The following is a 142,641-nucleotide window of genomic DNA, read 5'->3' as shown; positions in this document are numbered from 1 at the left end:
GTCCATGTCAGTTCCCTCGTCCCTGTCAGTACCCAGGTCCGTGTCAGTTCCCTGGTCCATGTCAGTTCCCTGGTCCCCATCCGCTCCCTGATCCGTGACAGTTTTCTGGTCCCAGCCCGATTCCTAATCCGTGTCAGTTCCCTGGTCCGTGTCATTTCCCTGGTCCCCGCCCGTTCACTGATCCGTGTCAGTTGCCTGGTCCGTGTCAATTCCCTGGTCCTTGTCTTTTCCCTGGACCCAGTTAGTTCCCTGGTCCCTGTCAGTTCCCAGATCCGTGTCAGTTCTCTGGTCCGTGTAAGTTCCGTGGTCCCCGTCAGTTCCCTGATCCGTGTCAGTTCCCTGGTCCGTGTCGGTTCCCTAGTCCCTGTCATTTCCCTGGTCCGTGTCAGTTCCCCGATCCGTTCAGTTCCCCGGTCCACTTCAGTTCCCTGGTGCCTGTCAGTTCCCTAGTCCCTGTCAGTTCCCTGGTCTCCGTCATTTCCTTGGTCCGTGTCAGTTCCCTGGTCCGTGTCAGTTCCCCGCTCTGTGTCAGTTCCCTAATGCCTGTCAGTTCCCTTGTCCGTGTCACTTCCCTGGCCTCTGTCAGTTCCCCTGTCCACTTCAGTTCCCTGGTGCCTGTCAGTTCCCTAGTCCCTGTCAGTTCCCTGGTCTCCGTCATTTCCTTGGTCCGTGTCAGTTCCCTGGTCCGTGTCAGTTCCCCGATCCATGTCAGTTCCCTGTCCGTGTCAGTTCCCTGGTGCCTGTCAGTTCCTTGGTCCGTGTCAGTGCCCTGGTGCGTGTCATTTCCCCGGTCTGTGTCAGTTCCCTGGTCCTTGTGAGTTCGCTGGTCCCCGTCACTTCCCTGGTCCCGTCAGTTCCCTTGACCGTGTCAGTTCCCTGGTCCTTGTCAGTTCACTGGTCCGTGTCAGTTCCCTGGACCGTGTCAGTTCCCTGGTCCCGTCAGTTCCCTTCTCGGTGTCAGTTTCCTGGTCCGTGTCAGTTCCCTGGTCGGTGTCAGTTCCCTGGTCGGTGTCAGTTCCCTGTTCCCTGTTAGTTCTCTGGTGCCTGTCAGTTCCCTGTTCCCTGTCAGTTTGTTGGTCCCCGTCAGTACCCTGGTCTGTGTCAGTTCCGTGCTCCGTATCATTTCCCTGGTCCGTGTCAGTTTCCTGGTCCCTGTCAGTTCTCTGCTCCCTGTCAGCTCCCTGGTCCCTGTCGGTCCCCTGGCCCGTGTCAGTTCCCTTGTCCGTGTCAGCTCCCTGGTCCCCGTTAGTTCCCCAGTCCCTGTCAGTTCCCATGTCCGTGTCAATTCCCTTGTCCGTGTCAGTTCCCTGGACCCCGTCCGTCCCCTGATCCGTGTCAGTTCCCTGGTCCATGTCAGTTCCCTGGTCCCTGTCAGTTCCCAGATCTGTGTCAGTTCCCTGATCCGTGTCAGATCCCTGGTCCATGTTAGTTCCCTGGTCCTTGTCGTTTCCCTTGTCCCAGTTAATTCCCTGGTCCCAGTTAGCTCCCTGGTCCCTGTCAGTTCCCAGAGCCGTGTCAGTTCTCTGGTCCGTGTAAGTTCCATGGTCCCCGTCAGTTCCCTGATCCGTGTCAGTTCCCTGGTCCGTGTCAGTTCCCTGGTCCATGTTAGTTCCCTGGTCCGTGTCGGTTCCCTGGTCCCTGTCAGTTCCCTGGTCCGTGTCAGTTCCCCTATCCTTGTCAGTTCCCTGGACCGTGTCAGTACCCTGGTCCCTGTCAGTTCCCTGGTCCCTGTCAGTTCCCTGGTCCGTGTCAGTTCCCCGATCCGTTCAGTTCCCTGGTGCCTGTCAGTTCCCTAGTCCCTGTCAGTTCCCTGGTCTCCGTCATTTCCCTGGTCCGTGTCAGTTTCCCGGTCTGTGTCAGTTCCCTAATGCCTGTCAGTTCCCTTGTCCGTGTCAGTTCCCTGGTCCGTGTCAGTTCCCCTGTCCACTTCAGTTCCCTGGTGCCTGTCAGTTCCCTAGTCCCTGTCAGTTCCCTGGTCTCCGTCATTTCCTTGGTCCGTGTCAGTTCCCTGGTCCGTGTCAGTTCCCCGATCCATGTCAGTTCCCTGGTAAGTGTCAGTTCCCTGGTGCCTGTCAGTTCCTTGGTCCGTGTCAGTTCCCTGGTCCGTGTCAGTTGCCTGGTCCGTGTCAGTTCCCTGGTCCTTGTGAGTTCGCTGGTCCCCGTCAGTTCCCTGGTCCCTGTCAGTTCACTGGTCCATGTCAGATCCCTGGACCGTGTCAGTTCCCTGGTCCCGTCAGTTCCCTTGTCCGTGTCAGTTCCCTGGTCCCTGTCAGTTCACTGATCCGTGTCAGTTTCCTGGTCCGTGTCAGTTCCCTGGTCGGTGTCAGTTCCCTGTTCCCTGTCAGTTCCCTGTTCCCTGTCAGTTTGCTGGTCCCCGTCAGTACCCTGGTCTGTGTCAGTTCCGTTCTCCGCATCATTTCCCTGGTCCGTGTCAGTTTCCTGGTCCCTGTCAGTTCTCTGCTCCCTGTCAGCTCCCTGGTCCCTGTCGGTTCCCCTGGCCCATGTCAGTTCCCTTATCCGTGTCAGCTTCCCGGTCCCCGTTAGTTCCCCAGTCCCTGTCAGTTCCCCAGTCCCTGTCAGTTCCCATGTCCGTGTCAATTCCCTTGTGCGTGTCAGTTCCCTGGACCGCGCCGTTCCCTGATCCGTGTCAGTTTCCTGGTCCCCGTCAATACCCTGGTCTGTGTCAGTTCCGTTCTCCGCATCATTTCCCTGGTCCGTGTCAGTTTCCTGGTCCCTGTCAGTTCTCTGCTCCCTGTCAGCTCCCTGGTCCCTGTCGGTTCCCCTGGCCCATGTCAGTTCCCTTATCCGTGTCAGCTTCCCGGTCCCCGTTAGTTCCCCAGTCCCTGTCAGTTCCCCAGTCCCTGTCAGTTCCCATGTCCGTGTCAATTCCCTGGTCCGTGTCAGTTCCCTGGTCCTTGTCAGTTCCCTGGTCCCTGTCAGTTCCCAGATCTGTGTCAGTTCCCTGATCCGTGTCAGATCCCTGGTCCATGTCAGTTCCCTGGTCCTTGTCGTTTCCCTCGTCCCAGTTAGTTCCCTGGTCCCTGTCATTTCCCTGATCCGCGTCAGTTTCCTGGTCGGTGTCAGTTCTCCGTACCCTGTCAGTTCCCTGGTCCATGTCAGCTCCCTGGTCCCTGTGCATTCCCCGGTCTGTGTCAGTTCCCTCGTTCCCATCAGTTCCCTGGTCCATGTCAGTTCCCTGTTTCATGCCAGTTCCCTGGTCCATGTCAGGTCCCTGGTCCGTGTGATTTCCCTGGACCCCGTCAGTTCCCTGGTCCGTGTCAGTTCCCTGGTCGGTTTCAGTTCCCTATTCCCTGTCAGTTCCCTGTTGTCTGTCAGCTCCCTGGTCTCTGTGAGTTCCCTGGGCCCTGTCAGCTCCCTGCTCTGTGTCAGTTCCCTGGTCCGTGTCAGTTTCCTGGTCCGTGTCAGTTTCCTGGTCTGTGTCAGTTCCCTGGTCTGTGTCAGTTCCGTTCTCCGCATCATTTCCCTGGTCCGTGTCAGTTTCCTGGTCCCTGTCAGTTCTCTGCTCCCTGTCAGCTCCCTGGTCCCTGTCGGTTCCCCTGGCCCATGTCAGTTCCCTTATCCGTGTCAGCTTCCCGGTCCCCGTTAGTTCCCCAGTCCCTGTCAGTTCCCCAGTCCCTGTCAGTTCCCATGTCCGTGTCAATTCCCTTGTGCGTGTCAGTTCCCTGGACCGCGCCGTTCCCTGATCCGTGTCAGTTTCCTGGTCCCCTTCAGTACCCTGGTCTGTGTCAGTTCCGTTCTCCGCATCATTTCCCTGGTCCGTGTCAGTTTCCTGGTCCCTGTCAGTTCTCTGCTCCCTGTCAGCTCCCTGGTCCCTGTCGGTTCCCCTGGCCCATGTCAGTTCCCTTATCCGTGTCAGCTTCCCGGTCCCCGTTAGTTCCCCAGTCCCTGTCAGTTCCCCAGTCCCTGTCAGTTCCCATGTCCGTGTCAATTCCCTGGTCCGTGTCAGTTCCCTGGTCCTTGTCAGTTCCCTGGTCCCTGTCAGTTCCCAGATCTGTGTCAGTTCCCTGATCCGTGTCAGATCCCTGGTCCATGTCAGTTCCCTGGTCCTTGTCGTTTCCCTCGTCCCAGTTAGTTCCCTGGTCCCTGTCATTTCCCTGATCCGCGTCAGTTTCCTGGTCGGTGTCAGTTCTCCGTACCCTGTCAGTTCCCTGGTCCATGTCAGCTCCCTGGTCCCTGTGCATTCCCCGGTCTGTGTCAGTTCCCTCGTTCCCATCAGTTCCCTGGTCCATGTCAGTTCCCTGTTTCATGCCAGTTCCCTGGTCCATGTCAGGTCCCTGGTCCGTGTGATTTCCCTGGACCCCGTCAGTTCCCTGGTCCGTGTCAGTTCCCTGGTCGGTTTCAGTTCCCTATTCCCTGTCAGTTCCCTGTTGTCTGTCAGCTCCCTGGTCTCTGTGAGTTCCCTGGGCCCTGTCAGCTCCCTGCTCTGTGTCAGTTCCCTGGTCCGTGTCAGTTTCCTGGTCCGTGTCAGTTTCCTGGTCTGTGTCAGTTCCCTGGTCAGTGTCATTTCTCTGGTCGGTGTCAGTTCCCTGCTCCGTGTAAGTTCCCTAGTCCCCGTGCGTTCCCTGATCCGTGTCAGTTTTTTCGTCCCCTTCCGATTCCTAATCCGTGTCAGTTCGCTGGTCCATGTCAATTCCCTCATCCCCGTCAGTTCCCAGGTGCGTGTCAGTTCCCTCGTCCCCGTCAGTTCCCCTGGTCCCTATCAGTTTCCTTGTCCGTGTCAGTTCTCCGGTCCATGTCAGTTCTCTGGTCCCGTCAGTCCCCTGGTCCGTTTCAGTTTCCTGGTCGGTGTCAGTTCCCTGTTCCCTGTCAGTTCCCTGGTGTCTGTCAGTTCCCTGGTCCCTGTGAGTTCCCTAGTCCCAGTCAGTTCCCTGGTCGGTGTCAGTCCCCTGGTCCCCGTCCGTTCCCTGATCCATGTCAGTTTTCTGGTCCCCATCCGATCCCTAATCCGTGTCACTTCCGTGGTCCGTGTCAGTTCCCTGGTCCCTGTCAGTTCCCTGGTCCCTGTCAGTTTCCTGGTCGGTGTCAGTTCTCCGTACCCTGTCAGTTCCCTGGTCCATGTCAGGTCCCTTGTCCCTGTGCATTCCCCGGTCTGTGTCAGTTCCCTCGTTCCCGTCAGTTCCCTGGTCCATGTCAGTTCCCTGTTTCATGCCAGTTCCCTGGTCCATGTCAGGTCCCTGGTCCGTGTGATTTCCCTGGACCCCGTCAGTTCCCTGGTCCGTGTCAGTTCCCTGGTCGGTTTCAGTTCCCTATTCCCTGTCAGTTCCCTGTTGTCTGTCAGCTCCCTGGTCTCTGTGAGTTCCCTGGGCCCTGTCAGCTCCCTGCTCTGTGTCAGTTCCCTGGTCCGTGTCAGTTTCCTGGTCCGTGTCAGTTTCCTGGTCTGTGTCAGTTCCCTGGTCAGTGTCATTTCTCTGGTCGGTGTCAGTTCCCTGCTCCGTGTAAGTTCCCTAGTCCCCGTGCGTTCCCTGATCCGTGTCAGTTTTTTCGACCCCTTCCGATTCCTAATCCGTGTCAGTTCGCTGGTCCATGTCAATTCCCTCATCCCCGTCAGTTCCCAGGTGCGTGTCAGTTCCCTCGTCCCCGTCAGTTCCCCTGGTCCCTATCAGTTTCCTTGTCCGTGTCAGTTCTCCGGTCCATGTCAGTTCTCTGGTCCCGTCAGTCCCCTGGTCCGTTTCAGTTTCCTGGTCGGTGTCAGTTCCCTGTTCCCTGTCAGTTCCCTGGTGTCTGTCAGTTCCCTGGTCCCTGTGAGTTCCCTAGTCCCAGTCAGTTCCCTGGTCGGTGTCAGTCCCCTGGTCCCCGTCCGTTCCCTGATCCATGTCAGTTTTCTGGTCCCCATTCGATCCCTAATCCGTGTCACTTCCGTGGTCCGTGTCAGTTTCCTGGTCCGCATCAGTTCCCTGGTCCGTGTCAGTTCCCTGGTGTCTGTCAGTTCCCTGGTCCCTGTGAGTTCCCTGGTCCCTGTCAGTTCCCAGATCTGTGTCAGTTCCCTGATCCGTGTCAGATCCCTGATCCATGTCAGTTTTCTGGTCCCCATTCGATCCCTAATCCGTGTCAGTTCCCTGGTCCGTGTCAGTTCTCTGGTCCGCATCAGTTCCCTGGTCCGTGTCAGTTCCCCGGTGCCTGTCAGTTCCCTAGTCCGTGTCAGTTCCCTGGTCCTTGTCAGTTCCCTGGTCCCTGTCAGTTCCCAGATCTGTGTCAGTTCCCTGATCCGTGTCAGATCCCTGATCCATGTCAGTTTTCTGGTCCCCATCCGATCCCTAATCCGTGTCAGTTCCCTGGTCCGTGTCAGTTCCCTGGTCCGCATCAGTTTCCTGGTCCGTGTCAGTTCCCTGGTCGGTGTCTTTTCCCTGGTCGGTGTCAGTTCCCTGGTCCCTGTCAGTTCCCAGGTCCGTGTCAGTTCCCTGGTCCGTGTAAGTTTTCTCGTCCCCATCCGATTCCTAATCTGTGTCAGTTCACTGGTCCATGTCAGTTCCCTCGTCCCTGTCAGTACCCAGGTCCGTGTCAGTTCCCTGGTCCATGTCAGTTCCCTGGTCCCCATCCGCTCCCTGATCCGTGACAGTTTTCTGGTCCCAGCCCGATTCCTAATCCGTGTCAGTTCCCTTGTCCGTGTCATTTCCCTGGTCCCCGCCCGTTCACTGATCCGTGTCAGTTGCCTGGTCCGTGTCAATTCCCTGGTCCTTGTCTTTTCCCTGGACCCAGTTAGTTCCCTGGTCCCTGTCAGTTCCCAGATCCGTGTCAGTTCTCTGGTCCGTGTAAGTTCCGTGGTCCCCGTCAGTTCCCTGATCCGTGTCAGTTCCCTGGTCCGTGTCGGTTCCCTAGTCCCTGTCATTTCCCTGGTCCGTGTCAGTTCCCCGATCCGTTCAGTTCCCCGGTCCACTTCAGTTCCCTGGTGCCTGTCAGTTCCCTAGTCCCTGTCAGTTCCCTGGTCTCCGTCATTTCCTTGGTCCGTGTCAGTTCCCTGGTCCGTGTCAGTTCCCCGCTCTGTGTCAGTTCCCTAATGCCCGTCAGTTGCCTTGTCCGTGTCAGTTCCCTGGTCTCTGTCAGTTCCCCTGTCCACTTCAGTTCCCTGGTGCCTGTCAGTTCCCTAGTCCCTGTCAGTTCCCTGGTCTCCGTCATTACCTTGGTCCGTGTCAGTTCCCTGGTCCGTGTCAGTTCCCCGATCCATGTCAGTTCCCTGTCCGTGTCAGTTCCCTGGTGCCTGTCAGTTTCTTGGTCCGTGTCAGTGCCCTGGTGCGTGTCATTTCCCCGGTCTGTGTCAGTTCCCTGGTCCTTGTGAGTTCGCTGGTCCCCGTCACTTCCCTGGTCCCGTCAGTTCCCTTGACCGTGTCAGTTCCCTGGTCCTTGTCAGTTCACTGGTCCGTGTCAGTTCCCTGGACCGTGTCAGTTCCCTGGTCCCGTCAGTTCCCTTCTCGGTGTCAGTTTCCTGGTCCGTGTCAGTTCCCTGGTCGGTGTCAGTTCCCTGGTCGGTGTCAGTTCCCTGTTCCCTGTTAGTTCTCTGGTGCCTGTCAGTTCCCTGTTCCCTGTCAGTTTGTTGGTCCCCGTCAGTACCCTGGTCTGTGTCAGTTCCGTGCTCCGTATCATTTCCCTGGTCCGTGTCAGTTTCCTGGTCCCTGTCAGTTCTCTGCTCCCAGTCAGCTCCCTGGTCCCTGTCGGTCCCCTGGCCCGTGTCAGTTCCCTTGTCCGTGTCAGCTCCCTGGTCCCCGTTAGTTCCCCAGTCCCTGTCAGTTCCCATGTCCGTGTCAATTCCCTTGTCCGTGTCAGTTCCCTGGACCCCGTCCGTCCCCTGATCCGTGTCAGTTCCCTGGTCCATGTCAGTTCCCTGGTCCCTGTCAGTTCCCAGATCTGTATCAGTTCCCTGATCCGTGTCAGATCCCTGGTCCATGTTAGTTCCCTGGTCCTTGTCGTTTCCATTGTCCCAGTTAATTCCCTGGTCCCAGTTAGCTCCCTGGTCCCTGTCAGTTCCCAGAGCCGTGTCAGTTCCCTGGTCCGTGTCAGTTCCCTGGTCCATGTTAGTTCCCTGGTCCGTGTCGGTTCCCTGGTCCCTGTCAGTTCCCTGGTCCGTGTCAGTTCCCCTATCCTTGTCAGTTCCCTGGACCGTGTCAGTACCCTGGTCCCTGTCAGTTCCCTGGTCCGTGTCAGTTCCCTGGTCCGCATCAGTTTCCTGGTCCGTGTCAGTTCCCTGGTCGGTGTCTTTTCCCTGGTCGGTGTCAGTTCCCTGGTCCCTGTCAGTTCCCAGGTCCGTGTCAGTTCCCTGGTCCGTGTAAGTTTTCTCGTCCCCATCCGATTCCTAATCTGTGTCAGTTCACTGGTCCATGTCAGTTCCCTCGTCCCTGTCAGTACCCAGGTCCGTGTCAGTTCCCTGGTCCATGTCAGTTCCCTGGTCCCCATCCGCTCCCTGATCCGTGACAGTTTTCTGGTCCCAGCCCGATTCCTAATCCGTGTCAGTTCCCTGGTCCGTGTCATTTCCCTGGTCCCCGCCCGTTCACTGATCCGTGTCAGTTGCCTGGTCCGTGTCAATTCCCTGGTCCTTGTCTTTTCCCTGGACCCAGTTAGTTCCCTGGTCCCTGTCAGTTCCCAGATCCGTGTCAGTTCTCTGGTCCGTGTAAGTTCCGTGGTCCCCGTCAGTTCCCTGATCCGTGTCAGTTCCCTGGTCCGTGTCGGTTCCCTAGTCCCTGTCATTTCCCTGGTCCGTGTCAGTTCCCCGATCCGTTCAGTTCCCCGGTCCACTTCAGTTCCCTGGTGCCTGTCAGTTCCCTAGTCCCTGTCAGTTCCCTGGTCTCCGTCATTTCCTTGGTCCGTGTCAGTTCCCTGGTCCGTGTCAGTTCCCCGCTCTGTGTCAGTTCCCTAATGCCTGTCAGTTGCCTTGTCCGTGTCAGTTCCCTGGTCTCTGTCAGTTCCCCTGTCCACTTCAGTTCCCTGGTGCCTGTCAGTTCCCTAGTCCCTGTCAGTTCCCTGGTCTCCGTCATTACCTTGGTCCGTGTCAGTTCCCTGGTCCGTGTCAGTTCCCCGATCCATGTCAGTTCCCTGTCCGTGTCAGTTCCCTGGTGCCTGTCAGTTTCTTGGTCCGTGTCAGTGCCCTGGTGCGTGTCATTTCCCCGGTCTGTGTCAGTTCCCTGGTCCTTGTGAGTTCGCTGGTCCCCGTCACTTCCCTGGTCCCGTCAGTTCCCTTGACCGTGTCAGTTCCCTGGTCCTTGTCAGTTCACTGGTCCGTGTCAGTTCCCTGGACCGTGTCAGTTCCCTGGTCCCGTCAGTTCCCTTCTCGGTGTCAGTTTCCTGGTCCGTGTCAGTTCCCTGGTCGGTGTCAGTTCCCTGGTCGGTGTCAGTTCCCTGTTCCCTGTTAGTTCTCTGGTGCCTGTCAGTTCCCTGTTCCCTGTCAGTTTGTTGGTCCCCGTCAGTACCCTGGTCTGTGTCAGTTCCGTGCTCCGTATCATTTCCCTGGTCCGTGTCAGTTTCCTGGTCCCTGTCAGTTCTCTGCTCCCAGTCAGCTCCCTGGTCCCTGTCGGTCCCCTGGCCCGTGTCAGTTCCCTTGTCCGTGTCAGCTCCCTGGTCCCCGTTAGTTCCCCAGTCCCTGTCAGTTCCCATGTCCGTGTCAATTCCCTTGTCCGTGTCAGTTCCCTGGACCCCGTCCGTCCCCTGATCCGTGTCAGTTCCCTGGTCCATGTCAGTTCCCTGGTCCCTGTCAGTTCCCAGATCTGTGTCAGTTCCCTGATCCGTGTCAGATCCCTGGTCCATGTTAGTTCCCTGGTCCTTGTCGTTTCCATTGTCCCAGTTAATTCCCTGGTCCCAGTTAGCTCCCTGGTCCCTGTCAGTTCCCAGAGCCGTGTCAGTTCCCTGGTCCGTGTCAGTTCCCTGGTCCATGTTAGTTCCCTGGTCCGTGTCGGTTCCCTGGTCCCTGTCAGTTCCCTGGTCCGTGTCAGTTCCCCTATCCTTGTCAGTTCCCTGGACCGTGTCAGTACCCTGGTCCCTGTCAGTTCCCTGGTCCCTGTCAGTTCCCTGGTCCGTGTCAGTTCCCCGATTCGTTCAGTTCCCTGATCCGTGTCAGTTCCCCGGTCCACTTCAGTTCCCTGGTGCCTGTCAGTTCCCTAGTCCCTGTCAGTTCCCTGGTCTCCGTCATTTCCCTGGTCCGTGTCAATTTCCCGGTCTGTGTCAGTTCCCTAATGCCTGTCAGTTCCCTTGTCCGTGTCAGTTCCCTGGTCCGTGTCAGTTGCCTGGTCCCTGTCAGTTCACTGGTCCATGTCAGATCCCTGGACCGTGTCAATTCCCTGGTCCCGTCAGTTCCCTTGTCCGTGTCAGTTCCCTGGTCCCTGTCAGTTCACTGGTCCGTGTCAGTTTCCTGGTCCGTGTCAGTTCCCTGGTCGGTGTCAGTTCCCTGTTCCCTGTCAGTTCCCTGTTCCCTGTCAGTTTGCTGGTCCCCGTCAGTACCCTGGTCTGTGTCAGTTCCGTTCTCCGTATCATTTCCCTGGTCCGTGTCAGTTTCCTGGTCCCTGTCAGTTCTCTGCTCCCTGTCAGCTCCCTGGTCCCTGTCGGTTCCCCTGGCCCATGTCAGTTCCCTTGTCCGTGTCAGCTTCCCGGTCCCCGTTAGTTCCCCAGTCCCTGTCAGTTTCCCAGTCCCTGTCAGTTCCCATGTCCGTGTCAATTCCCTTCTGCGTGTCAGTTCCCTGGACCTCGCCGTTCCCTGATCCGTGTCAGTTTCCTGGTCCCTCTCAGTTCCCTGGTCCGTGTCAGTTCCCTGGTCCTTGTCAGTTCCCTGGTCCCTGTCAGTTCCCAGATCTGTGTCAGTTCCCTGATCCGTGTCAGATCCCTGGTCCATGTCAGTTCCCTGGTCCTTGTCGTTTCCCTTGTCCCAGTTACTTCCCTGGTCCCAGTTAGTTCCCTGGTCCCTGTCATTTCCCTGATCCGCGTCAGTTTCCTGGTCGGTGTCAGTTCTCCGTACCCTGTCAGTTCCCTGGTCCATGTCAGCTCCCTGGTCCCTGTGCATTCCCCGGTCTGTATCAGTTCCCTCGTTCCCGTCAGTTCCCTGGTCCATGTCAGTTCCCTGTTTCATGCCAGTTCCCTGGTCCATGTCAGGTCCCTGGTCCGTGTGATTTCCCTGGACCCCGTCAGTTCCCTGGTCCGTGTCAGTTTCCTGGTCCGTGTCAGTTCCCTGGTCGGTTTCAGTTCCCTATTCCCTGTCAGTTCCCTGTTGTCTGTCAGCTCCCTGGTCTCTGTGAGTTCCCTGGGCCCTGTCAGCTCCCTGCTCTGTGTCAGTTCCCTGGTCCGTGTCAGTTTCCTGGTCCGTGTCTGTTTCCTGGTCTGTGTCAGTTCCCTGGTCAGTGTCATTTCTCTGGTCGGTGTCAGTTCCCTGCTCCGTGTAAGTTCCCTAGTCCCCGTGCGTTCCCTGATCCGTGTCAGTTTTTTCGTCCCCTTCCGATTCCTAATCCGTGTCAGTTCACTGGTCCATGTCAGTTCCCTCATCCCCGTCAGTTCCCAGGTGCGTGTCAGTTCCCTCGTCCCCGTCAGTTCCCCTGGTCCCTATCAGTTTCCTTGTCCGTGTCAGTTCTCTGGTCCATGTCAGTTCTCTGGTCCCGTCAGTCCCCTGGTCCGTTTCAGTTTCCTGGTCGGTGTCAGTTCCCTGTTCCCTGTCAGTTCCCTGGTGTCTGTCAGTTCCCTGGTCCCTGTGAGTTCCCTAGTCCCAGTCAGTTCCCTGGTCGGTGTCAGTCCCCTGGTCCCCGTCCGTTCCCTGATCCATGTCAGTTTTCTGGTCCCCATCCGATCCCTAATCCGTGTCAGTTCCCAGGTCTGTGTCAGTTCCCTGGTCCCTGTCAGTTCCCTGGTCCCTGTCAGTTCCCTGGTCCCCGTCCGTTCCCTGATCCATGTCAGTTTTCTGGTCCCCATCCGATCCCTAATCTGTGTCACTTCCCTGGTCCGTGTCAGTTCCCTGGTCCGCATCAGTTTCCTGGTCCGTGTCAGTTCCCTGGTCGGTGTCATTTCCCTGGTCCATGTCAGTTCCCTCGTCCCTGTCAGTTCCCAGGTCTGTGTCAGTTCCCTGGTCCGTGTAAGTTCCCTGGTTCCCGTCCATTCCCTGGTCCGTGTAAGTTCCCTGGTTCCCGTCCGTTCCCTGATCCGTGTCAGTTTTCTGGTCCCCGTCTGATTCCTAATCCATGTCAGTTCCCTCCTCCCCGTCAGTTCCCCTGGTCCGTGTCAGTTCCCTCGTCCCTGTCAGTTCCCCTGGTCCCCGTCAGTTCCCTGGTCCATGTCAGTTTCCTGGTCGGTGTCAGTTCCCTGTTCCCTGTCAGTTCCCTGGTGTCTGTCAGTTCCCTGGTCCCTGTGAGTTCCCTGGTCCTAGTCAGTTCCCTGGTCGGTGTCAGTGCCCTGGCCCCTGTCAGTTCCCAGGTCTGTGTCAGTTCCCTGGTCCATGTCAGTTCCCTGGTCCCCATCCACTCCCTGATCCGTGTCAGTTTTCTGGTCCCCATCCGATTCCTAATCCGTGTCAGTTCCCTGGTCCGTGTCAGTTCCCCGGTGCCTGTCAGTTCCCTAGTCCGTGTCAGTTCCCTGGTCCTTGTCAGTTCCCTGGTCCCTGTCAGGTCCCAGATCTTTGTCAGTTCCCTGATCCGTGTCAAATCCCTGATCCATGTCAGTTTTCTGGTCCCCATTCGATCCCTAATCCGTGTCAGTTCCCTGGTCCGTGTCAGTTCCCTGGTCCGCATCAGTTTCCTGGTCCGTGTCAGTTCCCTGGTCGGTGTTATTTCCCTGGTCGGTGTCAGTTCCCTGGTCCCTGTCAGTTCCCAGGTCCATGTCAGTTCCCTGGTCCGTGTAAGTTTTCTCGTCCCCATCCGATTCCTAATCTGTGTCAGTTCACTGGTCCATGTCAGTTCCCTCGTCCCTGTCAGTTCCCAGGTCCGTGTCAGTTCCCTGGTCCATGTCAGTTCCCTGGTCCCCATCCGCTCCCTGATCCGTGACAGTTTTCTGGTCCCAGCCCGATTCCTAATCCGTGTCAGTTCCCTGGTCCGTGTCAGTTCCCCGGTCCCTGTCAGTTCCCTGGTCCCTGTCAGTTCCCTGGTCCCCGTCCGTTCCCTGATCCATGTCAGTTTTCTGGTCCCCATCCGATCCCTAATCTGTGTCACTTCCCTGGTCCGTGTCAGTTCCCTGGTCGGTGTCATTTCCCTGGTCCATGTCAGTTCCCTCGTCCCTGTCAGTTCCCAGGTCTGTGTCAGTTCCCTGGTCCGTGTAAGTTCCCTGGTTCCCGTCCATTCCCTGGTCTGTTTAAGTTCCCTGGTTCCCGTCCGTTCCCTGATCCGTGTCAGTTTTCTGGTCCCCGTCCGATTCCTAATCCATGTCAGTTCCCTCGTCCCCGTCAGTTCCCTTGGTCCGTGTCAGTTCCCTCGTCCCCGTCAGTTCCCCTGGTCCCCGTCAGTTCCCTGGTCCATGTCAGTTTCCTGGTCGGTGTCAGTTCCCTGTTCCCTGTCAGTTCCCTGGTGTCTGTCAGTTCCCTGGTCCCTGTGAGTTCGCTAGTCCCAGTCAGTTCCCTGGTCGGTGTCAGTGCCCTGGTCCCTGTCAGTTCCCAGGTCTGTGTCAGTGCCCTGGTCCCTGTCAGTTCCCAGGTCTGTGTCAGTTCCCTGGTCCATGTCAGTTCCCTGGTCCCCGTCCGCTCCCTGATCCGTGTCAGTTTTCTGGTCCCCATCCGATCCCTAATCCGTGTCAGTTCCCAGGTCTGTGTCAGTTCCCTGGTCCATGTCAGTTCCCTGGTCCCCATCCACTCCCTGATCCGTGTCAGTTTTCTGGTCCCCGTCCGATTCCTAATCCGTGTCAGTTCCCTGGTCCGTGTCAGTTCCCCGGTGCCTGTCAGTTCCCTAGTCCGTGTCAGTTCCCTGGTCCTTGTCAGTTCCCTGGTCCCTGTCAGTTCCCAGATCTTTGTCAGTTCCCTGATCCGTGTCAGATCCCTGATCCATGTCAGTTTTCTGGTCCCCATTCGATCCCTAATCCGTGTCAGTTCCCTGGTCCGTGTCAGTTCCCTGGTCCGCATCAGTTTCCTGGTCCGTGTCAGTTCCCTGGTCGGTGTCATTTCCCTGGTCGGTGTCAGTTCCCTGGTCCCTGTCAGTTCCCAGGTCCATGTCAGTTCCCTGGTCCGTGTAAGTTTTCTCGTCCCCATCCGATTCCTAATCTGTGTCAGTTCACTGGTCCATGTCAGTTCCCTCGTCCCTGTCAGTTCCCAGGTCCGTGTCAGTTCCCTGGTCCATGTCAGTTCCCTGGTCCCCATCCGCTCCCTGATCCGTGACAGTTTTCTGGTCCCAGCCCGATTCCTAATCCGTGTCAGTTCCCTGGTCCGTGTCAGTTCCCTGGTCCCTGTCAGTTCCCTGGTCCCTGTCAGTTCCCTGGTCCCCGTCCGTTCCCTGATCCATGTCAGTTTTCTGGTCCCCATCCGATCCCTAATCTGTGTCACTTCCCTGGTCCGTGTCAGTTCCCTGGTCGGTGTCATTTCCCTGGTCCATGTCAGTTCCCTCGTCCCTGTCAGTTCCCAGGTCTGTGTCAGTTCCCTGGTCCGTGTAAGTTTCCTGGTTCCCGTCCATTCCCTGGTCCGTGTAAGTTCCCTGGTTCCCGTCCGTTCCCTGATCCGTGTCAGTTTTCTGGTCCCCGTCCGATTCCTAATCCATGTCAGTTCCCTCGTCCCCGTCAGTTCCCTTGGTCCGTGTCAGTTCCCTCGTCCCCGTCAGTTCCCCTGGTCCCCGTCAGTTCCCTGGTCCATGTCAGTTTCCTGGTCGGTGTCAGTTCCCTGTTCCCTGTCAGTTCCCTGGTGTCTGTCAGTTCCCTGGTCCCTGTGAGTTCGCTAGTCCCAGTCAGTTCCCTGGTCGGTGTCAGTGCCCTGGTCCCTGTCAGTTCCCAGATCTGTGTCAGTGCCCTGGTCCCTGTCAGTTCCCAGGTCTGTGTCAGTTCCCTGGTCCATGTCAGTTCCCTGGTCCCCGTCCGCTCCCTGATCCGTGTCAGTTTTCTGGTCCCCATCCGATCCCTAATCCGTGTCAGTTCCCAGGTCTGTGTCAGTTCCCTGGTCCCTGTCAGTTCCCTGGTCCCTGTCAGTTCCCTGGTCCCCGTCCGTATCCTGATCCATGTCAGTTTTCTGGTCCCCATCCGATCCCTAATCCGTGTCACTTCCGTGGTCTGTGTCAGTTCCCTGGTCCGCATCAGTTTCCTGGTCCGTGTCAGTTCCCTGGTCGGTGTCATTTCCCTGGTCCATGTCAGTTCCCTCGTCCCTGTCAGTTCCCAGGTCTGTGTCAGTTCCCTGGTCTGTGTAAGTTCCCTGGTTCCCGTCCGTTCCCTGATCCGTGTCAGTTTTCTGGTCCCCGTCTGATTCCTAATGCATGTCAGTTCCCTCGTCCCCGTCAGTTCCCCTGGTCCGTGTCAGTTCCCTCGTCCCTGTCAGTTCCCCTGGTCCCCGTCAGTTCCCTGGTCCATGTCAGTTTGCTGGTCGGTGTCAGTTCCCTGTTCCCTGTCAGTTCCCTGGTGTCTGTCAGTTCCCTGGTCCCTGTGAGTTCCCTGGTCCTAGTCAGTTCCCTGGTCGGTGTCAGTGCCCTGGCCCCTGTCAGCTCCCAGGTCTGTGTCAGTTCCCTGGTCCATGTCAGTTCCCTGGTCCCCATCCACTCCCTGATCCGTGTCAGTTTTCTGGTCCCCGTCCGATTCCTAATCCGTGTCAGTTCCCTGGTCCGTGTCAGTTCCCCGGTGCCTGTCAGTTCCCTAGTCCGTGTCAGTTCCCTGGTCCTTGTCAGTTCCCTGGTCCCTGTCAGTTCCCAGATCTTTGTCAGTTCCCTGATCCGTGTCAGATCCCTGATCCATGTCAGTTTTCTGGTCCCCATTCGATCCCTAATCCGTGTCAGTTCCCTGGTCCGTGTCAGTTCCCTGGTCCGCATCAGTTTCCTGGTCCGTGTCAGTTCCCTGGTCGGTGTCATTTCCCTGGTCGGTGTCAGTTCCCTGGTCCCTGTCAGTTCCCAGGTCCATGTCAGTTCCCTGGTCCGTGTAAGTTTTCTCGTCCCCATCCGATTCCTAATCTGTGTCAGTTCACTGGTCCATGTCAGTTCCCTCGTCCCTGTCAGTTCCCAGGTCCGTGTCAGTTCCCTGGTCCATGTCAGTTCCCTGGTCCCCATCCGCTCCCTGATCCGTGACAGTTTTCTAGTCCCAGCCCGATTCCTAATCCGTGTCAGTTCCCTGGTCCGTGTCAGTTCCCTGGTCCCTGTCAGTTCCCTGGTCCCTGTCAGTTCCCTGGTCCCCGTCCGTTCCCTGATCCATGTCAGTTTTCTGGTCCCCATCCGATCCCTGATCTGTGTCACTTCCCTGGTCCGTGTCAGTTCCCTGGTCCGCATCAGTTTCCTGGTCCGTGTCAGTTCCCTGGTCGGTGTCATTTCCCTGGTCCATGTCAGTTCCCTCGTCCCTGTCAGTTCCCAGGTCTGTGTCAGTTCCCTGGTCCGTGTAAGTTCCCTGGTTCCCGTCCATTCCCTGGTCCGTGTAAGTTCCCTGGTTCCCGTCCGTTCCCTGATCCGTGTCAGTTTTCTGGTCCCCGTCCGATTCCTAATCCATGTCAGTTCCCTCGTCCCCGTCAGTTCCCCTGGTCCGTGTCAGTTCCCTCGTCCCCGTCAGTTCCCCTGGTCCCCGTCAGTTCCCTGGTCCATGTCAGTTTCCTGGTCGGTGTCAGTTCCCTGTTCCCTGTTAGTTCCCTGGTGTCTGTCAGTTCCCTGGTCCCTGTGAGTTCGCTAGTCCCAGTCAGTTCCCTGGTCGGTGTCAGTGCCCTGGTCCCTGTCAGTTCCCAGGTCTGTGTCAGTGCCCTGGTCCCTGTCAGTTCCCAGGTCTGTGTCAGTTCCCTGGTCCATGTCAGTTCCCTGGTCCCCATCCGCTCCCTGATCCGTGTCAGTTTTCTGGTCCCCGTCCGATTCCTAATCCATGTCAGTTCCCTGGTCGGTGTCAGTTCCCTGGTCCCTGTCAGTTTCCTGGTCCGTGTCAGTTTCCTGGTCCGTGTAAGTTTTCTCGTCCCCATCCGATTCCTAATCTGTGTCAGTTCACTGGTCCATGTCAGTTCCCTCGTCCCTGTCAGTTCCCAGGTCCGTGTCAGTTCCCTGGTCCATGTCAGTTCCCTGGTCCCCATCCGCTCCCTGATCCGTGTCAGTTTTCTGGTCCCAGTCCGATTCCTAATCCGTGTCAGTTCCCTGGTCCGTGTCAGTTCCCCGGTGCCTGTCAGTTCCCTGATGCCTGTCAGTTCCCTGATCCGTGTCAGTTCCCCGGTCCATGTCAGTTCCCTGGTCCCCATCCGCTCCCTGATCCGTGTCAGTTCCCTGGTCCCTGTCAGTTCCCTGGTCCGTGTAAGTTCGCTTCTCCGTGTCATTTCCCTGGTCCCTGTGAGTTCCCTGGTCCGTGTCAGTTCCCTGGTCCCTGTAAGATCCTATGTCCATGTTCACTCCCTGGTTCCTGTCCGCTCCCTGCTCCGTGTTTGTTTCCTTTTCTGTGCCATCTCTGCCAATGAGCACCAGAAACTGCCGAGTGCTGTGAGCACAGCTCAGGACATGACAGAAATCAGCCTCGCCTCCGTGGACTCTGCCTTCACTTCCCACTGACTCGTTGAGGCAGCCAGCATTATCGAAGACCTCAGTAACGCTGGACCTTCTCTCCTATCCCTCCTCCCATCGGGAAGAGCAAATGAAAAGCCTGAAAATGTGTAATATCGGTTCAAAGTTCAATGTACACTTTACGGTCAGAGTACACCCATGTCTGCGCATAGAACCCAAAGATTCATTTCCCTGTGGGAACACTAAATAAATCTGTGGATTTGTAATCAGGATCAATAAAAGATCAGATAGAAGACAACAAACTGCGTAAATGCAAATCTAAATAATCAGTAACCCATAATTTGAATATGAAATAGCAAGTCAAAGATTCATAAACGTGACACCATTGCTTGTGGGAGCATTTCAATGGGTGAGGAAGTGAGTGTGGTTATCCCCTCTGGTTCAGGAGCCTGATGGGTGAGGGGTAATAACTGTTCCTGAACCTGGTGGTGTGGGACCTGAGGTTCCTGTACCTCCTTCCCGATGGAATCAGTTCAGAGTTGAGGTTATCCCCTCTGGTTCAGGAGCCTGATGGTTGAGGGGTAATAATTGTTCCTGAACCTGGTGGTGTGGGACCTGAGGCTCCTGTACCTCCTTCCCGATGGAATCAGTTCAGAGTTGAGGTTATCCCCTCTGGTTCAGGAGCCTGATGGTTGAGGGGTAATAACTGTTCCTGAACCTGGTGGTGTGGGACCTGAGGCTCCTGTACCTCCTTCCCGATGGAATCAGTTCAGAGTTGAGGTTATCCTCACTGGTTCAGGAGCCTGATGGTTGAGGTAAATAACTGTTTCTAAACCTGGTGGTGTGAGACCCGCACCTTCCACCTGATGGCAGCAGTGAGACAGGAACATGTCCTGCGTGGTGGGGTCCCTAATGATGGATGCTGCTTTCCTACGACAGTGTTTTGTGCAGATGTGCTCAGCGGTGGGGAGAGCTTTACCCGTGATGGACTGGGCCGAACCCACTACTCTGAAGGAGTTTCTGTTCACCGGCATTGGTGTTCCCATACCAGGCCGTAATGCAGCCGGACAACACACTCTCCTCAAAGTGTTGCTTTTGTAAGACGATTGAGCATGTCTTGGGAAAACCCGACTGCCTGCCTGCACTGCACTCTCTCTCCAGTTTATTCTGTACTCTGTTATTGTTTCATCTTGAATTCTCGTGAAAAATATTTATGCATCTCAATATATCTCGGTATGTATGACACTGATAAACCAGCTAACCAATTTGGTCTTGTTACTCTGAGGTAGTGATGAGGGCTGTCCAGACCAGGGAACTGACCGGGACCTGGGAGCTGACTGGGACCAGAGAACTGACCTGGACCTGGGAACTGACCTGCTAGTGGGAACTGACCGGGACCTGGGAACTGACTAGGATCTGGGATATGACCAGAACCTGCGAACTGACGGGGACCTGCAAATTGACCGGGAAATGACCGGGACCTGTGAACTGACCAGGACCTGTGAACTTACCAAGAGGTTGCTACTGACCGGGACCTGGGAATTGACTGGGAACTGAGCACTGACTCGGACCTTGGACCTGACTGAGATGTTGGAACTGACCAGGAACTGGGAACTGACTGGGACCTGGGAATTGACTGGGACCAGGCAACTGACCGGGAACTGGGAACTGACACTGTCAGTCAAGTCTCCTGATGCCAGTCAATTCCCAGTCATAATGGGTCCGATTCCGTGAAGCCTACGATGTCCACCAAACTGACATCAACCAACAACTGGGGTGAGATCTATGTCCTCACCAGGCCCAACAAACTGGTGAATCCTGACCTACTAACTGAAGGATTCTCAAACACTACGTGACTCCACTGGTCGCCCCAGACTTGGGCCGATTGAGAACGACATCATTCCCACAAATTTCAAAGGTCAGTGTCACAGTCGAGTGTGCAGTCAGAAGCCCAGGAACAGGTCGGCACAGTTCCGGTGAGAAACCTTTCGGCAGTGTCCCAGGCACAGAGCATCAGGTCAGCTGCGTTCACAAGTAAAATGAAATTGAATCTACAATTTTAACAAGAAAGATCACAAGAGAACTAGAAACGAATTTCGTCCACTTTAGTGCAGAATCAGAATCAGAATCAGGTTTATTATCACCGGCATGTGACATGAAATTTGTTAACTTAGCAGCAGCAGTTCAATACAATACATAATCTAGCAGAGAGAGAGAAAAATAATAAATAAAATAAAACATAATAATAAATAAACAAGTAAATCAATTACGTACATTGAATCATTTATTAAAAAATGTGCAAAATCAGAAATATTGCATATTGAAAATAGTGAGGTAGTGTCCAAAGTTTCAATGTCCATTTAGGAATCGGATGACAGAGGGGAACAAGCTGTTCCTGAATCGCTGAGTGTGTGCCTTCAGGTTTCTGTATCTCCTACCTGATGGTTACAGTGAGAAAAGGACATGCCCTGGGTGCTGGAGGTCCTTAATAATGGATGCCGTCTTTCTGAGACACTGCTCCCTGAAGATGTCCTGGGTACTTTGTAGGCCAGAGCCCAAGATGGAGCTGACTAGATTTACAAACCTCTGCAGCTTCTTTCGGTCCTGTGCAGTAGCCCCTCCATACCAGACAGTGATGCAGGCTGTCAGAATGGTCTCCACGGTACAACTATAGAAGTTTTTGAGTGTATTTGTTGACATGCCAGATCTCTTCAAACTCCTATGAAGTATAGCCACTGTGGAGAGCCATTGAGATAGCGTCTGCCGTTGAATTATTGTGGCGATAGAGTAGTCATATTGTTGCAGAAATGTTGTGATGAGGGTTTTGCCAGTTGGTTCAAGAATCAAATGATTGAAGGGAGATACAACAACTGTTCCTGAAGTTGGTGCAGAAGGACCCCAGGCTTCGGAATCTCATGCCCAATGGAAGTTGGAAGTCCTGCCTGTCCATTGGAGTCTTACGTCAGTCGAGGTGACCAGCTGGAACTTCGGCTGTGGCCGGGAAATGCCAGTGAAATCCAGCAGTGTAGAATCTAGGGCTGCGTCCATTCCCTCCTGCGAGGCAAGGGTTAATATATCGTTACAGTTGAGATGAAAACTGACCGTTGTTGATCTGATCTACACTAAGGTTCTGTTGTTGCCAAGCCGATAAGGCATAATTCCGCAGCCTTCAACTGGCATTTTATCGTGCACTCCGCTTGAGCTACAGTTTGAAGCCGCCACTGTCACCCGCCCGATCTCCCGCCGCGTCTGTGTATGTTCTCAGCCGGCCTAGCCCATCGGACAAAGGTTTGGCGCAGCACAAGAAAGAATTTCTACAGCCAGAGGGTGACAGATCTATGGAATTCATTCCCAGACTTCTGTGGCGGTCAAGCTCACTGGTCCCTGTCAGTTTCCTGGTCTCTGTCAGTTCCCTTGTCCCTGTCAGTTCCCTGGTCCGAGCCAGTTCCCTGGTCCGTGTCAGTTCCCTGGTCCCCGTCAGTACCCTGGTCCCTGTCAGTTCCCCGGTCTCTGTCAGTTCCCTGATCCCTGTCAGTTCCCTGGTCCCTGTCAGTTCCCCGGTCTCTGTCAGTTCCCTGATCCCTGTCAGTTCCCTGGTCCCCGTCAGTTCCCTGGTCCTTGTCAGTTCCTTGCTCCGTGTCAGTTCCCTGGTCCCTGTCAGTTCCCTGGTCTCTGTCAGTTCCCTGATCCCTGTCAGTTCCCTGGTCCTTGTCAGTTCCCTGGTCCATGTCAGTTCCCTGGTCCCTGTCAGTTCCCCGGTCTCTGTCAGTTCCCTGATCCCTGTCAGTTCCCTGATCCCTATCAGTTTCCTGGTCCCCGTCAGTTCCCTGGTCCTTGTCAGTTCCCTGGTCCGTGTCAGTCCCCTGGTCCCTGTCAGTTCCCTGGTCTCTGTCAGTTCCCTGATCCCTGTCAGTTCCCTGATCCCTGTCAGTTCCCCATTCCCTGTCAGTTCCCTGGTCCCTGTCAGTTCCCCGGTCTCTGTCAGTTCCCTGATCCCTGTCAGTTCCCTGGTCTCTGTCAGTTCCCTGATCCCTGTCAGTTCCCTGGTCCTTGTCAGTTCCCTGGTCCATGTCAGTTCCCTGGTCCCTGTCAGTTCCCCGGTCTCTGTCAGTTCCCTGATCCCTGTCAGTTCCCTGATCCCTATCAGTTTCCTGGTCCCCGTCAGTTCCCTGGTCCTTGTCAGTTCCCTGGTCCGTGTCAGTTCCCTGGTCCCTGTCAGTTCCCTGGTCTCTGTCAGTTCCCTGATCCCTGTCAGTTCCCTGATCCCTGTCAGTTCCCCATTCCCTGTCAGTTCCCTGGTCCCTGTCAGTTCCCCGGTCTCTGTCAGTTCCCTGATCCCTGTCAGTTCCCTGATCCCTGTCAGTTCCCTGGTCCCCGTCAGTTCCCTGGTCCCTGTCAGTTCCCCGGTCTCTGTCAGTTCCCTGATCCCTGTCAGTTCCCTGGTCCTTGTCAGTTCCCCATTCCCTGTCAGTTCCCTGGTCCCTGTCAGTTCCCTGGTCTCTATCAGTTCTCTGGTCCCTGTCAGTTCCCTGCTTCATGTCAGTTCCCCATTCCCTGTCAGTTCCCTGCTTCGTGTCAGTTCCCCATTCCCTGTCAGTTCCCTGGACCCTGCTCCGTGTCACTTCCCTGGCCCCTGCCAGTTCCCCATTCTGTGTCATTTCCCTGTTCCGTGTGTTCATAGTGCCAGTCAATTCCTGGTACCTGTCAGCTCCCTCGTCCCTGTCAGTTCTGTGTCTGGGTCAGTACCTGGTCTGTGTCAAGTCCTTGGTCCCACTGATTTCCCAGGACTTTCTCAGATTCCTGGACTCTGCCAGTTTACCAGTCTCTCTCAGTTCCCTGATCCATTTCAACTCCCTGGTCCTTGTCCATAAGACATAGAGTGCCTATAAAAACTATTCACCCCTCTTTGGAAGCTTTCACATTTTATTGTTTTAAAACATTGAATCACAGTGGATTTAATTTGGCATTTTTGACGCTGATCAACAGAAAAGGACTATTTAATGTCAAAGTTAAAACAGATCTACAAAGTGAGCTGTATTAATCACGAATATAAAACACAAGATATTTGATTGCATAAGTATTCACCCTCTTCAAGTCAGTATTTAGTAGATGCACCTTTGGCAGCAATTACGGACTTGAGTCTATGTGGATCGGTCTCTATCAGCTTTGCACATCTAGACACTGCAATTTGTCACCATTCTTCTTTACAAAACTGCTCAAACTCTGTCAGATTGCATGGGGATTGTGAGTGAACAGCCCTTTTCAAGTCCAGCCACAAATTCTCAATAGGATTGAGGTCTGGACTCTGACTTGGCCACTCCAGGATATTAACTTTGTTCTTTTTAAGCCATTCCTGTGTAGCTTTGACTTTGCGCTTGGGGTCATTGTCTTGCTGGAAAACAAATCTTCTCCCAAGTCGCAGTTCTCTTGCAAGACTACATCAGGTTTTTCTCCAGGATTTCCCTGTATGTTGCTGCATTCATTTTACCCTCTACCTTCACAAGCCTTCCAGGGCCTGTTGCAGTGAAACATCCCCACAGCAAGATGCAGCCACCACCATGTTTCACAGTAGGGATGGTGTGTTTTTGATAATGTGCAGTGTTTGGTTTACACCAAACATAGCATTTAATCTGATGGCCAAAAAGCTCAATTTTTGGTTCATCAGACTATAGAACCTTTTTCCAGCTGACTTCAGAGTCTCTCACATGCCTTCTGGCAAACTCTAGCTGAGATTTCATGATTCTTTTTCCACAGTGGCTTTCTCTTCACCCCTCTCCCATAAAGCTGCAACTGTTGAAGCACGCAGGCAACAGCTGCTGTATGCTGTATGCTCTCCCATCTCAGCCACTGAAGCTTGTAACTCCTCCAGAGTTGTCATAGGTCTCTTGGTGGCCTCCCTCACTAATCCCCTTCTTGCACGGTCACTCAGTTTTTGAGGATAGCCTGCTCTAGGCAGATTTACAACTGTGCCATATTCTTCCATTTTTAATGACTGACAACTGTATTCCAAGTGACTTGGAAAGTTTTTTGCATCCATCTCGTGACTTGTGCTTTTAAACAATCTTTTCACAGAGTTGCTTGGAGTGTTCTTTTGTCTTCATGGTGTAGTTTTTGCCAGGACACTAACTCATCAGCAGATACAGGAGTATTTTTACTGCAATTAATTGAAACACCTTGACTGTGCACAGTGATCTCTATTTAATTAATTATGTGACTTCTAAAACCAATTGGCTGCACCAGTGATGATTTTCTGTGTCATATTAAAGGGGGAGGAATATTTTTTCAATCAATTACTTTGTGTTTTATACTTGAAATTAATTTAGATCACTTTGTAGAGATATGTTTTCACTATGATATGAAAGAGTCTCTTTCTGTTGATCAGTTTCAAAAGACCAACTTAATTCAATGTTGTAAAACAATAAAACATGAGAACTTCCTGGGGGGGGGTGGGGGTGAATACTTTTTATAGGCACTGTAGGAGCAGAATTAGGACATTCAGTCCATCAAGTCTGATCTGCCATTCCATCATCTCGGATCCCACTCAACCCCATACACCTGCCTTCTCGCCGTATCCTTTGATGTGTTGACTGATCAGGAAACGCTCAACTTTCGCCTTAAATATACCCACAAACCGCAGTCTGTGGCAGAGCATTCCACAGATTCACTATACTCTGGCTAAAAATAATTCCTCCTTACCTCTGTTCTAAAAGGTTGCCCCTCTATATTGAAGCTGTGCCCTCTAGTTCTGGATACCCCCACCATAGGAAACATCCTCTCCACGTCCACCCTATCTCGTCCTTTCAACATATGGTAGGTTTCAATGAGATCTCCCCCACATTATTTTGAATTCCAGTGTGTACAGGCCCAAAGCTGCCAAACACTCCTCATATGTTAACCCTTTCATTCCCAGAATCATCCTTGTGAACCTCCTCTGGACTCTCTCTAATGACAACACGTCCTTTCTGAGATACGGGACTAAATAAATATCCATTTATTTGAAATATATGACAACATTGGAGACAGAGGCTGAGTTAAGATGTTGTTAAACGGCGACTCCTCTGCTTGCATCTTCGGAAACAGCTCTACTTCCATCTTTAATATTGTTATTTTGCCCTTTCAGGGTTCTTCTGAAAACCCTGTTCTGGAGTTTGATGCTTAATTTGGTTCTTAGTAGGAATGTGACCCGTTCTCGGGGTTTCAGGACCAGCTGTTGTTTGGAATGCCAAGGGTTCGGCCTGAGAGTCCAGCTCAAATACAGAAGCCTAAGATCACGGGGCTGTGGAGACGGGCAAATCAAGGGTCAGTGTCACGGCAGGAGACCCGTGTGTTGTCAGGGGACTCAGAAAATCTACTGCTGTGTGCCTAGAGACCCAAGATCTTTACCATCTTCAGGCACAGAGCTTGAAAAAAATGATGTAATGGACTTTTAACATCATAAACCAACGAGTTGTTTTTTATATCTCCCCGCTCACTGGGAAAATGGAGACACCTGCTTCTCCCTTATTAGGGAGAGACAGAGAGCCTGTGGTATGTCGAATGCCGGGTGAAACGCAAAGTCTTTGGGGTAACTGCAAGTTTATTTCTTTGCTGTTGCTTCGCTGCACACTTGAGCGCTTGGTGGAGATGTCAATGTTTGCTTTTTTTTGCCGGTGGGGAGAGGGGGGATTGTTGCTCACTGCTGCTTACGCGCAGGGGGGGAAGCTGGAGGGGGACTTTGGGGTTCTCACGTTTAACTGTCGTTCATTCTTTGGGACACTTCTCTGTTTTCGTGGATGTTTGTGAAGAAAAAGCATTTCAGGACGTATGTTGTATTAAAAAAATTCTATTCAAAAGGTTTAAAGGAACATCTAAACAAGCCTGATGTATTTTGGAAACAAGTCCTGTGGACTGATGAAGTTTAAATACCAGCAAATTCTGGAGGCAAACATCACACCGTCTGTAAAAAAGCCGAAGATGAAAAGAGGATGGCTTCTACAATACAATAATGAACCTAAACACACCTCAAGAGGTGCAAGCTGAAGGTTTTGCCATGGCCCTCACAGTCCTCTGACCTAAACATCATCAAAAATCTGTGGATAGATCTCAAAAGAGCAGTGCATGCAAGACGGCCCAAGAATCTCACAGAACTAGAAGCCTTTTGCAAGAAAGAATGGGTAAAAATCCCCCAAACAAGAAGTAAAAGACTCTAAGCTGGCTCCAGAAAGCATTTACAAGCTGTGATACTTGCCAAAGGGGGTGTTACTAAGTACTGCCATGCAGGGTGCCCAAACTTTTGTTTCGGGCCCTTTTCCTTTTTTGTTATTTTGAAACTGTAAAAGATGGAAATAAAAAAGTTTTCTTGCTTAAAATATTAAAGAAATGTGTCATCTTTAACTTCATGCCTTTTGGAAATCAGGTCATCTTTTACTCGCTTAGCTATTCACAGTAACAGAAATTTTGACCGGGGTGCCCAAACTTTTGCATACCGCTGTATATATGATTCCCATAATGGTCTTTTCACACTTGCAGCTACTTAACTCCACCCACAAAGATCCAACATTCTCTGACCCTATGTCACCTCTCTCTGAAGATGTAATTCCATCTCTTACCAACAGAACACACCACCGCCTCTGCCTTCCTGCCTGTCCTTTCGATACAAGGTATTTCCTTTGCTGTTAAGCTCCCAACTATGCCCTTCTTTCAACCACCACTCAGTGATGCTCACAACGTCACGCTGACCAACCTCTAATTGCCCCATGAGTTCGTCCACCTGATCCTGAATGCTACACACATTTAAATACAGCACCTTCAGTCCTGTATTCTTTGCCCTTTTGAATTTTAACTCTGTGGTACAATTTAACTCTTTGCTCTGTCTGCATTTGTACCCAATCATTGGCTTGTCCTTCCTTACATTCATGTTACATCCATCATCTACTTGTAACCCTGTTGGCTCATCCTCAGCTCTGTCATCCTGGTTCCCACCCCCCTGCCATATTAGTTTAAACCACCCCCAACAGCTCTAGAAAACCTGCCCACAGGAATATCGGTTCCCTTCGGATTCAAGTGTAACCCATCCCTTTTGTACAGGTCACACTTGTCCCAGCAGAGGTCTCAGTTATCCAGAAATTTGAATCCCTGGCCCCGTGAACCTCCTCTGGACCTTCTCCCATGCCAGCATGTCCTTTCTGAGATAAGTGGCCCAAGAACCTCCCTCTTTCTGAACTGTAACCACTCTACAGTAAAGAATGACTTGGTGTCTGCCTCTGCGACGACGGACCGGGCCTGCCTCCGTGACGACGGACCGGGCCTGCCTCCGCGACGACAGACCCGGCCTGCTTCAGCAATGACGGACCCGGCCTGCCTCAGCAACAACAGACCGGGCCTGCCTCAGCAACAACAGACCGGGCCTGCCTCAGCAATGACGGACCGGGCCTGCCTCAGCAACGACGGACCGGGCCTGCCTCAGCAACAACAGACCGGGCCTGCCTCAGCAATGACGGACCGGGCCTGCCTCAGCAATGACGGACTGGGCCTGCCTCAGCAACGACGGGCCGGACTTACCTCAGCGACGACGGACCGGGCCTGCCTGAGCAATGACGGACCAGGCCTGCCTCAGCGATGACGGACCGGGCTTGCCTGAGCAATGACGAACCGGGCCTGCCTCAGCGACGTCGGACTGGGCCTGCCTCAGCAACGACAGGCCAGGCTTGCCTCAGCAACGACGGACCAGGCCTGCCTCTCACTGCCTTTCAGGGAAAGAGGAATGCGGTGGTGGGGAACGACAGACGGCAACTAAAATCTTTCCTAGATGACCTAGTAAGGGACATTAGAGGGAGAAGCAGCCTCGCTCCTACGGGGGATGGTGGGTCACAGGGTGTCGCTGGTACCGCTCGAGCCCGGAAGGCAAAAAGTAACCTTGCTTTCTTTCCGGACAGTGTGGTGGAGGGCGCCTCCGCTCTCACCGAAATGGGCACAGCTGCTGAGACCTAGTGTGCTCCCGCCATGAAGCTTACCATAGCTAGTCTCAATGTAAACGGCAGCAGGGGTCCTCTTCGCAGGCATAACAATCTCTCAGCCCTCAGGGATGGGCGGTATACGGTGAGTTTCCTGCAGGAAACCCATACCATCCCTGGGGACGAGTCTGCTTGGCTCCTGGAGTGGCGGGGCGGGGTCTACATGAGCCACCTCAGCTCCATTTCTAGCGGGGTGGCGATCCTGTTGGCCCCAATCTTCCAGCCAGTAACTGAAAGAGTCCAGGACGTTGTGCCCAGCTGTCTGCTCCACCTGGCTGTGCGCCTGGATGGCGTACCATTGCATTTTATCAATGTGTATGCGCCCAGGCGCGGTGTGATGCAGACGCGCCTATTCTGCCAGCTGTCCACCCTGCTGAGCTCCATCGATCCTGGGGATTGCGTCATCCTCGGGGGAGATTTCAATTGTACCCTCGAGGCGGAGGACCGTTCGGGCCTCCAACGCGACCCAGCATCGGCAAAAAAGTTAAAGGAGCTAGTCGGCTCCTTTGACTTGGTGGACAGCTGGCGGAATCTTCACCCCAACTCTAGCGCCTTCTCGAGAAGGTCTAGAGAAGGAGGTTCCAGGATAGACCGTATTTACATCTCTCGGGCCTACGTCTCCCGCGTGTCGGCGTCCTCCATGCGGCCGGTGTCGTGCTCGGATCATCACCTTGTGTGGATGGAATTTATTCCACTACATCCTCGGGTGGGATCCGGGTATTGGCATTTTAACAACCGGCTGCTGGAGGACAGCCGATTCCGGGATTCGTTCCGAGCTTTCTGGGTCTCCTGGAAGGAGAGGCGGAGAGAGTTCTGCTCCCTACGGCTATGGTGGGATGTGGGCAAAGCCCACATCCGGTTTTTATGTCGGGAGTACACTAGGGGGTCGACAAAGAGGCGGAGCTCTGAGGTTGAGCGGCTTGAGAGAGCGTTGCTTGACCTGGAGTCCCGCCTCGGTCCGACCGCTGGAGACCAACAGCTGTGGCAGGAATACCAGGAGAAGAAGGACGCACTAAGGAACCTGCAGCTTCAGCAGACCCGAGGTGCGTACGTGAGGTCACGGATCCAAATGCTGCAGGATTTGGACCGTGGCTCACCCTTCTTCTACTCGTTGGAAAGGTGGCGGGGAGCTCAAAAGCAGCTAGTGGAGCTGCTGGCTGCCGATGGCTCCTCCATCACGGACCCTGATGGAATTAACAACGAGGTCCATTCATTCTATCGGTCCTTATTCTCGCCTGATCCGTCAAATGCGGAGGCGTGTAATGAGGTCTGGAAGGATTTGCCTAAGGTCAGCCCAGAGGACGCAGTGCGTCTGGATGCCCCCCTGACTCGGGAGGAGCTGTCCACTGCCCTTCGGCAACTCCGGAGGGGCAAGTCCCCTGGTTTGGATGGACTGAGTATTGAGTTTTATCAGGCTTTTTGGGATGTCCTGGGGGATGATTACAGCCTTGTCCTAGGGGAGAGCCTAGCCACCGGAGAAATGCCCCTCTCATGGCAAAGAGCTGTTGTGGTCCTACTGCCCAAGAAGGGAGACCTCCGCCTGCTAAAGAACTGGCGGCCGGTCTCCCTCTTGTGCGTGGACTACAAGATCTTCGCCCGGGCAATGGCCAACCGTCTGGGTTCGGTAGTTGGACAAGTGGTCCATCCTGACCAATCTTACACAGTCCCGGGCCGCTCCATCCAGGACAATGTCCACCTAGTACGGGACCTGATCCACCTACTCCAGGAGACTGGGACCCCGGCAGCGTTTCTTTCTCTTGACCAGGAGAAGGCTTTTGACCGGGTGGACCGCAGTTTCCTGGTGGGCACCCTGCAGGCTTTTGGGCTCGGACCACACTTTGTGGCCCGAGTTCGGCTCCTGTACTCTGCCGCAGAGTGCCTAGTTAAGATTAACGGATCATTGACAGGACCTACCCACTTCCGAAGAGGAGTGCGTCAAGGGTGCCCCATGTCCGGTCAACTGTATGCGATCTGTGTCGAGCCATTCCTCGGCCTTCTTCGGGAAAGGCTGACAGGTCTGGTTCTGCGCGAACCGGACATGGGGGTCGTCCTCTCGGCCTAGGCCGATGACGTACTCCTCATGATGACAGACCCCTGTGAACTGCGGAGGATGCGCGAGTGCCAAGATGTTTTCTCGGCGGCATCCTCCGCCAGGGTCAACTGGGCGAAATGTTCCGGACTCTTAGTAGGCCAGTGGCAGGTGGACTCCCTGCCGGAGGAGATGAGAGCTTTTGAGTGGAGCACCAGACGTCTTCTCTATCCGGGAGTCTACCTGAGTCCTTCTGGGGAGACCTGGCTGGCGAACTGGCAGGACCTGGAGACAAAGGTCATGGCCCGGCTAGGGCGCTGGTCAGGCCTTCTCAGGGTGCTTTCCTATCGAGGCAGGGTGGTGGTCATAAACCAGCTGGTGGCCTCCATGTTGTGGTATCGGATGGTCACCTTGGCCCCCCCTGCCCCTTTTGTCGCTAGAATGCAGAGGAAGCTAGTGGACTTCTTCTGGGGAAACAGGAAGCACTGGGTCTCTGCAGCGGTTCTGAGTCTCCCAGAAGGAGAGGGCGGACAGTCGCTGGTGTGTGTACGCACACGACTGGCGGCTCTCCGCCTCAGGACTCTGCAGAGATTCCTGTACGCTGAGCACCCTCCCAGGTGGCACGTGTTGGCGACTTTCTTCCTCCGGAGGGGCTGCTGTCTTGCCGAAGATATGCAGCTACCACCGGCGGGCATCAGCCGTGCTGCTTTGTGGAGTCTGCCCGGCTTCTATCAGGACCTACTGAGAGTCTGGAACATGGTTGCCTCAGGCCGGGAATCCCCTCCTCTGGCAGAGGGCGGGGTCCTGGCTGACCCTTGCCCTGTCTCAACGGATGTCGGCACGGCTCAGGTGTGTGGAACGACTTGGGCTGAGCTGCTCGTCGGGCCCAGGCCCCGCAGCCTTACCCGAGAGACGAATCCACACAACTTGAGCCGTCTTTCATCGACACCCACAATCCCGTTCAGGGATGCAGGCAGGAGGTACCTTTATGGGCTGCTGCTCCACACCCTCCACTTCCTAGCATTTGTCCACCGTCCCGACACACCATGGCGGTCGATCCTTCCACCTGGAGGTGAGGGGGGTCCCCAGTGGAAGTCCCTCTACAAGGGAGTCCTTCTCATGCACCTTGGGGATCTCGGCTGGAGGGTGCTGCATAAAGCGGTGCCCTGCAATAAGTTCTTTAGTCTGTACACGGATCTCCCAGCCGCGTGTCACTTCTGTGGGCTGGAGGAGACCGTGTACCATATGTACGTGGAGTGTGTGAGGCTGCAGCCCCTTTTCGCGTATTTGCGTGGGCTGCTTCTCGCCTTCTGGTTGCATTTCAGTCCCACCCTATTCATATATGGTCATCCAGTAAGGAGGGGGGCACAGAGGGATGAGGATGTCCTTGTCAACTTGCTCCTGGGTCTGGCGAAAATTGCCATCCGTGGCTCCTGGAAAAGGGTGGCAGGAGGTTCTCCCTGGGCGGACTGCCTGGCTATGTTTAGGGGGTATGTTCGTGCCGGGTGAATATTGAAAAGGAATACGCACAGTCCACGGCGACCGTCGAGATGTTCCGGGACCGTTGGGCTCCGCGGGGTGTAAATGCCATCATTGATGAGGATGGCAATATATTGGTTTAACATGTATTGTCTGTTTGTAGTGTAGTGAATGTGTTAGTCACTGGGTTTGTAAATATTGTATAGCACCGACAGTTGTAATAAAGAATTTTGTAAAAAAAAACTGTGATTCCTTTGATTAATTACTCTGAACTTCAACATCTCCCTCAGGAACCGCGGGTCAGAGGTCGGACGTTGGGGTGGTGGACTGTCATCACTCACTCTCGGTCACCCCAGGAAGGAGTGAGATCCCTCACAGTGAACCTTGTCTCTGGCGTGGGAGCAAGAGACAGTCTGCAGATGCTGGGAAATCCGAGCAACGCACACACAACACTGGAGGGACTCAGCAGGCCAGGCAGCATCTACGGAAATTAGTTACCAGGCAGACAAGGTCCCGCATGGGAGGTTAGTTAGGAAGATTCAGTCGCTATGTATACATGGAGAGGTGGTAAATTGGATTAGACATTGGCTCGATGGAAGAAGCCAGAGAGTGGTGGTAGAGAATTGCTTCTCTGAGTGGAGGCCTGTGACTAGTGGTGTGCCACAGGGATCAGTGCTGGGTCCATTGTTATAATGTGGTAAATTGGATCAGCAAATTTGCTGACGATACAAAGATTGGAGGTGCAGTGGACAGTGAGGAAGGTTTTCAAAGCTTGCAGAGGGATTTGGACCAGCTGGAAAAATAGGCTGAAATATGGCAGATGGAGTTTAATACAGACAAGTGTGAGGTATTGCACGTTGGAAGGACAAACCAACGTAGAACATACAGGGTTAATGGTAAGGCACTGAGGAGTGCAGTAGAACAGAGGGATCTGGGAATACAGATACAAAATTCCCTAAAAGTGGCGTCACAGGTAGATAGGGTCGTAAAGAGAGCTTTTGCTACATTGGCCTTTATTAATCAAATTATTGAGTATAAGAGCTGGAATGTTATGATGAGGTTGTATAAGGCATTGGTGAAGCCGAATCTGGAGTATTGTGTTCAGTTTTGGTCATCAAATTACAGGAAGGATATTAGTAAGGTTGAAAGAGTGCAGAGAAGGTTTACAAAGATGTTGCTGGGACTTGAGAAACTCAGTTACAGAGAAAGGTTTGATAGGTTAGGACTTTATTCCCTGGAGCGTAGAAGAATGAGGGGAGATTTAATAGAGGTGTATAAAATTATGATGGGTATAGATAGAGTGAATGCAAGCAGGCTTTTTCCACTGAGGCAAGGGGAGAAAAAAACCAGAGGACATGGGTTAAGGGTGAGGGGGGAAAAGTTTAAAGGGAACATTAGGGGAGGCTTCTTCACACAGAGAGTGGTGGGAGTATGGAATGAGCTACCAGACGAGGTGGTAAATGCGGGTTCTTTTTTAACATTTAAGAATAGAGTGGACAGATACATGGCTGGGAGGTGTATGGAGGGGTATGGCCCGTGTGCAGGTCAGTGGGACTAGGCAGAAAATGGTTCAGCACAGCCAAGAAGGGCCAAAAGTCCTGTATCTGTGCTGTAATGTTCTGTGGTTTCTATGGTTTCTAAGGGTCCCGTTGAAGGGTCTCAGCCCGTAGCGTTGACTGTTTGCTTTATTCCATAGATGCAGGCTGGCCTGCTGACTTCCCGCAGCATTTTGGGTGAGTCACTGTGAGGTTGGGGCTCTGCAAGCAGAGCCGGCTGATACGATCTCTCCTCTCCCAGCACTGAAACAAGCTGCAGAAAGAGGCCCCGTTGCCTTCATCTTGCAACTTGCTGAGGGAGGGAACCGCTCGTTGGAACCACAGAACCTCGCAGTGAAAAAGTAGGCCACTCGGCCCATCACCATGTGCCGTCCCCCCCACCCCGTGAAAGAAGTTTAGAAATACACTCCATTGATGCTGCTGATGCCTCCTGTCCTCACACGGGCTGGGTTGCCATCGGGATGCAACTTTAGGATTGAAATTCCGTTCATCGAGCCAATCCCTAAGCATTCCCACTTCTGACCTTAGAGCATCGCGCGCAGAGCGCAGGGCATACGATACGGAGCATATAACATGCAGTGTAAAACGCAGAACTGAGAACAATACACCATAGGAAACAGGCCCTTTGGCCCACGATGTCTGTTGTGAACTAATTAACTTGGTAATTGAAAGCCTAACTAAACTAAACTAATCCCTTCCACTTCAACACTGCCCACATCCCTCCATAAGCACATTTCAGAAGAGGTTAAGGCTGAGAATGGGGCAGTGAGTAGTGAGAGCATGAGGAAGGGCAGGCAAAAATTTCACTCAGTGGGATGAGTTTCAGTGTACAATGAGGGTAAAATATAAAAAAAAGGCGATGAATACAGGACTGAAGAGGTTATATTTCAATGCATGCAGTATAAGGAATAAGGTCTTGCGACACAGTTAGAAATTGGCTGGTACGATCTTGTGGGCATCACTGAGACGTGGCTGAAAGAGGGCTACAGTTCAGAGCTTAACCTCCAAGGATCCACGTTGTATCAAAAGGACAGGCAGAGGGAGTGAGATGGCTCTGTCAGGGAAAGATGAAATCAATTCCTCAGAAAGAATGAACTTCTTGTAAGATCGGAAGATGCGAGAATCCTTGTGGATGGAGTTACGAAGTTACAAGGGTAGAAAGACCCTGGTGGGAGTTGTATACAGACCTCCAAACAGTAGCTGGGGTGTGAGATATAAATTTCAATGGGAAATAGAAAAGACATGTAATAAGGGCAATGCCCAAGCACGGGAGGATGAACCCTGGGCACCCTCCCAAGAGTATGGTCAACATGCTCCTAGAAGACAGTGGTGCGGCTAATGTAGGTGAACTGAACGCACTGATGAGGGAGGGGGAGAAGTGGAGAGTCTGTCATCATTCCCGAAGCCGGCCCCCTAGGCCTGAGTCGACATAGTAGCAGTAGTACGATAGGGGATTTCGACATGTAGATAGATTGGGAAAATCAGGTTGGTGCTGGATCCCAAGAGAGGGAATTTGTAGAATGCCTATGAGATGGCTTTTTAGAGAAGCTTGTGGTTGAGTCCACTGGGGAATCAGCTATTCTGGATTGGGTGTGATGTTCCAAATTTGATTGGGGGCTTAGGGTAAAAGAACCCTCAGGAGTCAGTGATCATAATATGAAAGAATCATCCTGCAATATGAGAGGGAGATAGTAAAATCAGATGTACCAGTATTACGGTGGAGAAAAGAGGAGCTGGCCAAAGCTGTTTGGATGAGGACACGATCAGGGATGAAAGCAGAGAACCAGTGGATGGAATTTCTGGAGGCATGTCAGAAGGCACAGGGTCGATACCTTGCAAAGGTGAAGAAGTACTTTAAAAGTGGACTGACGTAACTGTGGCTGACAAGAGAAGTAAAAGACAGCATAAAAGCCAAGGAAACAACAGGAATTCTGCAGATGCTGGAAATTCAAGCAACACACATCAAAGTTGCTGGTGAACGCAGCAGGCCAGGCAGCATCTGTAGGAAGATGCTTCGTCCTGACAAAGGGTCTCGGCCTGAAACGTCGACTACACCTCTTCCTACAGATGCTGCCTGGCCTGCTGCGTTCACCAGCAACTTTGATGTATAAAAGCCAAGGAGAGGGTCTGATCTCAATGGCTGGAAAGATGTTGGAGTCCATTATTAAGGATGCAACGATAATCCCAGTGCTGAAGAAGAGCAAGGTGGCATGCCTGAATGACTATCGACCTGTGGCTCTGACATCAATTGCTATGAAGTGCTTCAAGCGATTGGTTATGACACACATCAACCACAGCCTACCGGTCAACCTCGACGCTTTGCAATTTGCCTACCAGAGCCAACAGGTCAACGACAGATGCCATCTCTCTGGCCCTACATTCCTCCTTAGAACACCTGGAGAATAAAGACGCGTACGTAAGGCTCCTTTTCATTGACTACAGCTCTGCCTTTAATACCATCATTCCAAATAAACTGATTCCTAAGCTCTGGAACCTGGGCCTTAGCACTCAGTTCTGCAGCTGGATCTTCAACTTCGTCACAGACAGGACCCAGGCTGTAAAAATAGGGGACAAGCTCTCCTCAACAATCACTCTGAGCACCAGTGCCCCACAAGGCTGTGTACTCAGCCCCCTACTGTACCCACTGTACCCCCATAATTGTGTAGCCAAGTTTCCATCAAACTCAATATATAAGTTTGCTGATGACACAACAATTGTCGGCCGTATCTCGGGTAATGATGAGTTTGAGTACAGAGGGGAAATTAAGAACCTGGTGGCATGGTGTGAAGACAATAACCTATCCCTCAACGTCAGCAAGATGAAGGAATTGGTTGTTGACTTCAGAAGGAGTAGCGGACCGCACGACCCAATTTACATCGGCGGTGCGCAAGTGGAACAGGTCAAATGTTTCAAGTTCCTCGGGGTCAATATCACAAATGACCTGACTTGGTCCAACCAAGCAGAGTTCACTGCCAAGAAGGCCCACCAGCACCTTTACTTCCTGAGAAAGCTAAAGAAATTTGGACTGTCCCCTAAAACCCTCACTAATTTTTATAGATGCACTGTAGAAAGCATTCTTCTAGGGTGCATCACAACCTGGTATGGAAGTTGTCCTGTCCAAGACCAAAAGAAGCTGCAGAAGATTGTGAACACAGCCCAGCACATCACACAAACCAATCTTCCGTCCATGGACTCACTTTACACCGCACGTTGTCGGAGCCGTGCTGCCAGGATAATCAAGCACACGACCCGCCCAGCCAACACACTTTTCGTCCCTCTTCCCTCCGGGAAAAGGCTCAGGAGCTTGAAGACTCATATGGCCAGATTTGGGAACAGCTTCTTTCCAACTGTGATACGACAGCTGAACGGATCCTGACCCGGATCTGGGCCGTACCCTCCAAATATCCGGACCTGCCTCTCGGTTTTTTTGCACTACCTTACTTTCCCTTTTCTATTTTCTATTTATGATTTATAATTTAAATTTTTATGATTTACTATCGATTTGTAATCCAGGGAACATGAAGCGCAGAATCAAATATCACTGTGATGATTGTACACTCTAGTATCAATTGTTTGGTGACAATAAGGTATAAAGTATAAAGTAAGGGATGTGGTTTTGGGGTACTTGGAGGGCTTTGATAAAATAGGATTAAGTCAGCATGGTTTCCTTTAGGGAATACCTTGCCTGACAGATCTGTCAGAGTTCTTGGTGAGGAAATAACAAGCAAGATAGACAAAGAAGAATCGATCGATGTTGTGTACTTGGATTTTCAGAAGCCCTTTGACAAGGTGCCACACATGAGGCTGCTGAGCAAGATAAGAGCCCGTGGAATTACAGGAACGTTATTAGCATGGATAAAGCAATGGTTGACTGGTGGGAGGTAAAGAGTGGGGATGAAAGAGGCCTTTTCTGTCTCAGTTTCTGTCTCTATCACAATAACTATCAACATTAGGAAACATTTTAGACAATCTGTCATGTTTTGGTCCTGTTCTATACTGGAACAGTTCTGGAAGTCAGTTTTTTCTACAATTCTAAAGCACTTAAAATTAAGTTACTACCTAACAAATTAATTGTGCTTTTTGGAATAACTCCTCAAATTATCTGCGGTATCTCTTTGTCTGACCAACATGTTATTGCATTTGTTACATTGATAGCTAGGAGGGCCATTTTGTTGAAGTGGAAGGATACATCAGCTCCCATTTTGTCACAATGGTTCTCTCAAGTGTTGCTATGCCTTAGTTTGGAGAAAATTAGAAGTTGAACTTTTGAACCTATGTCTGATTTTGAGGAAAGATGGGGTTCATTGCTCATTACCATCATTTGAGTTAATTGATAGATTTCCTCCACGATCTAATTGTAAATTTTTGTTTTTTTTTGTTCTTGCTGGTGGTTTGATGTTTATCTTTAGAAGCTTTTTGTATGACACATGGCTCCGGGGTTGAACACCTATACACCTAATAGTTTTTTTTCTCACTTTTTCTTGCTTAGTAGGGTTTCTTTTTCTTTTCTTTTTGTCACCAAATTTTTTTCCAATCTTTAAAACAATGTTTTTTTTCTCTTGTAACATTGTAAGTGTTGCCTACTTCAATGTACTCTTGTTAATTTTGGATAATAATAATTAAAAGATTTGAAAAGAAAGGAAGAGGCCTTTCCTGGTCGGCTGCTGGTGACTAGTGGTGTTCCACAGCGGTGGGTGTTGGAACCTCTTTTTTTCGCATTATATGTGAATGGTTTGGATGATGTGATCGATGGATTTGTAGCCAAGTTTGCATATGTTTCGAAGAGAGGTGGAGCGGCAGGTAGTGTTGAGGAACGCAAACACGAGGAAATCTGCAGATGCTGGAAATTCAAGCAACACACATCAAAGTTGCTGGTGAACGCAGCAGGCCAGGCAGCATCTCTAGGAAGCGGTACAGTCAACGTTTCGGGCCGAGACCCTTCGTCAGGACTAAGGGTTGAGGAAGCTAGGTGTCTGCAGAAGGACTTGGACAGACTGAGAGAATGGACAAAGAAGGGGCAAATGGAACAGAGTGTCAGGAAGTGCACAGTCATGCTCTCATATTTAGGTAACTTTCTAGATCAGGAGAACATTCAAAAATCAGAGGTGCAAAGGGACTTTGGAGTCCTCGTGCGGGATTCCCGAAGATTTAACTTGTCGGTTGAGTCTGCGATGAGGAAGGCACATGTAATGTTAGCATTCATTTCAAGAGGACCAGAATATAAGAGTAAGGATGCAATACTGAGGCTTTACAAGCCATTGGTCAGATCACACGGAGTATTGCGAGCAGTTTTGGCCCTCTTATCTGAGAAAGGATGTGGTGACGTCGGAAGGATGCAGTAAAGTTCACGGGAATGGTTCTGGGAACGAAAGGGTTAATGTTTAGGTAGCGTTTGAGAGAAGAATGAGTGGGAGGGCGTGGAGTCTCACTGAAACCTATTGAATATTGAAAGGCCTATGGACACGGAGAAGATGGTTCTGATACTGGGGGAGTCCAGGACCAGCGGGCACAAGCTCAGAACAGAGGGGTGTCCATTTAGAATTGAGATGAGGAGGAATTTCTTTAGCCAGAGGGTAGTGAATTTGTAGAATTCAGATGGCTGTGGAGACCAAGTTGTTGGGTATATTTAAAGGCGTGGTTGAGAGACTCTTGGTTAGAACAGGGAGAAGAACAGGAGAATGGGGTTGAGGGGGATAATAAATCGGCCATGACGGAACGGTGCAGTAGACTCGCTCTGCCTCTGTCTGCTGGACGCGGGTTTGATTTCAATGTTCAAGAGAAGTTTGCATAGGTGCATGAATGGGAGGGGAACGGAGGGCCGTGGCCGCGGGTGCAGGTCAATGGGAGGAGGAAGAACCGCAGTTCAGCATGGACTAGATGGGCCAAAGGGCCTGATTCTGTGCTGTAGTGATCAATGGTGATTTGCCTGCTCGCGCCCCGAAGCTGGCAACCCCGTCGAGCTGATATGGACAGGGCAGGCACCCTGCACCCCCGCTTCCTGAAGCCGATGGGCAGACCCTTTGTTCAGCAGGCACTGTGGGAAAGGGTTGCTGTCATGTCATTCGGCTCGCTACCTCCTCCGTCTGCTTGAGTTCATCGTCACTTGGAATGCAGCTCGGCTCTGCGCCCCCCTCGTTAACAACACAGAACATGGACAGTACGGCCCATCACAGGCCCTGCAGCTCACAATGTTACGCCCACCTCCAAGATCAATCTAACCCTCCCCTCCAACATATTTTTCGATCATCCGCATGCCTGTCTGGGAGCCCCTTTCCTGGATGTAGTTTCTGTGGCTTTCGTTCCCTCACTGTCAACCGGAGCTGAAAGGGGCCCCTCTTCTCTGCAGTCAGGAGGGCACCCTGGTCGGCGGGATGAATTCATTTCTGAGCTGAAGCAGAGGTTCAGCTCTCCCCACCCCCACCACCACTTCCTGTGCCAGATCAGATTACCAGCCCGGTGTGTGTGTGTGTGCAAGGGGACAAAAGAGGAAGACAGCTGCTGCGGATCAGTACTCAGTGGTGACAAGGCAGTTGCTTCACCTTCCCCGAGGTCTGCCGCAGCCCTGCCACGGCGTGGGAGGGGGGTGAAGGGGTGCCCGACTGGGTCGGGGTGGGGGCTGCCCCTTGGCTCCGGCAGTCCGACGGATGAGGGGAGGGGCAGCGAGCTGGGCTGATAAGGAGACCTCGTTGAAAGGGGCAAGGTCCCGAGGGAGTGGTCCTGAAAGCGGGAAGACGCAGAGCGCACGTTCCCCCCCACCACCAATGGGGGCATCTAGAACAGGGAGGAGGGAGGGCCAGGATAGAGGGAAGTTCTGTCCAGACTTGAGGGGGGAATTCCTTCAACTCGAGGGGGGGGAGGAACCATTTGATTTCCCCTTCAGCTTCAGCCATTCCAAAGTGGTCCAAGTTTGTTCAGCCTCTTGTTATATCCTGTGATTGTGGGGGCAGAGGGAGGGAGGGGGTCACTGGCGCTCTGCTGGAAGTGGTTGGACCCTGAGCACCTCCTGCAACAACCCCCACCCCTCAACCTTCCTCTGTGTGAGGCCTGGCCCCGCCAACCATCGGAGTGTCTCCTTACCCCCTGTCCCTCCCTGTCACTCTCATGTCCACTCCGGGGCCCAGCTCCTCGGTCTGCGTGCGGACCCCCACTGGCGATGACCTCTGGGCTCCCCCGGTCCCTGGAGGGACCCAAATCGGGCACCGGGGTGGCAGAAGGATGGGGTCAGGTTATTAGGGAGTACATGACCTCTGACTGGATAGGTGGACTTACTTTGCTGCGATTGCCCTGCGTTTTGTGGATGGGACGTCCCTATGCAATTTGTCCCGCTGTGGAGCAGATGTTGGGGGTGTAATTGGACTGGAACGGTGGAATTGAATTGGCTTTATTACTTCACATACAGGAGGAGTAAAAATCTTTGGAGTACGTCTCCGTCTAAGTGTGCAATGTGCAATTTATAATAAATAGTATGTACAATAGGGCAGTCAATCTAACACAGAAGTATATCTGTATCAGCATGAATTAATCAGTGCAATGCCCTGGTGGAAGAAGCTGTCCTGGAGCCTGTTGGTCCTGGACTTTTATGCTGTGGTACCGTTTCCCAGATGGTAGCAGCTGGAACAGTTTGTGGTTGAGGTTACTCGGGTCCCCAATGATTCTTCAAGCTGTTTTTTATGCACCTGTCTCTGTAAATGTCCTGAATCGTGTGAAGTTCACAACTACGGATGAGCTGGGCTGTCCGCACCACTCTCTGCAGAGTCCTGCGATTGAGGGAGGTACAGTTCCCGTACCAGGCAGTGATGCAGCCAGTCAGGATGCTCTCAATTGTGCTCCTGTAGAAAGTTCTTAGGATCTGGGGGCCCATAACAAAGTGAGGTTCAGCCATTCAGAGGTACAGATCTTCGGGTCCGGATGAAAGGTCCTGCCCTGAAACTTTGGCTGTTCATTCATTTCTGCAGATGCTGCCTGACCTGCTGAGTTCTTCCAGCGTTTTGCGTGCATTACTCTGAATTTCCAGCATCTGCAGAATCTCCAGTGTTTCCGCTGTACTGGTCTTTAGTAACCACGCAGGTAGGTTAGCTGGTACAGAAGGCGTTAAGCAGTATCAGGCTCAGGAAGTCACGTTGCAGTTGCATTAAACCATGGTCAGAGCGCACTTGGAGTATCGCACACAGTCCTGGGAGAATGTGGGGGCTTTGGAGAGGGTGCACAAGAGGTTCACCAGGATGCCTCCTGGATTCGAGGGCATGATCTGTAAGGTGGCGTTGGACAAACTTGGGTTGTTTTCTCAGGAGCAGCAGACACTGAGGGGCAGATCTGATCGAGGTTCATAAAATTATAACACCTTAAGGGGCATAAAACCAAGGTGCAGAAGTGGGCCATTCAGCCCATCAAGTCTGTTCTGCCATTCCATCATGGCTGATTTATTATCCCTCTCAACCCCATTCTTCTGCCTTCTTTCTGTAACCTTTAATGCCCTGAATAATCAGTAACCTATCAACATCTGCTTTAAATGTACACAATGACTTGGCCTCGACAGCCGTCTGTGGCAATCAAATCCACAGATTCACTACCCTCTGGCTAAAGAATTATTTCCTCATCTCTGTTCTAAATGGAAGTCTCTCTATCCTGAGGCTGTGTCCCCTGGTCCTAGACTCCCCCACTATCGGAAACATCCTCGCCACATCCACTCTATCTGTGTCCTCTGGTCCTAGACTCCCCCACTATAGGAAACATCCTCTCCACATCCACTCTATCTGTGTCCTCTGGTCCTAGACTCCCCCACTATGGGAAACATCCTCTCCACATCCACTCTATCTGTGTCCTCTGGTCCTAGACACCCACACAACAGGAAACATCCTCTCCACATTCACTCTATCTGTGTCCTGTGGTCCTAGACTCCCCCACTATAGGAACCATCCTCTCCACATCCACTTTATCTGTGTCCTCTGGTCCCAGACTCCCCCACTATAGGAAACATCCTCTCCACATCCACTCTATCTGTGTCCTCTGGTCCTAGACTCCCCACTATAGGAAACATCCTCCCCACATCCACTCTATCTGTGTCCTCTGGTCCTAGACTCCCCCACTATAGGAAACATCCCCTCCACATCCACTCTATCTGTGCCCTCTGGTCCTAGACTCCCCACTATAGGAAACATCCTCCCCACATCCACTCTATCTGTGTCCTCTGGTCCTAGACTCCCCCACTATAGGAACCATCCTCTCCACATCCACTCTATCTGTGTCCTCTGGTCCTAGACTCCCCCACTATAGGAAACATCCTCTCCACATCCACTCTATCTGTGTCCTCTGGTCCTAGACTCACCCAATATAGGAACCATCCTCTCCACATCCACTCTATCTGTGTCCTCTGGTCCTAGACACCCACACAACAGGAAACATCCTCTCCACATTCACTCTATCTGTGTCCTGTGGTCCTAGACTCCCCCACTATAGGAACCATCCTCTCCACATTCACTTTATCTGTGTCTTCTGGTCCCAGACTCCCCCACTATAGGAAACATCCTCTCCACATCCACTCTATCTGTGTCCTCTGGTCCTAGACTCCCCACTATAGGAAACATCCTCCCCACATCCACTCTATCTGTGTCCTCTGGTCCTAGACTCCCCCACTATAGGAAACATCCCCTCCACATCCACTCTATCTGTGTCCTCTGGTCCTAGACTCCCCACTATAGGAAACATCCTCTCCACGTCCACTCTATCTGTGCCCTCTGGTCCTAGACTCCCCCACTACAGGAACCATCCTCTCCACATCCACTCTATAAACGTTCAGTAAGTTTCAAAGAAGCTCCCAAAACAGCTTACAATACTCCAAGTGAGGCCTCGCCAGTGCTTTATAAAGCCTCAACATTACCTCTTTGTTTTTATATTCTAGTCCTCTTGAAATGAATGCTAACATGGCATTTGCCTTCCTCACCACAGACTCAACCTGCAAGTTAACTTTTTGGGAATCCTGCACAAAAATCTCCCAAGTCCTCTTGCACCTTCAGGTTTTTGTATTTTCTCTCCATTTAGAAAATAGTCGACACTTTTATTCCTTCTGCCAAAGTGCATGGCCACACGTTTCCTGACATTGACACTTCTTTGCCCATTCTCCTAATCTGTCTCAGTACTCTGCGGCCTTCCTGCTTTCTCTAAACTATCTGTCCCCCCAGCTATTTTCATATTGTTCACGAAGCTGGCCATGAATTCCATCGTCCAAATCATTGACATACAACATAAAAAGAATCAGTCCCTACACAGACCCCTGTGCAGCACCATTAGTCACCAGCAGCCAACCCGAAACGGCTCCCTTCATTCCCACCTTTTGCCTCCTGCCAGTCAGGCAATGCTCTATCCATGCCAGTACCTTTCCTGTAAAAACCGTGCTAAGTGGTCATCTTGTTAAAGGCCCTTTCAAACCTTTCAGTATTCAATAAGTTTCAATGAGAACCCCATTCCTTCCTCTGAAGTCCAGTGAGTACAAGTCCAGAACCATCGAATGCTCTTCATATGATGACCATTTTATTCCAGAATCATTCTTGGGAACCTCCTCTGGACTCTTTCCAACGCCGGTACAACCTTTCTTAGACAAGCTAGCTACCACCAAGACAGTGAAGAAGTGATCTCCAGAGGCCATCGAGGCCTCGAAAGCCTGCACTGCTCCCTGTTACTACTGATGGTGAGGATGTGGATGCGGTGAGGACCTACACTTACCTGGAGGTGCACCTGGATGACAGACTCGAGTGGAGCACCAACACAGAGACTGTGTACAAGAAGGGCCAGAGTCACCTCTACTTCCTGAGGAGACTGAGATCCTTTAGAGTTTACAGGCCTCTACTTCACATATCCTACCAGTCTGTTGTCACCAGTACCATCTTCTATGTGGTGGTGTGCCAGGGCAATGGCATCAACACAGATAATGCCACCAGGCTCAGTAAACTGATTGGAAAGGCTGGCTCTTATAGGAGTCAAACTGGACTCACTGGGGGCCGTGGAAGAACAAAGGACCCTACGGAAAATCCTGGCAATTCTGGGCAATGTTTCTCACCCTCTGCATGCCACCTTGGCTGAACAGAGGAGCACTTTGAGTAACAGACTAAGACAACTGTGCTGCTCCAAAGAGCTCTACATGAGGTCATTCTCACCCTCAGCCATAGGCTCTACAATGAGTCAACCTGTAGCCGGGGAAATGATGACCCCTCCTGTCAGACTGTTTGAGAAAACTTACTCTTCATTCTTTATCACTTCTCTTTTAATATTTGTATATCTGCGCACTTGTAATGCTACAATGACACTGTAATTTGCTTTGGGATCAATAAAGTGTCTATCTTTCTATCTAATCTAAGCAGCCCAAAACTGCACATAATACTCTGTGTAGTCTGACCAATACCCTATAGAGCCTCGGCATTACTTTCTTACTTTTGTTTTCAAAGGTTTGAAAGGCACATTTAATGTCAGAGAAATGTATACAATATACATCCTGAAATGATTTTTCTTCCCAAACATCCTGTCACGTACCCCGTGACGGGTTAAAGAACCAGCAGAAATGGAAAACACTTTGGAGTCCAGTATTGCTATTAACTAATGCTATTTTATTAGTAACTGCGCAATAGAGTAATAAGTTTCAGATAAATTAAATAGGTTAACAATGATTATATATGTAAGTGTGGAAATATAAAAACCAAGCTTCTTCAAGTCTAGGGGTAAAGGATACAGTCTTACGATGATGAGTAAAGTTCAGTTCAGTTCGTGGTATTGAGTCGAGTAGTGATGGAGAGCGAGAGAGGTGTTTAGCTCTTCAGGTGAGCTGATGCCGTCAATCTTCCCGTTGTCCTCCGAAAATTCCGTGTTAGCCAAACTTGACCAACTTAAGAGCACCATCTCCAAGTATTAGTCTACCAACCCAGGCGAGGGTTAGACACACTGGTAGACTCCACAGCATCGCTCTTTCACACACCAATAATCACAGCTCGATCTCTCAGAATCGATCCTCAGTCCCACACTCGGGGCACCTGAACCGAATACTGGTAAGTTCTCTCTTTCTCTCTCTCTCTCTCTTTTAAAAGCACAGTTCACGGGGATAATTCAGGATCCTGTCACATTCCCTTCCTTTTAGGAAAAAATTTGATGTAGGCAAAATTTTTAGTTTACCTGTAAATTACAAAGTTTAAAACAATAGATGTAGAATCATCAGATAACAGAGCAAAACGTTTACATCTTCTAACTTAACACCTAGATAAACAATCAGCTATAATATTGTCAGTACCTTTCACATGTTTGATTTTTAGGTCATATTCTTGCAAGATCAGACTCCAGTTTAATAATCTTCTATTCTTATCCTTCATCTTACTTGGAAACACTAATGGATTATGATCTGTGTAAACCACAAGTGGTTTCTGGGCAGAACAAACATACACTTCAAAATATTGTAAAGCCACTATAAGTGATAGCAACTCCTTTTCAACAGTGGAATAATTTTTCTGGTGCACATTAAATTTCTTTGAGAAATACGCTACAGAATGTTCAATGTCATTCTCGCCCTTCTGAAACAGTACTGCCCCAGCAGCTTCGTCACTGGCGTCTGTCGCTATAGAGAATGGTTTTGAAAAATCAGGTGCTTTGAGCACTGGATGATAACACAGAATGGTTTTCAGGCATTCAAACTCCTCCTGGCAAAGGTCACTCCATAGAAATCTTTCACTCTTCCGGAGGAGTTTTGTTAGGGGGAGAGCGATATCAGCGAAGTTCTTACAAAACTTACGATAATACTCAACCATTACTAAAAACATTCTCAAAGCTTTCTTGCCAGTTGGAACGGGAACCTCAGCAATAGCTTGAACCTTGTCCTGTACAGGAGCCAGTTGGCCTTGGCCTGCTGCATAACCCAGATATGTAACTGTGGCATGACCAATTTCACTCTTATCGAGGTTCATGCCTTGGAAAGCCTGTAAAATAGTTTTTCTACTGCTGCAATACGTTCTTCCCACATGTCATTCCAGACCACTAAATCATCAATATAAGCCCCTGTATTCTCTAAACCCTGAATTACTGAATTCATCATCTTTTGAAATGTCCCTGGAGCATTTTTCATCCCGAAGGGTAAAACATTGTACTCATACAGTCCAGATGGTGTCACAAATGTAGATATTTCTCTAGCCCTCTCTGACAAAGGAACACCCCAATATCCTTTTAACAGGTCAATCTTGGTGAGGTATTTAGCCTTCCCCACTCTATCAATACAGTCATCCACTCTCTTTCCTTGTTCTTTCTTGTTTCCAATTTCTTGTTCAACCATTTTACTTTCCTCTAAATTAATTCTGTAAGGATGCTCTTTGATTGGCTTGGTTGAGCCTACAATGACGTCATACACTGCAGCTGTGCACCCTCTTGGTATGTCAGAGAATAAATATTTATACTTGCTAATTAATTCTTTCAATTGTTTTTGCTGTGCAGGCTCCAACTGATGGACCTTGTCAGTAATATTTTTCAAAACAATGGAATTCTGAAATCTTGTTGATACTATATTCAGCTGCTTAAAATTATCTGATATCTGATTACCAGCCTTCATGACTCCATTTGTTTTCATAACAGTACTCACAGGTGCTATCCTATCAAACCAATATTCCATTTTACTTTGAACGTTCTGCAAATTCTGCTTTGCAAGGTCATAAGCCTTTTTAAGCCTTTCTCGAAATTTCAAAACATAATCCAGCACACTGACACATATTTTCAGATCAGACCACTGCTCTCTGAGCAAGGTCAAAGGTCCTCTGGGCCTGTGACCGAAAACAAGCTCAAACAGACTACACTCCAATGATTTTTGAATCGTATCTCCAACAAATAAGAGTACGGGAACCCCCTCATCACAGTTTTTTCCATTTTCCACACAATATGGTTTAATCATGGTCTTAAGAGTGGAGTGGAACTGCTCCAAGGCTCCCTCGGACTCTGGGTGATATGCAGATGACACAATGTGCTTAGCTCCCAATTATCCAACTATCCCCTGGAATATTCTCGAAGTAAAGTTACTACTCTGGTCAGATTGAATTTCTTTGGGCAGAGCTACCAGTGTGAAAAACTTACTGAGTGCTTTTACCACAGTCTTTGCGTGGTTGTTTCTGAGAGGCACTGCTTTAGGGAACCTAGACACAGCACACATCACAGTTAACACATACTGATGACCAGCTGCAGTCTTTGGCAATGGGCCAATAAAATCCACTATGACCCCAGAAAAAGGCATTGATTTAAGTGTTGCTACTTGAATAACCTGATTAGGTTTCCCCTCAACCTGACAGGTATGGCAAGTCCTGCAAAAATTCAGAATATCCTTCCTCATGTTAGGCCAATAAAAGTCTTTCATAATCCTGTGCCCTGTCTTCTTTACTCCAAAATGTCTACCTAAAGGCATCTTGCGGGCCAGGTTTAAAATTTCAGCCCTCTAAACGTTTGGAACCTCTACCTGGTGCACAATAGCCCAATCTTCACTGGCAGGCACCGTAGGGGGTCTCCACTTCCTCATCAACACCCCATCTTTAAGGTAATATCCCACTGACTCATTCTGAATTCCATCCTCAGAGAGAGCTGTCTCTTTTAAAGCCACAATTTCAGGATCTTTATTTTGTTCCTCTATAAATTCCTTACTTGATAAGGACAAGTCTCTCTCTTTAGCCTTACTACCCTCGAAGACCTGTTGGAATAGGGAAGGTAGAAAAGTCTCTGATAAATCATCATGGGCCTCAGCAGACTTGCGAGACATGCTTCGAGTCACTACACAGGCAGGGTAAACATCAGTCTCTCTGTGTGAGTCATTAACAGCAGCAAACTTGCTCGTTAGTTGAACTGCTGGATAAACGTCACCTTGGAGAGGTGTCGACCTCCCCCCATTGTTTACTGAACTCAGCACTATCACCAGACTTACAAAAACCATGTGTATATTATGGAAGGTCCCAAACACTCCATTTATTTGATTCCTACAACCTTTATCTCGTACTGTCTCTACAGTAATCTCTACAAATGGCTTTTCAAAACCAAAACAATCCTTCTTCGCAACATCATTGTGAAAAGCAACTCCATAACCTTGAAGGTGTTTACATCCAAATGTTAAAACAAGATTCAACGGAGTGCCACATACTTCTTTAGTAGGCCCTTGTCCTGCAAGCAGGGTCAAAGGTCACAAAACCAATCCAACCTCCTCAGGTACTTTATTCAAAAGTCCAGACACCACACGTTCCTCAATATCTTCAGTAACATGTACTTTGTCAATTTTCATCTCATCAGTGACTTTTAGAACACTGTCCAACACAAGTGACTGAGAATCCTCAATTTCCACTGGTACCAAGGTTAACCCCTTATTCACTGAACCAAGACCATCTGACACAAAAGGACTACATTCCTTGTCAACCGAGTCAGACACCTCAGAACTTAACTGAGTTTCAACACAAGGTTCGGTACCCTGTGAATCCACAGGTACTTCAACAACCTGAACACAGGCAATCGGGACAGCTGCCTCTTCTGGGCTTTCATCATTTGTCCCAGTTTCAAATTCAAGGTTACCCTGATCTTCCCAGCTACTCTCTGGGAAACTCTCATCTGGAGTAAACTCAACCTCGTGGGTTAAAACAAACTCGTCTGCTGTCTTAGCAGTCCCCTGCAGGGTGGCGGCATCCTCTTCATTTAAATATGCCCTTACACCATCAGGAATCCAACTTTTAAATTCATCAATCAACACAAGCTCTTTCGAGCTGTAAAAATCAGCAGGGTTCCACACTGGACCTCCCAGCTGCCACATCTCCCTCTCGAACTGTCTCAGTCTTTCTGCCTCCTCTCTCTGTTTGTCTGCCTCTCTAGCCTCATGGGCCCTCTGCCTTTCTGCTTCATCAGCCTCGAGATGTTTTAACCGCAATTCATAATCCATAATGGCGGGAGGAGAGAGAGAGCAGCGCGCTGTGCGTGCACAACACTCTGGTGAAAAATGATATTGTATCCGTTAAATAGGGGCCGTGGACAATTCTGATTTGATGGAGATGGACGTGAAAGCATAGAGGAACATCTGGAAAAATTCCTGAAATGCCAGTTCGCTGCTGTTATTACTGCGCGATCGGGAATCTTTCCGAGGGAAGGCCTCAAAATCCCCGGCTTTGCCTATTGTTGGTGACCAAGATGGAGGTCGAATCGTTCAGATAGAGATGGCACTCAGCACTCGGTGTCGGAGAGCTGATCAGAGCTCGAAGTTTTCGGATGACTCGGAGTCGGATCGTGGTCGGGTATGGCAGGGAGAGTTTTTCTCTGCATGAGGTATGGGACATTTGAGAGACTTTGAACTTTTTACTGTGCTCATGGACTTCTTCATCAAGTTATGGTATTGTTGCACTGTTGTAACTATATGTTATAATTATGTGGTTTTGTTTGTTTTTTTCAGTCTTGGTCTGTCCTGTGTTTTGTGATATCACACCAGAGGAAATATTGCATCATTTCTTAATGCATGCATTACTAAATGACAATAAAAGAGGACTGAGCCTCAGCCTCAGTAAGTACTTTACCTTCAGCAAACATTTCCAACACCTCCTCCTCAAATGTTCCTTTGGACACATAATGCTGTGCTATTAATGTCTGCATCTGAGCCCTCTTCTTTCTAGTAGCCACCTTAACCTTTAACTTATGATCAATTACCAACAACATCTCCCTCTTAACATCATCCAATGCCTCAGGCGTTGGTTCTGCCACAAACTTATTAACCTCAAACTCCATTTCTGCTGATATTCCACACAACCAAATCAAATGGGATTTTCCCCAATCAATTCAAACAAGCCCCCACACAATTTGTAGAATGGCTCCCACCAATTTGTTCATATCGCGGACGCAGGCCCCAATTTTGTCACGTACCCTGTGACGGGTTAAAGAACCAGCAGCAATGGAAAACACTTTGGAGTCCGGTGTAGCTATTAACTAATGTTATTTTATTAGTAACTACGCAAAACAGTAATATAAGCCAGATAAATCAAATAGATTAACAATGATTATATATATAAGTGTGGAAATATAAAAACCAAGCTTCTTCAAGTCTAGGGGTAAATGGATACAGTCTTACGATGATGAGTAAAGTTCAGTTGAGTTTGTGGTATTGAATTGAGTAGTGATAGAGAGAGAGAGAGGTGTTTGGTTCTTCAGGTGAGCTGATGCCGTCAATTTTCCCTTTGTCCTCTGAAACTTCCAAGTTAGCCAAACTTGACCAACTTAAGAGCACCGTCTTCAAGTGATAGTCTACAAACCCAGGCGAGATTTAGACATACTGGTAGACTCCACAGCATCGCTCTTTCACGCACCAATAATCACGGATCGATCTCTCAGAATCGACCCTCAGTCCCACACTCAGAGCACCTGAACTAGATAGTGGTAACTTCACCACACCCTTGTGCGTCTGCGTGTCCCCCTGTGAAACAAACAACTACGCTGGTTAAATACTGTTGTGCTGAACACCAGCTGTCCATCAAGTAGCTCCTCCCTTCTCTCTCTGTAGGAACTCAGAAGCCGCCAGTGTCCTTGCAGAAATCCCAAACAAATTGTGAGCAGTCTTCACCTCTCTCTCTCTTTCTTTTTCTCTCTCTCTCTTTTAAAAGCACAATTCACAGGGATAATTCAGGATCCTGTCACAATCCACAAAAACAGAAGAGTGCCCCAAAGAATGAAAGACGGTTAAATATTAGAACCTCATTAATTAAAGATGTTAAAAGTCTGTTGTGTTGCATTTTCCGAGCTCTGTGCCCAAAGAACTCGTGTCTCTGGGCACACAACCAGCAGCCAGCTTGCTGCTTTTGATCTTCTGTCTCCCACAACACACTGGATTCCTGCAGAGACACCACCTGTCTCCAGAGCCATGAGATCCCAGAACCCTGAAGGCGAGCAAATCTCTTCGGCTGCATCCTTGGCATATCGAATAACGGCCAGTCGGTAACCCCTGAGAGTGGGTCCCATTCCCGTAAAGAACAAAAGTCAGAATGTAACTCCGGGTCAAGGTCTTCAAAAGAACCCTGAAAGAGAAAAATAGAGATATTAAAGATAGAAATAGAGCTGCTTCCAAAGACGCAAGCAATGAGGTCGCCATTAGATGCTATATTCTAGTCCTCTTGAAATGAATGCTATGATTACATTTGTCTTCCTTACCACAAACTCAACTTCATGAGAGACATAGACAATCAGAAATTTTCTCCCAGTGTGCAAATTGTCAGTACCTCCAGTTGAACTCTGTCTTTTTTGTGTGTTTTTCTCCCTAGCCGTCAGTCTGTGGGTTTGTATGGCCATGTGCTCTTGTTTGTTTTCATGCCCCATGTGCTCCTGTTCCCAATCCTGCTCTACTCCAGCCCCTGTATTACTGAGTACCCCGTCTCTCACCTGTTTCTCATTATTACCTGTTTTGCTGCCACTTCTGTCTCATTGTGCTCCACCTATCATCTGCCTCTCTGTTTATTGCTCAATGTATTTCAGTCCTGTGTTTCACCTGTTCATTGTCAGATTGTGCCAATGAATTTTCCTAAGGCTTTCCAGCATTCGCACCTGAACTCTGTCTGTCTGAATATCGACTCTGCCTGTTTCCCGATTCTGGTTTTTGGATTTCTCTGGATGTTTTGATCTCTGCCTGAACTTTGACACCAACTTTGTTTCCCCTCTGGATTTGCTACTCAATTAATATCACAGTGCTCACAATACTTGGCCTGCGATTGGGTCCCTGCTTCAGCATCCTGACAGGAAATGTCCAATATCGGAGGGGGTGGGGATGATGTTTAAAGAGATGGGCAGGACAAGTTGTCTACTTACGCAGAGAGTGGAGGGTATCTGGAATGTACTGCCAGGGGGTGGTGAAGGAGGTAGATACGATGGGAGTGTGCAAGAAGCAGATGATTATACAGAGCATGGTGCAGACAGATGGGATTTAATCCTTCAGGTAGAATCAGTTCAGAGAGGACACACTAGTCCTCAACAAGGGATCAGAATTGGAAACAGTGGGTAGTTTCAAGTTCCTGGGTGTCAACATCCCCAAAATCTACCCTGAGCCCCACATACAGCAACTACAAAGAAGGCACGACAGTGGCTGTGTTTCACTGGGAGCTTGAGGAGATTTGGTATGTTATCAAGGACACTTGCTAATTTCTACGGATGTGCTGTGAAGATCATTCTAACTGGGTACAGGCAGGTGGCTCCCGAAAGCGGAACAGGCGGACGGTCCGCTAAAGCAGTACAGGCAACTAGCTCCTAAAGTGAAACAGGCACGTGGGTTTCCAAAGTTCCTGCAGGTGCACAGTCTGCTAAAGCAATACAGTTACATGGTTCCCTAAAGTGGTACACGTACAGAGTCCACTAGAGCAGTACAGGCAACTGGCTGCTAAAGTAAAAGAAGCACGCGGTACATATATACAGTCCCCCAAAATGAAAAAGGTACATGGCTCCCTGAAGCAGTACAGATCCTCAGCAAGGACCTGGACCCATTGCAATTTACCTATCGTCACAATAGCTCAACGGCAGATGCAATCTCAATGGCTCTTCAGACGGCTTTAGACCACCTGGATGACACAGACACCTACGTCAGGATGCTGTTCATCGACTATAGCTCAGCATTTAATACCATCATTCCCACAATCCCAATTGATAAGTTGCAGAACTTGGGCCTCTGTACCTCCCTCTGCAATTGGATCCTCGACTTCCTAACTGGAAGACCACAGTCTGTACGGATTGGTGACAACATATCCTCTTCGCTGACAATCAACACTGGCGCACCTCTGGGGTGTGTGCTTAGCCCACTGCTCTACTCTCTATATACCATTGACTGTGTGGCTAGTGTGACCAAGTTATCAGAAGATTGATACCGATAAGAGAGATAAGAGAAAGACAATGGGGGAACATTCAGAAATGTTAATGGGAGACGAGAGAGATTATCGAAAGGAGACACAGTTCTGAGTATTGTCAGACCGGTTGCTTTGAACCTGAACTGTTTGAAGTTTGATGGACAGGCAATACCCCAGCAGGGGGATAAAAGGAACAGGTTCGCTAAGGCAAGGGACACCACGAGATCACGAGATAACGAGACCCTGGAAAAGCGGTGTGCCCCCACAAGTTGGTGAGACTTTTGGAGGTCTGGTCGCGGGACCAACCATAGACGCACAGGGTGAGAAGGTACGGTCGGCGGGAACCTGGTGTGTGTGTCCACCCTTGCCTGGGTGCCGGGTTCACCGCAGAAGAACGATTGTATCTGGAATGGAGGGGTCACAGTCGGTGACCTCAGAAGACATTAAAAAGGGCTCGCGCTGATAGCTAACTGCGAAGAACAAAGGTCGGTCTGTTGAATCCAATTTGAATATCAGCATTCGCTCTCTCTCTCTCTCTCCCCATTGGTTACTAAACTTAGCACCATCACCAGACTTAGAACTACCATGTGTATATTGTGGAAGAGGCCAAACAATCCAATTATCTTATTCTTACGAAGTTTCTTCTGACCTGTCTCCATACCAACATCTACCAATAGTCCCTCCTGGTCACAACAACACTTCAAGATTTGTCTCTCCACACCCCAAACTTGAATAACATCATAACCTTGAAGGTGTTTACCTCCAAATGTCAAAACAAAATTCAACAGAGTGGTGCATACTTTCTCAGCAGGCCTTTGTCCTGCAAGCAGGGTCAAAGGTCGTGTAGCCAATCCAACCTTCACAAGTACTTTATTCAAAAGTCCAGAAGCAACCCTTTTCTCAATATCTTCAGTAACATTTACCTCAGCAATTTTTGTCTCATTGCTAACAGCGATTACTGCGAACTGAAACTGAACTGAACTCTGTGTCACTTGTGATTGATCGTTTTACCCCTAGACTGCGATAGAGCTTCATTGATCCTATTATCCTAGTTCTGTGTACATGTGTGTTTATTCATTGCTAACCTGTTGCATTTATATCATTACTATTGGAGTACTGTGTAATTTATTTCTTTAATAAAGCTTTCTTAGTTCCAGTAATCCAGACTCCAACAAAGTGGTCCATTTCTGCTGGTTTGGCAATCCAGTTATGGGGTACGTAACATAAGTGGGGTTCTCGTCCAGGATTTTGAACGCTAAATTTGGGACAGGGTAAATTGATTGGGTTAAAACTCCCGAAAGAAAGAAAAGGCAAACAGCAGAAATGGAGATTGAGGAATTTCTAAAGGCGCCGACCTTGGAGGCATTAGAGGATGCCAGGAAAGTGGAATTGGCAGCTGTGGCCAAACGGTTGAATCTTTTTAAGGGGAAGTCGACAATGAGGAGAGAGGAGATGCACAGAGCTATCATAGAGCATTATGTGTCTAAAGGTGTGTTTCCCCAAGGGGAGCTGGAGGTGATATCTATGGGAAAACCTGGTGGAGATGTGGTACAGGTGCAGCTTGAAAAATTGAGACTCGAGCACGAGTTCCGGGTACGGCAAGAGAGAGAGAGGGACAAACAGTTGGAGCAAGAAGAGAAACAGAGGGAAAGGGAATTCGAGCTGGAGAGGATAAAGATGACGGCAGCACTGGGGCCCATGCTGAACCAAGGTGGAGGGTTCAGGGCGACCCAGGAGGTTAGGCTGGTCCCCCCATTTGACGAGACCGATGTTCATCGGTACTTTCTCCATTTTGAAAAAGTTGCTGTAAGTCAGGACTGGCCGAGGGATAAGTGGGTTGTTTTGCTTCAGAGTGCACTTAAAGGAAAAACCCAACAAGCTTACTCGGCTTTGTCCGCAGAAGATGCCCAGAGGTATGAGGTGATGAAAGAGGCCATCCTCAGGATTTATGAGTTGGTCCCGGAGGCATACCGGCAGAGGTTCCGGAATGCGAGGAAGCAGTGGGACCGCACGTATCTAGAGTTTGCCCATGAGCTGCAGACATATTGTGAGCGTTGGTGCGTCTCAAAAGGGGTCAATGGGGATTATGACAGAGTGCTACAGCTAATCCTGATTGAGCAGTTTAAAGGTTGTGTCCCTGAAGGTATGAAACCCTACCTAGATGGGAAAGAGGCAGACACTTTAGGCGCAACTGCTAAGTTAGCGGATGAGTACGCGTTGACACATAAAATGAAGTTTGCCCCGAGTAAAGGCTACCAGAAGGGTTGTCAGGACGGCGGGGAGAGTCCGCCAGAAAAGTCAGAAAGTAAGCCGGGGACTATTGAGAAGGATAAGGTAGACCGGGAGCAGTTTGGTAGGAATCCTCCTGGGGTCGTTTGTTATAATTGGGGAAAGTCGGACACTTTGCGTCCAGGTGCTTTGCCCCAAAGAAGGAGACAGGAAAAGGGAAAACGGTGGTTCCGACTGGCTGTATTGAGCTGGTAAGCAAACCGCTAGGAGATAAGAGGTCTGACAAAGTTCAGGAAGGGCGCGAGAGGTTTATCTCAGCTGGATGGGTGTCGGTGAAGGAGGGGTTAAACCCAGTTCCAGTACGGATCTGGAGAGACACTGGAGCTTGTCAGTCATTGATATTAAAGATTGTGTTAGACTTTAGTTCAGAGACCCAGGCTGGGGAGGTCAGGGTCATAAAAGGCATTGGGAAAGGGACTGAAGCAATAGGGACTTGCACCAGATACACCTAAAAAGCGACTTGGTCTCTGGACCAGTCACGATCGGGGTGAGGCCCAAACTACCGATGAAAGACGTGGAGGTCTTACTTGGTAATGGCCTCGCCGGCGGAAATGTGTTCTCAGCAGTAAAACTGACAAGCCAGCCTGCCAGGATTGAGGACCCGCCCATGGACTCACAGGTTTATCCCGTTTGCACAGTGACTCGGCGTGTGTCCAGAAAGGCTGCCAAAGTAACTATAGAATTGGCTGAGACGTTTCTACCAGCCTTTTACCGGGGGGGAGGGGGGGGTTAGAAAGTGAAAAGAAGGAGCGTAGTGAAACAGGAGGAAATGAGGGAGCTGAGGCAGACTTAGCATTAGCCAGGAAGGAATTTGTACAGGCGCAGGAGCTGATGGTTTCGGCGGAGACAGCTCTCTCTGAAGCAGAATTAGAAAGGGAGCCAGTAGGCTATTGTGTGGGGGAGGGAGTGCTAAGGAAGAAAGGGAGACCAAGTACCGTGCCTGCAGATGAGGAATGGGGGATGGTGCCAGAAATTTATGGGGATGTGACTCTTAACCTGGCCCACAAGATACCCCTCGGTGGACATTTTGGGGGGAGGAAAACAGTTGGCGGAATCATGAAAGAGTTTTACTGGCTGCACAGGAGGAAGGATGTTATTGACTATTGTAGACGTGAGTTAACACAGTTAGAGGCTATTAACATGTTAAAAGCTCACCACGATCAGAAAACAGATCTAGCTGGTGATATCATGAAAATTAATGAGGCTAGGGTGCCACCTGATAAGGGGAGGACCCATTTTGAAAAGATAAGTGCTGTGCTGACCAGATGGGAGAACTCTATTGTGTTGACCAACTTTGCTGATGAGTTCTCTCACTTAATCCCAGAACAAAGCGACCCGTTAAGAGAGCTAATTATACGGCACACAGACGTAGGTCCAGATGTCCCGAGGCGATGCAAAGATCTGGGATATGGAGTTGTTGTCACATCAGGTCAGCCTAGTGAGCAACACCCCTATAGAATGATTAATTCAGTGACAAAAGGGCTAAAGAATACTGGCGATGTAGTGGTCTGGAGTGACACATAGGAAGAGCACATTGTGGCAGTAGAGAAACTGTTGAAACAGCTGTCTATAGCCAGCCTGACAGTGAACCTCACAAAAAGTGAATTCGGCCACGCGAAAATCACTTATCTGGGATTTGTGGTAAAACAGGGGCAGCTGGCACCGATGCAAGTTAAGGTGCGGGTTATCTCCGACGTCCCAACCCCAACAGACCAGAGAGCCCTGAGAAGGTTCTTGGAGATAGGAAGTTTTGCAAGAACTTTGCGGATATTACCCACCTTCTTACTAAGCTCTTGCCGAAGAATGCTAAGTTGTGGGACGACCCTTGTTATCTTGGTCCGGGACGAAAACCACTGAGAAGTTACACTGATCAGAACCCATTAGTATTTTTGGCCACTATGAAGTTTGCTAAGTTGGAGCCTGGTCTTAGAGGATTACTAAAATAAAACATATAAAAGGAACGGAAAATGTGATTGCTGACTGTCTGTCAAGGTGTTGACAAACTAAAGTTCTCTGTATTAGCCAAATAGCTGATGACCAATGTATACTTGTATGTATCTAATAATGTATTCATGCCTATAATTTTTACCTCGGTAAAAATCCTTTGAAGGGTAGGGGTGTGACCAAGTTATCAGAAGATTGATGCCGATAAGAGAGATAAGAGAAAGACAATGGGGGAACATTCAGAAATGTTAATGGGAGACGAGAGAGATTACCGAAAGGAGACACAGTTCCGAGTATTGTCAGAGACCGGTTGCTTTAAACCTGAACTGTTTGAAGTTTGATGGACAGGCGATACCCCAGCAGGGGGATAAAAGGAACAGGTTCGCTAAGGCAAGGGACACACACGACACCACGAGATAACAAGACCCTGGAAAAGTGGTGTGCCCCCACAAGTTGGTGAGACTTTTGGAGGGTTGGTCGCGGGACCAACCATAGACGCACAGGGTGAGAAGGTACGGTCGGTGGGAACCTGGTGTGTGTGTCCACCCTTGCCTGGGTGCCGGGTTCACCGCAGAAGAACCATTGTATCCAGAATGGAGGGGTCACAGTCGGTGACCTCAGAAGACATTAAAAAGGGCTCGCGCCGATAGCTAACTGCGAAGAACAAAGGTCGGTCTGTTGAATCCGATTTGAATATCAGCATTCGCTCTCTCTCTCTCTCTCCCCAACGGCACGACAGCGATTACTGCGAACTGAAACTGAACTGAACTCTGTGTCACTTGAGATTGATCGTTTTACCCCTAGACTGCGAGAGAGCTTCATTGATCCTATTATCCTAGTTCTGTGTACATGTGTGTTTATTCATTGCTAACCTGTTGCATTTATATCATTACTATTAGAGTACTGTGTAACTTATTTCTTTAATAAAACTTTCTTAGTTCCAGTAATCCAGACTCCAACAAAGTGGTCCATTCCTGCTGGTTTGGCAACCCAGTTACGGGGTACGTAACACTAGGCACAGCTCAAATACCATCTACAAATTTGCCGACGAGACAACCATTGTTGGTAGAATCTCAGGTGGTGACGAGAGGGCGTACAGGAGTGAGATACGCCAAATAGTGGAATTGTGCCACAGCTCAACGTCAGTTAGATGAACGAGCTGATTGTGGAATTCAGGAAGAGTAAGACAAAGGAACACACACCAATCCTCATAGAGGGATCAGAAGTGGAGAGAGTGAGCAGCTTCAAGTTCCTGGGTGTCAAGATCTTTGAGGATCTAACCTGGACCCAACATATTGATATACAGTAATCATAAAGAAGGCAAGACAACGGCCATACTTTATTCAGAGTTTGAAGAAATTTGGCATGTCAACAAATACACTCAAAACTTCTATAGATGTACCGTGGAGAGCATTCTGACAGGCTGCATCACTGTCTGGTATGAAGGGGCTACTGCACAGGACCGAAAGAAGCTGCAGAAGGTTGTAAATCTAGTTGGCTCCATCTCGGGTACTAACCTACAAAGTACGCAGGACATCTTTAGGGAGCAGTGTCTCAGAAAGGCAGCGTCCGTTATTGAAAACCTCCAGCACCCAGGGCATGTGCTTTTCTCACTGTTACCATCAGGTAGGAGATACAGAAGCCTGAAGGCACACACTCAGTGACTCAGGAACAGCTTCTTCCCCTCTGCCATCCGATTCCTAAATGGATATTGAAGCTTTGGACATTACCTCACTTTTTTTCAATATGCAGTATTTCAATATGCACATTTTTAAATAATCTATTCAATATATGCAATTGATTTTCTTGTTTATTTATAATTATCTTTTATTTTATTTATTACTATTTTTTCTCTCTCTCTGCTAGATTATGTACTGCATTGAACTGATGCTGCTAAGTTAACAAATTTCATGTCACATGCCAGTGATAATAAACCTGATTCTGATTCTGAAAACGGTAGAGGTACATGGGCTCCTAAAGCCATAGTCATAGTCATAGTCATACTTTATTAATCCCGGGGGAAATTGGTTTTCGTTACAGTTGTACCATATATAATAGAACCATAAATAGTTAAATAGTAATATGTAAATGATGCCACTAAATTATGAAATAAGTCCTGGACCAGCCTATTGGCTCAGGGTGTCTGACCCTCCAAGGGAGGAGTTGTAAAGTTTGATGGCCACAGGCAGGAATGACTTCCTATGACGCTCTGTGCTGCATCTCGGTGGAATGAGTCTCTGGCTGAATGTACTCCTGTGCTCACCCAGTCCATTATGTAGTGGATGGGAGACATTGTCCAAGATGACATGCAACTTGGACAGCATCCTCTTTTCAGACACCACCGTCAGAGAATCCAGTTCCATCCCCACAACATCACTGGCCTTACGAATGAGTTTGTTGATTCTGTTGGTGTCTGCTACCCTCAGCCTGCTGCCCCAGCACACAATAGCAAACATGATAGCACTGACCACCACAGACTCGTAGAACATCCTCAGCATCGTCCGGCAGATGTTAAAGGACCTCAGTCTCCTCAGGAAATAGAGATGGCTCTGACCTTTCTTGTAGACAGCCTCAGTGTTCTTTGACCAGTCCAGTTTATTATCAATTCGTATCCCCAGGTATCTGTAATCCTCCACCATGTCCACCCTGACCCCCTGGATGGAAACAGGGGTCACTGGTACCTTAGCTCTCCTCAGGTCTACCCCCAGGTCCTTAGTCTTTTTCACATTAAGCTGCAGATAATTCTACTCACACCATGTGACAAAGTTTCCTACCGTAGCCCTGTACTCAGCCTCATCTCCCTTGCTGATGGCAGAGTCATCCGCAAACTTCTGAAGATGACAAGACTTTGTGCAGTAGTTGAAGTCCGAGGTGTAAATGGTGAAGAGAAAGGGAGACAAGACAGTCCCCTGTGGAGCCCCAGTGCTGCTGATCACTCTGTCGGACACATAGTGTTGCAAGCACATGTACTGTGGTCTGCCAGTCAGGTAATCAAGAATCCATGATACCAGGGAAGCATCCACCTGCATCGCTGTCAGCTTCTCCCCCAGCAGAGCAGGGCAGATGGTGCTGAATGCACTGGAGAAGTCAAAAAACATGACCCTCACAGTGCACGCTGGCTTGTCCAGGTGGGCGTAGACACGGTTCAGCAGGTGGACGATGGCATCCTCAACTCCTAGTCGGGGAAGGTAGGTGAACTGGAGGGGATCTAAGTGTGGCCACAGCAGCTCCAGAACAAGTCTCTCCAGGGTCTTCATGATGTGGGAGGCCAATGCCACCGGTCTGTAGTCATTGAGGCCACTGGGGTGCGGCGTCTTCGGTACAGGGACGAGGCAGGACGTCTTCCACAGTACAGGAACCTCTGGAGCCTCAGGCTCAGGTTGAAGACATGGCGAAGTACTCCACATAGCTGAGGGGTACAGGCTTTGAACACCCTGGTACTGACACCATCCGGTCCTGCAGCCTTGCTTGGGTTGAGACATTTCAGCTGTCTTCTCACCTGTAGAGCTGTGAAGCCCACCGTGGTGGTTTTGTGTGGGGAAGGGATATAGTCATGACAGCAGGGTGGGGGACTGTGAGGCGGGGTAGGAGGAGAGAGTGGAATATGTGTTTGTTGGGGGCCGACAACAGATGGCTCATGTGTGGGATGGACAGGGGCCACAATGTCAGATCTGTTAAAGAACAGGTTAAGTTCATTGGCCCTGTCCACACTGCCCTCAGCTCCTCTGTTGCTAGTTTGCCAGAACCCAGTAGTGGTCCTCATCCCCCTCCAGACCTCTCTCATGTTGTTCTGTTGGAGTTTCCACTCAAGCTTCCTCCTGTACCTGCCTTTAGCCTCCCTGATCCTGGCTTTCAGGTCCCTCTGTATTGCCCACAGCTCCTACCTATTTCCATCTCTAAACGCCCTCTTTTTAGCGTTCAGGATGTCCTTAATGTCCTTTGTCACCCATGGCTTGTTATTTGAATAACAAAGGACAGTTCTTGTCGGAACATTGCAGTCCACACAGAAGTTGATGTAATCAGTGATGCACTCTGTGAGCCCATCAATATCCTCTCCATGTGGCTCACAGAGTGCCTGCCAGTCTGTCACCGCAAAACAACCCTGGAGCGCCTCATAAGCCTCCTCTGACCATTTCCTCGCTGTCCTTGAGGTTGCAGGTTTACTCTTCACCAGAGGCACGTAGCAGGGTTTTAGATGCACCAGGTTGTGATCTGACCTTCCCAGTGGGGGGAGGGGAGAGGAGCTGTATGCATCCTTAACGTCAGTGTACATCAAATCCAGAGTCCTCTCCCCTCTGGTTGTACAGCTCACATACTGCGCGAAGTCGGGCAGTGTTCTAGCCATGGTAACCTGGTTGAAGTCACCCGAGATGGTAATGAGGGCACTCGGGTGCTGGGTTTGTAGTCTGGCTATGACGGTGTAAATGATGTTACACGCCAACGTCGGGTTGGCAGAGGGAGGGATGAGAGGGAGGGAGGTACAAGCGATACAGGTGCATGGACTTGCTAAAGTGATACAGGTACATGGGCTCCCTAAAGCCGTACAGGTATATGGCTCCTTACATAGGAGTCATGGGGAATTTGCCGTGCTTATTCAAACTTCTCTTAAACTTTGGAATCGAGCTCACAATCACCTCTTGCGCTGGCAGCTCGTTCCATGGTGTGTCCACTCTCTGAGTGAAGGAGTCCCCCTTCACGTTCCCCTTAAACTTTTCACCTGTTCAAAAAGGACAGGTTACACCTGAACCCAAAGGGGACCAGTATCCTGGCGGGAAAGTTTGATAGAGCTGTTAGGGAGAGTTTAAACTAATTTGGCAAGGGGATGGGAACCGGTATGACAGAGCAGAGGAAGGGGAAAACAGAAATAAATCTAAGATAGTGAGCAGTAAAGATGTCAGGAAAGACAGGCAGGTGATGGGGCAAATTTATAGCCATTGGGATGAGTTGCAGTGCAATGAAGTTGCAGTGAAATCAAAGCAAAAAGTATCAAATACTGGTCTTAAGGTGTTATACTTAAATACATGCAGCATAAGGAATAACGTGGATGATCTTGTCGTACAGCTACAGATTGGCAGGAATGATATTGTGGCCATCACTGAGACCTGGCTAAAGGATGCATGTCTCTGGGAGCCGAACGTCCAAGGATACACGTTGTATTGGAAGGATAGGAAGGCAGGCAGAGGGGGTGGCGTGGATTTATTGGTAAGAAATAATAATAAATCATTAGAAAGAGGTGATATAGGATCGGAAGGTGCAGAATCTTTATGGATTGAGCTAAGAAATAGCAGGGGTAAAAGGACCCTGATGGCAGTTATCTATAGGCCTCCAACCAGCTGCAGGGATGTGGACCACAAATTACAACTGGAAATAGAAAAGGCTTGTCAGAAAGGCAGTGTCATGATAATTGTGGGGGATTTTAACATGCGAGTGGATTGGGAAAATCAGGTCGGCACTGGATCTCAAGAGAGAGAATTTGTAGAATGTCTGCGAGATGGCTTTTTAGAACAGCTTGTTGTTGAGCCCACTAGGGGATCGGCTGTACTGGATTGGGTATTGTGTAATGAACTGGAGGTGATTAGAGAGATTGAGGTGAAGGAACCCTTAGGAGACAGTGATCATAACATGATTGAGTTCACTGTGAAATTAGAAAAAGAGAAGCCGAAATCTGATGTGTCGGTATTTCAGTGGAGTAAAGGAAATTACAGTGGCATGAGAGAGCAACTGGTCAGAGTTGACTGGAAAGGGACACTGGTGGGAAGGATGGCAGAGCAGCAGTGGCTGGAGTTTATGCGAGAAGTGAGGAAGGTGTAAGACAGGTATATTCCAAAAAAGAAGACATTTTCGAATGGTAAAAGGATGCAACCGTGGCTGACAAGAGAAGTCAAAGCCAAAGTTAAAGCAAAGGAGAGGGCATACAAGGAAGCAATAATTAGTGGGAAGACAGAGGATTGGGAAGTTTTTAGAACCTTACAAAAGGAAACTAAGAAGGTCATTAAGAGAGAAAAGATTAACTATGGAAGGAAGCTAGCAAATAATATCAAAGAGGATACTAAAAGCTTTTTCAAGTATATAAAGAGTAAACAACAGGTGAGAGTAGATATAGGACCGATAGAAAATGATGCTGGAGAAATTGTAATGGGAGATAATGAGATGGCGGAGGAACTGAATGAGTATTTTGCGTCAGCCTTCACTGAGGAAGACATCAGCAGTATACCGGACACTCAAGGGTGGCAGGGAAGAGAAGTGTGCGCAGTCACAATTACGACAGAGAAAGTACTCAGGAAGCTGAATAGGCTAAAGGTCGATAAATCTCCCGGACCAGATGGAATGCACGCTCGTCTTCTGAAGGAAGTAGCTGTGGAGATTGCGGAGGCATTAGCGATGATCTTTCAAAAGTCGATAGATTCTGGCATGGTTCCGGAAGACTGGAAGATTGCAAATGTCACTCTGCTACTTAGGAAGGGGGCAAGGAAGCAAAAAGGAAATTATAGACCTGTTAGCTTGACATCGGTGGTTGTGAAGTTGTTGGAGTCGATTGTCAAGGATGAGGTTACAGAGTACCTGGAGGCATATGACAAGATAGGCAGAACTCAGCATGGATTTCTTAAAGGAAAATCCTGCCTGACAAATCTATTACAATTTTTTGAGGAAATTACAACTAGGCTAGACAAGGGAGATGCAGTGGATGTTGTATATTTGATTTTCAGAAGGCCTTTGACAAGGTGCCACACATGAGGCTACTTAACAAGATAAGAGCCCATGGAATTACGGGAAAGTTACATACGTGGATAGAGCGTTGGCTGATTGGCAGGAAACAGAGAGTGGGAATAAAGGAATCCTATTCTGGTTGGCTGCCGGTTACCAGTGGTGTTCCACAGGGGTCCGTGTTGGGGCCGCTTCTTTTTACATTGTACATCAACGATTTGGATTATGGAATAGATGGCTTTGTGGCTAAGTTTGCTGACGATACGAAGATAGGTGGAGGGGCTGGTAGTGCTGAGGAAACAGAGAGTCTGCAGGGAGACTTGGATAGATTGGAAGAATGGGCAGAGAAGTGGCAAATGAAATACAATGTTGGAAAGTGTATGGTTATGCACTTTGGCAGAAGAAATAAACGGGCAGACTATTATTTAAATGGGGAAAGAATTCAAAGTTCTGAGATGCAACGGGACTTGGGAGTCCCCGTACAGGATACCCTTAAGGTTAACCTCCAGGTTGAGTCGGTGATGAAGAAGGTGAATGCAATGTTGGCATTCATTTCTAGAGGAATAGAGTATAGGAGCAGGGATGTGATGTTGAGGCTCTATAAGGCACTGGTGAGACCTCACTTGGAGTACTGTGGGCAGTTTTGGGCTCCTTATTTAAGAAAGGATGTGCTGACGTTGGAGAAGGTACAGAGAAGATTTACTAGAATGATTCAGGAATGAGAAGGTTAACATATGAGGAACGTTTGTCTGCTCTTGGACTGTATTCCTTGGAGTTTAGAAGAGTGAGGGGAGACCTCATAGAGACATTTCGAATGTTGAAAGGCATGGACAGAGTGGATATGGCAAAGTTGTTTCCCATGATGGGGGAGTCTAGTACGAGATGGCATGACTTCAGGATTGAAGGGCGCTCATTCAGAACAGAAATACGAAGAAACGTTTTTAGTCAGAGGGTGCTGAACCTATGGAATTTGTTGCCACGGGCAGCAGTGGAGGCCAAGTCATTGGGTGTATTTAAGGCAGAGATTGATAGGTATCTGAGTAGCCAGGGCATCAAAGGTTATGGTGAGAAGGCGGGGGAGTGGGACTAAATGGGAGAATGGATCAGCTCATGATAAAATGGTGGAACAGACTCGATGGGCCGAATGGCTGACTTCTGCTCCTTTGTCTTATGGTCTTATGGTCTTTCAGCCTTAACCCATGGCTAGTTGTTGTCCCACTCAACCTTAGTGTTTGAACTTACCCCGCCTATACCCCTCAAAGTTTCGCATTGTTCTGTCATGGCTAGTTGTTGCCCTAAGTGCCTAATGGCGGTGTGACGCAGCTCGCAGCGGCCACTCCGGTGGTGATGTCTGTTATTTGTCAAGTAGAGTGCTGCACACAATCCTGATTTGATGGAGACGGATGTGAGACTATGGAGGAACATCTGGAGAAACTTCTGAAATGCCTGTTTCGCTGCTGCTGCTACTGTGTGATCCAGAATCTCCAGAGGGGAAGACCCCGAGTCCTCGGCTTTGCTTGTTGCTTGGCGGCCGGGGCGGGGTCGAAGCGCTCGGCAGAGGACGGTGCTCGGTGTCGGAGGAGCTGGTCGGAGGCTCGAAGTTTTCAGACAGACTCAGAGTCCGCTGCGGTCGGGTGCTTCCAATGGTGCTGCATCGGCGAGTTTGCGGTGCTTGGATGTTCATGGCAGGGAGAGTTTCTCCCTTCTACCGTCTGCGTGAGATGTTGGGGCTATCGGGACTTTCAGAGTTTCTTTTACCGTGCCCACGGTCTGCTCTTTATCAAATTACGGTATTGCTTTGCACTGTTGTAACTATATGTTATAATTATGTGGTTTTGGCAGTTTTAGTCTTGGTTTGTCCTGTGTCTTCTTGCGATATCATTCTGGAGGAACGTTGTATCATTTTTAATGCATGCATTTCTAAATGAGAATAAACGAAAACTGAACTGAAATCTCCTGTCCGTCTGCGGTGACTTTGCGTGGGTGGGACGGGTATGGAGGGCTGTGATCTGACAGACTGGGCACTTTAATGGGTTGGCATGGACTCGATGGGCCAAAGCTCCTCTTTCTGTGCTGTACTTTTCTATGACTCTGCGCTTGATCCTCCTCGGCGGGCGCCAACCAGCATCCCACGATCAAAGTGACATTTCTTCCCCACTCTGATGTTTGCTCTGCACAACCGAACCTCTGGACAGTGCCTGCATGCTTTTACCCCTCGGGCTGCTGCCGTAGGAATGGCCGATTAGGCGGGTGTCCCTAATAAAATGTGCACGCTGCTGAAAATAAACCTGAGTCTGAGTCTGAGATCGGTCAGCATGGAGCAGATGGGCCGAAGGACCTCCTTCCACGCTCTCTGACTCTATAACTCTCGAGTACATCTGAGGCTCCCGGGCGCACAGAGCACTCTGTTAATCTGGTGCACCGACGGCTGAACATTTGACTTCAGGCGAATTTTGCACAACTTCTGAAACTGCAGAACGTGAGGCGGGTCTCAGAGAAGTTGTACAGAGAAGATGAATAAGCCTGATAGCAGGGATGCGAGACGATAAGGATCAGAAGATGCTGGAGCATCGAAACCATAAATGCAAACTAACCTGTTTGACACAAATGGTGCAAGCATTCGATGGGGTTAAACACAAGCACGTTAACCACCATCAGTAAAATCGGTGCTCTCATATGGTCATAGATCTCTGCCAGTTTTTAGGTTTGCTGTCACATCTTCGTGACCTGACATCATCCTATCAGCAGAGATATTGCCCTGACAATTGCATGAGTCAGCAGTCTCGCAGGAGTCAGAGTCACCTCACCCCTTCAAATCCTCCGCCACCTCCCCAGCGTGTCACATTCCAGATTCACTGACACCTCAGCTCAAACGGAAGCCATGCATCGTCGCCTCGTGCTGCTGTCCCTCGTGGCGTTAACCTCCCGCTGCTGCGGAGGCAGGCGGTGTGACCCCAGCGCAGGGCTGGAGAAGGTGGGTGCTAATTACGCCTGCCCAGGGACGCCGGCAATGCAGCTTGAAACTCCCGCTGGGGAATCGGTGATTTCCCGACCATCTACAGTTTACTTGCTTTAGCGACGTGTCTGTGTGGAGCTCCCTGTTTCTTTCCTCCCCTAGCGGGGCCTGTCAGACCTGTCTCAGGGAAAGCCGTTTGAGACGATGATTTTTCTGACGGCGCAGGGCTCCCTCAGTACTGCAGACTGGAGATTTAGTGACTTACCCTAGCGTTTTGCACAAAACCGGTGGTTGTTCTGACAAAGGTTTTCACATGTTCAGGTGTCAAGGGAAGGAGGTCTGAGGTCAGATCGCACCAAATAATACCACAGCCAAGTGGCTGCCTAGTGCCAAGGGTGAAAGTTTGCACCCTGCTTCACAATTTAAAACCAGAGCTGCTGGTCAGGGCACTGAGCAGCTGGAAAGCGCTGTCAATAGAGAAGCAGCTTCTCAGAAGCAGAGAGCCTAGTTCGATCCTGACCTGCAGGGCACCTCTGTGTGTGCAGTTTGCACATTCTCTCTGTCAGCCTGTCAGCTTTCTCCAGGGGCTTCTGGTTTTCAACGATGAACAGAATCAGTGGGTTAACGGTGCGTTTCTGGTGAGGGATCTCGGTGGTTAATGGTCGATTTCTAGTTTGATGATGGACCTCAGTGGGTTAATGGTGGGTTTCTGATCAGGGGTCTCAGTGGTTTAATGTGGGTTTCTGGTTCGGTGAGGGTCTCAGTGAGTTACTAATTGGTTTCTGCTTTGATGAGGGGGCTGATTTGGGTTAATAATGAGTTTCTGGTTCGATGAGGGTCTCAGTGGGTTAAAAGCGGGTTTCTGCTTTGATGAGGGAACTCAGTGGGTTAATGGTGGGTTTCTGATAAGGGGTTTCGATGGGTTAATGGTGGGTTTCTGATGAGGGGTCTCGATGGGTTAATGGTGGGTTTCTGATGAGGGTTTCGATGGGTTAATGGTGGGTTTCTGATGAAGGGTCTCAATGGGTTAATGGTGGGTTTCTGATGAGGGGTCTCAATGGGTTAATGGTGGGTTTCTGATGGGGGTCTCAATAGGTTAATGGTGGGTTTCTGATCAGGGTCTCGATGGGTTAATGTGGGTTTCTTATGAGGGGTTTTGATGGGTTAATGGTGGGTTTCTGATGAGGGATCTCAATGGGTTAATGGTGGGTTTCTGATGAGGGTCTCAATGGGTTAATGGTGGGTTTCTGATGAGGGTCTCAGTGGGTTAATGATGGGTTTCTGATGAGGGGTTTGGATGGGTTAATGGTGGGTTTCTGCTTTGATGAGGGTCTCGGTGGGATAATGGTGGGTTTCTGATGAGGGGTTTCGATGGGTTAATGGTGGGTTTCTGATGAGGAGCTCGGTGGGTTAATGTGGGTTTCTGATGAGGGGTCTCAGTGGGTTGATGTGGGTTTCTGATGAGGGATCTCAATGGGTTAATGGTGGGCTTCTGATGAGGGGTCACGGTGGGTTAATGTTGGTGTTTCTAGTTTCGAAGGGGCAGCCCAGTGGGTTATTGGCCAATATTAACTGCCATTGGTCAGAGAATGGACAGTAATGTGGGAACAATGGGAGTAAAGGAGCACAGACTCGATGGGCTGAAGGGCAGTAGGCACTTCCCCATGACCCTATGACTCCAGTTGGCTCCTATTAATGGGAGATGATAACTGTACTGGGAGTCCCGTGCCCTTCCCCAGGAGAACACTTCCAGGTTTCTCCATCGGAGTGGATTGTGGGATAGGGCCTGAAGCAGGGGATAAAAATCATTTGCCACAATGATTACGGTTCTTTTCTGATTGATTGTCCCAGGACAAGATGATGCTGATGTTTCAAGATTTTATGAAAACTTACAACAAGACGTACAAGGATCAGGAAGGTAAGAGTTGGCCCTTGGGATCTGGAAGGTTTCCTTGTCTTAAAGTGATTTATTATTGTCTCATGTACTGAGTGACAGCGAAAATCCCGGCCACCCTCAGGCATGTTGGCGGTTAACGCAAAACGACGCACTTCGTGGTATGGTTCGATGTTCAATTGGATCTGGCGCGCCCCTCTTGCGGGTCATCACATTACACTGGTCCATCGAGGCAGCACGAGGAGAAAGAGCAACAGAATAAAGTGTTACAGTTTCAGGGAAAGTGCAGTTCAGGCAGGGGATGAGGTGCAAGGCTGTAATGAGGTGGACCACGAGGTCAAGAGTCCATCTCATCATACTTCCGGTCTGTCAATAGTTTTCTAACGATGGGGCAGAATCTGTCCCTGAGCCTGGTGGTAGGTGCTTATGGGCATTTGTATCTTCTCTCCCATGGGGGATTGAGAGTAGAGGGGAGAATGTCCCGGGTGGGGGATGCGGGGTGGTCTTTGATTATGTTGCCTGCTCTCCGGAGGCAGCGGGAAGTGTAGGCAATATGACTAGAGCGATCAATTCTTGACAATCCCTAATTGCCCCCTCGACTTGAATGGTTGGCGAAGCCATTTAAATACAAAGTGTGTGGGTCAGGCATCTCTTCTTCAGTGGTGTTCTTCAACAAGCTGTTGTTGTTTTTGAATCACAATAAACAAACCTTCAAGGTTTGGAAGCCTTGCGATCTGCAGAGGGAAGGGCTTCAATTTATTCCGGTCTTATGTTCAGCTCAACATGGTGGGACAAAGGTCCTATTCCTGTGCTGCGCAGATTTTGGGCCCTAAAGACAACAGAGGCTCAAACAAGGACTGTTCACAGACATTTGGCCCATCTGCTTCGAGAACAGGGGGACCTACCGGTATACATTCAGTGGCTCTCTATTCGCTACCCCCTGTACCTAATAAAGTGGCCACTGAGTGTATGTTCATGGTCTTCTGCTGCTGTAGCCCATCCCCTTCAAGGTTCGATGTGATGTGTGGTCAGAGATGCTCTTCTGCCCATCACTGTTGTAACGTGTGGTTATTTGAGTTACTGTCAGCTTGAACCAGTCTGGCCATTCTCCTCTGACCTCTCTCATTAACAAGGCATTTCCACCCACAGAACTGCCGCACACTGGCTGTGTTTTGTTTTTCACACCATTCTCTGTAAACTGGTGTGAATACCCCAGGAGATCAGCAGTTTCTGAGATACTCAAACCACCCTGTCTGGCACCAACAATCATTCCACAGTCAAAGTCACCTGGATCAGATTTCTACCCCATTAATATAATTGGTTTGAACAACAACTGAACCTCTTGACCATGTCTGCATGCTTTAATGCACAGAGTTACTCCCATGTGATTAGCTGATTAGATACTGCATTAACGAGCAGGAGTACAGGGGTATCCGATAAAGTGGCCACTGGCTGAGTGGCTGTTTGTCAATGTATTCGATGACTTGACAAATCTGCATAAGCAACTGAGCAAGAAAACAGAGGGACTGTGTGCTCTCTTTGTGGGCAGAGGGAGAAAGATTCTCGATACTCGAGGGGTGAGGAGGTGGGGAAGGGCAGAGGGAGAAAGATTCTCGATAACCGAGGGGTAGGGCGGTGGGTTTGGGGAGAGGGAGAAAGATTCTCGATACTCGAGGGGTGGGGAGGTGGGGAAGGGCAGAGGGAGATAGATTCTCGATACAGGAGGGTGGGGAGGTGAGGAAGGGGAGAGGGAGAGATATTCTCGATACCCGAGGGGTAGGGAGGTGGGGTAGGGGAGAGGGAGAAAGATTCTTGATACTCGACGGTTAGGGGAGAGGGAGAAAGATTCTCGATACTTGAGGGGTAGGGAGGTGGGGTAGGGGAGAGGGAGAAAGATTCTCAATACTCGAGGGGTGGGGAGGTGGGGAAGGGCAGAGAGAGAAAGATTCTTGATACTTGAGGGGTAGGGAGGTGGGGAAGGGCAGAGAGAGAGAGATTCTTGATACTTGAGGGGTAGGGAGGTGGGAAAGGGAAGAGGAAGAAAGATTCTTGATACTCGAAGGGGTGGGGAGGTGGAGAAGGGAGAGGGAGAAAGATTCTCGATACTCGAGGGGTAGGGAGGTGGGGTACGGGAGAGGGAGAAAGATTCTCGATACTCGAGGTGTAGGGAGGTGGGGTACGGGAGAGGGAGAAAGATTCTCGATACTCGAGGGGTAGGGCGGTGGGGTCGGGGAGAGGGAGAAAGATCCTCGATACTTGAGGGGTGGGCAGGTGGGGAAGGGCAGAGGGAGAAAGATTCTCGATACTCGAGGGGTAGGGAGGTGGGGTAGGGGAGAGGGAGAAAGATTCTCGATACTCGAGGGGTGGGCAGGTGGGGAAGGGCAGAGGGAGAAAGATTCTCGATACTCGAGGGGTAGGGAGGTGGGGTAGGGGAGAGGGAGAAAGATTCTCGATACTCGAGGGGTGGGCAGGTGGGGAAGGGCAGAGGGAGAAAGATTCTCGACACTCGAAGGGTAGGGAGGTGGGGAAGGGAAAATGCGGAATCAGATCTGCTGCTGGTTGGTGAACAGGAAAATTAAAAACAGTTTTGTGGAGCCTCGTTCTTCTCTGATTTTGTACATGGGTGTGCGTGTGTGCTGCTGCTGGGCTCCAATGAGTTACTTTGCCAAGCCTTGCTGAGATGAACTGTGAAGATCAGAAGATTGAGAGATTATCTAATCAGAGTTCTGGATGGTTATCATCTTGCTGTTTGCAGATTGAACTCTTTGATATCAAGGACACCATCAGAGCAAAATTATGCTTATCTGTAAATTGACGTGGGGCTGTTTCGGGAATGAGTACTGAATGAGCCCGGAAAGGCGAGGAAGGAAAGATACCAGCTATCTGATCTGTCTCTGCGACCCTTAGTTCTATGAATTTCTATCAGATCTTTCCTCAGCCTCTGCCACTTGTGTATCGACAAAACAGCCTCTCCCTACAGCTCATTACTGTTACTAATATACAACCTTTCCACGGAAATGACACCCCCTCTCACCCCATTCCGGGAAACATCTTCGTAAATCTTCTTTGAACTCTTTCCAACTTTCTTAGAAGGGGGTGCAGGCAAAACTGTGCACGGTACTCCAGGTGTGGTCTTATCATACCCGACTGGAAAAAATTAGCGTCCAACTCCTGTACTCAGTGCCCAAACTGAGCTAAGGGCTTGTCTACCTGTGACACCGTTTTCACGGGACCACGTCTTAGCTTCAATGCAAATTTCTGATCAGCCAATCACGTGGCAGCAACTCAGTGCATAAAAGCACGCAGACATGGTCAAGAGGTTCAGTTGTTGCTCAGGCCGAACATCAGAACGGGGAGGGAATCTGACCCAAGTGACCTTGACTTTAGGAATGACTGTTGGTGCCAGATGGGGTGGTTTGAGTATCTCAGAAACGGCTGACCTCCTGGGATTTTCACGCACAACAGTCTCTAGAGTTTACAGAGAATGGTGCAACAAACAAAAACATCCAGTGAGCGGCAGTTCTGTGGGTGAAAATGCCTTGTTAATGAGAGAGGTCAGAGGAGAATGGCCAGACTGGTTCAAGCTGACAGGAAGGTGACAGTAACTCAAATAACCACACGTTACAAAAATGGTGTGCAGAAGAACATCTCTGAACCTTGAAGTGGATGGGCCACAGCAGAATACCAAGAACATACCTAGGCCACTTCATTAAGTACAGGAGGTATGCTCGAGGTCCCCCTGTTCTGGAAGCAGATGGGCCAAATGTTCTGTGAGATGTAAAAACTGTCTGCAAACAGACCATTGTTTGGGGTTCCTTAGCAGTTTGTGAAGATTCAGCATGTCATCTAAAGCTTTGAACTTCTATTGATGCACAGTGGAGAGTATCCTCATGGCTGCATCACAGCCTGGCATCAATACCCATGAATAAAAAATCCCATAAATAGTAGTGGATATGGCTCAGCCCATCACGGGTAAAGATCTCCTCACCATTGAGCACATCCACAAGGATCACTGCCACAAGAAAGCAGCATCCGTCATCTAGGACCCCCACCACACCGGTCACTCTCTCTTCTCACTCCTGCCATACAGGAAGGATGTACAGGAGCCACAGGTCCCACACCACCAGCTTCAGGAACAGTTATTACCCTCAACCATCAGGCTCCTGAACCAGTGAGGATAACCTCAACTCTGAACTGATTCCATCGGGAAGGAGGTACAGGAGCCTCAGGTCCCACACCACCAGGTTCAGGAACAGCTATTACCCCTCAACCATCAGGCTCCTGAACCAGAGGGGTAACTTCAACTCTGAACTGATCCCACAATTTACAGACTCACTTTCAAGGACTCATTGCAAATCACCTCAATATTATTTATTATTTTGTGTATTATTGTTTTTTGTCAGTTTTTCAGTTGGTTTGTCTTGTGTTTCTGTGATATCATTCTGGAGGAACATTGTATCATTTCTTAATGCATGCATTACTAAATGACAATAAAAGAGGACTGCGTGTCCTCATAATGTAATCTAATACTATTATTATTATTATTTATTTGCACAGTTTGTCTTCTTTTGCACACTGGGTGTTTGGTAGGCCTTGTGTGTAGTTTGTCATTGGTTCCCTTGTTTTTCTTTGTTCTCCTGTGAATACCCGTACGACAATGAGCCCCAAGGTTGTGTGTACTTTCATAATGAATTTACTTTGAACTTTGAAAAGAAACACAAGCATTACTCACACAGACAGAAACACAGAAATTGCACAAATACACAATAACACACTCACACACACACAGTCACAGATGCACACACACACTCTCACACACACGCACACACACACACACACACACACACAGAGTCACACCCTCAGACATACTCTGAAACACACACGCACAGCAGACACCCACACTCTCTCACACACAAGCACTCTCTCACATGCACACACAAACACACTTGCACACGCACCCTCTCTCACACAGAGAAACACCCTCATGACAAGCAGACACACTCTCACACATACACCCAGACACACACAAACACACACACACACACTCAAACACAAGCATACTCACATAGACAGAAGCACAGAAAACACACTCACTGAGAAACAAACACACACACGCTTTCACACACAGACATACATACAGACACACAGTCACACACACACACTCAATCACAGACACACACACACACACACTCACTCACACATAGTCACACGCGCACACTCTCTCGCGCTGCAGACAGACCCTGCAATGCCTCTAGTCTTGACAATCTTCCTTTCCCATCTATCCAGCAAATCGTCCAAACACCAGGTCACGCCTCACCCTGGGACCAGGGCTTCGCTCACCTCTTCATTATTTTGCACTGATTGTTGACCTCAGAAAATGTGTCATTAATAACGTTTTGGTCGTACACCTTACCTTTTGAACCACCAGTAAGCAGTCGCCCAACTTCAGTAGCATCACCTTTAACTGGATGCTCTACTGTGAATGCCCAGAAGAAAGTGAACCTCAGGATAGTACAGGGAAATGCCAATGGACAGGTTGATAGGGTGGTCAAGATCGGTTATGGAATACTTGTTTTTACTAGTCGAGGCATTGAGTTCAAAAGTCAAGAGGTCACGTTGCAACTTCATAAAACTCTGGTTGGGCCACATCTGGAGTATTGAGTGCGTTTCTGGTTGCCCCACTATAGGAAGGATGTTGAGGCTTTGGAGAGGGGGCAGAGAGGTTCACCAGGATGCTGTCTGGTTTAGAGGGCGTGTGCTATCACGAGAGGCTGGACAAATTGGGTTGTTTTCTCTGGAGCGTCGGAGGCTGACAGGAGATCTGATACAGGTTTCATCATCATCATCAGATGCTGTGCCCAGCTTGAGCTTTGACTGCCATAGCCCACACACTCTTGTTTCGGGTCAAGTGGATCAATTCATTGTTATTCATTTCCAGTTCTCTGGCTGCTGTCTCCATCATCATTTGTCTTTGTCTTCCTCTTGCTTTCTTCCCTTCAATCTTCCTCATAATTACCATGCATTCTAACTCCTCTTTCCTAATCACATGTCCAATGAAGTTACGTTGCCTTTTCATGATCTCATACATGACTTCTTTTCTTGTGTTTGCTCTGTTCATGACATCCTCGTTAGATATTCGCTTCGCCCATGATATTCTTTGCATCCTCCTCAAAAACTACATCTCTGCTGCTAGAATTCGTTTCCTCATGTTACTAGATATTGTCCAACATTCTGAGCCATATAACATAACTGGATAAACGTGATATTTCAGTACTCTGAGGAGGGTTGTCATGCCTAGTTTAGTGTTGGTCAGTATACTCTTCATTCTCGCAAAGGTGTCTTTTGCCATCCCTGTTCTTCTTTTGATGTCCATGTCGCACCTGGCATCTGATTTCACCTAGTTTCCTGAGTAGCAAAAGTTTTGTACTTGTTTTATGTCTTCCCCGTGTATTCTCAGCCTTCAGATAGGATTCTCCTTCTTTTTGGATATCACCATACATTCTGTCTTTTTGCAATTGATAGACAGACACATTTTTGCACTTTCTTCAACAACTATATCAATTAAGTTTTGTAGCTCTTCCTCTGTACTTGCAATTAACACAGTGTCATCTGCATATCTGAAATTAATGATCAATTTGCCTATGGTACCACAGGCAACCACATTAGAGGCTTTAAAGAGACGGTTAGCAGACAGGAAGCAAAGAGTGGGAATAAACGGGACCTTTTCAGAATGGCAGGCGGTGACTAGTGGGGTACCGCAAAGCTCAGTGCTGGGACCCCAGTTGTTTACAATATATATTAATGACTTGGATGAGGGAATTAAATGCAGCATCTCCAAGTTTGTGGATGACACGAAGCTGGGTGGCAGTGTTAGCTGTGAGGAGGATGCTAAGAGGATGCAGGGTGACTTGGATAGGTTGGGTGAGTGGGCAAGTTCATGGCAGATGCAATTTAATGTGGATAAATGTGAAGTTATCCACTTTGGTGGCAAAAATAGGAAAACAGATTATTATCTGAATGGTGGCCAATTAGGAAAAGGGGAGGTGCAACGAGACCTGGGTGTCATTATACACCAGTCATTGAAAGTGGGCATGCAGGTACAGCAGGCGGTGAAAAAGGCGAATGGTATGCTGGCATTTATAGCGAGAGGATTCGAGTACAGGAGCAGGGAGGTACTACTGCAGTTGTACAAGGCCTTGGTGAGACCACACCTGGAGTATTGTGTGCAGTTTTGGTCCCCTAATCTGAGGAAAGACATCCTTCCCATACAGGGAGTACAAAGAAGGTTCACCAGATTGATTTCTGGGATGGCAGGACTTTCATATGAAGAAAGACTGGATGAACTGGGCTTGTACTCGTTGGAATTTAGAAGATTGAGGGAGGATCTGATTGAAACGTATAAGATCCTAAAGGGATTGGACAGGCTAGATGCAGGAAGATTATTCCCGATGTTGGGGAAGTCCAGAATGAGGGGCCACAGTTTGAGGATAGAGGGGAAGCCTTTTAGGACTGAGATTAGGAAAAACTTTTTCACACAGAGAGTGGTGAATCTGTGGAATTCTCTGCCACAGGAAACAGTTGAGGCCAGTTCATTGGCTATATTTAAGAGGGAGTTAGATATGGCCCTTGTGGCTACGGGGGTCAGGGGGTATGGAGGGAAGGCTGGGGCGGGGTTCTGAGTTGGATGATCAGCCATGATCATAATGAATGGTAGTGCAGGCTCGAAGGGCCGAATGGCCTACTCCTGCACCTATTTTCTATGTTTCTATGTTTCTATGTTTGGATAGGGGATGTGAGGAAGGTGGGGGAATATGGACATGGTGTAAGGAGGAGGGATTAGTGTTTCGGTTTTAGTGTTTCAGATTTGCTGTTTAGCTGGGTCAGTATAACATTGTGGGCTGAAGGGCCTGTTCCTGTGCTGTACTCTTCTACGTTCTATAGTCTGTGCTTTATTTCCAAACAAACTTTGAACAATATGCAACGCCTTGCAGTTGTCTGGTTTGAACACTACTTGCCATCCACTGGCCCACATCCCCAGCTCCAGAAGATGCCCCTAACTATTGTTAACCTTCATCACTGCCCAAACGTCCCAATGACCACTGACCACTGTGAGTGGTAGGGGGTGTGGGTTGCTCGCCACAGACAATGTGACTGGAGGGTAGTAAGGGGGCAGCCTGGGAATGACATGGACTCGAGGGTCAGATTGGTCCTTTTCTACTCTTCACGGGGGGTTAACACGTTGGACTTTCTCTCCTACATAGAGGAGCTGCGTCGCTTTGAGATCTTCATGCAGAACATGGAGGAAGTGAGGAAGCTGCAGGAGGCAGAGCAGGGCACGGCGAGATACGGTGTCACCAGATTCAGCGACCTCTCAGGTATGGCACGACTCCCACCACTGTCATCGCTCGGTTAGCCAGACCCTGAAAGCTCACACTTATTCCTTACTTCCTCGTGCACAAGGAGAGCAGACCGTCCCCCTGTCACCCACACTATGGTGAAGTTTGAGCAAAGTAATACTATTTTCAAACAGAAATTGACCAGCTGGGTACAGGTATTGACCAATCAGTAACCTTGTGTGTGTTGAAATTCTGTTTTCACCAAATCAATCACCAATCACGCGATAATACAGGCATCAATAGCCAATAGGTTCTCCACGTTAAAGGCCAATAGTATTTCAGACCTAGCAAAGTAACTGACCAATAGTAACCCTTCATTTGCATCCTTACTGTGTCTCCGTACGTCAAATGGCCCCGGTCCCGTTTGTGTAAGGGGAAGCCGTGTTCTTCAGCGATTCACACCACTCGTCTGTTAGGAGATTGTACGTTCCCCCCGTCCACTGCAGGGGTTTCCTCTGGCAGCTCCAGTCTCCTCCCACTGTCCAAAGACGCAGTGGTCATGGGGAGTAAGACGGGCGTGCTGCCTGGGCAGAGTCAAGAGTGGCAGAGTTAAAGAGGTTGGAGAGGATACTGAATCCTCTAGAGGGGAAAGAGAGAGAGGGAGGCAGAGAGACGGAGAGAGAGAGGGAGGGAGAGAGGGTGAGGGAGGGAGAGAGATGGAGAGTGAGGGAGGAGAGAGGGTGAGGGAGGGAGGGAGAGGGAGAGAGGGAGGGAGAGAGAGGGAGGGGGAGAGGGTGAGGGAGGGAGGGACAGGGAGAGAGGGAGGGAGAAAGCGAGGGAGGGAGGAGAGGGTGAGGGAGGGAGAGAGAGGAAGAGAGGGAGAGGGTGAGGGAGGGAGAGAGGGAAGGAGAGAGATGGGGAGAGAGGGAGGGGAGAGGGTGAGGGAGAGGAGAGAGGGAGAGAGGGAGGGAGAGAAAGAGAGAGGAGGGAGAGGGGGAGAGGGGGAGGGAGAGGGAGGGAGAGAGGGAGGGAAAGAGGGGGAGAGATGGAGAGAGAGGGAGGGGAGAGGCTGAGGGAGAGGGGGAGAGGGAGAGGGAGGGAGGGGGAGAGGGTGAGGGAGAGGGGGAGACGGAGAGAGGGAGGGAGAGAGAGAGAGAGGGAGAGGGGGAGAGGGAGGGAGAGAAAGAGAGAGGGGGAGAGGGGCAGGGAGAGAGGGAGGGAGAGGGAGAGAGAGATGGGGAGAGAGAGGGAGGGGAGATGGTGAGGGAGGAAGGGAGAGAGGGAGAGAGGGGGAGAGGTTGAGGGAGAGAGGGAGAGGGAGGGAGTGAGGGAGAGAAGGAGAGAGAGGGAGAGGGGGAGAGGGTGAGGGAGGGAGAGGGAGGGAGAGAGGGAGAGGGAGGGAGAGGGAGAGAGGGAGGGAGAGAGAGAGGGGGGAAGAGGGTGAGGGACGGTGGGAGAGGGAGGGAGAGAGAGGGAGGGGAGAGGGTGATGGAGGGAGGGAGAGGGAGGGAGAGGGAGGGAGAGAGGGAGGAAGAGAGAGAGGGAGGGAGAGAGAGAGGGAGGGGAGAGGGAGAGGGAGGGAGGGAGGGAGGGAGAGAGATGGAGAGAGAGGGAGGGGAAAGGATGAGGGAGGAAGGGAGAGAGGGGAGAGAGGGGGAGAGGTTGAGGGAGAGAGATTGAGAGAGAGGGAGGGAGAGAGATGGAGGGGAGAGGGTGAGGGAGGGAGGGAGAGGGAAAGGGGAGAGGGTGAGGGAGGGAGGGAGAGAGGGAGGGAGAGGGGGTAGAGAGATGGAGAGAGGGAGGGAGAGGGGGTAGAGAGATGGAGAGAGGGAGGGGGAGATGGGGAGGGAGGGAGGGAGAGGGAGGGTGGAGGGTGTGAGGGAGGAAGGGAGGGAGAGAGAGGGAGGGGAGAGGGTGAGGGAGGGAGGGAGAGGGAGGGGAGAGAGTGAGGGGGAGGGAGAGGGGGAGAGGGTGAGGGAGGGAGGGAGAGGAAGGGAGAGAGGGAGAGAGGGAGGGAGAGGGAGAGGGGGAGAGGGTGAGGAAGGAGGGAGAGGGAGGGGAGAGGGTGAGGGAGAGAGAGGGAGGGAGAGGGGGGATAGGGTGAGGGAGGGAGGGAGAGGGAGGGGAGAAATGGAGAGAGAGGGAGGGGAGAGGGAGGGAGAGAGAGAGAGAGGGAGGGGGAGAGGGTGAGGGAGGGAGAGAGGGAGGGAGAGAGATGGAGAGAGAGGGAGGGGAGAGGGTGAGGGAGGGAGGAGAGGGAAGGAGAGAGGGAGGGAGAGAGAGAGGGAGAGGGGGAGAGGGTGAGGGGAGTGAGAGGGAGGGTGCGAGATGGAGAGAGAGGGGGAGTTTGAGAGTGAGAGGGGGAGAGAGAGGGAGAGAGAGAGGGATGGGGCTGGGAATGGGAGGTGAAGAGGTGGAGAAGGGGAGGGAAGGGGAGGGTGAGGAGGGAGGGAAAGAGAGAGTGAGGGAAGGGAAGTGGAAGAATGAAAGGAAAGGGATGAAGGGATGACTAGAAGGGAAGAAAGTGTTTGAAGTGTAAGGAGGAAAGAGGGAGAGAGGGAGGTAGGCGGGTGCAGATTGCAAACTGGGTGAAAGGGAATGATCAAACCGGGGAAGGCCAGGGGTGGAGTTCTGTGGTTTCACTGAACTGAAGGAGCCACGGTGAGCGACGAGGACTTGTGCAAGCTCGATAACCCCGTCGCCGCGACACGGCAGACCGATGAGAGTGGGCTGCCACGGGGTAGGTTTGATTCCGGAGCCGCGGCTCCTCGGAGGCACCGTGGTCTCTCCTCCCGCAGCCCACAGCCAGAGTGCAGGGAACGAAAGCACTCCGGGTGGGCGTTTCAATGCCTGACACTGTGTGACTCGGCAGGACGAGCCCAGACCAGGCATGCCGAATCCTAATGGACCGAGCTTCCCCGCTAGGCTGCAAGCAGCAGTCAGGAGGATAACCCTGTCTGACCTGGCTCCACACGGTCTACCTGAGGCAGGTGTATCTGACCATCGTAGCCATGGATGCAGCGACGAGTTGTGTTGTACTGAGTGATCTAGGGCAGGGAAGTGATGCAGAGTGAATCAAAGTGTAAATTGCTTTCTAAATGTGGAGAGAATTCTGGCACAAACCAACATGGTTCAGGACTCTTTCAGGGTTAACTTCAAAGTTCAGGATAAATTTATTACCAAAGTACATACATGTCACCACATACAACTGTGAGGTTCATTTTGTTCCGGGCATACTCAATAAATGCAATGACCATAGATCAATGAAAGATTGCACCAACAGGGTAGACCACAAAGGTGCAAAAACAACAAAAGAAAGAAAATAACTAAATAAATAAACAATAAATATCCAGAGCATCAGATGAAGAGTCCTTGAAAGTGAGTCCATTGGTTGTGGGAGCTGCTCAGAGATGGGGTGAGTGAAGTTCAGTGAAGTTATCCACACTGGTTCAGGAGCCTGATGGTTGAGGGGTAATAACTGTTCCTGAAGCTGGTGGTGTGGGACCTGAGGCTCCTGTACCTCCTTCCTGATGGCAGCAGAAAGATGAGAGCAGGTCCAATGTGGTGGGGAGGGTTTGATGATGCATGCTGCTTTCCTGCGACAGCGCTCCATGTAGATGTGATCGGTAGTCAGGAAGGCAGATGCGATTTATTTCATGCTCATTTCGGGAGGACTAGAGTATAAAACAAGATTTACAGTGAGGCTTTTTAAGGCACTGGCCAGATTGCATTTCTAAGCAATTATGGGCCCCGTCTCTAAGGAAAGGTTTGTTGGACCCGAAGAGGGAGCAGAGAATGTCTACAAGAGTGAAAGGCTTAATGTTTGAGGAGCGTGTAACATATTTGATGGAATTCGAGTGGGGATCTCATTGGAAACTACCAAATACTGAAACTCCTGGAGAGGGTGGATGTGGAGACACTGTCTCCCATAGTGGGTGAGTCTGCAGGATCATATTGAAACCTACCAAACTGTGACAAGCCCGGATGGAGTGGATATAAGACCATAAGGCATAGAAGCTAAATGAGGCCATTTGGCCCATCGAGTCTGCTCCACCGTTCAATCATGGCTGACCCTTTTCTCCCCCTCCTCAACCCCATTCCCTGCCTTCTCCCCGTGACCTTTGATGCCCTGTCCGATCAAGAACTTATCAAACTGTGCCTTAAGTGTACCCAGCAGCCTGGCCTCCTGTGGTCTCTTATAGCGGGTGACCAGAGGGCACAGCCTCAGAATGGAGGGACGCCCGTTTAGAACAGAGGAGAGGAGGACTTTCTGCAGGCAGAGAGTGTTCAGTCGGTGGATTTGTTGCCGCAGATGGTTGTAGAGGCCAAGGCTTTGACTATCTACGAAGTGGAGATTGACAGGTTGTTGAGTGGTTACAAGGCAGGAGAATGGGGTTGAAAGAAATAACCCCCTGACTGAACGGCCAAGCAGACCCAATGGGCTGGATCACCTAATTCTGCTCCTGTGCCCCCCAGCACGTGGCACACGATGACACAGATGGGACACCTCACTGGATGCTTCAATATTTGATGTCTGCTTGGCAAACACAGCAAAACCTTAATCTCAAACACAAGAGATGGGGCAGATGCAGGAACTCCAGAGCAAGAGATGAAACGCAGGTCAGGTGTCATAAGACCACAACACATAGGAGCAGGGCACGGCCATTCAGCCCATCTAGTCTGCTCTGCAATTCCATTATGGCTGATCCCATACACCTGCTTTCTCGCCATATCCTTTGATGCCCTGACTGATCAGAAAACGATGAATTTCTGCTTTAAATATATACAGAGACTTGCCCTCCACCACAGTCTGTGGCAGAGCATTCCACAGAGTCACTAATTTCTGGCTAAAGACATTCCTCCTTACCTCTGCTCCATAGGGTTGCCTCTCAATTCTGAGGCTGTCCCCACCACAGGAAACATCCTCTCCACATCCACCCTACTTAGTCCTTTCAACATTCGGTAGGTTTCAATAAGATCCCCTGCATTCTTCTAAGTTCCAGTGAGTACAGGCCCAAAGCTGCCAAACACTTCTCATATGTTAACCCCTTCAATCCCAGAATCATTCTTCTGAGCCTTCTCTGGACTCTCTACAATGTAAACACATTCTTTCTGAGATATGGGGCCCAAAACTGTTGACAATACTCCAAGTGCAGCCTGACTAGTGTCAAAGTGTCATATAAAGGCTCAGCATTATCTCCTCACTTTTATATTCTATTCCCCTTGAAATAAATGCCAACATTGCATTTGCCTTCTTTACCATAGACTCAACCTGTAAATTAACCTTCTGGGCGTCTTGCACGAGGACTCCTAAGTCCCTCTGCACCTCTGATATTTGAACCTTCTCCCCATTTAGATAATAGTCCGCACTTTTGTTCCTTTTAACAAAATACATCATCATACACTTCCCAACACTGTATTCCATCTGTTACTTTTTTGCCCATTCTTCCAATTTGTCTAAGTCCTGCTGCAATCGCATTGCTTCCTCACTACTACCTATCCCTCCACCTGTCTTCGTATCTTCTGCACACTTTGCCACAAAGCCATCAATTCCATTATCTGAATCATTGACAAACAATGTGAAAAGTAGCGGTCTCAACACTGACCCCTGAGGAACACCACTGGTCACTGGCAGCCAAACAGAAAGCCCCCCCTCCTTTATTCCCACTCGCTGCCTCCTGCCTGTCAGCCGTCCCCTTATCCAAGCCAGTATCTTTCCTGTAACGCTGTAGAATTTTGTATTGTTGAGTAGCCTCATGTGTGGCACCTTATCAAACGCCTACTGAAAAACCAAGTGAATGACATCCACTGCCTCTCCTTTCTCCGCCCTGCTTGTTACTTCCTCGAAGAACTCTAACGGATTTGTCAGGCAACATTTCCCTTTACAGAAATCATGCTGACTTTGACTTATTTTATCATTAGTCTCCAAGTACCTGAAACCTCATCCTTAATGGACTCCAAAACTTTCCCAACCACTGAGGTTAGGCTAACTGGCCTGTAATTTCCTTTCTTTTGCCTTCCTCCCTTCTTAAAGAGCGAGTGACATTTGCAATTTTCCAGTCCTCCGGGACCATGCCAGAAGCAAGTAATTCTTGAAAGATCATGACCAATGCTTCTGTTATCTCTTCAGCAACCCCTCTCAGGACTCTGGGATGTAGTCTATCTGGTCCAGGTGACTTATCCATCTTAAGACCTTTCAGTTTGCCTACCACTTTTTCCTTTGCACTCACTCCTGCTCCCCAACACTCATGGACCTCTGGCACACTGCTCGTGTCTTCCACAGTGAGGACTGAAGCAAAGTACCCATTAAGTTCATCTGCCATTTCTTTGTTCCCCATTGCTACCTCCCCAGCATCATTTTCCAGTGGTCCAATATCAACTCTCACCTCCCTTTCACTCTTTATATAACTTTAAAAAACTTTTAATGTCCTGCTTTATATTATTGGCTAGTTTGCCCCAATATTTCATCTCTTCCCTTCTTATAGCTTTCTCAGTTGTCTTTTGTTGGATTTTAAAAGCTTCCCAATCATCCAGCTTCCCACTCACTTTGGCTACCTTGGCTTGGTTTTTATGCAGCCCCTGTCAGTCTACCCCTGCCATGTAAATACAGCACCTTCAGCCCTGCATTCTTTACCCTTTTGAATTTTGCCTTTGTGGTACAATTTAACTCTTTGCTCTCTCTGCATTTGTACTCAGTCGTTGGCTTGACCTTCCTTACATTCATATTACATCCATCATCTACTTGTAACCCTGCTGGCTCATCCTCAGCTCTGTCATTCTGGTTCCCAACTCCCTGCCATATTAGTTTAAACCACTCCCAACAGCTCTAGCAAACCTGCCCACAGGAATATCGGTTCCCTTCAGATTCAAGTGTAACTCACCTGCCCCAGAAGAGGTCCCAATTATCCAGAAACCTGAATCCCTGTCCCCTGCTCCAATTCTTCAGCCGCACATTTATCTGCCAACTGCTTCTATTCCTATCCTCACTGTGCCGTGACGCAGGCAGCAATCCCGAGGTTACTACCCGTGAGGTCCTGCTTCTCAGCTTCCTTCCTAACTCCCTGTATTCTGTTTTCAGGACCTCCTCCCCTTTTTCTACCTATGTCATTGGGGCCAATATGTACCACGGCTTCCGGCTGCTCACCCTCTCTTTTCAGGATGTTATGGACAGTCGAAGTTTTTGGGCGAGGCCCTTCACCGAGACACTTCCAGCGAAAGAATGCCCAGACTCACAAACGCTAACTTTGGACGGCGGGGTGGTGGGGGGGGAACGGAGCTCCCGGGACGAAATCGACGCGGTCACGGGGAGAACGCACAAACTCCTGTACTCTTTAACCTTTGAAGTTCAGGGGGGAGTGAACGTGAAGCTTCTTCCTCCCCGCCGTCAGATTTCTGAACGGACAACGAACCCCATGAACAGTACCTCGCAGTTGTTCCCCACAGTAATTAATCTATTTGAGATACAGTGTGCTTTTACTATAACTTACAGTACTGCAGCTGCCAAACAATAAATTTCACGACACGCGTCAGTGATGATAAGCCTGATTGTGATTCTGGAGGGGCAGACACAGCTTCACGGGACGGGTTTAGAGATTTGACTTGGTGAACATGTAAACTTTCAGACGAACAGCAGCCTATTTCCGCCCTGTATAAATCGGCGACATTTCTCTGATAGAGTTTTCTTTTCACAGCTGACGAGTTCACACTCGGAAGTTCCCGGGCTTTGGAAGACAATCGATGTGAAAAAGTGTCCCTCCATAAGCACGTAGAGCATCTTCCTGAGGCGAAGGACTGGAGGGATGATAATGTAACACCCGTAAAGAACCAGATGAAGGTACTTTGACACTTTGGGAACATCAGGGTCGCCCGGCTGACAGTGGGATGTCAGGAGAGATTCACCGTGACGTTACAGGGACGGGAGGATTTGAATGTCAGGGGACACGGGACAGGCTGGGACCGTTTGCACAGGAGTGAAGGGGGCCGAGAGGGCTTTAAAATCACAGCTGAGGTGGGGGGTCACAGTCTTTTCCCCAGGGGAGGGAAATCTCAAACTCGAAGGTGACAGTCACACAGTCTGTCACCCTCCTCGGCCCAGGGTCTGACCAACAGTCTGTCCCCCACACCCCCCAGGGTCAGACCCACAATCTGTCCCCCATCTCCCTCCAGGGTCAAACTCACAGTCTGTCCACCATCTCCCCCCAGGGTCACACCCACAGTCTGTGCCCATTGCCCCTCAGGGTCTGACCCACAGTCCGTCCCCCATCTCCCCCCAGGGTCAAACTCACAGTCTGTCCCCCATCTCCCCCCAGGGTCAACGTCACAGTCTGTCCCCCATCTCCCGTCAGGGTCAGACCCACAGTCTGTCCCCCATCTCCCCCCAGGGTCACACCCACAGTCTGTCCCCCATCACCCCTCAGGGTCAGACTCAGAGTCTGTGACCTTCCTTCCCCCAGGGTCTGACCCACAGTCTGTCCCCTATCTCCCTCCAGGGTCAGACCCACAGTCTGTCCCCCATCTCCCCCCAGGGTCTGACCCACAGTCTGACACCCAACTCCCCCCAGAGTCTGACCCACAGTCTGTCCCCCATCTCCCCCCCAGGGTCAGACCCACGGTCTGTCCCCCATCGCCCCTCAGGGTCAGACCCACAATCTGTCACCGATCTCCCCCTCAGGGTCTGACCCACAGTCTGTCCCCCATCTCCCCCTCAGGGTCTGACCCACAGTCTGTCCCCTATCTCCCCCTCAGGGTCTGACCCACAGTCTGTCCCCTATCTCCCTCCAGGGTCAAACCCACAGTCTGTCACCCTCCTCCCCCAGGGTGAGAATAGAGGGATGTTCAATGAAGAACAGGGATGAGGAATTTCTCTTGCCAGAGCGTGGTGAATCTGGGGAATTCATCGCCACAGATGGCTGTGGGTACATTGAACACAGAGGTTGATCGGTTCTTGATTTGTCAGGGTGTCAGAGGTAAGGGGGAAAGGGCAGGGGAGTGGGGCTGAGAGGGCAGAGATCTGAGATCAGTCTAGCCCTCCAGCTTCAGGTCTTTGGAGACCTTGGGTCAGGGTGCTTCCACTGGACTGCTCCAAGAACTAATGAAGCCAAATGTGCCTGATGCATTCTGTGCTGCCTGAACTGAAAGGTGAATCCATTCACTGTCTGCTGGCCTGGTGGTGCTCGGGACCCCAGCCTGAAGGGGTGGGCTGACCGCCAACCCCAGGGGTGGGGATATGTCTGCCCGTGGAGAAGGTGACCTTGCCTTGCTTTCAGGGGAACGGGAAATGCAAGTCCTGCTGGGCCTTCAGCGTAGTTGGCAACGTGGAGTCGCAGTGGTCCATCCGGAAGAAACAACTGATCTCACTCTCAGAGCAAGGTGAGGACTCTGTACAATCCCCTCAGATGGTCAGCATCCTGGAGGAGGGGCAGGGAGGCTCCTGGGGAATGTCACTGGGACTGGAGGGCGTGCATTGTGAGAAGAAGCCGTACAGGCTGGGACTGTTTTCCATGGAAAGAAAGAGGGGGAGAATTATCAAATCCAAAATTTCTATAGAAGTTGTATATGACTATATATATGAGGAGCATTTGAAAGCCCTGGGCCTGTAATTACTGGAGTGTAGAAGAATGAGCGTATCTGACTGTAAGGACACAGATAGAGTGGATGTGGAGAGGATGTTTCCTGTAGTGGCGGAGTCTAGGACCAGAGGACACAGATAGAGAGGATGTGGAGAGGATGTTTCCTGTAGTGGGGGAGTCTAGGACCAGAGGATACAGACAGAGTGGATGTGGAGAGGATGTTTCCTATATTGGGGGAGTCTAGGACCAGAGGACACAGATAGAGTGGATGTGGAGAGGATGTTTCCTATAGTGGGGGAGTCTAGGACCAGAGGACACAGATAGAGTGGATGTGGAGAGGATGTTTCCTATAGTGGGGAGTCTAGGACCACAGGACACAGATAGAGTGGATGTGGAGAGGATGTTTCCTATAGTGGGGGAGTCTAGGACGAGAGGACACAGATAGAGTGGATGTGGAGAGGATGTTTCCTATAGTGGGGGAGTCTAGGACCAGAGGACACAGATAGAGTGGATGTGGAGAGGATGTTTCCTATAGTGGGGGAGTCTAGGACGAGAGGACACAGATAGAGTGGATGTGGAGAGGATGTTTCCTACAGTGGGGGAGTCTAGGACCAGAGGACACAGGTAGAGTGAATGTGGAGAGGATATTTCCTATAGTGGGGGAGTCCACGACCAGAGGACACAGACAGAGTGGATATTTCCTATAGTGGGGGAGTCCAGGACCAGAGGACACAGATAGAGTGGATGTGGAGAGGATGTTTCCTATAGTGGGGGAGTCTAGGACCAGAGGACACAGATAGAGTGGATGTGGAGAGGATGTTTCCTATAGTGGGGACTCTAGGACCAGAGGACACAGATAGAGTGGATGTGGAGAGGATGTTTCCTATAGTGGGGGAGTCTAGGACCAGAGGACACAGATAGAGTGGATGTGGAGAGGATGTTTCCTATAGTGGGGGAGTCTAGGACCAGAGGACACAGACAGAGTGGATGTGGAGAGGATGTTTCCTATAGTGGGGGAGTCTAGGACGAGAGGACACAGATAGAGTGGATGTGGAGAGGATGTTTCCTACAGTGGGGGAGTCTAGGACCAGAGGACACAGGTAGAGTGAATGTGGAGAGGATATTTCCTATAGTGGGGGAGTCCACGACCAGAGGACACAGACAGAGTGGATATTTCCTATAGTGGGGGAGTCCAGGACCAGAGGACACAGATAGAGTGGATGTGGAGAGGATGTTTCCTATAGTGGGGGAGTCTAGGACCAGAGGACACAGATAGAGTGGATGTGGAGAGGATGTTTCCTATAGTGGGGACTCTAGGACCAGAGGACACAGATAGAGTGGATGTGGAGAGGATGTTTCCTATAGTGGGGGAGTCTAGGACGAGAGGACACAGATAGAGTGGATGTGGAGAGGATGTTTCCTACAGTGGGGGAGTCTAGGACCAGAGGACACAGGTAGAGTGAATGTGGAGAGGATATTTCCTATAGTGGGGGAGTCCACGACCAGAGGACACAGACAGAGTGGATATTTCCTATAGTGGGGGAGTCCAGGACCAGAGGACACAGACAGAGTGGATGTGGAGAGGATGTTTCCTATAGTGGGGGAGTCTAGGACCAGAGGACGCAGATAGAGTGGATGTGGAGAGGATGTTTCCTGTAGTAGGGGAGTCTAGGACCAGAGGACACAGATAGAGTGGATGTGGAGGGGATGTTTCCTGTAGTGGGGGAGTCTAGGACCAGAGGACACGGATAGAGTGGATATGGAGGGGATGTTTCCTATAGTGGGGGAGTCCAGGACCAGAGGACACAGATAGAGTGAATGTGGAGAGGATGTTTCCTATAGTGGGGGAGTCTAGGACTGAGGACACAGACAGAGTGGATGTGGAGAGGATGTTTCCTATAGTAGGGGAGTCTAGAACCAGAGGACACAAATAGAGTGGATGTAGAGGGGATGTTTCCTAGAGTGGGGGAGTCTAGGACCAGAGGACACAGATAGAGTGAATGTGGAGAGGATGTTTCCTACGGTGGGGGAGTATAGGACCAAAGGACGCAGACAGAGTGGATGTGGAGAGGATGTTTCCTGTAGTGGCGGAGTCTAGGACCAGAGGACACAGATAGAGAGGATGTGGAGAGGATGTTTCCTGTAGTGGGGGACTCTAGGACCAGAGGATACAGACAGAGTGGATGTGGAGAGGATGATTCCTATAGTGGGGGTGTCTAGGACCAGAGGACACAGATAGAGTGGATGTGGAGAGGATGTTTCCAATAGTGGGGGAGTCTAGGACCAGAGGACACAGATAGAGTGGATGTGGAGAGGATGTTTCCTATAGTGGGGGAGTCTAGGACCAGAGGACACAGATAGAGTGGATGTGGAGAGGATGTTTCCTATAGTGGGGAGTCAAGGACCAGAGGACACAGATAGAGTGGATGTGGAGAGGATGTTTCCTATAGTGGGGGAGTCTAGGACCAGAGGACACAGATAGAGTGGATGTGGAGAGGATGTTTCCTATAGTGGGGGAGTCTAGGACCAGAGGACACAGACAGAGTGGATGTGGAGAGGATGTTTCCTATAGTGGGGGAGTCTAGGACCAGAGGACACAGGTAGAGTGAATGTGCAGAGGATATTTCCTATAGTGGGGGAGTCCAGGACCAGAGGACACAGACAGAGTGGATGTGGAGAGGATATTTCCTATAGTGGGGGAGTCCAGGACCAGAGGACACAGACAGAGTGGATGTGGAGAGGATGTTTCCTATAGTAGGGGAGTCTAGGACCAGAGGACACAAATAGAGTGGATGTAGAGGGGATGTTTCCTATAGTGGGGGAGTCTAGGACCAGAGGACACAGATAGAGTGAATGTGGAGAGGATGTTTCCTACGGTGGGGGAGTATAGGACCAAAGGACGCAGACAGAGTGGATGTGGAGAGGATGTTTCCTGTAGTGGCGGAGTCTAGGACCAGAGGACACAGATAGAGAGGATGTGGAGAGGATGTTTCCTGTAGTGGGGGAGTCTAGGACCAGAGGATACAGACAGAGTGGATGTGGAGAGGATGTTTCCTATAGTGGGGGAGTCTGGGACCAGAGGACACAGACAGAGTGGATGTGGAGAGGATGTTTCCTATAGTGGGGGAGTCTAGGACCAGAGGACACAGATAGGGTGGATGTAGAGAGGATGTTTCCTATAGTGGGGGAGTCTAGGACCAGAGAACACAGATAGAGTGGATGTGGAGAGGATGTTTCCTATAGTGGGGAAGTCTAGGAACAGAGGACACAGATAGAGTGGTTGTGGAGAGGATGTTTCCTATAGTGGGGGAGTCAAGGACCAGAGGACACAGATAGAGTGGTTGTGGAGAGGATGTTTCCTCTTGTGGGGGAGTCTAGGACCAGAGGACACAGACAGAGTGGATGTGGAGAGGATATTTCCTATAGTGGGGGAGTCTAGGACCAGAAGATAAAGACAGAGTGGATGTGGAGAGGATGTTTCCTATAGTGGGGGAGTCTAGGACCAGAGGACACAGGTAGAGTGAATGTGCAGAGGATATTTCCTATAGTGGGGGAGTCCACGACCAGAGGACACAGACAGAGTGGATGTGGAGAGGATGTTTCCTATAGTGGGGGAGTCTAGGACCAGAGGACACATACAGAGTTGATGTGGAGAGGATGTTTCCTATAGTGGGGGAGTCTAGGACGAGAGGACACAGATAGAGTGGATGTGGAGAGGATGTTTCCTATAGTGGGGGAGTCTAGGACCAGAGGACACAGGTAGAGTGAATGTGCAGAGGATATTTCCTATAGTGGGGGAGTCCACGACCAGAGGACACAGACAGAGTGGATGTGGAGAGGATATTTCCTATAGTGGGGGAGTCCAGGACCAGAGGACACAGACAGAGTGGATGTGGAGAGGATGTTTCCTATAGTGGGGGAGTCCAGGACCAGAGGACACGGATAGAGTGGATGTGGAGGGGATGTTTCCTATAGTGGGGAGTCTAGGACCAGAGGACACAGATAGAGTGGATGTGGAGAGGATGTTTCCTATAGTGGGGGAGTCTAGGACCAGAGGACACAGATAGAGTGGATGTGGAGAGGATGTTTCCTATAGTGGGGGAGTCTAGGACCAGAGGACACAGATAGAGTGGATGTGGAGAGGATGTTTCCTATAGTGGGGGAGTCTAGGACGAGAGGACACAGATAGAGTGGATGTGGAGAGGATGTTTCCTATAGTGGGGGAGTCTAGGACCAGAGGACACCGGTAGAGTGAATGTGGAGAGGATATTTCCTATAGTGGGGGAGTCCAGGACCAGAGGACACAGACAGAGTGGATGTGGAGAGGATGTTTCCTATAGTGGGGGAGTCTAGGACCAGAGGACACAGACAGAGTGGATGTGGAGAGGATGTTTCCTATAGTAGGGGAGTCTAGGACCAGAGGACACAAATAGAGTGGATGTAGAGGGGATGTTTCCTATAGTGGGGGAGTCTAGGACCAGAGGACACAGATAGAGTGAATGTGGAGAGGATGTTTCCTACGGTGGGGGAGTATAGGACCAAAGGACGCAGACAGAGTGGATGTGGAGAGGATGTTTCCTGTAGTGGCGGAGTCTAGGACCAGAGGACACAGATAGAGAGGATGTGGAGAGGATGTTTCCTGTAGTGGGGGAGTCTAGGACCAGAGGATACAGACAGAGTGGATGTGGAGAGGATGTTTCCTATAGTGGGGGAGTCTGGGACCAGAGGACAGAGACAGAGTGGATGTGGAGAGGATGTTTCCTATAGTGGGGGAGTCTAGGACCAGAGGACACAGATAGAGTGGATGTAGAGAGGATGTTTCCTATAGTGGGGGAGTCTAGGACCAGAGAACACAGATAGAGTGGATGTGGAGAGGATGTTTCCTATAGTGGGGAAGTCTAGGAACAGAGGACACAGATAGAGTGGTTGTGGAGAGGATGTTTCCTATAGTGGGGGAGTCAAGGACCAGAGGACACAGATAGAGTGGTTGTGGAGAGGATGTTTCCTCTTGTGGGGGAGTGTAGGACCAGAGGACACAGACAGAGTGGATGTGGAGAGGATATTTCCTATAGTGGGGGAGTCTAGGACCAGAAGATAAAGACAGAGTGGATGTGGAGAGGATGTTTCCTATAGTGGGGGAGTCTAGGACGAGAGGACACAGATAGAGTGGATGTGGAGGGGATGTTTCCTATAGTGGTGGAGTCTAGGACCAGAGGACACAGACAGAGTGGATGTGGAGAGGATGTTTCCTGTAGTAGGGGAGTCTAGGACCAGAGGACACAAATAGAGTGGATGTAGAGGGGATGTTTCCTATAGTGGGGGAGTCTAGGACCAGAGGACACAGATAGAGTGAAAGTGGAGAGGATGTTTCCTACGGTGGGGGAGTATAGGACCAGAGGACGCAGACAGAGTGGATGTGGAGAGGATGTTTCCTATAGTGGGGGAGTCTAGGACCAGAGGACGCAGACAGAGTGGATGTGGAGAGGATGTTTCCTATAGTGTGGGAGTCTGTGACCAGAGGACGCAGACAGAGTGGATGTGGAGGGGAAGTTTCCTATAGTGGGGGAGTCTGTGACCAGAGGACACAGATAGTGTGGATGTGGAGGGGATGTTTCCTATAGTGGGGGAGTCTAGGACCAGAAGACACAAATAGAGTGGATGTGGAGGGGATGTTTCCTATAGTGGGGGAGTCTAGGACCAGAGGACACAGATAGAGTGAATGTGGAGAGGATGTTTCCTATAGTGGGGGAGTCTAGGACCAGAGGACACAGACAGAGTGAATGTGGAGAGGATGTTTCCTATAGTGGGGGAGTCTAGGACCAGAGGACGCAGACAGAGTGGATGTGGAGAGGATGTTTCCTATAGTTGGGGAGTATAGGACCAGAGGACGCAGACAGAGTGGATGTGGAGAGGATGTTTCGTATTGTGGGGGAGTCTAGGACCAGAGGACGCAGACAGAGTGGATGTGGAGAGGATGTTTCCTATGGTGGGGGAGTCTAGGACCAGAGGACACAGATAGAGTGGATGTGGAGAGGATGTTTCCTATAGTGGGGGAGTCTAGGACCAGAGGACACAGATAGAGTGTACGTGGAGGAGATGTTTCCTATAGTGGGGGAGTCTAGGACCAGAGGACACAGATAGAGTGGATGTGGAGAGGATATTTCCTATAGTGGGGGAGTCTAGGACCAGAGGATACAGACAGAGTGGATGTGGAGAGGATGTTTCCTATAGTGGGGGAGTCTAGGACCAGAGGACGCAGATAGAGTGGATGTGGAGAGGATGTTTCCTGTAGTAGGGGAGTCTAGGACCAGAGGACAAAGATAGAGTGGATGTGGAGGGGATGTTTCCTATAGTGGGGGAGTCTAGGACCAGAGGACACGGATAGAGTGGATGTGGAGGGGATGTTTCCTATAGTGGGGGAGTCCAGGACCAGAGGACACAGATAGAGTGAATGTGGAGAGGATGTTTCCTATAGTGGGGGAGTCTAGGACCAGAGGACACAGACAGAGTGGATGTGGAGAGGATGTTTCCTATAGTGCGGGAGTCTAGGACCAGAGGACACAGATAGAGTGAATGTGGAGAGGATGTTTCCTATGGTGGGGGAGTATAGGACCAGAGGACGCAGACAGAGTGGATGTGGAGAGGATGTTTCCTATAGTGGGGGAGTATAGGACCAGAGGATGCAGACAGAGTGGATGTGGAGGGGATGTTTCCTATAGTGGGGGAGTCTGTGACCAGAGGACACAGATAGTGTGGATGTGGAGGGGATGTTTCCTATAGTGGGGGACTCTAGGACCAGAGGACACAGATAGGGTAGATGTGGAGAGGATGTTTCCTATAGTGGGGGACTCTAGGACCAGAGAACACAGATAGACTGGATGTGGAGAGGATGTTTCCTATAGTGGGGGAGTCTCGGACCAGAGGACACAGATAGAGTGGATGTGGAGAGCATGTTTCCTATAGTGGGGGAGTCTAGGACCATAGGACACAGATAGAGTGGATGTGGAGAGGACGTTTTCTATAGTGAGGGAGTCTAGGACCAGTGGACACAGATAGAGTGGATGTGGATAGCATGTTTCCTGTAGTGGGGGAGTCTAGGACCAGAGGACGCAGATAGAGTGGATGTGGAGACGATGTTTCCTATAGTGGGGGAGTCTAGAACCAGAGGTCACAGACAGAGTGGATGTGGAGAGGATGTTTCCTATAGTGGGTGAGTCTTGTACCAGAGGACACAGATAGAGTGAATGTGGAGAGGATGTTTCCTGTAGTAAGGGAGTCTAGGACCAGAGGACACAGATAGAGTGAATGTGGAGAGGATGTTTCCTATATTGGGGGAGTCTAGGACCAGAGGACACAGATAGAGTGGATGTGGAGAGGATGTTTCCTATAGTGGGGGAGTCTAGGACCAGAGGACACAGACAGCGTGGATGTGGAGTGGATGTTTCCTATAGTGGGGGAGTCTAGGACCAGAGGACATAGATAGAGTGGATGTGGAGAGGATGTTTCCTATAGTGGGGGAGTCTGGGACCAGAGGACACAGATCGAGTGGATGTGGAGAGGATGTTTCCTATAGTGTGAAGTCTAGGACCAGAGGACACAGATAGAGTGGCTGTGGAGAGGATGTTTCCTATAGTGGGGGAGTCTGGGACCAGAGGACATAGATAGGGTGGATGTGGAGAGGATGTTTCCTATAGTGGGGGAGTCTAGGACCAGAGGACACAGATAGAGTGGATGTGGAGAGGATGTTTCCTATAGAGGGCGAGTCTAGGACCAGAGGACACAGATAGAGTGGATGTGGAGAGGATGTTTCCTATAGTGGGGGAGTCTAGGACCAGAGGACGCAGATAGAGTGGACGTGGAGAGGATGTTTCCTATAGTGGGGGAGTCAGGGACCAGAGGACGCAGATAGGGTGGATGTGGAGAGGATGTTTCCTATAGTGAGGGAGTCTAGGACCAGATGGCAAAGCCTCATCATAGAGGGTCGTCCCTTTAGAACAGAGATGAGGAATGATTTCTTTCGTCAGAGGATGATGAATCTGTCGAATTCATTGCAACAGGTGGCTGTGGATGCAAGTCATTGGGTATATTTAAAGCAGCGATTGATCGGTTCTGGATTCGGTGTGACAGAAACAGGAGATAGGTGTTGAGAGGGTTAATAAGTCAGGCCTGATGGAAACGCTGACCTGGCTTGATGGGGTGAATTGCCAAATTCTGCTCTTGTGTCTGAAGGTGCTTCTACACAGAGTGTGGTGGTATGTGTACCGTTCTGCCAGAGGAAGCGCTGGAGATGGGAGCCGATGGAATATTGAAAAGACACTTGGACAGGTTTCTGGATAGGAGAGGTTTACTTCAGGGCCTGTACGCTGACGTTCTCCATGGAAAGGAGCATTCATTTGTCAGGGGTATATTTCTACGAACCCTTCAGTGTCTCAACTTTCACCCATTTGCACAGAGCTGCTGGACTGCGGGAGCAAGGGGAACAATTGTAAAGAGGGACGTATTGACGTGGCCTTTGAGGATGTCAAGAAGATCGGTGAGTCAAGTCCCCAAGTGTCTTGGAGTGGAGGGGGTGGGAGGTCCTGCCTGCCTGGCACCACATACACATCACCTCCAGCACCAACTACCGTCCCAGGCCATAGCTGGGGTGGGGGGTGGGGGTGGGAGTCACCCACCTCACGGGAAGACTTGTGGGGGTAATTCAAGGTTGAACAAATAGGGGCAGGTGGAGTCGGCTCAGTCGGGGAGGGGGGCAGGTATGGACAAGAGGCGGAGGGAATGGAGAAGGAAGGGAGGGGCCGGAGGCAGAATGAAAGGAGTAAGTGAGGGGCGAGAGTGGGGAAATGAGTGAGGGAGGGTGGAGGGAGAAAGTAGGGAAGGGGGAGGGGAGGGTGTCGAAGAGGGACGGTAGGGAGGGGAGTGTGGGGAAATGGGTGTGGAGGGTGGAGGGAGGAGATAGGGAAGGGGAGGGGAGGGTGTAGAAGAGGGACGGTAGGGAGGGGAGTGTGGGGAAATGTGTGTGGAAGGTGGAGGGACGACATGGGGAAGGGGGAGGGAAGGGTGTAGATGAGGGACGGTAAGGAGAGGAGTGTAGGGAAATGGGTGTGGAGGGTGGAGGGAGGAAGTAGGGAAGGGTAAGGGAGGGAAGGGCGTAGGAGAGGGACGGTAAGGGGGAAGTGTGCGGAAATAGGTGTGGAGGGTGGAGGGAGGAGGTAGGGAAGGGGAAGGGAGGGGAGGGTGTAGGAGAGGGACGGTAGGGAGGGGAGTGTGTGGAAATGAGGAGGAGTGAGGGAGAGGGTGAGGGGAAGAGGGGAGAAGCCTGCTGTCCCCATTCACCTTTACCTTCTCTCATTTTCCTGTCTCCCATGTCACTTGGTCCCTTAACTGCTGGTAAAAATCTACACTAAGAAAATAGATGAAATTAAATTTTAAGCAACTAATTCTTCACTTCAGAACCTTTATCAGTTAGTCATTTCTGTAAAGAGTTAGCACAGTACGCAAAATCTTCCTATTTTTACCTTCTACTTATCTAGCACGCTCCCAGAACACTGTGTCAGTTGTTATGAATTCATTCTTATGGGATTGATGTTAAAATCGATCCAGTTTTAGCATCTGGCTCTGCACCCTGTCAAGGGCCTACCAGGCGCTGTGTTGATGGAAATTCAAACCCCTTCTCCCCTCTCCCATCGGACGGGAGATTCAAAAGCCCGAAAGCACGTACCACCAGGCTCATGGGCAGCTTCTGCCCCGCTGTCATCAGACTCTGCAATGCTTCTCAGTACGGTAATCTGGATTTCTGGCCTCACAACCTACCTCATTATGATCTTGCACCTTGTTGTCGACCTGCACTGCACTCTCTCTCTCTGTATCTGTTACACTTCATTCTGTGTTGTTATCGTATTAACTCGTTAGACCATAGAACATGGAACAGTCCAGCACAGAACAGGCCATTCGGCCCACAAATGTTGTGCTGAACCAGCTAAAAACCAAATCAAAGTCACCCCAACTCTAATCCCTCCAACCTACACCATGTCCATATCCCTCATCTTCTTTATATCCATGTGCCTATCCAAACTTCTAATATATTTGCCCCACCACCATACCAGGCAGTGCATTCCAGACATGCACCAGTCTCTGAGTAAAAAACCTACCGCCCCCCCCTCACCTTCAATGCACACCCCCTGGTATTAGACATTACAACCCTGGGAAATATCCACTCTATCTGTGCCTGTCATAACCTTGTAAGCCTCTGTCAGATCTCCCCTGAGCCTCCGCTGCTCCAGAGGGAACAGCCCAAGTTTATCCAGCCTGTCGGGCACCTGATCGAGCTCTCCTGCACCCTCCGCAAAGCCTCAGCATCCTTTGGGGTCAGGTCCTTCCAGTTCCAGCCTGTCACCCGGTTCGCAGCCCCCTGCAACGCCCAGTGCCCTCCGTAATGGTCTGCTCTGTGTGAATGCTGTGCAAGACCTGGCAGGCCGGGCAGCTTCTATAGAGGGGAACTGACCGCCACCGTTTTAAGCCGAAACCATGTTCGTTCCCCTCCGCGGCCTGGCCTGCCGAGTTCCGGAGGCAAACCAATTTAGAAAGTGGTGCTGTCACAAAGCAGCCATTTTGAAAGAGGACAATCGGGCCATCAATGAGACTAGGCAGAATAATTGTTCGGCGTGGGCAGTGGAGCTCTCGGACCCTGTGGCACCCTCCATTCCTTCTCGTGTTCCCCTTCTCTGGTGCTACCCCAGTCTCCCTCCCCACTCTCTCTCTCTCCACACACTCCATCTACCTGCTGTACTCTCTTCCCCCTCTCTCCCCTTCCTCACTGGCTCTTCCTTTTGCTCCACCCTCCACTCATCTCCCCTCCTTCGCCATCACCAGTTCCCTCATCCTCTCTGACACTCTTTCCCCCTCTCTCCCCCTCTTCCCCCCGCCCGCAGTGGGACTATTGTAGGAAGGGTGCAGACGGCTGTTGAGGATGAGGCAGGAGTGGTGGAGTAATTCAGAACTGCAGAGCGCTCATTGGAGGAGTTTTCACAGCCTATCTTCAGGAAGGGGTTCGATCTGATACTGGGCTACAGTTTAGATTGTCTTGACGTGGACAATCCACACAACGGCACATGGCCCTGCACCGTGTGGGTCGGTGGGGGGACAGGACATCGAGAGCTGGGCGAGGTTCATTCCATCCAATCCGCCCCACCATTCGGCTCCTTCCAGACAGTCACTGACTCTGCGAACTCCGCACCGGATCTCCTGCGGAGCAGACTCGGGACAGATGGTCTAATTCTGCTCCTATATCTTATGGTCTGACTGACTTTGCCCCAAAACCTTGTTTTGATTCACTGAAGTAGGGTCCAGGTGCTTTGAGCTGGGAGAGTGCGTGCCCACAGTGACAATAGCAGTTTCAATTCAATCTCTTTTTCTGACGCTCTCCGATTCCACCCTCCCATCCCTCCATCTCTTTGCTCATCATAAATATAGCCAATTGTTTCAATGTACAGTATTAATAGCAAAGAACAGGCCCTTTGGCCCGTCGTGAGTCTGTGCCAGCCCGTCTACATGGATGCAATTTCACTCTTCCCCACATTCTTGTCAGCACCGTGCTGGGGGCTGGGCCAACAGCCAGAGAACCCGGTTCAATCCCGACATCCAACACTCATCCAACGCAAGTTTGCGTGTTCGCCCAGTGACCCCTGTAGGTTTCTCCCAGGCCGTGTGTGTGTGTGTCTGTGTGTCTGTCTGTGTGTGTGTGTGTGTATCTGTGTGTGTGTGTGTGTGTGTCCCAACAACAATTCACAAAAATGATTCCAGGAGTGAAAGGTTTACCGTATGAGGAACGCTTGGCAGCTGTTGGGCTGTATTCCCTGGAGCTCAGGAGGATGAGGGGGAATCTCAAAGAAACATTCCAAATGTTAAAAGGCTGAACAGATTAGATATGGCAAAGTTATTTCCCATGGTAGGGGAGTCCAGGACAAGAGGGCACGACTTCAGAATTGAAGGACGCCCATTTAGAACAGAGATGCAGAGAAATTACTTTAGTCAGAGGGTGGTAAATCTGTGGAATTTGTTGCCACGATCGGCTGTGGAGGCCACGTCATTGGGTGTATTTAAGGCAGAGAGAGATAGGTTCTTGATTAACCAGGGTATCAAAGGGTTTAGGGAGAAGGCAGTGGAGTGGGGATGACTGGAAGAATTGGAGCAGCCCATAGTTGAATGCTGGAGCAGACTCGATGGGCCGAGTGGCCTACTTCTGCTCCTATATCGATGGTCTTAACAGGCAGAGTGGGTGAGTTAATTGACTGCAGTAAATTGCCCCTGTCAGTGTGTGGGTGAGGGGTAGAATTAGTTGTGTGGGGGGAGTGTGTGATTAGGGTAAAGATTTTAAAGAGAGGTTAGTTTTCGCTGTCAGCTGTCCGTCAGAACACACAGTGAGACATGGCATTTGCGTCACGAGCCCACGCGCGGCCCAGTGACAGGCTGAGGGGAGCCGCGCTTCCGACACCAATGCTTGCGTGCCCGCACCTCCCGAAACCCTGACCCGCGCGTCTCTGCAGCGTGGCAGGAAATCCCCGCAGCCACAAGGAGGACGGCGGAACCCCCTGCAGAGAGGCATGGCGGGTATTGAACTTATGATTGGTCTGGTGGTTAGCACCTCATCGGCGGGCTGGTGTGAGCCTCTGTGAGTCCGTAGTCAACACCCAGTAATCCGCAGGAGACCAAACCAATAACACGTGGTTATTTGGGTTACTGTCACTTTGAAGGACCCTGAAACTCATGTTCTTAGCGTTATTTATTTATTATTAATATTAGATTTTTATTTTGTATTTGCACAGTTTGCTGTCTTTTGCATATTCCTTCTTTGTATATTTCAATAGGTTTCAAAGGCACATTTAACGTCAGAGAAATGTATACAATATGCACCCTGAAATTCTTTTTCTTCACAAACAGCCACGAAAACAGAGGAGTGCCCCAAAGAATGATTGACAGTTAAATGTTAGAACCTCAAAGCCCCCCACAGCTCCCCCCCCACACACACAAGCAGCAATAAAGTAACGACCCCCCCCAAACCAGCAAAAAAAAAGCATTGGCACTCCCCACCGAAAACTCAAGTGTGCAGTGAAGCAACACCAAAGACACAGACTTGCAGTACCCCAAAGGCTACTTGTTCACCCGGTATTCAAAATACCACAGGCTCTCTCTCTCTATCCCTAATAACGGAAGAAAGAGATGTCTCCATTTCACAGTGAGAGGGGAGACATAACAAACGACTTCCTGGTTTACGATGTTAATAGTCCAATGTGTCGCTTCTTCCGAGTTCTGTGCCCAAGGATCTCAGGTCTCTGGGCACACAGCCAGAGATCTTCCGACTCCCCTGACGACGCACATGACACCAACCTTTGATCCGCCGATCTCCAGAGCGACGAGACCCCGGGCCTCCGAAGGCGAGCTGAGCTTCGAGGCCGCGCCCTTGGAGTGCCGAACAACGGCCGGTCGTGAAACCCCGAGAGCAGGTCCCATTCCTGCAAGGAGCCAAAGTCAGCTTGTAACTCCAGGTCAGGGTCTTCAAAGGAAACCCTGAAAGGGAAAAATAGAGATATTAAAGATGGAAATAGAACTGTTTCCGAAGACGCAAGCTGTTCAGCGCAATCATAACTAAGCCCCACCCTCTTCTTCGTGCCCAGATTTTCACTGATTCTACTGTCTGTATTTGTCTGTCGGCGAATGCCCGCAGGAAAATGAATCTCGGGGTTGTAACCATATAACCATATAACAATTACAGCACGAAAACAAGCCATCTCGGCCCTTCTAGTCCGTGCCAAACTCTTACTCTCACCTAATCCCACCGACCTGCACTCAGCCCATAACCCTCCATTCCTTTCCTGTCCATACATCTGTCCAATTTAACTTTAAACGACAACATCGAACCTACCTCAACCACTTCTGCTGGAAGTTTGTTCCACACAGCTACCACTCTCTGAGTAATGAAGTTCCCCCTCATGTTACCCCTAAACTTTTGCCCCCTAACTCTCAACTCATGTCCTCTTGTTTGAATCTCCCCCACTCTCAATGGAAAAAGCCAATCCACGTCAACTCTGTCTATCCCCCTCATAATTTTAAATACCTCTATTAAGTCCCCCCTTCAAACTTCTACGCTCCAAGGAATACTTTATACTTTATTGTCGCCAAAGAATTGATACTAGAACGTACAATCATCACAGCGATATTTGATTCTGCACTTCCCACTCCCTGGATTACAAATATTAAATATTAAAAATAGTAAAAATTAGTAAATATTAAAAATTTAAATTATAAATCATAAATAGAAAATAGAAAAATGGAAAGTAAGGTGGTTCAAAAAAACCGAGAGGCAGGTCCGGACATTTGGAGTGTACGGCCCAGATCTGGGTCAGGATCCGTGCAGCAGTCCTATCACAGTTGGAAAGAAGCTGTGATAAAACCCAACTTGTTCATCCTTTCTCTGTCACTTAGGTAGATGAAACCCAGGTAACATTCTAGTAAATCTTCTCTGTACTCGCTCTGTTTTGTTGACATCTTTCCTATAATTCGGTGACCAGAACTGTACACAGTCCTCCAAATTTGGCCTCACCAATGCCTTGTACAATTTTAGCATTACATCCCAACTCCCATACTCAATTCTCTGATTTATTAGGTGGTGACGCACGTGTACTTTGATAATAAATTCACTTTGAACTTCGAAATGCCGCCCCACCAATGGCTTGTACCACTGCAGCATTATGTCTCAACATCCGGACTCAGCACCTTGACTGGTGAAGTCCAGCGTACCGGGCGCCCTTCTCAGGTGACATCGCTTCCAGGGAACGATGCACTCATACTCCTCGAACCCCACCCCACTCCACCCCGAGCAGACGGGACAGATGTTCACTGGGGTTTCGAAAAGTTTCAAGGTGACTCGAGAACAGAAGCTTGTTGAGTGCATCCAGCGCGGGAGGACCCTCCGCAAGGGCCGGAGCTTGTAGGACCCTGCGGCACGAGGGGCTGCAGAGGGGTCGGGAACTTTAAAGCCGAGGCCAGCCGAGGGGTGGGAGTGCTCGGGGAAGCGGATGGCCCTCTGAATTTTGATTGGTGAGGAGAGCCTGACTGTGGCTGCGAAGTGTGGGTGTACCTTCAGTGGGTGAAAGGTGAGCTAATTTGAGAGTCTTGTTCTCTTTCCGGACTGCCCCAATGCACATCCACAGGCCTGGTGAAGGAGGATGATTACCCATACGAAGGGAAAGTATCTACTTGTCACCAGAGACAGAAAAAAACCGTCGTCAAGATTCAGAATTGTATCTGGCTCCCTGAAAATGAAAGAGGTGAGTTAATCGGAGGCTGTGCGGGCACCTTGGCCCTCGTCCCTCGTCCTTCACTCCCATCCACCTTCATTCCCTCCTCAATCCTCATCCACCCTCGAGTCCATCACTCTGACCTCCTCTCTCCCATCATCCTCGTCCCTCCCTTGTAACTCAACGCATTGTCCCTCACATCTTGTACCTCCCTCATCCCTCGCCTCCATCTTCATTCCCTCGAGCCTCGACCTTCCACCGGGGCCTGCACCGTCACACCTCGTCCCTCCCTAGCATCCCTCGACACTTGCTGCTAGCTTCCCGTGCTTGTCCCTCCCGGATGCAATTCCTGCTGACCGCTGTGCCCCAGCGAACTTCTCCCCCGGAGTGGGGATTTACAAAACCCTCCCTTCCCCGGCCGCGGCTCGGACCGCCGCAGAGCTGTCCTAGTTCGCGACGAGGCCTTTCGGCCCGTCGAGCCTGTGTCTGCCCTGCCTCATGATTCTCTGGATGCGATTTCTTTGCAGCGATGCAACAGTACGTTGCGTTTAACGGGACAATCTCGGTGCTGGTGACCCTGTTGCCTATACAGGTGAGTCTGCATAGCCACTAAACTTCCCTGCAATCCACTGCTCGAATCTCCCACAGCTAGAAAATTTACAAAGAAAAATTAGAGCTGGAATGACAAGTTTCAATGTACACTCGAATACATTTAGGTTAACGCTACCCAGGACAGAAGCCTAATGGTTGAGGGGTAATAACTGTTCCTGAACCTGGTGGTGTGGGACCTGAGGCTCCTGTACCTCCTTCCCGATGGAATCAGTTCAGAGTTGAGGTTATCCTCACTGGTTGAGGAGCCTGATGGTTGAGGGGTAATAACTGTTCCTGAACCTGGTGGTGTGGGACCTGAGGCTCCTGTACCTGCTTCCCGATGGAATCAGTTCAGAGTTGAGGTTATCCCCTCTGGTTCAGGAGCCTGATGGTTGAGGGGTAATAACTGTTCCTGAACCTGGTGGTGTGGGACCTGAGGCTCCTGTACCTCCTTCCCGATGGAATCAGTTCAGAGTTGAGGTTTTCCTCACTGGTTCAGGAGCCTGATGGTTGAGGGGTAATACCTGTTCCTGAATTGTTCCTGGTGTGAATCCTGAGGTTCCTGTAACTCCTTCCCGATGACAGCAATGGGAACAGATACATGGACTGACCGGTTAGCAGGGTCCCTGATGATGGATGCTGCTTTCGCCCCTATTGAAACTCAACTCCTAAAGGACGAAAGTCAATTTTACATCCATGGAGATAAAACAGGTAAATTATTAGCTAACCAGATTGAAACTTCTAGTGCTAAATGACAGATTAAAGAAATTTATAAAGCTAGCAGTACTAGGGCAACTGATCATTTAGAAATAAATGATACTTTTGGAGAAGATTATTCTACACTTTATAGCTCTGATCTTGTTAAAGATAATACTGTAATGGGCGCTGCTTTCGTGTGGCACAGCTACTTGGTGTGCTTAATAGTGGGGAGAGATTTACCTCTGACGGACTGGACTGTATCCATCACGTTTTCTGTTCTGATACATAACTTTGATAACAAGTTTACTTTGAACTTTCTCATTCCAGCAATACAAAGGAGGGATTATGAAAACCTGCAGTGAAATGAACAAAACATTTCATGCCATGTTAATCGTCGGCTACGGAATCGGTAAGGAAAAACAGCTCCCCAACCCTTCCGGCCAACTTGGGCCCCCCCCCCACCACACCGGGCCATTGAGCCCCTCGGCTTGATGATAGCCCCTGAGCAGCATGGGCACAGGTCCCAACAAGTTGCCCACTAGGCTTCGGTGGCCACGGTCAACGTTATGACCTCGCACCTAAGATGCTCCGAAGGTTGACTGTCTGCGTTACAGACGCAGCATAGGTTGAAATCAAAGTTGAGCTTATTGTCAGTCGAACTTGCAGCAGCGTCATGGGCACCGAGCACCAGATGCCCAGTGTTCGCAGGAGAAACATTTACATAACCTGGAGGAGATAAACAGTTTTACTCAAGGAAAAGCACAGTTAGAACGAAAAGGACCAAAGTCAATTATGAGAAAGGATCAGGGATCAACTACGTTCACCATGGATTCTGACGTGTAGTTTGTCGGTCAGGGTACGAAATGCAACAGTACAAACATTCAGCAGTTATAAGGAATAAGTAATTGTATAAAAAAATAAAGACAGGTTGGAGTACAGATCTGGAATAAATGGTGTCTAAATATCTGTGTGTATTTACAATGTGGCTGTGGTTGGCGTCCGTCTGTCAGGAAGGACAACGGGTGACGATCGTCATCGCAATACTGGGCGGAAGGTATGGAGATCCTGAGATGCCCAGTTGTCAAGATCCCCCTCTTGGCCTCACCGGTGTGGCCCAAAAGAAAGCTTGTGAAGCAACATTAAGGTAGTTCTAAGGTAGGGACATGTTCGGCACAGCTTTGTGGGCCGAAGGGCCTGTATTGTGCTGTAGGTTTTCTATTTTCTAGCACGTCTGGCACCAGCTCGGCTGCAGGAGCTGCCGGAAGGATGTTCAATGATGTCCGGCCGCCTGAGGGGCTTCGCTCCGGACTTGCTGTCTGGGTTCACTCCCGAGGCCGCCCACAGGGCAGTGGGGCTGTTTGCCCGTAGCTGGGGATCTAGTTCACAAGCCTGCGCTCTGCGTGTGCAGACCTCCTCCCGGTCCTCTGTAGGTCAGCCTGAGTCCGAGAGGAGTTCAGTTTCCCCGTGTCGCCAGCGAGGAGGCAGGACGTGAGGCTTGCTGTCGGGCAGACTGTGTACTGACAGGGAGAGACTGACTCACTCAGCTCTCCTTTTCGCGAGACTGCTGGTCAGCGGTGGAAACTGAAAGTGAGAGTGACGAGCACTACCCACGACACTGCCACCCTAGACACTCAACAACAACCATTTTGAGACCCAGAGTTATAGTGTTCATGCGGCAGTGCAGCGACTGGGGTAACAGAGGTGGGGTGGGGTCGAACAGAGGCGGCCTGGGCTGGAACCAAAACTTTAAAATTTGATTTATTTATGGCGGTAAACCGTGAAACAGGCCCTTCAGCTCTCTCAATCCACGCAGCCCGGCAATCCTCTGATTTAACCCCAGCCGAATTTACAATGACCAGTTAGCCTACCAACCAGTACACCTTTACACGATGGAAGGAAACCAGAGCACCTGGAGGAAACCCACGCGGTCTCGGGGAGAATTGGTCCTGGGTGGCCTGCGCCGTAAAGCGCTCTACCGGCCACTATGCTGCCGTGCCACAGGTTCAAAGGAAGCTTGTTATCAGAGAACGTGCATTTCGCCACGCACTTCCCCTGGGATTAATTTTCTTGCGGGCATTCACAGTAGATACAAAGGAACACAACCGAATCAATGAAGAACCACGCACAAAAAAAGACAGGCAATCAACGTACAAGGAGACGAGCACAATTCCAAGCACGGTACACACACCAAAGAGAATAATAGTTCTTAAAATTGTCCAAAGTACAATGAGACCCACACAGCAATATTTATGTAAATCTCCAGAGAGACACAACACCAAACACCACTAGAATAGTTCCGGAAGTTCCCAGAAATTCAGAAACGAGTGTGTGTGGCTCTGCCAGAGCTCATGTTTCACTGGATTGAGTGTAGAAAAAATAAAAAATGTAATAATAATCAATAGATATGTAATCAGTACTAGAATGGTTGATCAGATTAGCTGCCTGGACAAAGAAACTTTTAAGTAGGTGTGAAGCGTTTGTTTTAATAGCCCCAGAGCACTTTGCAGTAGGGAAATTTTGACAAACACATTTTGATATGTTTCCTTGTGCTTCTTTGTCCTGCACATGGACAGGTCCGGCTGTGATGGTAGACTGCAGCCAATGACCCAATGACCTTTCCTGCTGGTACTACCGATGGTGGGGAGGGATGGCCCCAGGATGTACTGGGCTGAGCCAAGTACTCTGTCCGGCTTATGTTCCTGCACATTTGAGATGCGGTACCAGGCCACAATGCTACCAGTCAGGATACTGGTGCCGAAGACCACACAACCATTGTTGGTACAATCTGAGCTGGTGACGAGAGGGCATACAGGAGTGAGATATGCCAACTGGTGGAATGGTGCCACAGCAACAACCTGGCACTCAACGTCAGTAAGACGAAAGAGCTGATTGTGGACTTCAGGAAGGGTAACATGAAGGAACACATACCGATCCTCATACAGGGATCAGAAGTGGAGAGAGTGAGCAGATTCATCTTCCTCGGTGTCAAGTTTTCTGATGATCTAACCTGGTCCCAACATGTCGTTGTAGTTATAAAGAAGGCAAGACAGTGGCTATACTTTATTCAGAGCTCGAAGAAATTTGTTATGTCAACAAATACACTCAAAAACTTCTATAGTTGTACCGTGGAGAGCATTCTGACAGGCTGCATCACTGTCTGGTATGGAGGAGCTACTGCACAGGACCGAAAGAAGCTGCAGAGGGTTGTAAATCTAGTCAGCTCCATCTTGGGCTCTAGCTGACAAAGTACCCAGGACATCTTTAGAGAGCCGTGGCTCAGAGAGGCAGCGTCCATTATTAAGGATCTCCAGCACCCAGGGCATGTCCTTTTCTCACTGTTACCATCAGGTAGGAGGTACAGAAGCCTGAAGGCACACACTCAGTGATTCAGGAACAGCTTCTTCCCCTCTGCCATCCGATTCCTAAATGGACATTGAACCCTTGGACACTACCTCACTTTTTTAATATATATTATTTCTGTTTTTGCATGCTTTTTAAAATCTATTCAATATAGTATAGTATAATTGATTTACTTGTTTATTTGTTATTATTATTTTTTTCTCTCTGATTCTGATTCTGACTTCCAACAATACATCGGAGGATTCAGTGACTTTGTCAGGCTTAACGTAACATTGATCCTCCCGAATGAAACGACGCTGAGGGAAAATCGCCTGAGAGAGTGTTGAGCTTTCTTAAGGGGATTCAGGAGCTTGGCAGCAGTGAGATGAATTCTTTTTTCAGAATCAGGTTTATTATCACTGGCATGTTTGATATTTTTTGTTAACTTAGCAGCAGCAGTTCAATGCAATACATAATATAGAAGAAGAAGAAGAAGAAAAGAAATAAAATAATAATAAATAAATAAATAAATAAATTACAGTATGCGTATGTTGACTAGGTTACATTCATGCAAAAAACAGAAATAATATATATTAAAAAAGTGAGGGAGTGTTCATGGGTTCAATGTCCATTTAGGAATCAGATGGCAGAGGGGAAGAAGCTGTTCCTGAATTGCTGAGTGTGTGTCTTCAGGCTCCTGTACCTCCTCCCTGATGATAACAGTGAGAAAAGGGCATGTCCTGGGTGCTGGAGGTCCTTAATAACGGACGCTGCCTTTCTGAGACACTGCTCCCTGAAGATGTCCTGGGTACTTTGTAGGTTAGTACCCAAGATGGAGCTGACTAGATTTACAACCCTCTGCAGCTTCCTCCGGTCCTGTGCAGTAGCCCCTCCATACCAGACAGTGATGCAGCCTGTCAGAATGCTCTCCACGGTACATCTATAAAAGTTTTTGAATGTATTCGTTGACATGCCAAATCTCCTCAAACTCCTAATGAAGCATAGCCACTGCCTTGCCTTCTTTATAACTACCTCAATATGTTGGGGCCAAGTTAGATCCTCCGAGATCTTGACACCCAGGAACTTGAAACTGGGCTCAGAAGTGGAGAGGGTGAGCAGAGTTGTGGTTCTTTAGATTCTTGTGCTTCCTGCCGACTGGCAGCGTCGAGAAGAGGGTAGGTTCTGGATGGTAGGTATTGCTGAGGCATCACCTCTTGCAGATGAGCTCGAGGATGGGGAGAGCTGTAGCTGTAGCCCCTTGTGTTCCTCAAGGGCCCCCTTCCAAGCGTTGGTGCAATGAAACCGTGATTCCATGCCAGCCTGTGTTACAGTTCTGTGTTTTGCCTTTTACAGAGGACTCGACGCCGTACTGGATCGTAAAGAACAGCTGGGGAAAAGATTGGGGAGAGGAGGTCAGTGAACGGTGGACAATGATGATATGCCAGCCTTGATCGTTGATGGTCGTCCCCTGCTCATCCCCGCCGCGTTTGCCGGTGAAGTGCCGTGGTGGGGGTGGGGGGGGTGGGGCCACTGCATCCAGCATCCGAAGCCTGGGTTGGTACTGGCCCCTGGTGCTGCACATGCCCTGGAGCGTGTGTCTGTGGGCACAGAGAGAGGCAATGATTCTGATAGTGAGGGAGTCTCGCACCAGAGGACACAGATAGAGTGGATGTGGAGAGGATGTTTCCTACAGTGGGGGAGTCTAGGACCAGAGGACACAGATAGAGTGGATGTATAGAGGATGTTTCCTATAGTGGAGAGTCAAGGACTAGAGGACACAGATAGAGTGGATGTGGAGAGGATGTTTCCCATAGTGGGGGAGTCTAGGACCAGAGGACACAGATAGAGTGGATGTGGAGAGGATGTTTCCTATAGTGGGGAGGTTGGAACCAGAGGACACAGATAGAGTGGATGTGGAGAGGATGTTTCCTCTAGTGGGAGAGTCTAGGACCAGAGGACACAGATAGAGTGGATGTGTAGAGGATGTTTCCTGTAGTGGGGGAGTCTAGGACCAGAGGACACAGATAGAGTGGATGTGGAGAGGATGTTTCCTGTAGTGGGGGAGTCTAGGACCAGAGGACACAGATAGAGTGGATGTGGAGAGGATGTTTCCCATAGTGGGGGAGTCTAGGACCAGAGGACACAGATAGAGTGGATGTGGAGAGGATGTTTCCTATAGTGGGGGAGTCTCGGACCAGAGGACACAGATAGAGTGGATGTGGAGAGGATGTTTCTTATAGTGGGGGAGTCCAGGACCAGAGGACACAGATAGAGTGGATGTGTAGAGGATGTTTCCTGTAGTGGGGGAGTCTAGGACCAGAGGACGCAGATAGAGTGGATGTGGAGAGGATGTTTCCTATAGTGGGGAGGTTGGAACCAGAGGACACAGATAGAGTGGATGTGGAGAGGATGTTTCCTCTAGTGGGAGAGTCTAGGACCAGAGGACACAGATAGAGTGGATGTGTAGAGGATGTTTCCTGTAGTGGGGGAGTCTAGGACCAGAGGACACAGATAGAGTGGATGTGGAGAGGATGTTTCCTGTAGTGGGGGAGTCTAGGACCAGAGGACACAGATAGAGTGGATGTGGAGAGGATGTTTCCTATAGTGAGGGAGTCAAGGACCAGAGGACACAGATAGAGTGGATGTGGAGGGGATGTTTCCTATAGTGAGGGAGTCTAGGACCAGAGGACACAGATAGAGTGGATGTGGAGAGGATGTTTCCTATAGTGAAGGAGTCAAGGACCAGAGGACACAGATAGAGTGGATGTGTAGAGGATGTTTCCTGTAGTGGGGGAGTCTAGGACCAGAGGACACAGATAGAGTGGATGTGGAGAGGATGTTTCCTGTAGTGGGGGAGTCTAGGACCAGAGGACACAGATAGAGTGGATGTGGAGAGGATGTTTCCTATAGTGAGGGAGTCAAGGACCAGAGGACACAGATAGAGTGGATGTGGAGGGGATGTTTCCTATAGTGAGGGAGTCTAGGACCAGAGGACACAGATAGAGTGGATGTGGAGAGGATGTTTCCTATAGTGAAGGAGTCAAGGACCAGAGGACACAGATAGAGTGGATGTGGAGAGGATGTTTCCTATAGTGAGGGAGTCAAGGACCAGAGGACACAGATAGAGTGGATGTGGAGGGGATGTTTCCTATAGTGAGGGAGTCAAGGACCAGAGGACACAGATAGAGGGGATGTGGAGAGGATGTTTACTGTGGTGCGGGGGGGGGGGGGGGGAGGTGCGGCACAGTTTCAAAATACAAAGACATCCCTTTAGAACGGGGATGGGGAGAATTTCTTTAGCCAGAGACTGGTGAATCTGTGGAAATCACTGCCACAGGCAGCCAAGTCATCAGCTATATTTAAAACAGAGGTTGATTGGTTCTTCTTTAGCCTGGGTGTCAATGGTTACGAGGAGATGGCAGGAGAATGGGGTTGAGCAAGTTAATGAGCCAGCCATGATGAATGGTTGGACAGACTCGATGGGCAGAATGGTCTCATTCAGTTCCTGTTGGTCTTATTATTTTCGCTTGCAATGAGATGCCTTCCGTAGGGATCATAATGACACGTCAGTACATCGAGGTAAGTGCAATTGACAGCAGAATCAAGTGTTACGGTTACAGAGAGTGTGAGGGTCTGGCCAGCAAAGGGGAGGCTCACAGCAGGTTTTGGCAGGTAGGAACAAATCAGGTGCTTCCGTGGTACAAGAAATCCAAGAGAAGAAAGAAATCCGGAGGGTAAAAGAAGGCTTGAGGTTGCCCTCACGGTCTAGGTGAAGGAGAATCCAAAGGGCTTCTGCGGGTACACTGAGATCAAAAGGATTGGTCCTCGGTAAGGTCAGAGTGGTCATCTGGGCGTGGAGCCAAAAGACCAAGAAAATGCTGGAGGGACTCAGCAGGCCAGGCAGCATCCATGGAAAAGAGCAGAGTCGACGTTTTGGGCCGAGACTCTGCATCAGGGACTCCTATCATTTGCGGGCACTGCTCCAGATTTCCAGCATCTGAAGATTATCTCATGTTTGTGCAGCCAAAGTAGATGGGGGAGATCGGAAATTGATGTTTGTATCATGGGACTGATACAGAGTTTATAGAAGTGAGGCACAGCGGCAGTGGACCCTACTCAGATTACAGAGGAGGAGGTGTTTGCTGTATAGGACGGACAATTCCCCTAGGCCTGAGTAGGTGTTCCCTCAGACACCTGTAGGGGGCAAGTGCAGAAATTGCCGGGGTCCTAGCAGAGATATTTAAATCATCCTTATCCACAGGTGAGGTGCTGGAGGATTGGAGGATAGCCAACGTTGTTCTGTTGTTTAAGAAAGGCTCTAACAATAAGCCAGGAAATTATAGGCTGTTGAGCCTGACATCAGTAGTGAGAAAATAATTGGAAGGTTTCTTAAGGTACTGGATACATAAGTACTTGGATAGACATGGACTGATTGGGGATAGTCAGCATGGCTTTGTGTGTGGTAGGTCGTACCTAATGAAACTTACAGAGTTTTTCAAGGAACTTACCAGGGACGTGGATGAAGGCAAGGCAGTGGACCAACACACACAGAAAGTACAGGAGGAACTGAGCGGACCAGGCAGCATCTACGGAAAAGTGTACAGGCGGTGTTTCAGGTGGAAACACTTCTGCAGAGATATTGTCTACATGGACTTTAGGAAGGCATTGGACAAGGTCCCGCATGGGAGGCTGGTCGAGAAGGTTCTGTCGCTTGGCATTCAGGGTGAGGTAGCAAATTGGATTAGAGATTGCTTTGTGGGAGAAAGCAGAGAGTGGTGGTAGATGGTTGTCTCCCTGACTGGAGGTCTGTGATTTGCGGTGTGCCGCAGGGATCAGTCCTGGGTCTGTTGTTGTTTGTCATCTATATCAATGATCTGAATGGTAATATGGTCAACTGGATCAGTAAATTTGCAGATGACACCAAGACTGGGGGTGTAGTGGACAGGGAGGAAGGCTATCAGAGCTTGCCTTGGGATCTGGACTAGTTGGAAAAAATGGGCTGTAAAATGGCAGATGGAATTTAGTGCAGAGAAGTGCTGCATTTCGGTAGAACCAACCAGGGTCGGTCTTACACAGTGAAGGGTTTGGCACATTGACCTTCATAAATCAAAAGTACTGAGTTCAGGAGATGGGATGTCATATTGAAGTTGTATAAGACGTTGGTGAGGCCAGGTTTGGAGTATTGTGTGCAGTTCTGGTCACCTACATACAGGAAGCAAAATCAATATAATTGAAAGAATACAGAGAAAATTTTCAAGGATGTTGCTGGGACTTGAGGATCTGAGTTATAGGGAGAGATTGAACAAGTTAGGACGATATTTCCTAGAGCATAGATGATTGAGGGGAGATTTGACAGAGGTATAAAAAATTATGAGGGGTATAGATAGGGTACATGCAAGCAGGCTTTTCCACTGAGGCTGAGTGAGGTCATGGGTTAAGGGTGAAAGGTGAAAGGTTTAAGGGGAACATGAGGGGAAACTTCTTCACTCAGAGGGTGGTGAGAGTGTGGAGCGAGCTGCCAGGGCAAATGGTAGATAGGAGCTCAATGACAATGTTTAAGAGAAAATTGGATGGGTACATGGACGGGAGGGGTATGGCTGGAGTTACACACACAAACTACTGGAGGAACTCAGCAGGCCAGATAACAGTTTCATCAGGCTCTCGGCCTGAACCGCCAACTGTTTACTGTTTTCCACGGATGCTGCCTGGACTGCTGAGTTCCTCCAGCGTTTTGTGTGGATTACGGTGGAGGAAAAATTGAGATCCTATCAAGAATATCCCTCTGCCCCAGTAAGCTCCCCCCCTCTACTACAGTTGCGATGGAGAGTTGCATACCCGAGTTGTTCCCTTTCCACAGATGCTGACTGACCTGCTGGGTTTTTCCCGCATTCCAGGACTGTGTTGGGATTGGTGTCGATGGGGGCCTAATGATCTCTTTGTCTTCTCTGTCTCCCGACAGGGCTATATTCGTATCTACAGAGGGGCTAAGGTCTGTGGCATAAATAAATTCGCAATGTCGGCTGTTGTGTGAGGGATGGATCACCATTCTTCGTCAACCTCGACGCTTTCAGCTTCTGGGAACAAGGGAGCTACTGTCGGGGTACCCCTGCAAGGGCTGAGGTGTCAGGCCTGCTCCCAGTGACACTTTCCAGCCTGCACAAACAGGCCCCTCCCAGTCTCCAGCCAGCCCATAGGATTCGCTTGCCACTCGTTCCACACTCTTCACCTGCAGCCTATTTAGCCCTCTACTCTCATCCGCAGTCCTTGCTCACTCACGGAACAAGTCGGCCTCAGCCAGCCGCTCCTAGCTTTCGTTCTCCTTGCCTGAAGTCCACCTTGTAGCCTGTTGCGTTGAGTTTCTGTTCTCTCATGTGCAGTGGCCCCTTGTGGCTTGTTATTTTGTGGTCTATTATTAAAGCTATCGTTCACCGCTGAATGGCTTCTGCTTGTGGCAAGCCTCCTCTGCACTTCCTGACTGATGAGGGTGGAGGGAGTGAAAATTTTGAATATCAGGGCGGAGGGCAGGAATCGCCATGTGGTGGGAGGGGTAGTGAGGGAATCTTGCTGCCATTATATTTGAGAATATTGAGAGGCCACTTTATCAGGCACACCTGTACACCTGCTCATTAATATAAATATCTAATCAGCCAATCATGAGGCAGCAACTCAATGCACAAAAGCATGCAGGCATGGTCAAGGGGTTCAGTTGTTCAGACCAAACATCAGAATGGGGAAGAAATGTGATCTAAGTGACTTTGACTATGGGAATGATTGTTGGTGTCAGATGGGGTGGTTTGAGTATCTCAGAAACTGCTGATCTCCTGAGATTTTCATGCACAACAGTCTCCAGAGTTTACAAAGAATGATGCAGAACAGAAAATATCCAGTGAGTGGCAGTTCTGTGGGTGAAAATGCCTTGTTAATGAGAGAGGTCAGAGGAGAATGGTCAGACTGGTTCAAGCTGACAGTAACTCAATTAACCACACGTTACAACAGTGCTGTGCAGAAGAACATCTCCTTGAAGTGGATGCGCTACAGCAGCAGAAGACCACGAACATAATCTCAGAGGCCACTTCATGAGGTAAAGGAGATCTCTGATAAAGGAGCCACTGGGCGTAGAACATACCGGAGATGGCCCTTCAGATCACAGTGTCACTGCTCACCATGATGCTAATCATGTGGAGTTCCCTCACCCATCCCACAGTGTGGAGATCCCGCACCCCTCCGCAGTGTGGAGATCCCTGTCCCCCTCCCACAGTGTGGAGATCCTTCACCTCCTCCACAGTGTGGAGTTCCCTCATCCCTCCCACAGTGTGGAGATCCCTCTCCCCTTCCAAAGTGTGGAGATCCCTCACCCCCTCCCACAGTGTGGAGTTCCCTCACCCCTCCCCCAGCATGGAGTTCCCTCACCCGTCCCACAGTGTGGAGATCCCGCACCCCTCCACAGTGTGGAGATCCCTGTCCCCCTCCCACAGTGTGGAGATCCTTCACCTCCTCCACAGTGTGGAGTTCCGTCATCCCTCCCACAGTGTGGAGATCCCTCTCCCCTTCCAAAGTGTGGAGATCCCTCACCTCCTCCCACAGTGTGGAGATCCCTCACCCCCTCCCACAGTGTGGAGTTCCCTCACCCCTTCCCCAGCATGGAGATCCCTCACCCCTTTCACTGTGTGGAGATCCCTCACCCCTCCCACAGTGTGGAGATCCCTCTCCCCTCCCACAGTGTGGAATCCCCTCACTCCCTCCACAGTGTGGAGATCCCTCACCCCTCCCACAATGTGGAGATCCCACACCCCTCCCACAGTGTGGAGATCCCTCACCCCCCACAGTGTGGAATTCCCTCTCCGACCACATCTCAGAAAGGACGTGTTGTCATTGGAGAGCAAAGGTTGGTCATTTTCTGATCAGTCAGAACATCCAAGGACATGGTGAGAAGGCAGATATATGGGGTTGAGTGGGATCTAGATTCAGACGAGGGGATGGTAAAGCAGACACAATGGGCTGAATGGCCTTATTCTGCTCCTATGTTTAACGGTCCAACAGGACACACAGACACACACCCACTAACACACACACTGACCCTCACTGCGGGACGAGTATCTCTCTCTCTCTCTCTCTCACACACAGACACAGTGACACACTCCGGGGGATTTCTGAATATACTGTCGGACCCGTCTCTCTCTCTCTCTCACTCAAACATACAGACTCTCAGTGCCTCTTTCTCCCTCTCTCTCACTCTCTCCCTCTCTCTCTCTCTCTCTCACTCTCTCTCTCTCTCTCTCTCTCTCACTCAAACATACAGACTCTCAGTGCCTCTTTCTCCCTCTCTCTCACTCACTCTCTCTCTCTCTCTCTCATAGTCACCCCCCCAACACACACACTTTTTTATATATCAAAACTATAAAATTTTATTTACAAACGTGTAGACAGAAGACAATCAATATTTACGAATACAATTAAATTACAATTCTGTCACTACTGCCTATAAAACAGTCTGGACAGCGGGGGAACCACCGCTGACAAAATCCTGCAATGTGCCCGCCGGGCTGCGTGCTCCCTCTCCAAAGACAGCCGGGCACGGACGGGTCCTTGGAAAAGGCGCAGCGCCCTCCGGCTTCCGCCTCCTAGACCCGTGGATGGCCATCTTGGCCAGGCCCAGGACCACCGAGAGATCCTCCTCTCGCCCGCCCCCTTCCGAACTGGGCGCCCGTAGACGAGGAGCGCGGGACCAAAGCGCGGCCAGAACCTCAGCAGCGACTCTCCGAGAAACTCAACGAGCGGCTGCAACCTGTCGCACGCCGTGTATCCCGACTTCCCACCCCCACCCCGCCCACAGAATGGGCAGCTAGACGGGGTGGCGGTGGCCCACCCTGTGAGATGCAAAACCTTCAGCTCCAGGTCTGGGTGATGGGTGTCACGCAAAACCGACCCTCACAGGGGACGGCCCCACTGTTAACGTCCAAACGACAAAGGCAAGAGTTTCTTTCGTTTCAACAACTTTACTTGCCATTTCCTTACCAAACAACCGCTCCCTCCATATTAGGGGAACTAAGCTTCCCAACCAAATGCTTACACGGTCCAAGTGAACAGATCTCAACAATTTCCCATCCTGTTCAACTAAAAAAAATTAAATGCCTATTAGTTGAGACGTATTAGTCTTAACTCTAGTTGTTAGGCCTAATAAATGTCTTAAGATACCCTGTACAATCAGGCAGCGGAGCAACCTTTTGAACTGGCTCATTCAGCTTCGCTGTCACAAGGATCGTTACAGAAAATCTTTCCTACCAAATGCAATAAGCATAGACAACAGTTCATCTCTGCGCGACAGGATAACACATATCGTGGTACAATAGTCTCTGTTTTATTATTTCCTACGTTATTATTGCACATTAGTAAATTACTACTGTGTATGTTATCATTCTGTACTTTATCATTAGCTAAGTCTGCACACTGCTAAGTGTGTTTTTAAATGTTGCTGCTATAACAAAAGAATTTCCCACTCGGGATCAATGAAGTATTTTTTAACCTTACCTAATGCCCTCAGAGTACTACAAAATGAATGAATGAATGAATAAACAAACAAACAAATAAATAATAAATAAATTATATATATAAAACATGCTGTAAGGTTCCACTGCTGAGGTAATGGTTTCTCTGTAGCAGCAATGTTTGGGTTATGACCACAGATAACAGGGTTTGGAATGCTGGGGCTATCCAATGAGAGAACTGTTGTCCTTTCTTGTGAATCTGGAAGAGAAATTTTCATGGTCTTTACCCCGGGAGAGATGAGGAGAGAAGACGCGAATGGAGAGAGTTGGTAGACCGCCAGACGGGGTGGACGTGGAGCGAGGGTCCGAAGGGCAGCGATGATCAGAGGAGGTCGATGGCGTACAACCGGCTTGTCAAAGAGCTCCAACATTGCGCAATAGTCTGTTTCGTGGGAATGGGCCCTTTTTCTTTTTTTTTGTTTCTTTACTAACCATATAGTCAAATTAAGAATTATAAAGCTCAATCGTTTAATCGCATATTGTGTACTGTTTGTTATTTCGGGGTAGTGATTTGTAACGGGGGACACCGCGCAGCATCCACCCAAACGAGATTTCTTAAGTTTGGCCGGGCAGAGGGCTATCATCCCCTATATTAAGCTGCTAGCTGAACCGAGAGTTTGAGATATATATATATATCGACTCAAATATCCTTTTTAGGATATGGGAATTAATTCCAACAGCTGAATGCCCTCTGGAATCTGGGATTAGTTCTAACCCTTGATGTTGACACAGTTCTTCAGGTACCAAATGCCTTCACTCAGTGCCTTCAGCAGCACAACAGCTGGAGCTCCCTTCTTTGTGAAGGTCAGCCAGTTGTTCCTTCACAGTTGGCCACGGCACATGATGTTTGGGTGAGTTCCTCGGTGCCACCTTCTATGCAGCCTCTTCTCGGTGACTGACTTGGTGGATTTGATGGCACCAACCAGGGAGTATTTGTTTGTGACACAAGTTATCTGTAGACTGTCCTTCTTTGGGTCACCATGGAAAAGCTCAGAACAGATTGTGGCCAGAAAAACAGCATTGTCAATACCTTCAGACAATGCAAGGGTTTCTCCTGACAGTGTACTACGTACAACTTTGGATCCTTTGATTGCCAATAGAGAGGTGAACATGTTCCCTCTTCTCCCATCAGTGCAATAAAATGTACCCCCATCAGGGAGATTTCCAAGTCAGGTATTACTGAAGACAAGGAACCTCAGTGAGCTATCTTTTCCCAGCTGTTGAAACTTCAAGACTACTTTTGCAAAGGTTTCAAAGGTACATTTAATGTCAGAGAAATGTATACAATATACATCCTGAAATTCTTTTTCTTTGCAACCAGCCACGAAAACAGAGGAGTGCCCCCAAGAATGATTGACAGTTAAACATTCGAACCCCAAAGCCCCCCAATCCAGACTAAGTGGGGTTTGCAACTGAAGAAATCCAGAATCCAATTGCACAAGGAGGTACTGAGGCCCAGGTCTTCACAAGACAAAGGAGCAGAAGTAGGCCATTCAACCCATCGAGTCTGCTCCACCACTCCACCATGAGCTAAGCTATTCTCCCATCTAGTTCCAATTTCTGGCTGTTTCCCCATATCCCTTGACACCCTGACTAATTAGATACCTATCAATCTCCTCCTTAAACACCCTCAATGATTAGGCCTCCACAGCTGTATGTGGTAACAAATTCCATAAATCCATGACCTCTGGCTAAAAATATTTCTCCTCATCTCTGCTTTAAATGGGTACCCTCTCATTCTAAGACTGTGGCCTCTTGTCCTGGACTCACCCACCAAAGGAAACAGCCTTTCCACATCTACTCTGTCCAACCCTTTCAACATTCAAAATGTTTCTGTGAGATCCCCTCTCATTCTTCTATACGCTAATGAATACAGTCCAAGAGCCAACAAACGCTCCTCATATGTTAGCCCCTGCATTCCAGGAATCATCCTCGTAAATCTTCTCTGAACTCTCTTCAACATCAGTACATCCCTTCTAAGATAGGGGGCCCAAAACTGCACACAGTATTCCAAATGAGGTCTCACTAGTGCCCCATAGAGCCTCATCAACACCTCCTTAGCCTTATACACTATTCCTCTTGAAATGAATGCCAACATAGCATTCGTTTTCCTTACTGCCAATCCAACTTGGTGGTTAACCTTTAGGGTATCCTGCACGAGGACCCCCAAGTCCCTTTTCACTTCTGATTTTTGAATTTTCTCCCCATCTAACTAATAATCTGCTTGATTATTTCTTCTTCCGAAATGTACAACCGTACATTTGTCAACGTTGTATCTCATCTGCCATTTCTTTGCCCACTCTCCTAACCTGACTAAGTCTCTCTGCAACCTTTCTGTTTCTCCAACATTTCCCGCTGCTCCACCTATCTTGGTGTCATCTGCAAACTTAGCCACAAAACCATTTAATCCATAATCCAAATCATCGATATACATCGTAAAAAGAAGCGGCCCCAACACCGACCCCTACGGAACACCACTAGTAACCGGCAACCAATCAGAATAGGATCCCTTTATTCCCAACCTTTGCTTTCTGCCTATCAGCCAATGCTCCACCCATTTCAATATCTTTCCTATAATTCCTTGGGCTCTCACCTTATTAAGCAGCCTCTTATGCGGCACCTTATCGAAGGCCTTTTGAAAATCCAAATACACAACATCCACAGCCTCTCCCTTGTCAATCTTATTCGAGATTACCTCAAAAAATTCCAATAGGTTAGTGAGGCAGGATCTTCCCTTCATGAAGCCATGCTGGCTTGGGCCTATCTTGTCATGCACCTCGAGGTATTTCATAACCTCGTCCTTGAGGATCGACTCCAATAACTTTCCAACTACTGATGTCAGACTAATAGGTCTATAATTTTCCTTTTGCTGCCTCCCTCCTTTCTTAAACAGCGGAACTATATTTGAGACCTTCCAGTTCTCCGGAACCATGCCAGGAACCAGGTCTTGGAGTTTACCGCAAACAACAGGAATTCTGCAGATGCTTGGAGTTTACCGACTAGTTTTGAGTGGATGATGGTGTTAGGTGCTGAGCTGTAATCGATAAAGGGCATCCTGATGTTTGCATCTTTACTCTCCAGATGTTCCATGGTTGTGTGAGGAGCCAATGAGACAGTATCTGCCATAGACCTGTTTTTTCAGTAGGCCAATTGGAGCGGATCCAAGTAATTGATTTATTTGCAAACAGTATGATATAGCATGCTTGTAAATCTTCAGATTTGTTGTTTTCTACAGTTAGCCTAATTTGTTCAGTTCTGTGAGGACAGTTTCTCGCCCAGTGGTAAATACTTTAACAAGCCACACGCTTTGATCTCCTGCCGTACTTGTTCAGCAGATATATGCCAGGTAATGGCGCCCTCAGCTGGTCAGTGTGGGAACTACGCTCGCTGTACTCCCGTTTCTGCTCAGAGAAGCATGCCGTTATTCCGACTCCTGTCTTGCCAGTCTTCTCTCCAAACATTCCTCTTCAGGGCCGATTTCGTGGATGCAAACCTAAGTTCTGTACACGCAGTTAACGCCAACTGTCTGCCCTTTAATTCCGGACAGGCAGTAGCCAACAATTTGAAAGCCACAAAGTTCCATCTTGTACTTACACGTGTGACCGTACTTCTGTTCGAAATCGGTAATATAATCAGCCATGCTTGTAGAATTCTCTCTGGAAATGTTGTCAAAGTCTGAATAGGCCCCGTAAATCAAATCCTTTTCTTCTTCAGAAAAACTGACTCGTGCATTGATTTGCATGGCGTGTTCATTAAATTAGATTAGATTCAACTTTATTGTCATTGTGCCGAGTACAGATACAAAGCCAATGAAATGCAGTTAGTATCTGACCAGAAATGCGAACAATAGTGTTAGTTACAAAATAACTGCAAATAAAAAGTAAGTGCTACAGCACACAAATGTAAAAGTACTGAGACAGTACAATACGGATGCAATACTGCTTAGTGCTGTGATGAGAGGTTCAGCAGGGTTACAGTCTCAGGGAAGAAGCTCTTCCTGTGCCTGCTGGTGCGGGAGTGGAGGCTCCTGTAGCGCCTACCGGATGGGAGGAGAGTAAAAAGTCCATGGTTAGGGTGAGATGCATCCCTGATAATGCTTCTCATACTGTCGTCTTTGCTCAAACGCAACAGCCAAGTCCTGCCGGTTCTCCGCAACACGAGTCCCTAATCCAATGCCATCTTTTATCCACCTTTCATAACGCCTGCTCTCGTCGAACGCCAGCAGGAACCAGCCTCTGCCGCTACTGAGGCGATGAAGGCAAAATTTTCATCCGTTCGAACAACTTGGCCCGCTCCGCTTGCTTTCAGGACTCGTAGGCTGCCGTCTTTCTCCCCACAATCCCCCCACTCACCATCTCGTGTCTGTGCAGAACAGGGCCCAGGCTCGTCCCAACTGGTGCTTACGTCGTCCAAACGAGCAACTTCGTCTTCAGGAGATGACACTCGTGGAACGAGTCAAATGATAGGCGCAGCCTCAGTGTCGGTACTTACAGACTGGACAGCCGGCGGCTGATGACACCGAGTGGCCTCTTGCCAACATCACCCTGCCGGCGACCCATCCCCCACTCCCCACAGCCTTTACTACTGACACTTCATGCTCTGCTGTGGGTGCCGTGCACGAACCGTCGAGCAGAGGCGTGTGGAAACCACTTGCCTTCTCCGTGCACTCCCCCCCCCCCCCCACCGCCCTGCTCCCTCAGAATGAAGTACAGCACTTCTCAGGCAAGCTTTTCGGTCTTCACCTGGCCGGCCGCCATTTCACGGCGCTTGTTGACTGCGAGCCCCCCGTGCACACGATGGCCGAAATGATCAGACCCTTAGTCTGCAGGGTAGCAATGTCACCTGGCTGACCTATCCAAGCTCGCATCTGATGTAGAACATACCCAGGGGAAAAGCATTGGCCAGCCATCGGGGCTGGCTATGCTGGCATGGCAGCCGATCAAGCTGCTGACCCTGAGGTCCAAGCTTACTGAACAGCAGACACGGGCCTGCGGTTGGCTGACATTAAGTTCGGGGGAGCCGGTCGCCCTCCCCCCAATGACGCCCGTAGCCCGGAGACGGACTGTTTTCGACTCCGTACGTGGCCTCTTGCATCCGGGCCGGATGGCCTGACAGACACTGGTCACAGCGTGATTGGCCTGGGTGGAGTTCCAGCGGGCAACAACGAGCCACCACGTTCAGGCGCATTGATGCCTCCTGAGATCCCTGAGCGCTGGTTTGATCGCGTCAACGAGGGCATTGGTGCGACCACCCCCCTCCCAACCCCGCAGTTTCACGTTCCCCATTACCAGGCCAGTGGTGGCCCCCCCGCTAGTGTCGGCGATGGCCGCAGGCGTAGCTGGGGCGCTCATCAGCTCCTGGGCAGCTCCGTTCGGCACCCCCCCCCCCCCCCCGCGTCGGACCTGAGGGCCGCGATAACACTGATCTTCAGCATTCAGCGACCTCACACCGCAGCGTATCACCCGCCGTCCAACGGCCTACGTGACCAGTGTTACATACCTCGTGGGTATCTTGAGGCTGTCTTATGACCATGATGTAATTGGGTATCCTGTGAGCATGACGGAATGGTCTTGTGATGGTGGGTTGATGTGATTTTCCCGCCAGTGTGAGGTCACCTGATTGCATGTTCCCTACAGGTATATAAAAGGGGAAACCCCGTTGTGATGCAGTTTAGTTCGTTGTTTAACTTGTCAGTTACTCCGTTATGCTGCGTATTTGTCTCATGACGCAGTTTCGTTTTAAAGTGGAGTTTTACTTCCTATTGTAAGGTAAAATCATTCTGCCGGCAGTTTCGCCAATCGTTGCCAGTTTTTGTTTGGGATACCTTTGATTTACCTTTACAGTCTAGTATTGGAGAGTGCAGACCTTACCAAAGTACGGGAATCCGAAGGATTGAGTAAAGTTGCTGTCGTTCTGCGGTTTCATAAAGGATCGACCTTATCGGATCTTCGTTCAGGAAGTGGCCTGTGTCTGAGTTAACCCCTGCAAGATCAGGAAGGTTTGTGCAGTGCTCACCATCCAGGAAAAAGGTCAGTTCCTTTAAGCTGTATTATTTCCTTCATTGCGAATCCTTTGGATGGGATCAGCAATAACGTCACGTCTTCGAAAAAGTCTGTTTCCAGAGAAATCTCTCCTTACTGACTGTATAAATCACTTGGACTTTCCAATTTACCACTTTAAGAGTGTGTTCGAATTTACCACTTTAAGAACTGTCTTCTAATTTACCACTTTAAGACTGTGTTAGTATTTACCACTTTAAGACTGTGTTTGAATTTACCACTTTAAGACTGTGTTCGAATTTACCACTTTAAGACTGTGTTAGAATTTACCACTTTAAGAACTGTTCCAGAGTTGCAGTTAGCTTCCGGTTAAGTTAGTCATTTGAATACTTTTTGCTGTTGGTGTGCAGAGTTTAATAAATGTTTATGTTTGTTTATAAAACCTGACTCAGTTCTATAGTCATTGATGCTGATGATGTAATGGCAGCAAGTTGAGGAAGACTGAGACACCGCGGCGAGTGTGGAAGGTGAGTGAGAGTTTCGGCGCCGACTGCCCGCCTTTTGATCGCTGCCAGAGAAGGATTCTGTGAGCGGCCCATTGCTGGGCCAGCGGGTAGGCCTCTGTGCTCGTTCGATATGCTGGTTCTGTGTTGATGGATTGACCTCTGTGTTTGAGGGTTGTGGACTTTTTCAGGCTTACAGCTTTTAAATTCTGTGCTTTTCAATCGCCTGTTCCTTCTCTATTTCGTTGTGTGAGAGGAGGGTGTCTGGCGGGGAGGGTGTTGATGCTCCATTAGTGAGCTGTGCAGGGAGGGGTTCTGGCTCTGCTTTCTGTGGGGGAGGAGGGGAGGAGGGGTTTTGGGGGTGGGGTGGTGCTGGTTTGATGATCGGGATGCCGTACTTTTTTTTGTACAGGTTGGGGGGGGGGAGGTTTCTCTCTGAACGACTTTCATGTTCTTCCTTGTTTCGTTGCTAACTGGAGAAGACAAATCTCAAAGTTGCATACTTTGATAATAAATGAAGCTCTGAGAATAGATGGGTATTTAACGTTGTGGATCTGTGATGTCATGTGTGAAGCCAAGCAGAGCTGCAGAATGGATGATGCCAATGAGAGAGATAACGAGAGACAACGGAGAACCATTCAAAATGCTAATAAGAGAGAAGAGAGAGATTAACGAGCGAGACGCACATAATTCAGTATGTGGCGTCTGCCACAGACAGTTTGCTTTGAACCTGAACTGTTCACTAACAAATCCTGCTGAGACAATAGGAAGTGTGAAGTTTGATGGACAGGTGATACCCCATCAGGGGGATAAAAACAGCGGGTTTGCTAAGGCACAGGACACACGCCACGAGACCCAGGAAAGAGCAGTGTGCCCCACAAGTTGGTGAGAGTTTGGAGGACTGGTTCGCAGGAACCGGTCAGAGGCTCACAGGGTGTAAAGGTACGAGTGGTGGGAACCTGGGGAGTGTGCCCGCCCTTGCCTGGGTGCCGGGTTCACCACGGAAGAACGATCATATCCGGAACAGAGGGTCACAGTTGATGACCACAGCGGGATCAGAAGACATCAAAAGGTCTACCCGAAACCAACTGCATCTCTCCCTCCCTCCCTCCCTCCAACGGTACAACAACAGCGATTACTTCAAACTGCACTAAACCGAACTGAACTCTGCTTCACTTTAAGACTGATCATTTTACCCCTAGACTACGATAGAGCTTGGTTGATTCCTATTACCCTATTTCTGTGTATATGTGGGTATTATCATTGCTAACCTGTTACATTTATATCCTTGCGATTAGTGTACTGTATTACTTATTTCTTTAATAAAACTATATTAGTTCCTAGTAATCACAGACTCCAACGAGTGTTCCATTTCTGCTGGTTTGGCAACCCAGTTACAGGGTATGTAACAGTGACAAATAGAACAGTACAGCACAGAACAGGCCATTTGGCCCACAATTTTATACTGAACTAGCTATGAAGCAAATCAAAAACACCCGAACATTAATCCTTCCTACTTACACCATGTCCACATCCTTCCATCTTCTCACATCCGTGTGCCTATCCAAACATCTCTTAAAAGCCTCTAATATATTTGCCTTTACCACCATACAAGTCATCCGCCACTATCTGTGTGAAAAACTTGCCCCTGACATCTCCTTTGAAATTACCCCCCTCACCTTCAATGGTATTAGAAATTTCAACCCTGGATACTCTCTGTCCACTCTGTTTATCTCTGCCTCTCATAATCAAGTAAACCTCTATCAGGTCTCCCCTCAGCCTCTGACACCCCAGAGAAAACAGCCCAAGTTTACCCAGCCTCTCGTGATGGCACATGCCCTCTAAACCAGGCAGCATCCTGGTAAACCTCTTCTGCCCTCTCTCCAAAGCCTCAACATCCTTCCTATAGTGAGGCGACCGGAACTGTACTCAATACCCCGGGTGTGGCCTAACCAGAGTTTTATTATCTCGGGACTTTCGAACTCAATGCCTCGACTAATAACAGCAAGCATTCTTAAGTAGAGTCTTGTCATCTTCAGAAGTTTTCTGATGACTCTGCCATAGTTGGATGCATCAGCAAGGGAGATGAGGCTGAGTACAGGGCTACGGTAGGAAACTTTGTCACATGGTATGAGCAGAATTATCTGCAGCTTAATGTGAAAAAGACTAAGGAGCTGGTGGTAGACCTGAGGAGAGCTAAGGTACAGGTGACCCATTTCCATCCAGGGGGTCAGTGTGGACATGGTGAAGGATTACAAATACCTGGGGATACGAATTGACAATAAACTGGACTGGTCAAAGAACACTGAGGCTGTCTACAAGAAGGGTCAGAGCCGTCTTTATTTCCTGAGGAGACTGAGGTCCTTTAACATCTGCCGGACGATGCTGAGGATGTTCTACGAGTCTGCGGTGGCCAGTGCTATCGTGTTTGCTGTTTGTTGTGTGCTGGGGCAGCAGGTAGTCCTGACGAAGGGGCTCGGCTGTACCTCTTCCTAGAGATGCTGCCTGGCCTGCTGCGTTCACCAGCAACTTTGATAAGCGTTCTTAAAGCACCTTTTCGACCTGTGTAGCCACTTTGAAGGAACGATGAACTCTGACCTCACGATCTCTCCGCTCAGTGACACTGTTGAGGGTCTTGTGCTTAAATGTTTACTGTCTCCTAGCATTTGCCCACCGAGGTGCCACGCCTCACATTACCTGGGCTGAGTCCCATCTGCCATTTTTCCATATCTTCAACTGATCTATACCAGGCACAGGTCCCAGCAGAGATCGCTGCAGAACACCACTAATAACAGACTGCAGCTCGAATAAGTCTCTTCAAACACTACTCTCTCTTGTTTATGCGCAAGCCAGTTCCGAATATAAACAGCCAATTCGCTGCGGACCCCATGCATCCTAATATTCTGGATTAGCCTCCCGAGAGGGACTTTGTTAAATGCTTTAGTAAAATCCATGTAGACAGCATCCTCTGCTCTACCCTCATCAATCTCTCTGCTCACCTTGTCAAAAACTCAGTCAAGCCGGGAAGACGTGACCCGGCCCGCACGAAGCCATGCTGCCCCTCCCTAACTCGGACCTGGGTTTCCACATGCCCATACACCCTATCCCCAAGAGTTCCTGCCGAAGGGTTTCAGCCCGAAATGTCGACTGTACTCTTTTCCGTAGACGCTGTCTGGCCTGCTGAGTTCCTCCAGCATTTTGTGTGTGTGGCCCCCGCAACACCATTACAACCCGTCTCCCCTTCCCCAGTAAAGTTCCAAGGATCCGAGAACTTGAAACTCTGTCCTGCGCAGCATCTCCACAGCCACTCACTCATCTGTGCTATCACCCCATTCCTACCTGCACTAGGCCGCGGTGTCCTTCGCTTCAGCCTCTTTGCTAGCTCTATATACTCACTGTGTAGGACCTCTTCCTCTTTTCTGTTTACGTCATTGGTGCCAATATGCACCATGACCTCTGGCCGATCTCCCTCCCCCGTGAGAATATCCTGCAGCTGCTCCGATATGTCCTGGACCCCAGCACCTGGGAGGCGACACGCCATCCTGGTATCTCTTTTGCGGCCTCAGAATCTCCTTTCTGCACTGCCCCCCCCCACCACTATAACTACTGCACTGCCTGACTCTACCCTTCCCTGCGGAGCCTCCGAGCTGCTCACAGTCCCTAGCTTGGCCTCTGCTGTTGTGATCAGATGGGACGTCCCGCCCAGCAGTACCCAAGTATACCCAGGTATACATATAGCCGAGCAGAATGGCCACACGGGAACTCTGCGCTGACTCCTTAATCCCCTTGAAATAGAATCAGTTCTATTTCAAATCCTGTGTCTCAGGTGGGTACTGTCTACACCAGAGCTTTCAAGCCCATCCCTGCTGTTCACCACTCACTCACCCTATAATGTTCAGTTTGCAACCGGTCACCAGTCTCTGGATAAAGAGGTTTACCTTGAATTTCCTTCCTTCTTTATGACTTTCAGTAAACTGCGGAAGGAAGTTCTCGAGAGTTTTGTTCCAAATATTCCTCATCCCTCACAGCTCTGGACCAAGGCTGAAGTGTTGTGGTTAAAATCTTCCTGTGCTGCTCTGTTCATTGTTTTGTGTCATTTTCACTGATTTCGAAGGGCTGTGCCTCACATTGCCGGCTGTTGCAATACAACACTCTCCTCTAAAGTACGACAGCAGAATGGTGGAGCAGAAACAAGAAGGGTCAGCACAAATGAGGGCTTTGGGGCTCCAGATGTGATGGAGGCTCGAGTTTACGTGGAGTAGGAGGAAGGAACCAGACCAGGAGGATGAGGCTACAAGTGAAAGTTTAGGAACATTTGGAAACTGATTGGAAAAAGAGGTTTATGTTTGCAAAATGCTGGAGGGAGTCAGTGGCCCCGGCAGCATCTATGCAGAGGAATGAATGGTTGATATTATGAACCAAGACACTTCATCATGCCTAGACAGTGTATTCCTCTGCTTAGATGCTGCCTGACCTGCTGAGTTCGTGCACCACCGTGTATGTTACTCTACAGTTGATTTCCAGCATCTGCTGAATCTCGTGTGATTTATATCTGCATTTGTAAGTGAGTTGGACTTTGACAGTTGTCTTTCGAAATGCTTGTTGACATTGAATATATTGTTTGTGGGAGCTTGCTGCTGAGTTTTCTGTATAAAAACGCTGACTACTTTTAAGAAATGTGGCGTAGAACCGGTGCTTGCTGACACTCATAATGGCGCCTTGGTTACCCAGAAACCTCCGCGCTCAAGAATCGAGTGCCCAGCGACCAAATGCGCAGGCGTAAGGGTCGCAGATCGTGCCCGGAAACTGCGCATGCGCTCGGTGGACGACATATTGGGGAGAATTGGCAGCAGGTAGGAACGGGGCTGCGGACGGGAGTTTCATCCCCACCGCGGCGGATAGACTGTTGTTGCGAGCTCCGGTCACACCGTGACCTGCACCCGGGGACATTCCCAGTTCTTTCCCCCACGATCCGTCCCCGGGCTCCGGGGAGCTTTCTGCTGATCGGGGAAGGACCTGGCGCCGATTCTGTGGCGCATGCGCATCGCGGTGTCCGTGATGGCGAGACGAGTCTCGTTCAGAGCCGGGTTTAATATCACGGGCGTGTACCGTGAAATGTGTGTGTTTCCGGCAGCAGTACAATGCAATGCATAGTATTAACAATCAACTGATTTACAGCTGTAGATTTTCGCGAATAAACATAGAACATAGAATAGTACAGCACAGCCCAGGCCCTTCGGCCCACATTGTTGTGCCGACCCTCAAACCCTGCCTCCCACATAACCCCGCACCTTAAGTTCCTCCATATACATGCCCAGTAGTCCCTTAAATTTCACTAGTGTATCTGCCTCCACCACTGACTCAGGCAGTGCATTTCACGCACCAACTACCCTCTGAGTAAAAATCCTTCCTCTAATATCCCCTTTGAACTTCCCACCCCTTACCTTAAAGCCATGTCCTCTTGTATTGAGCAGTGGTGCCCTGGGGAAGAGGTGCTGGCTATCCACTCTACTATTCCTCTTAATATCTTGTGTACCTCTATCATGTCTCTCCTTATCCTCCTTATAACCATATAACAATTACAGGCTCTCCTAGTCCGTGCCAAACTCTTACTCTCACCTAGTCCCACTGACCTGCACTCAGCCCATAACCCTCCATTCTTTTCCTGTCCATATATCTATCCAATTTAACTTTAAATGACAACATCGAACCTGCGTCAACCACTTCTGCTGGAAGCTCGTTCCACACAGCTACCACTCTCTGAGTAAAGAAGTTCCCCCTCATGTTACCCTTGAACCTGAACACACAAGTGTGCTAAAAATCCATACGTAACAACGTCATCACGTCAGAGCAGCCCCAGCTCAAGGTGAATTGCATTACTTGCCCTGCGCAGGATTCACGAAAACTAGCGTTGTGAGCCTGCCTGGAGCTTGGGCTCGGGAACTGGTGAGGCTCCAAGTCTCGGCGGGCCGGTCTAAGGCGATCTACTGAGATCCGTTCGGGTTTACCCCTCTTATTTGTGATCAAAGTCTACTCGCCGTTCCAAAGCGCGGGACCCAAGGGGATAACCGGTGTGCGTGTCATGGCGGATGAAAGCAGACGGAACGGACCGGAACCCAGGAGTGCTCTACGCCGGGATGGGAGCTGGCGACAGGTGCACAGGAATTGAATTTACCGAGGAGGGTGGAACTCTGTCGTGAGGCCGACCAGGTGGTCGGGAATGAGATCAGCCGCTGGTAACGGCTGCCCGTACACTGGCATGTCTGCGGGTTCTGTGTTGGAGCAGCTCTGAGCCGCAGCTGGACCCATGGGGGACTATTGTGCCAACACTCGTCGGCTAGAAAAGCCGTCAGAGAAGCGGTGAAACTGTGTGGGCCGTTGGATGTAATCGAACGCCGAGGTTCCGAACCATCGCTGCCCGGAGCTCTGAACTAAATAGGAACCAAGGCCAGCAGAAATATCAGACGGGGTGCCGGACCGTGTAGACGAGCATCCGAGCCACATCTGCGGCCACTGTCCGTTCCAGAGGGACGAGCTCTGGCCGCCTGCTGCTGCAGTCCACGACCAGGGGACCTCAACCAGAGCCAATGGCACCTGAACACGGGGATGGTGCTGGAGGATTGGCGTATTGCTCACGTGGTTCCATTGTTTAAAAAGGGTTCTAAGAGTAAACCTAGCAATTATCGGCCTGTGAGTTTGACGTCAGTGGTGGGTAAATTGATGGAAAGTATTCTTAGAGATGGTATATATAATTATCTGGATAGACAGAGTCTGATTAGGAACAGTCAACATGGATTTGTGCGTGGAAGGTCATGTTTGACAAACCTTACTGAATTTTTTGAAGAGGTTACTAGGAAAATTGACGAGGGTAAAGCAGTGGATGTTGTCTATATGGACTTCAGTAAGGCATTTGACAAGGTTCCACATGGAAGGTTAGTTAGGAAGGTTCAATCGTTAGGTATTAATATTGAAGTAGTAAAATGGATTTAGCAGTGGCTGGATGGGAGATGCCAGAGAGTAGTGGTAGATAACTGTGTGTCAGTTTGGAGGCCGGTGACTAGTGGTGTGCCTCAGGGATCTGTACTGGGTCCAATGTTGTTTGTCATATACATTAATGATCTGGATGATGGGGTGGTAAATTGGATGAGTAAGTATGCAGATGATATTAAGGTAGGTGGAGTTGTGGATAATGAAGTTGGTTTTCAAAGTTTACAGAGGAGATTTAGGACAGTTGGAAGAGTGGGCTGAAAGATGGCAGATGGAGTTTAATACTGATAAATGTGAGGTGCTACATTTTGGTAGGACTAATCAAAATAGGACTACATGGTAAATGGTAGGGCATTGAAGAATGCTGTAGAACAGAGGGATCTAGGAATAATGATGCATTGTTCCCTGAAGGTGGAATCTCATGTGGACAGGGTGGTGAAGAAAGCTTTTGGTCTGCTGGCCTTTATTAATCAGAGCATTGAGTATAGGAGTTGGGATGTAATGTTGAAATTGTACAAGGCATTGGTGAGGCCAAATTTGGAGTATTGTGTACAGTTCTGGTCACCGAATTTTCGGAAAGATGTCAAGAAAATAGAGAGGGTACAGAGGAGATTTACTAAAATGTTACCTGGGTTTCATCTCCTAAGTTACAGAGAAAGGTTGAACAAGTTGGGTCTTTATTCTTTGGAGCGTAGAAGGTTGAGGGGGGACTTGATAGAGGTGTTTAAAATTATGAGGGGGATTGATAGAGTTGACGTGGATAGGCTTTTTCCATTGAGAGTGGGGGAGATTCAAACAAGAGGACATGAGAGTTAAAGGGCAAAAGTTTAGGGGTAACATGAGGGGGAACTTCTTTACTCAGAGAGTGGTAGCTGTGTGGAATAAGCTTCCAGCAGAAGTGGTTGAGGCAGGTTCGATGTTGTCATTTAAAGTTAAATTGGATAGATATATGGACAGGAAAGGAATGGAGGGTTATGGGCTGAGTGCAGGTCGGTGGGACTAGGTGAGAGTAAGAGTTCGGCACAGACTAGAAGGGCCGAGATGGCCTGTTTCCGTGCTGTAATGGTTATATGGTTAACACGACGGTTAATCTTTGCCTCGGCGCTCCACACTGGCAGCAGTCCCGTCACACACATCCTTTCTGAGGCCGTGCCAGACGAATCAAGCTATAAGTGGGGTACATAGAACATAGAATAGTACAGCACTGTACAGGCTCTTCGGCCCACAATGTTGTGCCGACCCTCAAACCCTGCCTCCCATATAAGCCCCCACCTTAGGTTCCTCCATATACCTGTCTAGTAGTCTCTTAAACTTCACTAGTGTATCTGCCTCCACCACTGACTCAGGCAGTGCATCTACGCACCAATCACTCTCTGAGTAAAAAACCTTCCTCTAATATCCCCCTTGAACTTCCCACCCCTTACCTTAAAGCCATGTCCTCTTGTATTGAGCAGTGGTGCCCTGGGGAAGAGGCGCTGGCTATCCACTCTATTTATTCCTCTTATTATCTTGTACGCATCTATCATGTCTCCTCTCATCCTCCTTCTCTCCAAAGAGTAAAGCCTTAGCTCCCTTAATCTCTGATCATAATGCATACTTTCTAAACCAGGCAGCATCCTGGTAAATCTCCTCTGTACCCTTTCCAATGCTTCCCCATCCTTCCTATAGTGAGGTGACCAGAACTGACACAGTACTCCAAGTGTGGCCTAACCAGAGTTTTATAGAGCTGCATCATTACATTGCGACTCTTAAACCCTATCCCTCGACTTATGAAAGCTAACATCCCATAAGCTTTCTTAACTACCCTGTCCACCCGTGAGGCAACTTTCAGGGATCTGTGGACATGTACCCCGAGATCCCTCTGCTCCTCCACACTACCAAGTATCCTGGCATTTACTTTGTACTCTGCCTTGGAGTTTGTCCTTCCAAAGTGTACCACCTCACACTTCTCCGGGTTGAACTCCATCTGCCACTTCTCAGCCCACTCCTGCATCCTATCAATGTCTCTCTGCAATCTTTGACAATCCTCTACACTATCTACAACACCACCAACCTTTGTATCGTCTGCAAACTTGCCAACCCACCCTTCTACCCCAACATCCAGGTCGTTAATAAAAATCACGAAAAGTAGAGGTCCCAGAACAGATCCTTGTGGGACACCACTAGTCACAATCCTCCAATCTGAATGTACTCCCTCCACCACCACCCTCTGCCTTCTGTAGGCAAGCCAATTCTGAATCCACCTGGCCAAACTTCCCTGGATCCCATGCCTTCTCACTTTCTGAATAAGCCTACCGTGTGGACCCTTGTCAAATGCCTTACTAAAATCCATATAGATCACATCCACTGCACTACCCTCATCTATATGCCTTGTCACCTCCTCAAAGAAGTCTATCTGGCTTGTTAGACATGATCTGCCCTTCACAAAGCCATGCTGACTGTCCCTGATCAGACCATGATTCTCTAAATGCCTATAGATCCTATCTCTAAGAATCTTTTCCAACAGCTTTCCCACCACAGATGTAAGTCTCACTGGTCTATAATTACCCGGACTATCCCTACTACCTTTTTTGAACAAGGGAACAACATTCGCCTCCCTCCAATCCTCCGGTACCATTCCCGTAGACAACAAGGCCAGAGGCTCAGCAATCTCTTCTCTCGCCTCGTGGAGCAGCCTGGGGAATATTCCATCAGGACCCGGGGACTTATCTGTCCTAATGTATTTTAACAACTCCAACACCTCCTCTCCCTTAATATCAACATGCTCCAGAACATCAACCTCACTCATATTGTCCTCACCATCATCAAGTTCCCTTGTGAGCCCTTCCGGGAGACCGCGTACGGGGTCGAAAACAATTACGAGTCTTTCCGTGCTGGCAAATGCAGCCTTCACGGTTGTCTACGTGCTGGGGCGTAGGCTGGAGGGCTCCGTGTGGGAATGTGGTGCTCGGTCCCGTGGTCTGTGACTGCAGTGGAGAACGTGGGCTGGGTGCGGTCTGGGAACTCGCCTGGCCGTCGAGTAAATTTGCACGCGGTGGTGCACGCCCCTGACAGAGTCATTGTGGTGACTTAGTTGGGGAGCAGGGTAACGACCCAGAGTCCCTGACATGTAGAAGCCGGCAGTCGCTGAGAACCACTGGCAGTCCTTGGGCACACAGGAGATCTGCAGTGAGCAGAGGCCAGGACAAAGCCCCGCGTGTAACATCACCCACTGAAGCAGAGCGCCATCCGTTGTGTCCCGTCAGTCTGGATCCTGCGCCGTTGGGGGGGCCCGGTGAGGTTTCATTGCTCTTTACCCAGGCGATGCTGACAGCAGACTCACTTGAGCACTGAAAAGGGCGTTCATAGTGTACAGTAGCCCGCCCTGGCAGCCGCAACCCACGGTGTTCACAGACCTCTGACGTCCCGATGTGCTGGCACCGCGTCACGTCCTTGCGTTCGTACCAACGCGAGCCTGGTACAAACACAGGCCTGCCTGGCGTCTGTTTCACAGCTGCACCCGTCCTTGTGTTGTGGGGGTGGGGGGGGGGGCCCGGCTGACCGGGCTTATTGGGGTAGAGAAAGGAGCAGGGATGATGGCCCACTGCCCGTCAGCCATTTTAGCAGGTTCCCGATAGTCCATCGGGGTGCCTTAGTGAGGGTTACGTGGACTTGATCAGCCATTTGCAGTTGCTTGCTCTGTTGTTTGCATGATAGCATTTGGTGTTTATTTTTTAATTGGGCTTTTTCTGGTTACTTGCTCTGTGGCTGCCTGTAAGCAGACGGATCTCAATGTCGCATAATTTATATATTCTTTGATAATAAGTGCACTTTGAATCCTTTTGATTCAAGGGTTCAATGTCCATTCAGAAATCTGACGGCAGAGGGGAAGAAGCTGCTCCTGAATCACTGAGTGTGTGTCGTCGGGCTCCTGTACCTCCTCCCTGTTGGTAGCAATGAGAAGAGGGCCTGTCCTGGGTGACGGAGAGGCTGGTGCCCATGATGGAGCTGACTGAGTTTACAACTCTCTGCAGCTCATTTCAATCCTGTGTAGTAGCCCCGTCCCCCCCCATACCAGAATGGTCCCTGTTGTACATCTGTAGAGATCTGCAAACATACCAAATCTCCTCAAACCCCGAATGAAATATAGCTGCTGTCGTGCCTTCTTTGTAGCTGCATTGATTTGTTGGGTCCGGGATAGATCCTCAGAGATACTGACACTCAGGAACTTGAAATTGCTCACTCTTTCCAATCTGATCCCTCTGTGAGGATTGGAGTGTGTTCCCTCACCTTTTCCTTCCTGAAGCCTACAATCTGTTCTGTGGTCTAACTGAGTTTTGTACAAGATTGTTCCTGTGAAACTTAACCATATATATATATATATATAACCTTATAACCATTACAGCACGGAAACAGGCCATCTTGGCCCTTCTAGTCCATGCCGAACTCTTACTCTCACCTAGTCCCACCGACCTGCACTCAGCTCATAACCCTCCATTCCTTTCCTGTCCATATATCCAATTTAACTTTAAATGACAACATCGAACCTGCCTCAACCACTTCTGCTGGAAGCTCGTTCCACACAGCTACCACTCTCTGAGTAAAGAAGTTCCCCCTCATGTTACCCCTAAACTTTTGCCCTTTAACTCTCAACTCATGCCCTCTTGTTTGAATCTTCCCCACTCTCAATGGAAAAAGCCTATCCACGTCAACTCTATCAATCCCCCTCATAATTTTAAACACCTCTATCAAGTCCCCCCTCAACCTTCTACACTCCAAAGAATAAAGACCCAACTTGTTCAACCTATCTCTGTAACTTAGGAGATGAAACCCAGGTAACATTTTAGTAAATCTTCTCTGTATGCCTTGCTCCTCTGTGCCCCCTGGTCACCACAGATGGGTCGTCAGCAAGTTTATAGGTGGCATTTGCGGCACAGTCATGGGTGGACAGAGAGAGTAGAGCAGTGGGCTAAGCACACACCCCTGAGGTGCGCCAGCGTTGATCGCCAGCGAGGCGGAGATGTCGTCAGTCCACCAATCTGCACAGATTGTGGCCTCCCGGTTTGGAAGTCAAGGATGCAGTTGCAGAGAGAGGTGTGGAGGCCCAGATTCTGGAGCTTCTCAATCAGAGCTGCAGAAGTGACGGTGTTCAACACTGAGCTGTAGTCAACAAACAGCCTCCTGACGTGAGTATGGGTATTGTCCGCGTGAAGGGGCAACGTTTTCGCATCTGCTGTAGTCTTATGGTGGCGATAGTCGTTCAGAGAGCTCAATTTGCTCTTTTTGGGCACTGGTGTGATCATTCTCCTTTTGAACAGCGGTCCCCAGCCACCGGGCCGCAAAGCATGTGCTACCGGGCCGTGAGGAAACAATATGATTTGGCGATATGAAATGATATGAGTCAGCTGCACCTTTCCTCATTCCCTGTCACGCCCTGTTGAGCTCGAACGCACGCGAGGTCATTTCCCGCGCGTCATCTGTGTCAGGGCGGGAAGGAGATCAACTCCTGGAGCTTGCAAATGACGGCGGGCTGAAACGTATGACATAACATCTCTGCCGGCATTCTGGATCAAAGTCGAGGCCAAATATCCTGAGATAGCCACGGAAGCACTGAAAACGTTGCTTCCATTTCCAACATCATATCGCTGCGAAGCGGAGTTTTCTGCAATGAATGCAACGAAAACTAAATAGACTGGACATGAGGAACCTCCTTCGAGTATCGCTGTCTTCCATCACCCCTCGATTGGACCGTCTTGTTGCAGGAAAACAAGCCCAGGGCTCACACTGATTCAGCGATATTGGTGTGTGGCAATGATTTTGTATGTTCATATGAGGAAAATATGCTCTGTGTGTTTAATGTTAAATTTGTTAGATAAACCCTTTTAGAAACAAGTTGAGTGTATTAGCCACTTACACCTATATTCCGGTGGTGATTAACAACCCCCCCAGTCGGCAAGAATATTGTCAATATTAAACCGGTCTGCAGTGCAAACAGAGTTGGGGACCCTTGCTTTTGAAGCAGGCTGTAAACTCTGACGAAGCAATGAGAGATTGGAAATGGCTCTGAATATCCCCGCCAGCTGGTTGGCACAGGTTTCCTGAGCCCTGTCACCTACTCCAGTGGGCCTAGTTGCCTTGTGAGGGTTCACCCTCATGGACGACAGTCTGCTGCCGGCCTCTGTGGGGGTCCGTGGATGACTGCTTCCTGAGCAGTCCGTAGGGTGCGTTTGGAAGTGCGGGCGGAGGGAATGTCAGTGGATGGGTCTGCAGACTCTGCCGATCTCCAGCTTTCTCAATCCGAGGGTGAGGCACTCACAACAGAAACGTATTTCTGAGTCCATCTCGGATGGAAAGTCCAACTTCCAGTCAGTGAAATTGTCAGTTATTGCTGCATGGCAGGAAAAGAACAAAATCCTTCTGTCAGGTTTAGTGCTTGAGAAAACCACCTTTGTTTGGGCTCTTTCTCTGGAGCTTTCTACCCGTGAGAACATGTTTTGTACCATTCTGTCTGGGTAGATAATGATATCCAACACCTTTCTCCGGGGTAACGAGTGACCTGTAGCTTCCACATCAGAAAAGTGCCACACTTCGATTGGAAAGGCAACTGGCCTCCCCTTTGTATTCACTGCCATCGATGTTTCTCGCTTCTGGGGCACCTAGGGACGATCATGTAGCGGCAGAGCTCTCAATAGATGTGATTAAATATTCTTATTTCAGCCTGATGCAGCTAAAAAGCACCACTGCTTCCAAGGTCGGTACAGTCAACAAAGACGTCTTGATGCGCTTAAATGAACTATCGCTGCTTAAAACTGACGGAAACAACAATGATTGTGGATGGAAGCGTCCACGTAGGATTCCACGCAGGAAGCTTGGCTGTAGGTCAGGGATACACGTGCGTTTAAGGAAACGGGGTTTTAAACTCCCAATACTGACGATCTTGCTGGCAAACAGGCAGTCTCTGGCGAATAAAATCGATGATCTCAGAGCCAGGGTGCTGAATCTGAGGGGCGTTAGGACCGCGCGTGGCCTTTGTTTCACAGAGTCCTGGTTAACCCCTTCCGTACCGGATGCAGCAATTCAGATCAACAGGTTTACTGTACACCGTCAGGATAGATCAGAGGTGGAGGAGTATGCCTCATGATCAGGTCGCCTTGGTGCACAGATATATGAGTGCTGTCCCAGTTCTGCACGCCAGACCTGGAATATCTAGCAGTAAAGTGCCATCCTTTTTACCTACCACGGGAGTTCTCTGGGGTCATTTTGGTAGCGGTATACATTCCACCTCAGGCCAATGTCAAACAGGCTTTAGATGGTCTGAGTAATGGGATCAACATGCACGAAACAGCACACTCTAACACCTTCACCATCGTTTTGGGAGATTTTATCCATAATACAAATGGAGAGAGACAAATCGAGCCACATCACCGATTGAAGTCAGGCAGGAGAGACCCGTTCTGATACAGTCAGAAAACCAGCTGGAGAACTGGATGGACAGACCGGGTACCTGATCCGTGCTCAGTTAGAAAATCAGGAGTTGTTCCTCCAACTTGGGTTGAATCTCTCTGTAACAGTGTGGTGTGAGTCCTCGCCAAAGAGATTAAATTTATTTCATCTTGTGATGGGGTCCTGAATTACCTCTATGGACTGTGCTCGATTACCCCTATGAACTGTGCTTTTGAAAAGAAAGAGAGAGTTATTTAACACTGACACGTTGTTTTGAAAAGAGAGAGAGAGACGAAGACTAACTTTTGGACTGTCACTTTAAGGCACAAGGAACTTCTGGATTTCTGCTGAGTTGGAGATGGCACCGAGCAGCTCGTAAGTTGCTGTGGTGACCGAAGGCGGCGTTATTTGATGGACAATCGATGTTATGATTTTTCAGCAGCGTGTTGATACTTCTCAAGGACATTTGCCTGCTTGTGCATTTCTTACACAGAGAGAGGAAGGAGGAGCTATTTCAATGACAGTTGGTACCCAGTACTGTGAGATAAATAGGAGATCAGATGATACAGACCTCAGACACATGTTTTAGACACTGAATGAGCTTTGTTGTGTCCAATCTTTGCCTAGGTTGATAGCTCCACCACAGAAAACCGGTCCCCTTTGTTGTGGTCACAGTCAGCGACTTTTAAAGGATTTCAGAGGACAACGAGGAGATTGACGGGGTCAGCTCACCTGAAGACTCAGATTTCTCCCTCTCTCTCTCTCCATCACTACTCAACCCAATACCACGAACTGAACTGAACTTTACTCACCATCGTAAGACTGTATCTTTTTACCCCGAGACTTGAAGAAGCTTGAGTTTCATATATATATTTCCACACTTACTGATATACAATCATTGCTAACCTGTTTGATTTATCTACGTTTATATCACGGTATTGTGTAGTTCTAATAAATATTATTAGTTAATAGCAATACTGGACTCCAAAGTGTTTTCTATTTCTGCTGGTTCTTTAACCCGTCACAGGGTACGTGACGATCTGAAATGCTGTGCTTCACCTGTTGATGGGTTTTGTAAATCTTTTTACAGGTGAGATAGATGCAACAAAGAATTTGTGTGCAGGAATCTTAAATACAACAATTTGTCAGTTCTGATGATTCTGTCCAGATATTTAAAGGGTGACCAGATATTCCCATTGTGACACCAATGTATCTGTTGTTGGTCCTAGGAGATGAAAACATCTCTGTGCGTGATCCACTGGAACCGGGGTGCTGAGGACACAGCAGCATTTATTGATCTGTTCCGTCTGCCGGAAGTGATTCATCGAAGCTGATGATACGTCAGGAAACTCAGAGCAGTGAGAGGTCGATCAGGGATTCACTCACTCAGCCGACCCGCCGAGACACCAGTGGGCTGACACAAGGGAGAGAGACTGTTCAATTGTTCCGTGTGTGGGACGAGATTCACTCGGTAGCCTGATCTGCTGACACACGAGCCAGTTCTCACTGCGGAGAGGCCGTTCACCTGCTCAGGCTGTGCGAAGGGATTCACTCAGTCATCCCAACTACAGAGGCATCAGCGAATACACACACGAGAGGGGCAATCCCCCAACTCGGACTGTGGGAATCACTCAGTCATCCCACCTATAGACATAACTGTCGGTTCACACTGGGGAGAAGATGTTCTCCTGCTCAGAATGTGGGAAGGCATTCACTCGATCATCTGACCTGTTGGCTCACCAGTCAGTTCACACAGGAGGGGTGCTGTTCACCTGCTTGGACTGTGGGAAGGGGTTCTCAGAGTCATCCGGTCTACTGAGACACCAGCGAGTTCACACTGGGGAGAGGCCGTACACCTGCCCAGACTGTGGGAAGGGATTCAGTCAGTTATCTAACCTACTGAGACACCAGCGAGTTCACACTGGGGAGAGACCTTTCACCTGCTCACTTTGTGGGAAAGGATTCACTCAGTCATCTTACCTACTGGAACACCAGCGGGTTCACACTGGGGAGAGGCCGTTCACCTGCTCGGACTGTGGGAAGGGCTTCAGTCGCTCGTCTCTCCTGAAGGAACATCAGAGAGTTCACACTGGGGAGAGGCCCTTCACCTGCTCGGACTGTGGCCAGGGATTCACTCGATCATCTGACCTGTTGGCTCACCAGTCAGTTCACACAGGAGGGGTGCTGTTCACCTGCTTGGACTGTGGGAAGGGGTTCTCAGAGTCATCCGGTCTACTGAGACACCAGCGAGTTCACACTGGGGAGAGGCCGTTCACCTGCCCAGACTGTGGCAAGGGATTCAGTCAGTTATCTAACCTACTGAGACACCAGCGAGTTCACACTGGGGAGAGACCTTTCACCTGCTCACTTTGTGGGAAGGGGTTCATGCAATCATCTTACCTACTGGCCCACCAGCGGGTTCACACGGGGGAGAGGCCGTTCACCTGCTCACATTGTGGGAAAGGATTCACTCACTCACCTCACCTGAAGCAGCACCAGCAAGTTCACACTGGGGAGAGGCCGTTCACCTGCTCAGACTGTGGGAAGGGGTTCAGTCGATCATGTAACCTGAAGGTACATCAGCGAGTTCACACTGGGGAGAGGCCGTTCACCTGCTCCGACTGTGGGAAAGGATTCAATCACTCATCCCACCTGAAGCAACACCAGCGGGTTCACACTGGGGAGAGGCCATTCACCTGCTCGGAATGTGGGAAGGGCTTCAGTCAGTCGTGGCACCTCATGGCACACTGTCAAGTTCACACTGGGGAGAGGCCGTTCACCTGCTCAGACTGTGGGAAGGGATTCACTCAGTTATCAAACTTGTTGGCCCACCAGCGCGTTCACACTGGGGAGAAGCCTTTCACCTGCTCACATTGTGGGAAGGGATTCAATCATTCAGCCAGCCTCCAGAAACACTACGGAGTTCACACTGGGGGAAAAGTTCAATAAGCTGCCTGGGGGATATTGAACCACCACAGCTGCTGAATCCGGAGACAAGTTTGCAAATGACTGCTGGTGTCTAACTCAGCAATTACTGCTGCTGTTCATCAAACCAGGTCTGCACCCTGGTCACTGGGAATGGGAGGAGTTTCTTTTGATGTTCACGTTTAATGGGACTGCAGTTTCTGTGATAAATAAATCAGTTCTATTTTAAACTCTGTCTCGGGTACTCAGTGAATCTACAACACTCCCAGTCTACAGTGGGGAGTCAACTCCACCCGGCTGGTCCCTGCCCGTATTTCTGTTCTACGACAGTCTGTTTAAATCCTACCCTGTTGTTCACCCCTCGCTGTCCCTGTGTGGTGGGTTCCAAACAGTCAACACTCTGTGGGGGAAGGGATTTCCCTCGAGTTTCCTGCATGACGTTCTGCAGACTGAAGAAGATGATGAGCTGCCTGTCATGTTGTTAGTCCCTCAAATCTCTGGACCGGGGAATAATGGTAGCTAATCACCTTATTCCCTGCTCTTATTGGTCATTTTCACTCTTCCTGAGGGCTGGGTTGTTAGAGCACACCACTGTACTCTGCAGTCTGAAAGCAGAACGCTGAACGTTCAGTTGGATGCTCAGTGGCACAGGGTCAGAACATGATGGGTCAGCACAGGGCAGAGTTTCGGGCTCGACGGTGGGAGAGGTGGGAGGATATGATGAGGAGCAGGGAAACAGTGCAGGGGGCGTGGCAAGCAATGACAGAGTAGCAACATTTGGAAGCTGATTGACAGAAAAAAGTACGATGAATTTGACTGTTGACACAGACACAATGCCTGTTGACATTCAGTGTATTCCTTGTGGAAGGTTGTTGTGTTCAACTGGCTACTGAGTTCCCATAAAAATATTGTTCAGATTGGTACCATTCGGCAGAGGAGAGGCGAAGCTTGTAACTGCTTCAATGGCACTGCTCTTACCCAGAATTCTTTGAGCTTAAGAATGTGCAGTCTCTGTGAATTGAGTACGCAGGTGCCTTGTGTCCAAAGCTGTACCAGGAATGGGTACTGGAGCTCCCAGGCACAGCTGAGATCTTGCCATTTCAACCTAAGGAGTTGAGACTCGCACAAGAAATCTAATCCCAACTTTATCCGCATGAAGAACTTCCAATGTATCTTCAAGTTAAGTAGATAAACAATTGTCTACCAATTGAAGTGGGACATTAAGTTCAGGTCTGATGAGAAGATCTCGCTCATGCCCGTACTTCAGTAGCTAATGGGAATAGTGACACCGAGTTCTAAAGGAAAGAGCTGGTTCCAACTTCCAGTGAACTTAAACGTCATTTAGAGCTGCACAGGATAAACAAACTCTTTATGTCATGTTTGGTTCCTCAGCAGATCATCTTTGTGTGTTCCCCAGCTCAGGGTCACAGTGATCAGAAAGTCTCCAGTCGTGTAAATACCGTGTGATCCTGGTAGGGCAGTTGGACAGGTGCAGAATTGTTCTGTCACAGACAGTGACCCAAATCACAAATAGATGACCGGCAGGATTGTCCCATTATGAAACAGACAGGTAGACAGTCCCACACCTGTCTCTGGGAAGTACCTTTCATCTCCTGTCTCCCGTCTCACCCATTTCACCCTGCTCTGGGCACCTTCCCCCATTCCTTACAGCCCTCCTGGCCTCGGGTGCCCCCTCCTCCTCCCCATGTCCCTGGGGTTACAAGAATCACCCCTTGTAATAATGATCAGGAAGGCACAGATAGAATCTGTAATTACCGACAAGTATCGTTATTGTCTCAACAGGAGAACATGTGAACTTACACAACCAATAGCTGTGTGCACACCTACTAAGTTTTCCTGACTTTCCATGAACAGAAAAGATATTACCAGTTAAAAAGCAGTTTCTGCTGCTGGCCACGTTCCTCGTTGTCCCATTTCGAATCTCCACGTGTCGTGGGACACCTCACACCTGCGATAGTTGTTCTCCTACAGAGTTACATTTGAAGCCCCTGCTTTCACATTCATTCCTTACCAAATCAAATGTTGCCTTCCAGTATCATTGGCTGTAGGTCATGTGTCTGACCTTTAACACCTTTGTATTGGCTCTGTTCCAGGCCAGCATCCATTATTGCCCTCTTCCCAGCCGGTGACAATCGGTAATTTATGGCCCTTTGTTCTAAATCAGCTTGAATCACACAGAGCAACATTCACAAACCTGCTGTATCTAACCAAAGGACATCTCACAAATAACTTCTTATTTGGCAATGATCCCTAGTTCAGATTACCTGAGGCATCATTGTGTCAACTTTAAAACACTGATCAAGCAACTTTAACTCAAAATGGAGAACTCTTCATAAAATGGCAGCCTGCTTCTCGTGACAAGAACAAAGGCAATTGTTCTGTCTGCTTCCACTGTCCTTGATTCATTTGAATTCACTGATTTGCAGACTGGAGGTCTTTCTGGCCAACTCTGGAAACCCCAGCACACCCCACTCTGACTCTGTGATGCCCCATCTGACCGAACCTCTGAAGCTTACGCCCCTCCATCCTTGCTCTTCTCCTCTGGGACATAACCCCATCTCTGGGACAGCTTCTGCCCTGCTGGACAAAAACCATGAACACTTCTTCAGTATTTTCCCACCGCTTTTCCATTAGTTTTTTGGAATTTATTGTTATTATTCTGTACTGTGCTGTACCGCTGCCCCAAACCAACAAATTTCACAGATTCTGCCAGTGATATAAAACCTGACTCTGAGCGGATCGATTCCCGACAGTTCCAATGCTCACCCATTTCTCAAATGTGACAGAACCTGCCTCCACCACCTCCTCAGACAGCGTGAGGAGAAAATCTCTTCCTCAGGTTCCTCTAAATCACTGACTCCTGTTTAAATCTATGCCTCCAGTCTCAGAAACCTCTGCCTCGGGTACGTGGCCAACGCGGGCTTCAGTGAGGCCTCGAGAAGGTTCAGCATGGTGGGCAGCTGTGGAAAGTCTGATCACAGGGGATCCAGGCAGAGCGGGCTCATTGGATACACAATTGGCTCGATGCTATGAATCAGAAGGTGATGTTTGAAGGCTGTTTCTCGGCCTCGAGGTCTGTGCCTAGTTGCGTTCCATTATTGTTGGGCCCATTATTGTTAGGATGACAACCAGCAACTTGAATGAGAATGTACTTGGTTTGTTGGTAAGTTTGCAGCAAGTTTGTTGA

At 49.8% G+C, this 142,641-nt stretch overlaps 2 protein-coding genes across 4 annotated transcripts; both read left to right on the top strand.

Annotated features, from left to right (window-relative positions):
- Positions 1-66,213: 66,213 nt before the first annotated feature.
- On the top strand, positions 66,214-112,476 carry LOC140189049 (cathepsin F-like). The gene is made up of 11 exons (XM_072245744.1): positions 66,214-66,349; positions 68,183-68,249; positions 76,487-76,600; positions 84,253-84,395; positions 85,828-85,930; positions 94,583-94,663; positions 101,337-101,453; positions 101,951-102,015; positions 103,041-103,122; positions 107,406-107,464; positions 112,012-112,476. The coding sequence occupies exons 1-11, from the start codon at positions 66,257-66,259 to the stop codon at positions 112,081-112,083; spliced, it is 996 nt and encodes a 331-aa protein (XP_072101845.1). The 5' UTR covers positions 66,214-66,256; the 3' UTR covers positions 112,084-112,476.
- Positions 112,477-121,382: 8,906 nt separating this feature from the next.
- On the top strand, positions 121,383-139,624 carry LOC140189127 (uncharacterized). Of its 3 annotated transcripts, none has more exons than XM_072245834.1 (2): positions 121,383-121,626; positions 137,738-139,624. In XM_072245834.1, exon 2 carries the CDS (start codon positions 138,189-138,191, stop codon positions 139,455-139,457), a length of 1,269 nt encoding a protein of 422 aa, XP_072101935.1. In that variant the 5' UTR covers positions 121,383-121,626; positions 137,738-138,188; the 3' UTR covers positions 139,458-139,624. The 3 variants fall into 3 exon arrangements, with proteins under 3 accessions (XP_072101935.1, XP_072101932.1, XP_072101934.1); XM_072245831.1 differs by lacking the exon at positions 121,383-121,626 and adding an exon at positions 126,925-126,952; XM_072245833.1 differs by lacking the exon at positions 121,383-121,626 and adding an exon at positions 133,908-134,251.
- The last annotated feature ends 3,017 nt before the right edge of the window (positions 139,625-142,641 follow it).

Source organism: Mobula birostris, chromosome 28 (assembly GCF_030028105.1).
Source record: "Mobula birostris isolate sMobBir1 chromosome 28, sMobBir1.hap1, whole genome shotgun sequence".
Lineage (NCBI taxonomy): Eukaryota > Metazoa > Chordata > Chondrichthyes > Myliobatiformes > Myliobatidae > Mobula > Mobula birostris.
The sequence above is the reverse complement of the archived record's forward strand: the minus strand, read 5'-3'. Positions and strand labels throughout refer to the sequence as shown.

Excerpts from the sequence above, each read along its gene's own strand:
- LOC140189049 (XM_072245744.1), top strand. The coding sequence starts at position 66,257 with ATGCATCGTCGCCTCGTGCTGCTGTCCCTCGTGGCGTTAACCTCCCGC. Across the intron at positions 84,396-85,827 it reads CCGTAAAGAACCAGATGAAG|GGGAACGGGAAATGCAAGTC; the intron begins GTACTTTGACAC and ends CCTTGCTTTCAG. Across the intron at positions 94,664-101,336 it reads TGAGGATGTCAAGAAGATCG|GCCTGGTGAAGGAGGATGAT; the intron begins GTGAGTCAAGTC and ends GCACATCCACAG.
- LOC140189127 (XM_072245834.1), top strand. The coding sequence starts at position 138,189 with ATGTTCTCCTGCTCAGAATGTGGGAAGGCATTCACTCGATCATCTGAC.